The sequence below is a fragment of the Melopsittacus undulatus genome, chromosome 4 (genome assembly GCF_012275295.1).
Source record: "Melopsittacus undulatus isolate bMelUnd1 chromosome 4, bMelUnd1.mat.Z, whole genome shotgun sequence".
In the NCBI taxonomy this organism is placed as follows: domain Eukaryota; kingdom Metazoa; phylum Chordata; class Aves; order Psittaciformes; family Psittaculidae; genus Melopsittacus; species Melopsittacus undulatus.
The window spans coordinates 108,312,668-108,456,846 of NC_047530.1; the positions used below are offsets into that span (position 1 = coordinate 108,312,668).

The 144,179-nt window shown below is 39.7% G+C and overlaps 2 protein-coding genes across 3 annotated transcripts in view; one reads left to right on the forward strand and one right to left on the reverse strand.

Annotated features, from left to right (window-relative positions):
• Positions 1-10,376, forward strand: part of GPR26 (G protein-coupled receptor 26) — a 12,451-nt gene extending 2,075 nt beyond the window's left edge. Inside the window, exons 2-3 of the mRNA XM_005154491.2 lie at positions 3,322-3,435; positions 10,145-10,376. Of these exons, the coding sequence (XP_005154548.2) occupies positions 3,322-3,435; positions 10,145-10,376 (346 nt within the window). The remainder of the gene's footprint in view (positions 1-3,321; positions 3,436-10,144) is intronic.
• A 28,802-nt stretch (positions 10,377-39,178) lies between these two features.
• On the reverse strand, positions 39,179-117,209 carry CPXM2 (carboxypeptidase X, M14 family member 2). Of its 2 annotated transcripts, XR_004549564.1 has the most exons (14): positions 116,425-117,209; positions 89,711-89,820; positions 83,008-83,147; positions 69,032-69,116; positions 68,368-68,518; positions 60,513-60,601; positions 54,932-55,055; positions 53,389-53,585; positions 52,399-52,578; positions 51,110-51,407; positions 46,539-46,678; positions 45,956-46,055; positions 40,207-40,761; positions 39,179-40,167 (listed from the first exon to the last, which is right to left on the reverse strand). XR_004549564.1 is itself a non-coding variant. In XM_005154490.3 (13 exons), exons 1-13 carry the CDS (start codon positions 116,966-116,968, stop codon positions 40,508-40,510), a joined length of 2,412 nt encoding a protein of 803 aa, XP_005154547.2. In that variant the 5' UTR covers positions 116,969-117,209; the 3' UTR covers positions 39,179-40,507. The 2 variants fall into 2 exon arrangements, 1 of the variants encoding a protein (XP_005154547.2); XM_005154490.3 differs by having other exon boundaries at positions 39,179-40,761.
• Positions 117,210-144,179: the final 26,970 nt, after the last annotated feature.

The following is a 144,179-nucleotide window of genomic DNA, read 5'->3' on the forward strand; positions in this document are numbered from 1 at the left end:
GTTGTGCCTAATGCTTAAAGTATGCTAGGACTGCACAGCAAAGTTTAGGAAAAGGACAAAGATCCCAATGCTGTTTCCCCTCCTCTGCATTTTTTCTGGTCTAGGTTAACTTGAGGATGCTCATAGTCATTACACAGAGGGGTGGATTCAATGGGGCTGTGGGATTAATATCCTTCTTCAGAAGAGGCAAGTAACCTGTAGTACTAACTCGTATTTATCTCTCATATCAGGTTATTCTAATGCTTCTCTCTAAGAAAGGAGAGCTTTAGCTTCCTTTTTAGACTGCATGACTGGTGGCTGATATGGTCTATGATGATGTTGCCTTAACTGGGACAGCTACCGCCACTGAAAGGGCTAGACCTCAGATAGCCTTCCCTGCTGTGAGAGCTACACAAGAGCTGAAGTTCTCCTGGAGAAGTCAGTGACATTCATAGAGCTCTGACATAGCAACAACATCATTTGAATTACAGAAATGATATATCTATATACAGGCAGTTTCAGTGTTTACTGTAGTACCCAGCAGCATAGACATGGATGCTGGGAGAATGTGCATAAGAGAACTAAGTTTGCAACCCCACCTTAGACTACCCTGACTTCTCTGGCTTTTCACACAGTCTAGTTTCAAGGCTGAGAAATGTGTACAGACAATTTTCTGCTTCCTATGACTCAGAATCCACCCGCAAGGGGGTCCAGCGACAGGCATTATGACAGATGGCTTTATTACCTGTGACTTGGAAAGACATGAGTGATCTTCTGAAGATCATTCAAGATGAGCACAAAGTAAACCTCTAAATACCACACAGATTCATGTGGATGTTGAGGGCACGTGCCCTTTCAAGTTAGCTTAGGCATTTTTATTGGATACTACTTTCTTCTTGACTATGTTGTTAAGACCAAGATATCTTAGGTATTGTGAGAAGTTTGGGCACGATCCCACTTAAGTGCTTAACCCATGTGTTTCTTCACTCAAATTATGTATACTGTCTTTTTGGTGTATTCAGCTCTATGCATCTCTAAGGTCTCATAAATGTTGTTTAAAATACCAAACCTTCAAAGGGATATTTCCAAGATTTTCCAAGATATTAAAATCTTTAAACAAAAGCTTAGTCAATAATCCACTTCTATAACTAGTGTCACTGCTGGAACTCACATGCATGTTCTTATCTTAGTGCATGAAAGTGTGTGCAAAAGCAGAGTACTCATCTGCGTACATTGTCTATGTGAAGAAGTGAGATAAAATACCTTCCTCTGTGATGTGGTATTTATTAGCTACACCTGGAAAGGCTGAACAAAAGAAACTGGTTGAAGTGTATCAGGAATTCCCAAGTCATGTGTGAGCTCCAGGATTGAAAGACAGCTTTCTATGTGCCAGGAAGGAAAAGATGTAACTGGGACAACTGTTAGAGACAAAACCCATGCCACCTTTATACCCTAACACCTCCCAATTTAATCTACTTCAGAGATTGCTTTTCCTGCATCACTGTGTGCCTGAGATACTATGAATTTAATAACACACGACTTAGGTTAAGCTGTCAAAGATCATCTGTCTGCACCTAAAAATACTCCAAGTTCTCTAGCTCCTGCAGAACTGAAAGTACATAAGTTCTCTTGAAAAGGTGGATTTTTTTCCTTCTGAGCTGTCATTTCTAGCTGCAAATAACTCAGACGCAGAACATGTAACACATTTAGATGTGTTTTCATTCTACTTACGCATATTCTTTGACAGGAAGACAATTTACTATTTCTAGGAGAACAAACTTTTCCTCCAGAATTTATTTTATTTTGTATATCATGATAACATCTCCGGGTACTGACAATGTATACCATTATATACCATATATAAAACAGAGCAAAGGAAACACATTTTCCCTACCAGAACCAAAAAGTAATATACAACTCCTTGCTGAAGCACACTGAGATCCTCTGGACACAACGTGTTTAGATGAGGATCAAACATATGTAGATACAGCAAATAACGTAAGAGTATGGCCATAAACCTCTTAGTTATTAATATATGTAAGTGTGGAATCTGACAGTGACTCATCAGTTATAAATTTATAATAAAAACAGAGAGATTGATGCTAAGCAGTTAAAAAATACAGCACATGGACCAGACCATTCAGTTTGCCCAAGGTGTGACTGGGTTACCACTAGATCTATGTAATGAGTCATCATGTAGCAGTGCTGTTATGTGCATAGAGAGGGGTTTCAGGACTCAGTCTGGCTTTGGTTTTGCCCTTTCCCAAAGGGATTTGTTCAGGTACAGATGGCCCTGGTGCTCTGGGAGATACAACCAGTGCTGCCCATCCAATCTAACCATCTGGCAAAGAGAATAACTCATCCATTTCCCTCAAAACGCATAAAGAACACAGGAGTTACACAAGCAGGTAGAGAAGGAGGATAGGTTTTGATGTTATTACTCTTTTAGTAAGCTAATATGCTGATTCCAAAGGAGATTGCCTGCAGTGGCAGTGTGATCTCAGTCCCTGCTCCAATCACCTGGCTGGCACAACAAAGGCCTTAGCAGACTTTTGATGCTCTGGTGAGATCACTGGGAAAATCAAAAGAGAAACTCTTGTCCTAAAATGCCACAGGTAGCAAAAATTCCCAGGGGGTGACTGATTTGTACCTGTTTAGTTGGGAATCAAGCCTGGTGTGAGGTGAGCAGTCAGAATATCACAGTGCTGGGGATTTATTATATGATTCCCAGCTTTGCAGAGCATTCAGCACAGGCAGAGCACAAAAGATTTATTGCCACACAGTTCACAGCTATGGGATACAGTGATTGCTCCAACATTGGGCTGAATGGTGAGAGCATGATTTTTCCCTGTTATTATTTCATTGTGTTTTATTGCTTATCTTGCTAGGAAGTTTCTCCTATCTAAGGTAGTGATGTTAGAATTGCTGTTTCTAGGGAAGTAGCATGCTGCCTACCCCACTCTGGATATTTTCCAAGTCTCTGAATAACATGAGGCAAGCTCTGGGTTCAAAATACTGCTTACAGTAATTCAAAAAGGAGCTGTAACTGAATTCAAGGCTGAATTCCACCACTTTTACTATATATAAACCTATATGACGGGGGTGTGTGCATATGAATGTATAATCATATACTTCTCAGTGATTGTTTTTGGAGAGTACGATGATCATACAATGAATTAATACTTGGTATTGCCCCACATAACTGCAGTGCACCTGGTATTGACTTCTGTGATTACAACAGTTCCTGGAAAGATTGATTTCCATCATTCCATAAGTAAAGCCATTAAAATCTGCTACCTGATATTATGATTCATGTTCTTGTTTGTGTTGAATGTCACGCAGCGTAAGAGAGCGTTGTCTAGAAGAACAAAAGAGGAGGAGGCAGCGAGCAACAAAGAAAATAAGTACCTTTATCGGTACTTTCATACTTTGTTTTGCACCTTATGTAATTACAAGGTAAGTGTGAACCTACATACTGGAAAAGAGTACTGAGATGCACTCTTAGCTCGGAGAAGTAGGGCACTCCAAGCCAGAATACGATTCAAGTCTCCTGTAAAAACGTTGTGCACTGTTTCAACTCTTATGACAGAGACTGCATTTACTGGGCTAAAAAAGCCCTATATAAAACACCATAGTGCTTATGTGATACAATCATGATGCAGTCCGTGGACCAAACACCCAGTCAATGTGTTGGTTGCATGGGAGAAATCTAATTTAGGAAGTCAGCCCATGGGATTTTGAGAGCTTTCTTCAGAATCCCACCCTGGTTCAGGGAGAGATACTTGCCTGAATAGGTCAGACTGTAAAAATCTGGTCAACAAGATCCAACAGAGGTGAGAACACGGTCCACAGACTTAAATGATAGTTTTGTCTGGCTGGATAGAGTTTATTAGTCATAAACATCAAATATCAAAGCTGTTCTGTTATATGGCTAAAGAAAAATCCTGTGATTTATGGTCAGATGTCTATCCATCTGCTAGTTTATCTTTGGGAATGGCTCCTGTGGGAAACACAAAATTACTCCTATGAAACATAAAGTATTGGAAAGTGAGTATATCCAGAAAAGTGTTATCTAGTTGTTGAAGAAAATTTACAACTTGCATTCCTTATTAAAAGACTCTGGAAAAACTGAAATGCTCTATACAGAATAGAGAAAGAAAAGAATATTTTTAAAGTATCTCCTATTCCAGTGTTATCAAATAGAAATTATTGGGGCTGACTTCAACCAGACTCAGATCCATCATAAATAATCATTAAAAAAGCTGAATTAAGACTTCATCTAAGTGGGCATGTGCCAACCCCAAGTTTTCCCAATTCAGTATGATATCTTGAATTTCTGTTTCTAACAAAACTGTTCACAAGAAGGTCTTGCAATCTCCTGGTAAAAATAGAAACCTGCATGTCACACTGATTCTACATTCATGATAATAATAGGTAATTGATTCATGCTGTTTATATATAACAATGTTGCAAATACATTTGTAACAGTGTTACTAGATTTACCTTCACTTTCACTTAGTAGTCACAAAAAGATGCTCTGTATCACACACTCTAAAAGAGTATGAGAGGATTAATAATTATGGACATTTAACCTTAGTTCTCAGGGTATAAGATATTGAAGTATTTGTCCCATTGCAAATGGTTAATTTTCATTTTATGCTGGGTCTCTGAACTTAATGAAAATCGTCACAGTCCCACAATAGCTGGCAGCTTCATCCTGAGTGACACTGAGTGCTCTAACCAGAACTGTCAGAAGTATTTTTGTGCTCCTCTATAGGCATCTCAGCCCAGCAAACAGGCACCACCTCCTTCACCTTCTCTTAACTCTGTGCCATCCTAATTTGTTTCCCAGTAAATTTCAGATACAGAAAAAGGGTTAGAAAAATCCTTAGCCTCATCTCTTTAGTCCATACAAAGGCCATTTAGATGTTGCCCTTCAGCCTGTTGAGGACTGATAGCTTTGCCAGAGAGAGCAATGATGAGAAGAGTCAACATATAGCTTTCTGAATACATGAAGATGCTTGCCTGCACAGGGGTAGACTTGGACACGTGTCAGGCAGCGTAGAGGCTATCATTTTCCTGGACTTTTCAGTTCTGAAACATTGAAGGGGATTCTGCTCAACAAGCTACAGGGAATTATAGAATCATATCATTGTAGAATGCTTTTGGTTGAAATGGACCTTGAAGTTTGTCCAGTTCCAACCCCCTGCCACAGGCAGCGACACCTTCCACTAGAACAGGTTGCTCCAAATCCCTGTGTCCAACCTGGCTTAGAACGTTACCAGAGATGGGAATTCCCTCTTGAGCTACTTGAGAGACTTTGCTGGACACTATACTGTTCTAGGACTTCCCTATGCCTCATACGTATGGTTGAAGGTGCTGAAGTCAAGGTTACTAGGAAGATTTGGCTTAGTTATGTAAGCAAGTATTTTCTGGACCATGTCCAGTGCTTTGTAGTTAGAGGCAGAGATGAAGGCAGTCAATCAGTTCAAGGCAGTGAACAGAAGACAGCTGATGAAGTTTGTTGCTCAGCTTCTCATTTGGATAGCCAACTTTAATCAGCAATATGCTTAAATTAAATGTGCTTTTAAGTACTTCATGTACTGAGGTGTGAAAGCAGCAAATCAAAGCTTTTATTACAAAACACCTTTCTGCCTCCACACTAAAAACTAATAGTTGTCTCTAGCAATTCCATGTTGTGCTAATACCCCTAACCAGATAAATTCTTCTCTAGATAAACCAGAGTTTTTGAGGTTACATTAAGGTAAAAATCAGTTTAAGCATCACTTTTATCAAGAAAATGACCTTCTAATTAGTTTAGTAGCTGACTTTAAGTAGAATCTGTTTCTTTTTGCTTCAGTGTTTCCACTGTACCTATATGACAGTTGTATTACCCCATAGTAAATATTTCTAGGCATAGCTTGTTTCTTGGTTTGTAAATATTCTATTAGTACACATCTTTTGCTATATTTATCATTATACAATTCAATAACATCGTTCAAAACACTTTCTGCAAGGAGATTTTGCATAAGAAAACTTAAAGTTGCACCAATTTCTAATATTAATTTCCAACTCCAGGAATTTCATATTGAAATACAGAACTTTGCATATGTAAGTTAAGTGCTGTCAATGTGTGAGGAAATGGGCCTTAAATTAAATATCCTGAAGTAATATGAGAAAGAAATTCATAACCCCAGTCCTCAGGTTCCAGAGGAGGATGGTGGAACAGGCAGAAGATTAATGTTCTCTTTATCATCTCTGGGGGACAAGGATAAGCAAACTGCAACTATGCTTTTAAATTGGCTGCCTGCCTTCTACATGCAGATCCTGCTCAGATAGGCTCAGTTCAAGAATCCTTCTGCAAGTTATATTCCTGCTGTCTGTGCTATAAATGCATGACTTTCCTATGCAATCTTAGGTTGACACATCTGAAGAAAGGGGCCTTTTGGTCAAAAGCTTCAGTTAATGTTAGGTAATTTTCCTCCTGGGTGGAAAAACCTCTTGGTACAAGCTGGCCAGTCCTGTTTGCCACCCTCATACCTCCGTGCTGGGAGATGGTTCTTGCAACTGTGGGGAACAGGAACAACAAAAAGCAATGGTTTGCAGGGTATGCAGGATTTGCAGGTCTAGCTACAGGAGTCCAAAATTGGTACTGCTTCCTCTCAGAAGCTGTCTGGGTGTAATACACACATCACTTCAGATGCAAAACTGGCTAAGAGTAAATGAGGTAATGATAACTGTGATGCTGTTTTTTGTATTAGGAAACAATTACTAAAATAGGGCTTTTTCACTAGCAAGACAGCATACAAAGAATTCAGCCTACCAAGAAATAAAGTGAAAATAAAGTAAAATAAACATCAGCATAAAACTCATGCTCAGCTTATTCATGTCAATAGCACAATAGAAACAAATAAAAGTATAATTCTGATACTATGGGACTTGTGTGGATACAAAAAGAACCTGAAATATGACAGAAATATTAGGAATGCAGGAGCTGATACAAATCCTTCAGGAAAAGACTGAGTTTCTTCTTGTGAGAACTACATCATCTACCAGCTCCAAATGCACTGCCAGCTTTGTTTCTCTCCTGAACAGCAAGACATTTTAGCCTGTTTGAGACTGGTTTATCCATAGTTTTCTCCATAGCTCAGTTAAATTCTCAGGTTTATGTACTACATAACAGATATCTTGCTGTTGTAGGAGCCTTCCAGCTGGACGTGTACATGTTCATGAAAACATTTTATTGTAGTGACTATCTTCATGTGTATATAAAGGGTTTTCAGTGTGTATTATCTGCATAAGAGATCAAAGTATCAAGTGTCAAGTATCACAGCAAAACATCTAGCTTTGAAATAAAAAGATATTGAAGAGCAGACAGTAGAAGAGTGGCTTATGGAAGCAAGATAGGAAATTATGTAGCTGATACTCTAGAATTTAATTTACAGGTAGCACTGAAATATTAATGCTCCTTCACTGAAAATGTCTTCTTTCTGGCTGAAACAGTTCAAGCATATTGAAGTTATGCATGTAAATTACTTCAGAAATGAGAAACAAAACCCTCTTTCAGAGGGAATAAAGTGTAGGCTGGGCCTTAAAAGACTGAAATTTAATTGTTTGTACACAAAATGGAATTGCAGTTTCTGTGGTTGCTGTTTGATATCTGCAAATGTAATTTACCATCAAAAATAATAGACAAGAATGTGAAATGTGTAAATATCGAGGATGCTTTAGGAATGTAATCAAGGAAAATATTCCAAAGCCTGTTGGTAAAAGTGTAGGCTTAGCTGATCAGTCAATGAAGGTAAAATTAGCAAGTCTAGGCTTGCAACTCTGAAGTGTCTATTTGATATGCTTTAAATGGAGTTTGTTAACATCTTGTAGAGCTGACTGACAGAGACTCAGGCACAAATCTGTCATATTTTGGTCATTTGAGGCATCCACTGGATTCAACTGAATTCGATCAAATTCACATCTATGAAACGTTCAGTAAAAAGTAAATCAATCTGATGAAATTTAAGACAATGAAGCTCAAAATACAAAGAAGGCATTGAATATATGAAGTATCACAAAGATGGCTCATGGTAGTTTACAAAGTAAATATGACTCAGTAGATGATTAATTTCTAAATAGTAAATTCTCATTTTAAAGCATAACAATTTAGGTGTCAGAAGGTACATTTTATTAAACAAGAAAGAACACACCAAATGAGACCACCTGGCAGTGTGAGTAAATGACAATTACGTCTGGGTTTCGATCCTACTTTGTAAGGAAGATATCAGCCAGGAGATGCAAGTAAAGGTTGAAAGAAAGACATTTGTTTGGTGTAGATGAAAAGAGAGAGAAATGGACAGATGGCCATTTTTTGGTATCTCAAAGCTACTTATGGTGAAAAGCTGAGACAAGTGGTACTAGTGGAGGGGCAAGAGCAATTCCCATTTTCATGTAACATAGCCTTGTCACCTCAAATTGCTAGCACAAAACTATGCTCAGTATTAGAATTATCAGTACTGCGACAGTGGCTAAAAACCCATCATTAGGTGCAGACCCTGGTGCTAAGGCCAGCACACATATCTAGGGAGATAGAGAGCTTTTGCCATGGAGTTTGCAGTCTTGGCAAACTAGAATGGGGAGAGAAGACAGAATCTTGGAGTCAGTGGTGTAACAAATTAAGGCTCCTTAGTCCCACACTCATGCTCAAATGATGGTCAAATGGTCTCATGCTCAAATGCCATCTGCTCAGATGGCAGACCATGCCATCTGCCAGTGCTATTTTAAACAACATGATGTAGCGAAAGCTTATGGAATGGGAACAAAATGACTAAGGAAAAAATCCTCATCCCTAAACTGTTTGAAGTACCAACACAATTACCACTACTGCTGCAGGAGCCGTGATGCAGAATGCACCTTGGATATGGTGCTTTGTCTGAAGAAACATTAGAAATTGAAGCATTTTCCAGGCTTGAGAGTACCTGCTGCTGGGGACAGTTTCAGCAAAGGTCTTATTTGCCCTTGCATAGTGGGGCTCCATAGCAGCACATGCAGCTGTTTGTCCTCTAGAAGAATCAATAGTTTCTCAGCAGCTGTAGAGGCATATTGAACAGAACTGCCCTTCAGTGTTGCTCAAAGACATGGAGAGAGAAAACCTTGTAGAGATATCAATATTTCACTGTTAAATATACTCTGTCCCAGTACAAAGTGATCTATCAGTGTTAGAGCAGGTATGAGGAATACATAAAGCTCTTGCCTCTCTCCCTCCATCTCCTAATGAGTTAAAAGTTTTGCCTTGCTATATTTGTTGCAAATGTAAATGTTTGGCCTTTAAAAGTGGTTTTTAAATTCAAGATATATTATGCCATCTCCCAAAGATGCATTTTCCTTTCTTGTGTGCTTTTCCTGTGACCCAGACAAACAGTTTAAAGGGTCAAACTCTTCTCTAGGAGCTGGACTGGCTAAGAAAGCTAAATAGCACTGGTGAGGGTGTTTCTTGGGTGCTGAAGAGGGGACCTAGAAGTACAAATTCAGACTAGGTGCTTGATTTTTAGATAGCTGATGGCAGGGGAATATGACTCCCATAAGACCAAGCAATGGCACTTTGTGTCCTGATCTCAAACTGTGATGCTCAAAGTGTGGTTTTGCATCAATATTTCAAAAATCATGCTAGGTTATACAGAAATAACTTTATACAATACTTGTGGTTAAATTTGGTGTACATGATGGATTCAGTGGTGACACTAAGTGTGAAAGTCATCAGGAAACATATCTGGGGAGATGATATTCCTGTCATTCCCTTTAGAGCTATATTAAATCTGTGATGAACTTCAGCTGCCAGAAATGTGATCTTATGACACACACTAGAAAAATACACAAAAACACCAAATGAAGAAAATATGTAATGAAGTGAAATGTTACTGTCTAAGAAGAGATCTTTTTAGGACTGAAAACCATGGAGTCACTACAGAAAGTAACACACATTGTCTATACGGATAAATTTTGCACAGAGCCTAAAAATGTAATGGTTGAGGATATGTTATGTAGGAAAGGAATTTGAGTAGATGCTGTGTGACCTTTTCCATCATTTTGAGGGGGGGTCTTTGCCTTACAATTGTGCTGTTGTTCCACATTTTAAATGCGAATATTCACTCTTTTAACCTTCCTCTTTCCACAGACTTGTTGAATTATCCTCTGTGGTCCACATCAACTCCCACTGGGGAATCATTTCCAAGTGCTTAGCTTACAGCAAAGCTGTTTCAGACCCTTTTGTGTACTCTTTGCTACGACATCAGTACAAGAAGACATGGAAAGACATCATAAACAAGATCCTCAAAAGAAGCTCCATCAATTCCTCTGCCCTCACGAGCGAATCGCACAATAGGAATATATTGCAGCTGAACGAATGAGGAGCCTGGTATGGGACCTACAAGACACATAAAATGATACACAGGAAACTAAAGTAACTGGCCTATCCCTAGTATCCTCAGCTGTCAAGTTTTCAGGAGGCAGTCCTGGACAGGTTGAAGACCAGCCCATGCTCCTCCAGAAGCCCATGTAGCACCTAAGGGATGCAGGCTGCTTTGTACCTCCTGCCTCCTATTAAAAGAGTGTTATTGATCTGTGGTCCTGCAGGCTTCACTAATACAAATCTCCCATTGATCTCCATCAGCAGTTACACATACATATAGGGGAAAATCTAGTCTTCAGCAGAAGGACTCATGACAGTAATGGGAGCAAATTGGTGCCATCACAAGTTTATTATAAAAAGCCACAGAGGGATATTTGTGCTGCGTTTTTCACTGGCTGTAGGTAACACTCCCTCCCAATGGGGATGCCAACCTGGCTTTGCCAAAACCACCCCAACCAGCTCCTTGAGTAGGTTGTATATAGAAAACTGCTTAACAGGAAAAGCTTAATAGAAATATCTTTACCTAGATACTCATTGTGCCCAAAGCAGCTTTCAAACTCTTCTAACACACGGGTTTTGAACAATCCTGTAGAATTGAAGGAAGAAAAAATCACTTTGAAGTACTCTATGGCTGGATTCAGTCCTGTCTTTACGTTTTTCAAGTAATTTCCACAGATACTTTTAGTTTTCTCCCCATTAAATTACAGCAAAATAGAAGTGGTAGACAGGATGGAAAGGTCACGATGCCTCCTGCATACCTTCCGGTATATCTGAGCTATAAAGAGATGGATTTTGCTCAAAGCTGCAGAAATGGACCCTAGGTCCAGGGAAAAAAAAACAACCCAAAGCACCAACCCCCTCAGAACCACCCACCAAACAACAAAACCTACCAAAATAACCCCAAAATTGCTTTTTCTAATATCATTAATCATGGTTATTTTACCTACAGATATGTTACTTAAAGGAAAAATGAGCCTAGATCTGAGTTTGAAAGTATAATTTCCAAACCAAATAGAGTAAAAATAATAGACCCCCCCCCATGAGTGTAGCCAATCTGAATCCACACCTGAACATGCAAATCTCAGAAGTTTTCAGTATAGATCTTTACTGTGCATAGCTGTAGTCTAGAGCTGTAATGTTATTAATGTTTACTATGTCTTCAGTTCAGCCTACAGCTAATATAGGCTTAAATACCAGTAAAACTTTGAAAACCAATCCTACATGTCACCCTTCCTCAGCCGCCACCACCACTGTATCTTACTTTTGTAAACACTGTTTGTTTCATTGGAAATACAACTATAGCTAGTAGATGGCTTCACAACTGTCATGTAGACATGTGATGCTGAAGCCATCCTCTGGTGTCTGATGGAGAATTGCTTTCCTGGGTAATTTTCAGTGACTTCTCCCTCAATTCAGTGAGCACACTATGAAATGAGACAGCTTTGAAGTGTTTTCTTATTAATTAAGTTGTAAAATTAATAATGAATTAATAATGAATCAGGTTTTATCTCTGTTGTTCTCATTTTTAGGAATACTCAGTTTCTAAAACAATTTGAAGCAAAGTTTTTTATCCTCATAATCTAATTTTTTTTCAGATCCAGAACTACTCATTTCAAATGCTTTATATTTTGATTGACAAAAGAGTACCAAATCTGACCTTAATCCTGCTCATAGTTTTCCTACAGAAAGTGATGTAAATTCCATAAGACAACAGCAAGTTAACATCAGAAATCAAATGAATTTTTGCTGAATAGGTCAAGAAAGCTGCTGTCCAGTAGCCATAAAAAAAGGTTTCCTTTGTAAGGGTAAATAGCAAATACATGCCCAGGTTTTGAATAGTTTTGGTCAATAAGGCTTCATGCATGCAACGACAGCTTAAGTAATAGCTGATATAGCTGAATGTATTACCTCCTATCCTTGCTTATATTTGTCATGTTAAGAAAAGATGGTCAGCCTCATATTGAGAAAATAAGGCCCTCAGCACCAAAAACATGGGATTACATTTTAGTTATTACCTCCTGTGTCCCCCAGGCAAAGGGCACTGTTTGAAGCCTATGGCTCCACACAACCCCTGACAGCAAAGGTTAATGAGATGAAATAGTACATTCGCCATCGCTCATTTCAAATTATCAATATCAGTCAGTTTGCAAACATTAGCATGCTCCATTTGGCAAACTCTACCATGAAGAGAAGTCTTTGATAGAACAGATATTACGTATTCTTTCATACCTTGTAAAAAGTATCCTCTGTTGAGGTTACTGTCTGGTGATTCAAAGCCCAGACAGGTAAATCAGTGAGGGGCTTTACCCCATCATCAGCAAACGTGGCGTCATACCTCAGCTGTTAGTCTGGAGAGCCTTTCTTCAGCCCTTAGCATAGTCCTAAAGCTGCAAGGAACCGTGATAATATATTAACTTGTCACCTGATTTATAAATGGAAGAATTAATATAATGGAGATCATCAACTACCATGTAAATAAAAAAGAAGGAGCTTAACTATTAGTTTTAGTTATGAAAAAAATAATTACAATAATATATAACCACAAATATAGAGACATACTTCAAGTAAGTTTTTACAACACTTCATTCAAAATTAGCCCTTCTCCAGATTCAATAGTCTACCTCATCTTAATCATTTTACTTCTTAGGCATAACCCAATTTTCTCAGGTGCAATAGGTTCAACACTTGTTTCTTAAGAAATTCAAGGCATTTTGATGACTCATTTGTATCAGAATGTAGGATATTAGAGAATTATTAGTGAGTTTAGAAAGATAAAAACTCTATATAGGATTGTTATATGTTTTATTAAGACCACTTTTACCTGAGTAAATTGCAACAGGATGATTTCTAAAGTCCACAGCTTTTGTCGTCTTAAATATAGGGCTGCTGCCAAAGTCAATGGGACATTTGTATGTCAATAAAGATAGTCCCAGAAGAACTTTGAATTTCAGATCAATTATACAAATAGAGTAAGGTAAATTCCCTGGAAACAAAATAAAACCCACTGTACATTTAGGATGGCTAGTTAAATATGGAGAAGGATACAGCATTGGACTTGTCTCATTATGCTTGTGTATCGCAGTCAGTCATTGGTCAATTTATGTGTCACCATGAGCAATAAATCTCTCCCTTTTTATGTGTTTAAAAATACATCTTTCTTTCATGGTGCCTTTCTTCTAGAATATATCTTCTAACAGAGAATAAATATAATTTCCCCTTACTTACATCAGCTCTCTGACACATTGTCATATTTCTACCATCTGAAGCAAGCAAGAGCTGTGAATGCTGGTGCTTGACAAACTGACTCGGTATACAAAATAAAAGTAATATCTAACATTTCCTGAGACATTTTGTAAGATACTAGAAATATGATTCTGTGACTCATTTGGTGCCAGATATTCAGCTGAATTCTTATAGGCAACTGGCACAAATCTTCTAAAACGTATGTCCAAGTGATGAATGTAGATATGAGTAACTATCCGTCTGCTGAGTATATATGTACTATACAACACTGACTCGAGTGAGTTAGAATAAGATAAATGTAATGCACAGTACTTTATTATCTCCAATCATGAAGCAGAACTGTTCTCTTGTCTAACAAAACCACATGTGCGTGTGTGTGGGGAGGGGGGGATTTTCCATTTGTTATTTAAATATTCCTGAAGAAGTTTGTGAAGTATGGCTACAATGTGTGCCCAAAATATGGAACTGCATGTGCAAAACCTGGGCAGCTGCTTCAGCAATACGCAGTGCTCTGTTTGTTGGTAGCTGCGATCCATATGCAATATCTATTCCTCACATGCATGTCCAATTTACATTTTCGTCATACCTTGTAAATTTGGCAGGCAGAACATTGGCAGATGAGGAAGATAGTTTAGTCCACTATGTTATTTTACAGATTCTGAGCTTTTTCCTCTGTTCATTTTACAGTTATTTATATAATTTCAAAGCCCTGACTGTGAACTAATGTCCAGCTATATGTCATTCTTTTTAAGCAGCTTAAATGTGAAGATCTGGGTAATTGCATTACCAAAAACTATGAGAGACTGGTAAGACTTTATCGAATAGACTACCAAGGACAAGGTTCTCTCCTAACATAAATTGACATAATAGCTGGTTGTTTCACCTGAGGATCAGCTCCCATTAGATAACTATTTCTGGGTTTTATAGATCTGTCTTTTAAATGTGTAGAGCTCTGTTTTCATAGCTTTGCAAACGGAAAGATGTTAACAGGATTTAGTGAGTTCCTCATGTGCGTTCGTGCCCACTTGTAATGTCAGGCAATTCCTATTCTTACTCTGAGTGAAAGACTTCAACAACCTCTTTTCAGTGACCCTTAATCAGACTACTTTCTAACATCCTTTATGTCTGAAAAGGATCAAATCTAGACATTGAAAAAGTTCCAGGCAAACCCTTATGAAGCCTGCAGCAGTAGCCACGTGTATCACAGCACCATGGACCACCAGAGGTCATCTTGTCCATCCCCCAAAACACATTTCCCCGTCTCTTGCTGTACTTTACCTTCTAGATTTCTCCAATGCATCTGTTCACTCTGCAGTAATGCTGTGAATTGGTCTTAGTTTGCTTCTGGTCAACAATGGAATCATCCTTGACAGAATTGATCAAAAAAATATAAGTTTGGGAAAACAAATTTAACTTCAAGAAACAGCTGCAAAAGAACAACTTCAGAGATTACAAAACTGAGACTGAAATAGGTCTAAATGGGATGCTGAGGAAGCTATAAACTGGAGCTCAACCTCCATGTGTTAGGAAAACTCTAATGCTTTTCAGGTGGGTTATATGGAAATTACTCACATTGTTTGAATGACCAGAAATCACCTACACCTGGATGAGCCTTACCTCAGGAAGCAGTACAAGTCTTAAAGCCCAAGAGGTTTAGGTAGCTTGCAGAAAGTAATGTTTTTTTGGACCTACATGCCTAAGGTTTTATAGTTCCCTTACCCCTCTTAATCCTAAATGAAGAAGGATTGAGGGCTCTGAATATCTTGTTCTATATATTTTTACACATGCAGTGAATACCTTGGAAATGTCCTTTGGGAAACTGCTTGGTTTTCACTACTGTTGGAGATGTATTCTCTCCACGTTAAACATTCTTGTGACTAAACGAGGCTTAAAAGCAAATCCAGAGGCTTCACACCTATGTCAACTCATTGTTACTTGACCCTAAAAATCACAAAATACTTCAGCACATCGCATTCAGCATAGAAAGCTCAATTAGATTTTGATCCTATAGTCATTATGTGTCTGTTTCAGCTGGTAGCCCTAGATAGTTAGGGCTAAGCTTAGATTTATATGTTTGCAGAATCAGGGATTAAATCTTTGTAACTTACCCAAGCCCAAATAAATGAGAACAATAACATTTTAGCCTTAAGCCTAAGTTTGGTTTTAATTTGCTTTTTATGTTTTCAGCATTCAGTATATGAAAAAGCTTTGATGGGTGAAGTTTCTTTATGAAAACCATCCTGCTCAAAAGGCAGCTGTCCCTATTTTGGGGGGGGGGATATAAAAGTTTACATGGAGAAAAGAGCTGCTGCAGTCTTTGTAAATTGTCTACTTACCTGTAGTCCTGGTGTGTATCATGTAAATATGTATTTAAGATTGTTAGTTTTTAAGCAAATAATGCTGATCTAATGAAACAGAGATGTTGCTATAGTTTATCATATATGTCTATATTTATAAGAAAGATGCTTAGCCCTATAGACTGTAAGTGCACTTCAGAAATGTGTGTATTGAGAAGCAAACGCATCAGGTGTATGACAGCATGCATGTGCAGTAACTGTGTAGTAAAATATGATTCTTTTTGTTAAAGAAATACTATTGCACATGGTTTCAATGTACCCAAAGGCGTGAGTCTACAAAGATACGTTAGGATAAAGATCTCCATTTGGAGATACTGCTGAATACTAGGATTCTAGTCACCATAGTTGTACAGAGCTTTAAAACAAAACCTGTTTAAGAATCATACAAACAGTTAAAAGCCTCAGTCCTCCTGGGATTTGGATCCAGCAAGAGTACCTAGTGAAAAAGAAAAGCAGTGCTTTATCGAGGGAATGCCAGTGCATCCCAGAGAGACAATAGTAGGAATGCAACATGGCCCAGGGTGTAAAGTTAGCTGTAGCTTTCCTCTGCTGTCCATCACAGGCAGTCCTATTTTAGTCATATTGTACTTATGGTACCTTGAGTTCTTGAATAGAAATTAAAAATCTCCAGTTGGATATCAGGGTTTTACATTATCTTCTGACCACAAAATCCTTATGCAAAGATAGGTAGTTTCTACTCCTTTTGCTTTGCTAATGTGATCAATGAGCTACAGAGGAAAAAAACCCCAAAATCTCATTGATTGAAGGATTTTTGTTAGGAATATAAAGTCAGTGATAAGGCTGGGGCAAGTTCTCTGTGCTCTGCCATCCAGCCCAGCCTCATTTGAGTAAAACAAAGCTACCTGCATCAGCCAGAGTAAAGAATGGGTTTTTTTATAACAGAAACCATAGGGCTTCCCAGAGAAGATGTTTAAAAAACCATTATCACAGATTGCCTTGGAAAATAGAAATAGATAACTAAAAGGTGCCTTGATTTACCTTTATTTATACACAGGGCATTTTTCTAAACCTTCGATTTTTTTTTTCAGTGTTTTATTTTCTTAAGATCATTGTAGGATAAAAAATCCCATATATTTAGTAGTCACTTTAATTCATAGAATCATAGGATCACATGCTGGTTTGTGTTGGAAAGGACCTTAAGATCATCCAGCTCCAATCCCCTGCCACAGGCAGGGACACCTCCCACTAGAGCAAGTTGATCCAAGCTGCATCTAGCATGACCTTGAACACTGCCAGGGATGGGACATTTAATTATTCCTTTCTGAATTCTTGCAGGAATGTAACATATTGTCAGTCTCCAGGTGCAGTTAGAAATAAACATTATTCCCTAGATTAGATTATTAGATGATTATTTGCTTCTAAAAATGTTAGAGGATGGTTTTATAAATCCTTACTGTAAAGACAATAAGGTTGCTTGGATAAGTAAGGACCATTTATATAATGAGAGGAATAAAAGGTCTAGCCCTATGTATGTAAAATTCCATTTTGCTTTGCAAATAATGAAAATAGATGGTTTCTATTTCTAAAAGCACTTATCCAGTCTGAAGATAGTTCTGAAATAACATTATAACAGCTGCTGTACATAGGGCATGTTTTGATTATATTATTATGACATTATAATTTATTGCATTTTTTTGTATAAAAATGAGACCTAATTGCAGGGGCTATTTATTTAGGGGATAAAATGGCAATATAAAGAAAACCTTTCCAAATTGCATGGATAGAGAGATGCACAGATTGATTTGTAATGACAACATGCTCAAGAGTGGCATGGATTAACGTGGATTCCAGGGTCCCATGTAAGCTAAATTGCATTACTCTCCCAAAAGAGTCACTCATGTAAAGGCAGAAACATAAAGTTCTGCTGTGCTATTACCTACAATGTAAAGAAATAGTATACATGAAAAGTTAATCGTGACTTCAGATTTCTGAACAAAGGGGCCTGTGGTGTCTATGCTGTTTACAATGGCTTGTGCTTTGTGAATACATATCAGATGTTGTAATATATTTTTATTGACTCCAGTTATTGGTTAATACAAAGTGACATATATAAATAAATACAGACTATATATGTATGTTGTGATTTTGTTAAAGTTACTGTTAATGAAACGTGGTTATGACCAATGACTTGGTGTGAACTATTTTTTCATATAAAAGTTAATGTTTCCAACAGTCTGTTTCCCTTCATTGTTGCAAATGTCAAGTAATGTCATTGCAATGATGTGACCTGGTCAGTCTTGCTCACTTTTGGAAAACAAGTACTTACTCAATTGCAATAGAATATTACTTCACTGTAATATAAGCAACACAAGTGAAATAACTGGAGAACCTTAATACATAAGTTATTAGGCATTAATACATAATTAATGTATTATGCGTATACACACAATGGGACTTAAATTTACCTGTTCCTTGACATCTTGAGCACATTTCGCACTTGCTGTGAAACCAAGGTTGGGGGAAGGGAATTATTTGTAGTGTGGAGCTCCCTATTCCTGCTCCCTGAGCATTGCAGCACAGCCAGAGCTCCCACAGAAAGGTCTCTGGGTGTTTCAGGTTCATTCTGAGCAACACCCAAGAGTCACACACTGCAAAGGGAATAGCCAGTAGTTCTCATAAAGCAAAGGTCTTTTATTGGCAACAGGAAGTCAAAACACTTGGTCATAAATGTTCTTTTGCTCACCTGTTTTTCTGACCAGGTTGCTCCAAGCCCCTGTGTCCAACCTGGCCTTGAGCACTGCCAGGGATGGGGCAGCCACAGCTTCTCTGGGCACCCTGTGCCAGCGCCTCAGCACCCTCACAGGGAACAGCTTCTGCCTAAGAGCTCAGCTCAGTCTCCCCTGTTCAGGCAGGTTCAAGCCATTCCCCTTGGCCTGTCCCTACAGGCCCTTGTCCCAAGCCCCTCTCCAGCTTTCCTGCAGCCCCTTTAGGCACTGGAGCTGCTCTCAGGTCTCCCCTTCAGGAGCCTTCTCTTGTCCAGGCTGCCCCAGCCCAGCTCTCTCAGCCTGGCTTCAGAGCAGAGCTGCTCCAGCCCTCGCAGCAGCTCCATGGCCTCCTCTGGCCTCGCTCCAACAGCTCCACATCCTTCTTGTGCTGCTGCCCCAGAGCTGGATCAGGGCTGCAGGGGGGGTGCATCCCCTTTCTTGATCAGTACTGCTCACGCTCTGGGGGTGCAGCCCAGCACATGAGGGGGTTCTGGGCTCAAATGCACCCTGAAGTGGGGTCATGGGCAGCTTCTTGTCAGCCAACACCCCCACGTCTTTCCCCTCATGGCTGCTCCATCCCTTTTACGCCAGCCTGTAACTGTGCTTGGGATTGCCCTGATCTGGAGGCAGGACCTTGCACTCGGCCCTGTTCAACTACACGAGGTTCACACAGTCCCAGCTCTCCAGCCTGTCAAGGTCCCTCTGTGTGGCATCCCTTCTCTCGAGCACATCAACCTCACCACGCAACTTGGTGTCAATGGGAAACATCATAGCTTTAATAGAGGTGAGTATTTGATTGGTGAAAACAGCAAGAACATCTCCAGTCTTTTTCCTGTGATCTCTAGTCAGAGATTTGAATTGAAGCTTAAATTCCACTCCAGTGCACAGATTGGGGCTCTTAAGGGCTCTTTTGCTTCACTTACAGGTGTTAAATCTGCAGAAAAGACCCCAAAAGAGCTCACAATTCTCAGACATAGAATAATTTCTGATTTAACCAACATGATTATTTTGTGATACATCTTTATCTTTCCACCTTTTATTTCTACCTTTTATTTTAAACAGTTCACCAAATAAATACCTGTTTTCCATCCTTCTCTGTGCATGCTCTCCCTTCTTGTCACACACACACATAGATGGTTTCTGCAGATTAACACCATGCTCTCAGAAAGGCTGGCAGGGCTGCATGAAGTAAATGATTTATTCATGTTCAGCTCATAGCCACTTTCACTTTGTACTGAGAGCAATGAACAGATCAGGCTCTAAATGCATTGCTTTTGCTGTCGGTTTTGGAAGGAGAAGCTGGAGGCATTCCGGCTCTGCAATCCTTCAATGCCACAATATCCTCACACAAGAGGAAGACGTTTGCCAGCATCATGGATCTGTCCTGGGCTCCAGGTTCAGAGGAATACTCAAAGGAAACCTGCTAACACAATGTGAGAGATTCTGGGAGTCTGTTCCCTCTGAATCTGTGGGAGGTTTTATTTTGCTCTGGTCTCCATTACAACTGCTTCTTTTCATCCCTGTGGAAGGACCTAAATATTGCCTTTCACATTACAAAGGCTGATGCAAAGGAATAGTAATTCCTGGAAAGTTTTGCCTGGATATTTAGCAGAGAGAATAATTACCCTGGAAAATGCAAGGAAATATAATTTCAAAGGACTTGCCATCCACATCACTATAAAACTTGGTTCTTCTGCCAGCATCGTGCTAGAACCCAGTTAGAAACCTCATGTCAACTTTTCCTACCCAGAATTTGAAGGAAACAAGCTGTAAAGCCAACACCACAGTGGACGTGTATCCAGCTTGGCTGGAATAAAGCTATTTATTTCTTTATTTGCATTTAATTGCATGTACAATGTAGAAAAGGAGCCCAGACAAGCCACTGGAGTCCATCTTTTTGGTCAGTCTGCCCCACACGCAGGAGCAGTACATGAGAAGGTAAACCTCAACACATCACCAGAAGACCAAGAGGCCTCTGAAGGGGAAAGGTTGTGAGACATTTCATGGTCTATGGGCCACTAGATAACAACAGGCTGACCCAAACTGGTATTATATCTCCATGTGTGGCTGTATAGACCATTTCCAATGGGCTTGGGCAGATATGCCATGCAAACAATGCAGAAATACCCATATCTGTGCCATTTCCTCAAACGGTTTGTGTTAGTGTCTCTGCCAATGTACTCCCAATGTATTCATTGACACAAAGACTCTAATGAAAGATAACATTGAAGAAAGCAAGCCAACACAATTATTGAGCAGTAAATAAGTGGTTATTCATGTTTAGTGCTGTGTCAACAGAAACAAAAAGTGTTCCAGAGGAAAAGAAGATTAAACAACTACTCTTCAATGTAGAAAAAGTACTTTTGGAAGGAAACAGAGCTCTGGAGATACTTTTGCAGTTAAGCAAGGGAAAAGAGCTCCAGCCATTCCTGCCTTCCCTGTATTCTGCCTAGCATGTGTGTAGCTCTGGAGGCTTCACTTTGATTAAACTGCAAATTCAGATCATTGCAGCACAGTATTTTCCAATTAATTATTAACCTTCAAGTCCCATATTTGAGTTTGCATGTACTGAACTATTATATATATATCATCAGGATCAATTAAGTTTGATGGCACTTTTGAACATGCAAGAAGCTGCAAGAAGCACTAAGAGGAAACATTGCATATCATTCCGCATTTAAGCAATCTAAATGACTCAGCTTTCCAGTTGGGGCTGGACATAGCTAATGCTGTTTGACTTTGGGTTTTGGTATCAACACTTTAAAATTGCAAATGTTTCTTTTCAAATTTCTTTTTTCTTTCCAGCATTTCCTTTAAAATTGCTTTTCCTTTAAAAGTGCTTTAAAAAGCCTATTTCCAAGATGAAAAGTGATATTCTGACATCTTTCCTAATGGTTTCATCATTACATCCGATGTAATGATTTAAAAATTAATACTTCACCTTTGTTGTCCAGGTATCACATTTTAGCAGCTGAAGCTACATATAGTTTTGCTATATCTCCCTACATGTGATGCTATTTTTGCTTTCAACAGTAAGTAAGCTTCTTAAACTGTAAAATAAATTATTATGTACCTTTTCTACAGTCCATAATTCCTTCTGATGTATGTTAAATATCTCGATTTTCATAACATATGGGAAGAAATAATGTTGACTTGATTTATTCTGAACCTAATACTCCCCAAATATTAAATTCACCATTTGTTCAAATTTACCATCACAGATTTCACTAACTTCTTGCGATAAACCTCTCATTGTACTAGTGTTTGATGAACAGGCCCACTGGGGAAGGATCCAGCCAAAAATAGTTTTATTATCTCATAGTTCCTACCTCTTTGTATTGTAAAGCTTCTGCTCCCAACAGGCAAACTGTCAAAACCTGATTGTTTCATTGAAAAGCAGGTTTCTCTGAAATCCATACAGCTTCATATGAAAAATTGATGTGATATGAGCAGCCATGCCTGCAAATAGCATCCAAACTCACTCTCGTCAGTTATCACCTTTTAGACAAACTATACTTAAGGTCTTGCATTTCAGAAAGTGAACCTGCATTATCTCCCTCAAGGGCTGTCAGTCATCCCCTATGCTCCCACACTTGCTCCAGGACTGATTGCATTGTGGCCCAGGGTCTGTATAGGGCACAGCATCTAAGCAAGGACCCAGCATTCTTGATGTCCATGTGTATCTGGGCTCCAGGTTAGGCTTCCCTTGGCATGTCTGTTTTGCAAAGAACGTATTTCCACATTATCATCTAGATCATCAAGTCCTGAAGCCACCACTCCAAAGTCATCATTGTTTAAATGGACATGAGAGAGGAATAAGTATACTAATATTAAATGCATTTTCATCTTCTTATTCAGTGTAAAAGCTGACAACATGAGCATATCAGACACATTTAGGAAGTCCAATGACTTGATAACATAGGAGGTCAAATTTCCTTGTACTTTTAGGAAATTTAGTATTTCTCAATAAATCAAGGTAATCTGTTCTATTAAGCATGTGTGTGCATGGAGCCTTCACTGCTATTTAGAAGAGTCTACTTAGAAGAGTCTATGTTCTAGACTAGTTTTTGGCAGCAAGCTTTGCTTCTGTGGCCTTGCCTCTGTGCCAGGGAGACTTTCATGCCAGCTGATATGGTGATGTCTTGCCTTGTGAATAGGACCACTATTCCAATCAACTGAGACAGGTATTTTAAGAAGGTAATCCAAAAACTCCTTTATGAACACAGGAAAACACCTCAGTAAGGTGAGAGGGCCAGAAGTTGAAATGTGTAGTCTTTCTTCCAATAAATTTGCTGAAAACTTCTAATCTGAAATTTGTTTATAATCTCTAAATTCCTACTATATGAGCCCTGCACACTTTTAACAAATCATTTCTATTATAACTATTACGAATGCCAAACAGCTAAAATTCTTATAGACCCTTAAGGAATTATTTATAATATAGGGAATATAAGGAAATAATAAAATGTTGCCAGAAATTATAGCAGAAGTTTCTTAAAAGATAGCCTGAAGTGACCTGATAGGATACTGTAAAGACTAGAAGGCCTTGGAGTACAGTCCTAAATCTGAAAGACTATCGAATTCTCTATTTGCAAACAAGAATACATAAACACTAGATTTACAATCACGACTCATCTCTCATGTGTACACTAACAGAATCCCTTCCAGCTGCAATGCTTTGGACTGAAGCATAATCAAATAATTGTTAAGGAAATTATAGTGAATCAGACATCTGGGGCACCCTGCCCCCAGGTAGGCTTAGTTATAACTAATTCAGCTCCAGCAATAAGATAGCTTTATCTCTTTTATAAAACACCCAGTGATGGTTATCCCATAAGTCCCCTATCCTCTCTAGATTATTTTAGAGTTTTACTATTCCTGTAGTTAGCTTATTCTCTATAACATTTGAACTTACTGTTGCAAACCTTGATGCAGAATGTATAGGTCTTAATTGATCTTATTCAGCTGCAGTTACAGGAGGAATCTTTTTAGGAAGTGAGGATCTGAGGAGTTCAATATTTATGCACAAGAAACTAAGAGTATAAAGGAAAATATCAGAAAAAAAGCCCCATAAAATTCCTCAGCTTTTTTCTCCCACAAGATCCCTTTGAAGTGGATAAACACTTGCACAGTCAGACTCTCCAGGCAGATGGATGGGATGCTGGCACAGTTCGGTTGCATTATTCCCAGGCTGCTAATGAGTCAACAGTAACACTGTCACATGAGATTTTTGAAAAGGCTTCAGGACAAGAAGAAATCGGAAGAAAATAAAAAACCAACAGCCCAAACCCCAGATTTTCAGAATTTTGATTACTAAAACTAGTTAAAATCTTAACTTTTTGCCAGTCAATGCCCTGAAGGTAAAAGGTTTATATACAAAATGCACATAACCTACAACATACATGGTAGGGGGTTGAAACTAGATGATCCTAAGGTCCTTTTCAACCCAAGATATTCAGTGATTCTGTGTTATATGTAAACCCTGATGAGACACAAACAGGGGCAACACTGGCAGGTTTCTCCTTGCCTCCCTCCCCTCTGGAATGTCTCCAGCCCATTCCATCACACAAAGTACCTGCTGCCAAAGTGAGGCAGGCAGGGAACAGAGGATCTAAATATCTCATCTGATATGATGTGAGTGCTCCTCTGTAATTCCCAGCATTAGGTCCAAGCTTCAGATTCCTTAAACAGTGCCAGCTACCAGGGCCAGTAGGCTGGTCCTGAAACACTGCATATCACTCAATGTATCATCAATATCCTTTTCAATTTTATAATCAATACCCTTTTCCTTTCTCTGAATGCCATTATGAACACTCCCATGATGCTCTTAGGTGAATACTCCTGTCTAAATGGAATGAACATAGCCTAAAGGGATCTCTTCCCCTTTCCTCCATATGTTTTTAAAACATCTCCGTCCCCTTTGTTTTAAAAGACATGTGAGTAACACAAGCCTTCAAATAGAAACCATTTCCTATACACCCAACCCAAAGTCCTACAAAAGGCACGTGCCTGCCGGGCTCTACCTCACATCCCTTTAGGGATAATAGGAACAAGGCTCCTGCTCCCCCAGGCCAGCCCTGCATGTCACAGTCACCAGGACAGAGTCATTGCAGAATCACCCTCTAAGCAGCTATTTCTCTATGTTCAATCCAAATTCACTCAATCCCTGCTCTTAGCAAAGCACAGTCCTCATGCTGGCTTTGCTTGTCAGATCGGCCACTCGGCAGTTAGAGATGCTAAAAATTCCAGGCTATTCTGGAGGTCAAAAATAGTTATTATGAGAAGCAGGTGCTTTTTAAAAGTTCTAAATCAAATGGTTTTTGAAATCATTATCATAAGGTGTTCTTGCTGGGAAAAGATCCACCTGCACACTGTGGATTCCGAGAGAGTGGATGCTGCAAAAGTCAACAGTCAACCTTATACAAATGCCAACAGCAGAATAAATCAGAAGCCAACAGCAAACCTCCAGTACTCTGAGGTCTGATCCAAGCTGTGTCTTTTCTGACCTTGGACACAAAAGCAAGAGTCAAGATGGCACTTTGCTGCACTGGTTATTTCTAAAGATCTACATTTCCTCAGGATTGTAAATCCTCATTTTACCGCTATGAGAATAGGAGAAAATAATGTGAAGTTTTTGATGCATACAAAGTCATGTTATGTTAATTTTTACAAGGCTGCTGTTTCCTTCATTTTTCTGATAAAAACATTGCTTCCAGTGCTTTATTATCTGTCCTCATTTAATCCATTTCAGAAATGTCTGTGCAGCATGAAACACTGCTGTTGATCTCATTAAGGGTGTTCTAATAATTGCATATTTGAAGAAAGCTGAAGACAAAACCTGACTGAAATTAAGCTTGTAATGCAAAAGAACAAGAAAAAAAATGAGTAGGAGTATGGTAATTACATGCTTACGACTGTGACAGTAGGCAAAAGAAAACAGAGCAGCAGATGGTATCTAAATCTAAAGGAAAATGTAAATGATGCTGAACTCAGACCGTTCTCTTCTTTAGAGGCGTATTAGTTAGGTCTCTTATTTAGATGGTGTATTCAGCTGCAGGTAGATATTCCACTAAAACTGCCCAACAATTCAAGGGCAGACATCCAATATAGAAGGGTTGTAGAAGCCACATTTATTTGGATGAGAAATCACTTTATCAATTTCTAAGTACTACAGGGTATTTACCTCGCTTTCCTGGCCATGGCTACCACTCTGCTTATCAACAAATTTACATTACACAAAACATCACCTTCTTTTGTGACCTTGGCAGCCTTAACATGGTTATTTGCAGTGTAGTCTGAGTCAGTAGTAACTGGCCTCTAATTTGGTGGGAAAAATTCAACATAACACTAAAAGTCAACAAAAAGTATCATCAGCATTTTAGGATGTGCTCCCAGGGAGGCTGCTCGGCTGCCTAATGCCAGTGTCATGTGAATGAATGCAATGGAAAAATCAAGCTTCCCTAGTTTTCTGTTTCCAATAGAACATGAAAGGCCAATTCAGTTCATGGAGCAGGTCTGGGCAGCCAAGTGCTGACTTAGAAAAGAGGTTTTTAAAGGATGTTAGAAAGCAAGGCATGTGTGCAGTCCAAATGTCTCATCAGTGAGAAGTTATGTGTCAGCTTTAGAGAATAATTGGGTGAGTATAAACACAGCTAATAGGTTTCTCTGGCCTTGTTTTGCTCATGTTATTATAAATCTGGAGCGAGCAATGTATGACCACACTGTAGAGCCAGGCAGCATTTGTCTAAAGATATTTGTACTCATACTTTGTTCCTCCTTTGCAATGCAAAAGAGAGAAGAGGAAGGGAATATATATCTACGCTTCTTTCATATTTACATACTTCTATATTTATATTGCATATAAATATGTATGGTTTGCAATATATTCACCCAAAAGAATAGTACAAAACCAATAAAATCTATTATTTGATAAAAATATCAATTTTAAAATTAAAAATATCACTATTATGAAATTATTATTTTTAATGTCAAGAGGAGACAAAGAATATTGTTGCCTGCCAGCAAAAAATAAACACACATAGGCAGTGAGCTCATCATCTCAGAAGAATTTATGGTTACTTTAGATTGCTTCCTCTATTTTTTGGAGGACTTACTCAGGCTTCTTCTAGGGATGGAGGCATATTCTTGCTTGTAGTAAAACCAAGCAGATTGCTTTGGGTTTATTAAGTGCCTTTCTAAGTTTACTTTTTCTTCCTCCATAACCCAAATTCCATGTGTGTTCCAAAATACCCGTTAATTTTAAAGAGTGTCCCAAGGAGAGGAAGTACCCAGTGTGTCCCCATGACTTCCCAATCTTGTGCACCTTGCTTGGCTCATCTGCACCACGCATGAGCTTCCATACCATGGCCTGAATCAGCAACACCCTTTTATGTTTTGCATTATGCTCACAACCATCATTACCTCCTCCTCCTCCCAGGCTGTCTAACAATATCTTTTCTCTTTCTATCTCAGCTCTTACCATCTCATGGCATGACCTGCAGATGGGCTGACAAGTTATTGCTTGTTATTCTGTCTATTTTGCTTCTTTTAATAGATGCAGATGCACACACTGCTGAAATGCTTTCCCCAGGAGCCTGCAGTTCTTAATCATCCTATTGAAGTGACTTTGCATTTGCCATAATTTTCACATTAAAATAATCTGCACACATAAAGTTGGTCAAATTTTGTGTTGTGAGCAGCTGATTGAGTTGAGCTCTGTTTGTTTACCCATTGTCCACTGCCTGTTCACAGTTATAGGGAGCTGCTGCGTCACTCCTTATGAGAATAGAAGAGAGCCATTTAAAGTTTTTAATACGTATAAAGCGTATAAATACGTATACGTACGTATAAATATGTTAACTTTTACAAGGCTTCTGTTTTCTTCCATTTCAATTTGAAGCTGTTCAAGACATTTCAGATACTTTGGGCTGGGAGGACATGAGCACTATTGTTTATACTGAGCTGATCTGAGCTTACTGCTTTTAAAATGCCATGGGGCACCTTGCAGGCTAACACATAACCTGGTGACGTGCCTGGTCTTCAGTAAGCTATCACAGTTTTTCTCATCATTAATGCATGTTGCACAGAGCCTTCCTACAGTGGCAGCATAACAGAAATAGCCTCATTGCTAAATTGGCAGCAGCAGCCTCTATGGATAGAACAGCGAAGCATTAAGCCTTCAAAATAGATATATGTCCTGTTTATGTAGAGCCTATACATTTTTGTCTTTCCATACTACATTCTTCAGTCTTCTGATCCGACTGGCTGACACACATAAAACAAGGGATCTTCCAGGCAGCCGTTTAGTGTCACTTGATGTGGTGTAACTGCTTGCTTTAAATATCTTTCTTGCCTGGACAGAATAGATATATGTGCACATTGCTCCTGCCTTAGAGCAAAGGGATAAAGATGGGAAACTGAGATACCTACTGGTACTTCTTAAGAATCAGCAATAAGAAAAAAATTACCACGCTGACTGTGAAGACCTCTCTTTTTTAAATTAGCATGTTTTATATCAGGGTTTCAATAAATTTGGGGGGTTTTGCCTTGCAGAAAGAAATGTGCTGAGCCAGCAGCATGCCCAGGTGGCCAAGAATATACCTGGCTTGTATCAGCAAGAGTGTGGCCAGCAGACTGTCCCCCCCTATCTGGCACTGGTGAAGCTGCTCCTTGAATCCTGTGTTCAGTTTTGGGTCTATCACTACAAGAAAGACATTGAGGTGCTGGAGAGGGTCCAGAGAAGGGCAGCAGAGCTGGCAAAGGGTCAGAAGCACAAGCCTTATGAGGAATGGCTGAGGGAGCTGGGAGTGTTTAGCCTGGACAAAGGAGGCTGAGGGAAGAGTTTATCACTCTCTACAACTACCTGAAAGGAGGTTGTAGTGAGGTGGGGAATGGTCTCTGTGACAGGACAAGAAGAAATGGCTTCAAGTTGCACCAGGACAGGTTTAGATTGGATATTAGGAAACATTTCTTCACTTAAAGTGTTGTCAAGCACTGGAACAGGCTGCCCAGGGAAGTGGTATGGTCACCATCCCTGGGGGTATTTAGAAGACCTGTAAATGTGGCACTTATGGACATGGTTTAGTAGTGGACTTGACAATGCTGGATGAACAGTTGGACTTCACAATCTTAAAGGTCTTTTCCAACCTAAATAATGATTATTCTATGCTTTGAAAGGCTCTGTATAGTTAAGAAGATGTCTCCTATTTAGGAATGCTTCCTATGAACTCCTACTCAAGAAATGCAGTCCTGCTCTTAAATTAGTCTCTTTGCTTCTCCAACAAGAATTTGCTCATAACATATGGATATGTGCATTGTTAAAGCCAATTGAACTTTCAGAGGTTTGAAAACTGTGCCTTTGCTTTTAGAACAACATATCAGTGAATTGAGAAGTACCAAACACTGCTGTGACTACTGCTGCCATCATCCCCTCCCCTCCCTCTTTCTGTCATTATAGAGACAAGCACTGGTGATGCTACTTGGTTTATTTGTACATGAAGAACTGTTTGCTTGAACACAGGAGGAACATAAAACAAGGAAAGCATTTCCTTGCTCCCAAGGCTCTTCTCTCTCACCTCCTTCTCCCTCTGGGATGTTCTGCATGAACATACTGTGAGCGTGTTTCATGCTTTCTCTTGTTATTTGCTTGCCCTTCACACAGTTTCTCTTACAGTCACCTACACAATCACAAACAGCTTCTCAGAAATAACTAGCTGAGGAAGAGAGGCAGCTATAGCTGAATTTCAAGGAGATTTCTGTACAAACCCTAATGTACAATGCTGGATGTGTCTGCTATCCACATCAGTCCCCACATCTCCTTGCTGTAATGCCTGTCTCTACTGGGATGGTTGCTGTTCTTTATTTCTTCCTTTTGCCAGCAGAACAGCATTGCAAAGCTTATTTTCACCAAAGCAGGGTGATAATAGCAGCAGTGACTTGGGCTATGGGCCTGTCCATTGAGTCTAATTCTTTTTGATTAAAATACTATAGAATAGAATCATAGAACCATAGAACAGTTATGGTTGGAAAGGACCTTAAGATCATCCAGTTCCAACCCCCTGCCATGCCCAGGGACACCTCACACTAAACCATGGCACCCAAGGCTCTGTCCAACCTGGCCTTGAACACTGCCAGGGATGGAGCATTCACAACCTCCCTGGGCAACCCATTCCAGTGCCTCACCACCCTAACAGTAAAGAATTTCTTCCTTAGATCCAATCTAAACTTCCCCTGTTTAAGTTTCAACCCGTTACCCCTTGTCCTATCACTACAGTCCCTAATGAATAGTCCCTCCCCAGCATCCCTGTAGCCCCCTTCAGATACTGGAAGCTGCTCTGAGGTCTCCACACAGCCTTCTCTTCTCCAGGCTGAACAGCCCCAACTTTCTCAGCCTGTCTCCATACGGGAGGTGCTCCAACCCCTGATCATCCTCGTGGCCTCCTCTGGACTTGTCCCAACAGTTCCATGTCCTTTTTATGTTGAGGACACCAGAACTGCACACAATGCTCCAGGTGAGTATGCATACAACCTAGTCACAGAAGAAGGTGCAAAGGCAATAGGGTACCATGCATACCATGATTAAAGTGATCTTGTAAGTACAGAAAATGTTGTTTTAAGCTCAGTGCTGACGTGTATCACAAAATTCCTGATAACTGCAGTCTACAGAAGCAACAAATGAAAATCAGAATATCCTCATCATAGTACCCGTTCAATGTCTCAACTATTTTTACTCTGGCTCATGCAGAGTAATGAATTTAGCTTAAAAATAATTAAATTAATAGAGAATACAATTGAGGGCATTGATATTTTGGGTGATATGGTTTAGTGTGAGGTGTCCCTGCCCATGGCAGAGGGGGTTGGAACTGGATGATCTTGAGGTCCTTTCCAACCCTGACTATTCTATGATTCTATGATTCTATTTAACTGTGTATTCTCCAGATGCTTACAGACTTCTGGTCTTTGGCTTTCCTTAAAAACTCTGAAGGCTTTAAAATAAAAGCAACCCAAAGCTGAATTTCTTCCAGGGTCATCTGTATAAATTCCAGTGTTGGCAGCATTTTGCCAGAGCTCAAATGACATCTTTTTGTTAGTACTGTGTTTACAGCAGCACTCGGAATGTGCTGGACCTTTCATAAACAGTCAAGTGTGGATGAGACATAAAGTTGGATATAGAAAATCATCATACTTTCACAATAGGAATCAAATAAAAATTAACTCTTGTCAAGCCATAACCTGCCTTTGAATTACTGATAAGGAATTCCATCAAATGCAGTGTCAAAGTGGCTGGGCAATTTTATCTTCATGGCAGTAGGTTTTGTATGGCTTCAACAGATGAGAGTTTGTTCTTGTTTCCTTTCTAAAGCCTCTTTACAACCTGCCCTATGAAAATATAGCCAAGTTCCTAAATATTTCAAAGTAGCATTTTCGGATTTCAGTTCTAAGGCTGCAGCTTCATTACTGAAAGTAATTAAATGAGATATAATCAGGAAAGCTGGTAAATGCTACAGACTCCTACATTCTGCTCTGATTTTTACTGTAATAAGGCCACATTCGGACTGTTTGGTTTTCTAATGTCAAACAATTGGCAGCTCTGCAGTGCTGATGCCCCCTGAGGGCTGCCTGTCCTCCTAATTGCTTCTGTCTGCTAAAAGTAAACATATAAAGTGTATACAACATGCCCCCACACAAGGCACATAGACACACACTGGTATTGTAGTGGGGCACAGGGATTAATTTCTACTCTAATATTTTTAATATCCTTATTTGCCCCTTCCTCCCTGAGCAGAGTTTATTTTCTACCTTCTAATAACTGACATTTATATTAAATTGGGAATGGACAATTTCAACATCCTCAGCAGTTCAGGGCACTTTCATAATACCTTTTTAGGTATTCAACACCTCTTTCCAGACTGTGTGTTTTGGGACAGTGATGATTTAGAGCTGTGCTTGTGCCTCCTATGGGACAAATGCTCTGGATAAGAGGTCGTAAACAGAGCCCTGGCTTGGCTTATTTCACACATGCTCCATCCTCCTACGGTGAAAAGGATATAACACCATTTTCTCCTTCACAACAAACATGAAATTTGTGTCGCATCACAAAATCATTGAATGAATGTTTCTTTGACCATTCCATTTCCTACCCCCAGCTTTTACCAGCTTTCTTCCGCTTCTATTGGTGTGAAAATTACCCAGTCTTCTTCCTGCCAGATCCCAAATTTCAGAGTAATTTTCTGTTATTTGTAAAACTATAGTTATCAACACTTGAGGAAGAAAAATTATACCAGCATCTACTTCTGAAGTCTCTGGGTGGAAATCTTGAAGTGCTAACCCTTAGGCTGTTCTTTGTTAGTCAACACAGTGACTGCTGCTCTTTGTTAGTCATCTCACTGACTGCTTCAAAACTAAGGACTATTGGAAAATTCAGGAAAAGGCAAACTCAGGGAAGGTTATTCAGGACAAAAAGAGGAGCAGAAGGTTTCAACTTGAATCCTCTTTTCCATCCCTCAGTGGTTCTCCCTCTCCCACCCCAATCTCATGTTTTTCTGATCTCATTTCCCAAACACTAGACCTAAGAAGTTAACGGTTTCCCTGTAGATTACAAGAATTAGCTATAGGGAAGCTCTATATTTTGTGCAGATCTGGTCCATAATGTTTCTTCCTAATCTGTATTAATGGTGCATTTTCAAGAGCATGAAAAGTGCTTGTCCTCAGAGTTAGTAACAGCAAGTCACCAAGCAAATGGCAGGGTGAAACCCCATCATTCTCAAGTACTTACTACATTTGATTCTCAGCCTGCTAACAACAAATCATCCAGCAGACAAGGAATGAATAATAAATCTAAGAAATGTGATAATCTGAAAAGTACTCTCAGGAGACTCATACTGCTTTAGGAATGATATAGTGCTTCCAAAGCCAAGATGGAAATGAATCAATTCATTTGTATGAACACCTTCATTAGTGAGAAACTGAGTCTATAATGTTGCATTTTCTCCAAATCATGTATGTTCTGCACATCACTTAATGCTTAATGCATGGTTATTGATAACATAGTACCATAGTACTCAGATTTACAGTGACTCAATCATTAAACTGATCCCTGGCCATCTTAGGGCAAAAGTATACAAGGAAACACTGCTGTAAAATGTCAGTAAAACCAGATATCACATCTCTGAAGTGTAACTCTCAAAGTTCTAACAGTCAAGGAACTTCAGTGTTTAGAAATTACAACATAACAACAATAACAAAACCATTTAGAACTAAACTGAATGAATAGGTAGATTTAACAGTTTACACTTTGCGGAGGAACCGTTGAGCTGATGGTCTTGGTTCTTCAGGGCAACCATTGGGGCTGAAATGTTGCCAGAAACCATTATGTTCAATTGCAGTAACTCCACTGGTCATTCATTATGCAAATACAGAAAATTTAACTCTTAGGCAGATACAGGGTACATCATAGAAGCAGAATCTGGGTTCCCATTCACATAGAATCATAGAACAGTCAGGGTTGGAAAGGACCTTAAGATCCTCCAGTTCCAATCCCCCTGTTATGGGCAGGGACACCTCACACTAGACCATGTTACCCAAGGATCTGTCCAATCTGGCCTTGAACACCGCTAGGGTTGGAGCATTTATCACTTCTTTGAGCAACCTCTGCCAGGGCCTCACCACCCTTAGAGTAAAGAACTTCTTCCTTCTATCCAGTCTGAACTTCCCCTTAATTTGAACACACCACCCCTTGTCCTACTGTTAGTCTTCCACTCCTTTCCACCAGATTATATTGTAAAGCTTCTGGTTCTGCTTGTGCAAACTTGATCTCACTTCAGAGTCACCAGAATCTGATTTGTAAACTGGGTCAGAGCTGAGGCATGCCACTAAGACATGACTAAATTAATGATTCCACTCACCTGTGAGTTCAAGGACTCAGAAAACTATAGTAAATAAGAATGTGATTTTAACACCTTTTACACTGAAGCTATATAATCAGATCCAGATCATTGTGGTGGGAAGTAGATCTCAAATTTAAGTCCCCCTGGTCTATTCAAGTGAGATTATGCTGCCAATGATCCTATTAACCCAGGTATTGAATTTCCGTCACATCAAACCACAAAGAGTAATTCAATTTTTCATATTTTTACTTGCTGACAATAGGGCTGTCTGAATTTTCTTAAATCTTTAAATAATGGTTTATTCTGAATGCTCTTTTTGTTGCTCTTGGGATTGTAAGGAGTTAATAAGAATCATTTGTGCTGTTGACATAAGTGGTGTATTGAATTCTGGCAAGCAGCTGCTGCAAATTAAGTGAGAGCTAATAGCTAGAATGATTAAAATACGAGGTGGTTGATATAACTTCATATAATAATAGTAGGAATCATTAGTAACTGCGTTCTCTAAACAACATCAGTATTTCAGAATATACAGTACAGATTTGGAATGGAAAAGGGTTCAAAAGAGAAAGCTTTCTGTTGTTAATTGTGATTTGATATTGCTATTCATAAGTATTGTTTCAAACATGCAAAAGAGGGTTTTTGTCTTGCTTAATTTGCTTGCAATAAGCAAAATGTTGTTTTGGGTTGTGGTTTTTTTGTGCTTGTTTGCTTGCTTACATTTTTGAGGGTGGAGGGGTGAATGTGGGGAGGGTTTATCTCATTCTGTATATATATTTTCAACTACAAGCCTGGTTGGGCTCTTTCCATAGAGGTACTTATCAAGCTGCCATATTTGAAGCTACACACTGGGTCTTTATATATTTCTTTGGTCTGTGTATTTCCTCTTCCATATACCCTTTCCTGGCCTGGAAACCCACTGTACAGATTGATGCTTTACCCTCTGAAACAGTATCTTTCAGGTGCTTTAAGCCCCAGTCTACACTGAATATTGAAATTCCTTAGTGTGTAGTAAAGGGTAGAATGACTTATTTAAACCACAGGGGAAAAGCATTCATTTTAATATGGTATTTATTGGTGTTGCAAGACAACTTTAAACACACCTATAATGTCATAAATTCTTGCAGAAATGGTAAAATTTAAATGCAAAGGATTCCTTATGGAGCTGTAATTTAATCTTACTTTCTTAAACATCCTCTATTCATCAGTCCATCAACTTTTTCTTTACTTATATCCTGATCAAGACAACAAAGCTTTCTAAATTGCCCACACCTTTTCTTAGATAAGCATTAAGCTAAAGAAGTAGGCATTTGCAGAGCAGTGCAATGCTCCTTTGTAGTATTTTGCTGAAAAACCCCTACTTTCAGAAGTGCCGATGTACCCTCAAGAGCCCCAGTATTGCCTCCAGATGTGATGCTGGCACTCCAGCTATGCTCTGATGACCTTCCCAGATGAAGATTTTCTCTTCATCTGGGAGCCCTGTTTGAAAGGTCTCTGAAGATCAGTTTAGTGAAGAGAGACAAGCAAAGCAGCCTGAGCAGAAAACTGTGGGAAATGGTTTAATCCAGCCTGTGCAAACCACCAGACGCAGGGGAGGGGAAGATGGATTTCACCTCTGAGCCTGGCACTCCAGCAGATGAATAAAGGCACTCATAGAACTGAAAAGGCAGATTAAGTATGTAAACACGAAGGTATAAAGTACCTTTATGTTCACTGCCTAAAAGTTTTTCACAGGCTTTCCAAAATCCTATTCTTGGCATTTTTTACTAGTAAATGTATTCATTTGATGCAGTTATGAGCAGAAATGTTATACCAAAAAATGTCCATTCAATACAGCCCCTCTGATATTTATGAAAGGCTTTAAAATGTCATTTTTCTGCCTAATGAGCAAGAAGCAGATAATGAGTATGAGAGCACTTAAAAGTTTTCATGTGAAGCCTAATTCAAATCTCCATGAAAATAAATATGTGTAACTTGTCAGGTGAAGGGGACAGAGAATCCACCACAACAACTGAGTGACACATTGTCCTGCAAATCTGAATGGGGACTTGATGGGTTTCTAAGTCTCAGCTAGGTATAAACTGGCTATGCAGGCTGTAAAACGGTGGTTATACCAGTGGAAGACAGCAGAGAATGGTTATTTGGCGACTTACTGTTCCAGGCACAATACTGCATTCACCATGATAGCTTCATTGAACATAAATTTTGCTGTTAAAGAATCATATTAGAGTGTTACTGTGAAATACAAAAGTAATCTTAAACTAAATGACCTTCAAAAAGAAATTAAAACAAGTAGCACATTAGACTAAGGGTATAAATGTGAATTAAATTTGGAAAATTAAAGAAATAGCAGAATAAAGACCTAAAACTACTATATTAAACACCTGAAGCCACAAAGCATTAATAGCTGCTCATTAAGGACTGGAAAGGACTGAAAAAATTGCTTGTCACTATGATAGCACAAAGAAGCACAGACAAAAGTGATACTAATAATACCCATAAAATCAACTGTAAAAATCACTGCCCCTCTCTCCATGTATGCAACTGCTCAAGTAAGAAAGGAAAAAGACGTTTGAAAAGTTGTATACTCTTAATGAATATGAAATAGAGCTTCCTTGGGCTCCTGCTGGATAGTTGGCAGGTGAGCACAGAGCTTTTTCTCCTGCAGTGTTTCTGTAATGCTACAGCAGTGTATTCCAGCAGGAGGTAATGCTACCACAATTTGTACAAATTGAATGTGCTTTTACACTTCATCCCTCAAGCTTGTGGCTACAACCTGACTAAATTTATACAGAGACTTATTGAGTAAATAACTGGCAAAGAGTCACTTTGCCTCCAAACTCATGCATTTTCAGACCAATAGAAAATACATCATATGCCAATTTTCAAAGGTTAATCATAGAATCATAGAATGGTTTGCGTTGGAAGGGACCCTAAAGCCCATCCAGTTCCATCTTCTGCCATGGACAGGGACACCTTCCACTAGACCAAGTTGCAAAAGTCCCATCAAATCTGGCCTTGACCACTTCCAGGAATGCCACTTTTACTCTATTTCAAGTTAACACATTTCTGTTCTGGTGCTTTTTGCAAAGGTCAGGCACCTACCACACCATGATAAAAGAGTGAATCCGACTATAAAACTTTGTCACTGACTGTCGAAGTCCACACTTTGGGAAGGTGTCCCAGATTCACTGAAAATAATGAGCTGAAGTCAAAGGAAAAAACCACAACTGTACATGGGTAAAAGAAAGTAGTTGGTGATGGAAAATGAAAATATGTGAGACGCTTAAAATATCTATTTAATTTCTTCACCGGCATAGTCAACAACTTCATTTACATTCAATTTTATCAGTGTGTTTTACCCACAGAGTTCAGCCTCCTGGTAAAAGCAATATGCAGATACTCCTAATAGTCTTCTGGTGCCAGTAGATTAAATTTGGGTTAGAGATTACTAAGATTCTCTACACTTACACCAAGGTGTGTAAGTGGAAATAGTTTTAGTAGATACAGTTTTATTGGCTTCAACATTCCCAAGCTGCTTTGCAGATACCGAGATCTGTCTTTGAGAGGTTATCTTCTTGTAACTACTAAAACGGATGAGAAAATTTGGGATACAGAGTGATGAACATTATGATAATTAAACAGATAAAAAATTAATAACTGGATAGCATGGCGTGGGTAGTCAAGGAGATGCCAGCAACTGCCACTGTATTTTATGATTGTCAGGGCTCTGTGTGGGAGAAGATGACTGATGGTTGGTATTATCAAGAAGAGTAGAATATGTCCTGTTTTAACCTTTTATTTGTTTAACCTTTAAGGCGTAGGTGAAATTGTGCAGCTGAATTTCTTATTACTTGGAAAAGGTTGTATTTTTTATTCTTTTCTATCAGGAATGATCAAAATTCAGCAAATTCTTCATGTAAGTAGTTATTAAGATGGGTCTGTAATTATAAAAGGATCATATCCATCCTCAAGTTTTATCTTCTGTTGTTTCTGCAGGGTTGCTCATTTTCCTACAACACTAAAAGAAGAAGAGTTTAAAAGCACAAAGTTAATCTTAAAAAACTATTCAAAAGCCATGGAAAAGGTAAATAAATAGAAAACACTGATACCAGATTTAGTATTTTGTGGTTGGGATCTATTTAAAGGTTAAATAGCTGTACTAGGTATTACAAAGAAATTAAACATTTTAACTCCCAAGTGCATAACTAGAGCACTAAATAAGGCACACATTAGTTCAGTATTATACTCAGGGCAGGCATAAGCATCTTATCTCAATATAAGACATTGACACACCTGAAGTTCCCAGTAAAATTCCTTTGAACTTGACTGATTTCCAGTGTAAAGGTGCTGGACTGTCAAAAAATAATTGGACAGACAAGTACACTTGACAACTATTAGGCCATTTATTTAGCAATGCCTGGGCTAAGATGGAGTAAGGTCACCTTTATTAGTCATAGTTCTGCTGTGCCAAAGTATGTGTAAGCACCAGCCATGCCCAGTAAAGAGCACTGAGCCTTCAGCATATGATGTTACGGAGGTCTTCAACCAGAGTTAGTCTAATTTAGCCAATAGACATCAAAGAATTTCCCATCAAATCCACTTGTTGCTATCAAATAAAATGACTTCTCATGGAGACAACCTCATACCTGAGAACAAAGCATAGGGACATATAGGTTTGTAAATTAAACCCAAACCAGTCTGGAATAGGGTAGAAAGAACTCACCTGTCAGGAATAAGATAGTGGTTTTTACCTTCAATCTAATTATCAGAGTGATTTAAATTTGTCTAGTTAGTTCCTTGTTTGCCTGTGCATGCCAATCACCCCTTTGATTCAGTAGCCATGGGAGGGAAGAAGAAGCCACCTCAGAACCTCAGCCCATAACACAAAAAATCATGTATGACCCTGATCTATTGTGGTGATAATAAAATCCACATATGCCAATGAACACGCCAAGTGCTAACAAATTGTCTACTGTCCTTACTCCTTATTCCAAAATCATTTCCCATCACTATCTGCACAAAGACATCATTAATCCTTCCCAGCTGCCAAAAAAGCCCCTTCTCTACAAGTTGTTGTTATATTTCCTATACAAAGATATATGGTATATAGAATGTTGTAAGGGTGGTAAATAGAATGAAATAAGTAAAATAAAATTCCAGATGTTAATGTAATGACTGGATTATTTGTTTACCTCTATTAATTTAAATGATGCTGACTGGGAGCTGGAGTCCCATAATTTCGGTTATAGAAAATTACATCTGCACTCTTGCTTTTCTCTGAGCCCTTGCTGCCAAATACATTGCTCTTATTTAACAGTATCTGCAGAACAAACATGAGCTGGAATTGTCTAAGAAATTTAAGAACACAACTATCTATTATGCAAAGGTTCATGATTATATTATTCATTCTGCAGTCTTTTTCCTTTTACGTGTTTACAAGATCCATTGCCGAGAAAAAAGATGTAATAGAGGTGGCACATGGTATTTTTACAGTAAGCTTTTTACTTGCATTTTATTTTTCCTCCATTTTTAATGACACTTTGAATGCCTTTTCCAAGAATCAGATCAAACAGGCAACTATAATAGCAATTAAAATATTTTAAACAATTTTATTGGGAAATGTATGTCACAGTCTTTCTACCAAGCATATGAAGAGATGTTTATTTAGCCCCAGAATTTTGACTGGCTAAAATCATGCAACTGGCCTTTCATTTGGTATAATAAAGGTCATAACTTTGAAGTTAACAGAGCAAAATTGATTTTCACCAGCTGATACTTTGTGTTTATTTAGTTCATTCTTTCCCAGATCTGAACTGTGTATTTCCTGAACCTCAGTTCCATCCTGCTGTATAGTTTTGTTACTCATAAAGCCCAAATCCTGTTCTCATAGAGTTGTAAGGCCAGAAAAGCAGCAGCAGCTGGAGTGGCAAGATGAGCAGAGCACGCAGAGCAATAGAAAACCCTCTCCATGTCAAAGAAGTCAGTGGCACAAAGTGTGCATGAGCACAGAAGCACTGAGGCAGGCCAAAAATCAAGACAAAATATATCAGTGGATTTTTGAACTCTGCACATATCCATGACCAAGCCTGTCCTCTCGCACATGATACGACCAGCTGTATCGACAAGAAAGGCTTTGTTTCAAGTCCTTTTCCCAGGTTAGAGAAGGGGTGCCAGGCCACATTGCTGAAGTGGTCCTCATCCCATGCCCTTCTTTTTGCTTTTAATTAATAGAGTAAAAACTCAGCCTTAAAATCCACAGAAGAAAAAGTATTTGTGGCATTAAATTCTGGAACCACAAAACATCCTTAAATATAAACGACCCAAGCAGGAAAGCTAAGCTGGGTTATTTGCATCAGGTTTTTTCTCCCAGGTATTATGGTGCTTGCCAAAAGGTGGAACTTCAGGGAAAAGGGAACTGAAATTTTGACACATATTTTAATGGTATTCAACAGAAGTCGTCTCCTTTTCTCTCATATGAGAACAAAATGTAAAGAGTGTAAAATCCTTTCTGAAAGGCAAAAATATACCAATTTTATACTTTAGAAACAACATTTTACAATTTTTCATTCAAAACAACACTTCTTTATAAGTTTCTCTTTTCTATTTTTAAAGAAAACAGATTTACAAAGGATTAAATAACCCAATAAGCAAAAGAATTCATTCCAGGTTAACTCAAAACATCTTTCTACATTCTTCCTGCCTCTCTCCCCAACCCGGGGCTTATTTTGGTTCAACTTGAATCTTGTTCCTTATTTTTTTCCAACTGAAATCCCCCATTATTCATCCAGCTCCACTAACAGAAAGGCCTCGTGCAGAGAAATATGTATGAAAAGAGGAGCTATGTAACTCTCACTATGACTAGAGCCAGGCTGATAGAAGCAGAGCTCATAGATGCTGTGGTTCTGCCTGGGCTGAGGTCTATCGCTGCTGCCGCCACTGCCGAGCCCTCTGCCTGAGCCGCCGGATGGACAGGCTGACCGGCTGCTTCCCAAACTTCTTCATGATCTCCTTGATTCTTGCCAGGTTGGTTTTGGAAATGGTGAAGTCACACTGGGTAGCTCCCATGTCGTAGCCGACTTCGCAGGTCTTGGTGGCAGTGGTGTAGCCCTCTGCCTTCACAGCTACCATGTATTCCCCTGGGTTGAGAAGGCGCCAGTAGTCCCCATCAGCTCCTAGTAGGAAAAGAGACAGCATTGAGGAAGGTGCTGTTTATGACAATACAGAAATGCCTGTGTATTGATGACACCACAAGCAACAACCCTGCACCCTCACACCAGAAGTGATACTGTTCCCCATCATACATAGCACTCTTCAACCTGCCAATTCCACACGAAAACACACCTCAAAAGTTTTCCAAATGATGAAAAATGACAATAGGCTTTGATTTTGCTTAAGACTTTTGTCAGATGAAGTCAAAAACATCTTGAGGCAAAGGGTCACATTGCTGGTGATTCCTAAGGGGGTATAAAAGATCTTCCCCACACTAATTCTGCTGAAGGAATCAAAAGAATCAGTGAGGTACTCATATCACTCTCATGATCCTGGCCAGACTGCCTTGAAACACATGTTTTGATACTACTTAGTATGTAAAATATATGAATGCATAATATCAACTCAGAGATCTGAGCATCCCCCTCTATAGAATCTTATACTGAGTTTTGCTACACTAATTTTCCTATGGAGTATTATTCATCAAGGTACTTAATCACTTGCTTACCTGTAAACACATGAACAGAGATAACCCTAATCAACTAAATCAGTCATGGACAAAGCAAGATATATCTTAATACATCATTGAATCAGGATTTTGTTTTCTTCTTTCTTCCCCATAAATAATCTCAGATTACCCATACATACATAAGAATGACTTTAGACTTCTTTTTAAGTATTATTTTATCTAGCAAATATACTTAGCTGTGGACTAAAAAAGGTGAAACCCTAATATCTAACGTTAGTTTTGCATTCTGTCCTGGGATAACCAACGGTGAAAGAAAGTGTATATTCAAATGTGCAATTCTATATATAGATAAAAATGCACTATCTCTTGTATGAGGAGATTTTTTTAGCACTGATGAGAACTGACAGCTTTGGGTTTCTTGCAATGCAGTGTGTTGTAAAAACCTAAAAATGATTTACATAAAGATACTATATTTAGGAAAAGAGCAGACTAACCTCTGTGTAAAGAGAATAGATTTTAACTGAGGGGTTGGTAAAGTAAAAAACATGTTCTCAAACTGCAAGTGTTAATAAAAGAGCATTATCAACTCTACCCTGATATTGCAGTCTCTGAACACAAGCATAGGAGCTTGCTTAGGTTTTTCTTTCAGCTCATTTGACCCCACTTGGGGTGATGATGAAGATCCAGGTTTTCTATTTCTCAGGGCTCAGGCATTTTTAAGAAGAGCTCTCTGAAAAGCCTTCTATTCAGCTCTATCTCAACTATTGGGTCCACTGGCACCTTAACCAAAGGACAAAACATAAAGCTGTCCAGGTTTATTGAATTTATCCCAAAGGACTCATCTGTAGCTGTAAATGCTCTGGCGATACTACAGGGCTGGCAAAATGCTACGGATCACCCAATGTGTGGCTATGAATGCATCCCTGCTCAGAGGCTGGCTTTAGCCCCTGGTGTTCAAAACTGACCCACATTTTCTGACACATTTAACATGCACTTCATCACAGAAAGGCCAGAAAAAAAGCAGCACATTCGCATACCACTGATAAATTACTGCAAAGCTGAATATTAAGCTGTTAGAAGGATGCCTTTTACTTCCTTTCCAGTTACAAGTAAGCAGCCATTAGCATTTCTGACAGCTGTCATTGCCCGGAATTTAATACCAGGCTTAAAGGTCTTTTTTTTTAAATCAGATTAAATGCAGTAAATAAAAAAATTCAGAGCAGATGGCAAGAGAAACACAATTAAAAATACAGATAAATGTAGTAAATAATAGGTTTGCTAAAAGAATAGGCTTCAGTGGGAGCAGGTTGGAGGTAGACTTCATCTATCTCCATCTATTGGGTCAGGAAAAGAATTGCCATGTCTGCTTAGATAAAATAAAAATGAATAAAAATAGGATTATAATATTATTATAATTCAAATGTGTCAGATGACTCCGTAAACCCATCCATTAAGAGGAATACTCTGGGTCTGGAAGGACAGACCTTTGTTACAATTGTCATATTTACGCTTAGATGTAACCAATTTGACTAATGTAAATACCTTATAAAAATCTATCCTAATGCTCTGTTACCCACAAAAGACTCTCCAAGAAAGCTAGCCATAGTACTGCACACCCAATGCATGTAACAGCTAAACCTTAACTTTTCTCTACTAAACAGGCAGCCATGAACAAGGATGGAGTTATAATATGAGAATTATGCTCACCTTAGGCTAATGTTATTAAATATTACTAAATACTTCTTAAAAATCTTTGGGTTTTGTTAGATAATATATCTTGAAATAATATAAAACATCAAAATATTGATAGAAAATATCTGCACACTATGTGAAATTATATTAAATATGCTTTATTATTATAAATTGTGGAAAAATATCTTTTAAGAATATATATAATAAAATTATATATATTATGTACTTATAAAAAAGAAATCACACAGAAATCTGCATCTGTATTTGAACTCTGCTCACTAGAAAGAAACTATACATTTCTTCATCAAGACTTGCTGTGAGATTTCCAAAATGCAATTACAGGAAGCAGCACACAAAACTGCCTTTGCACCATGAGGAAAGAGTGTTCAGGTGCATTTGTTCATCTGACTGATGAATCCTTTTCCAAAGGTTATCTTATAGAGCATGGTTCACATCTAATTGTAACAACATGTAATCACCCAAACTCAATCAATACATCTACATCAACAGAAAATGGAATGCTTTTCCACAAAGCTCTTACTTTCAGAATCAATGACTTCACTTAGGCTATTAATACTGCTAGCTTAGTGTCAGCAACCCTCTCTTCCCATAATATATATCATACATCCAGGAGAAAGTAAAAATAAAGAGTGCTTTCCATGCAGTTCTTGTCCATGGGAAGAAGCAGAGAAATTTTCTCAAACAAGTAAATGTTATTAGAGGACCTTTACAGATAACTCTTGTCTGGCTCTACAGGGTAGTCGACCACATTAATGTATCAAAGAAAGAGTAGATAGCAGCTTAGCTGCTTTAAAAAAAACTTATATGAATAGAAATAGTGGCCATAATTCTTCTCCTGCTTGGCCTATTTTTACATCAAGGCAACACAGAGGTTTAAATGGATACATTTTTCAATTTAAAAGGTACAAATGAAAGTAGACTGCTGACAATTTGCCTTCTTTCACTGGAGTTATACATGTCATTTTAGCTTTTTTTGGCTCCAACATAAATCCTGTAGTTTCAAAGACTAATGAGACATAGAAGTTTCAAAGACTAACGAGACATATATTGTTATCTGTGTAATATAAAACAAAATAGACCTTTTATGTTCCCATCTACAAAGTGATTTGCAAACAGTGTCAGCTTAAATGTCTCATTAAAAAGAAAAATTAAAAAGAATAAGTACTTCTATTTTTACTAACAAGCACAGATGGCTTTGAGCCATAGGAGCTCAGCTCTAAGTCTAGATGTAAATAGCTGCAAGATTTGCCAGCGTTACAAGGTGGGTTTGGGGATCTTGCACGTTTATTACACATGTCATTGGGTCTCCTTTCCGTGTGCATGTCTTGAAACTGTTGATTTCATTTTCATGTGGCAATCCAATGTACTGAAAGCTGGAGGTTAATCACCTCTTGCATTTACTCAGCTTCAACCAGAAGCATATATTAATTTCCTTAACAGGGTAATACAAACTGCAATTTATGGCAGTCTTTCAAGACTGCCAAGACTTCCACAATGAGGAAAACCAGCTGATTACTTTAATTCCTGCTATTATTTCCCAGTGGTCCCATTTTTAAATACTTAAGGCAGAATCATAATTGCCTAATTAACTATCTGTCATTCAATGTTTTCTTTTACAAGAGTAGCACTGAAATAAAGTTAATCATAAACTACGTTAGATATTTCAAGCTTTATGACTGGCTCAGATAATCTACTGTAGCAAACAGTAAAGATTTGGAAGTCTCTTATCTAAAGCTCTATGATATTCCATAGCCTGAAATCAGTTTGCCTGTCAAAGCTGATGTACTGTACCACAGTAGCAAAGCACATGGAAGTGGCAGTAAATTAAAGGCCCAGAATGCCGGTCAGATATATAAATGATATAAAATTAGTGTTCCTCTTTCTAATATTGAACCAAATCTGGACTATCCAACAAGATTTCTCCGATTAGTTACCATGATCTTATTTTCCCATAAAAGTCCACAGAAAGCTTGCTAACCTTTTGCAACCAGCACTTTGAGTGTAATCACTAAAGACTCATGCTGACATCTTTCACTATTTTTCTTCATTCTTCTTTGCTGTATCCCCTGTTTCACGCTTTAAGATGACTACATGTGTTAATTCATAGTACACAGACAAAATGAGTACTGGGCTCTGTCCCAACCGCTGCCTCCTAACAACAGTTTTCAGGTATTACTGTTAATCTCATAATTGGCTAGTGTCTATTTAAAGCAGTTCTTTATTTAGTGCCGTATCTACTTTCCAAGCTATTAAATAGGCTTAGAGTTTACTCTGAGTATACATACCTGTTTCTGGGTCTAGACCAAAATTGTGCTAACATGACAAACAGCATTTTTTCAAGCTATACATACTTTGGGCTGAAATTCACGTTTGCAAAGCAGTGTTTCTGCTGAGCCCCATTAAATGACCTTTTATACAGCTGTGATGTTTTACAGGGTACTTTAGGTTGTGAAACTCCTCTTTCCCTGCAATAGCTCTTTCTCCACTGGACACAGCTCTAAATCACATCTCCAACACATTCACAGTGCTATAACTGCTAACAGCTAGAGGAATGCTTTTCACTCAACAAGGTCTTATCTACACTCTTGGTTTTCAGGGCTATAATTACTCTGATTTGCACTACATTTACATGAGAAAAGGAGCAAAAAGAGTGCTATGGACTCATCCTTTCTCAGGCTATTGATTTTTGGCAGATAAAATGCTATTTTATCAATACTTTAAGAGGTGGAAAGAGGAAGAGGACTGAAGAAGAAAGCCATACTTTGGTTCTTGTCTATGCTGCTGCTTCATGGGAAGGAGTGACTCTGCCCTTATGCAAACTGTCCTATTGCCTTTCCTTCTGCAACGTTCTCCTTGGACAGAACATTATCTGCTGGCTTTTCTCAGGAAAGAGTTCAAAGTTCAATGAGGTTCTGCATTTTGTTTTAAAACCATAAATCTGTTCATTTGTATTGATGTTTTGAGGTTTTCCTTACCTGTGCGAATGTCATGGTTAACACCTTCTACTGAAATAACAGCATTTGGGATTCCCTTTCCATGCGCATCTTTTACTATGCCTTTGATGCCCCGATGAACCTATTGAAAGAACAAGCAAATATTGCACAACAATCACTACTATTGTTAAAAAGAGTTAGGACATATAATTCCATATGTCAATTACATATATTTGAAGTATCATTACTAACCCAGTATATAACCCTTTCGGGCATTAGCTACTTGTGAATCAGCTTACAAATTCTGGTAGGATTCCTGACATCTCAAATTCAAGAGGTAGATAAAACAAGCAGATAAAGCAACAGACATAAGAGTTTTTCTGGCAGTCCTTTGTAGCAAGCTTTTCACTCACATCAAGTTTTAACAGGCTTCATTGTCTTACTCTTCCAGGTCAAAACAGCCTGGCTGAAGTGATACACTAATACTGCCTGTAGGTAAGGTTTCCATCAGAATTACCAATAATCACGCAATTAGTTATGTAAGAAAAACATCTGAAACATCAAACTCTCTTTCAGTCTGAAAGGAGTCATCAGATTACTCAGAAGTTGCTCTTATGTCAAATACCTGTTCCATAAACACAATCAGCGACTCGCGGTTGTTTTCCCATTCTTCAGGCAGCTCGCTCTCATGGGGGTACTTGTCACAGCCAACGTAGATGGACAGCTCAAAGCAGTTTGTGTGCAGATAACTGAAGTCATTTATGCCTGTCAATGGGGGGTAAAACACAAATTATTTGATATCTTCTTTTAATCTATTGATCAGACCTGATTTCTTTATGCAAAGTAATCTAACTTATTTAAACACAAACAGGCTATTTACATAGCTGGCTTAGTCTGCATACATGATGGCAGGGCAAAAGTTTTTTAGAAAGCTACATCTCCTGTATCAAAGCATCAGAATAACATCAGAGCTATACATGTGAAAAAGAAGACTTTCTAAATGACAGTATCACATTCAAAACAGAGACTATATTACACCATGACAGCATAGGGCACTGTGTCAGCCCAGCACCACATCCCCAGTTCCTTTGCCACAAAGAATGGTGTCCTTTTGACACCACAAAACTTAAAGGAAATAGAGATTTAGCAGAAAAAAAAACGAACAAACTAAAGTCATTCCAGATAAAGTTTCTATGATATTCTTCACTATGAGGGTGATGAGACATTGGAATAGATTGCCCAGAGAAGCTGTGGCTGCCCCATCCATGGAAGAGTTCAAGGCCAGGTTGTACGGGGCTTCGAGCAACCTATTCTAGTTGAAGGTGCCCCTGCCTGTGGCAGGGGGTTAAAACCGGATGAGCTTTAGGGTCCCTTCCAATACAAACTATTCAGTGATTCTATTGATGAACCTGTGAGCACAAATGCCATCACTCTGAACATCCCTCTCCCTTCCTCTTTCTTCCCCCAGCTTTATATGCTGAGCTATGCATATCCTATATGGTGTGAGATATCCCTTAGGTCAGTTGGGGTCAGCTGTCCTGACTGTGTCCCCCAACCCCTTGAGCACACCCAGCATCCTCACTGGTGGGGTGAAGAGCAGAAAAGTCCTTGACTCTCTGCAAGCACTGCTCAGCAATAACTCCTTGTGATCAACACTTTTTACAGCACAATTCCAATAGCCCCATACCAGCTACTGTGAAGAAACTTAACACTACCCCAGCCAAAACCAGCACACCCTATTATGGCTTTGTAGAGGACTGGAATTGCACTATTGTGCTGCAACAGGGATTTCCGTTAGAAATATGTCCTAATCAAAACCCAGGAATTGCAATGCCTCTGATCTCTGAGGAGCTGCAGTTTAAGTCTACGTTACAGAAAGCACTGTGACCTTTGCAAAGGTACTGGGCACTAAGGTAGTCTGTCTTTAGACACAGATCTCAAACGTTTCCATTCTCCAGATTTCTCTCCCATTTTTCACAGTTATTTTTCCCTTGGGAAATTCCATTCATTAGTTCTCCACAATCACACAGATAATGTAAGTAATGAACATCAGAGGAATAAATGATGTGAGATTCATTTCCTATTCCACTTGCATTTCTAATAAAAATATATTTAAAACATGTTTACTTATGATAATGAATTGTATTTTAAATGGCAAAGATTAGCAGAAAATGCATTCACCAAATGTTTCTGATTGAAGAGTTAACCCCCCTCAGTCCTATCCAGTTACCATAGTGCAGTAGTCAGGTATTTAACGAGCCCTCAGTGCCTTCTGGATAAGGAGCAAGAGGATTGTATAATGCAGATGTTAAGTTGTTCAGTTTTGTGGTTGAGGAAAGCCTAAATATCAGACAGTGGCATATGCTACTCTGCATAAACATGCTTCCCCTCTGTTTGAGAAACAGATATAATTATTTTCCCTCACATAGTGTATCACATCCTGATTAATCTGTTGTGAAATATTTTGCAGTACACAGTAATTGCTCAGTTTAAATACATGTATTTAAGAAATGGCTTTACATTGCCAAGAGTAACTCTGTGAAGTGTCTGAACATGCAAATACAGCCTTGAAAACACTGGAAATAAAATGAATTTCATCTATTCTTTGCCTTTGTGCAGTTCACCCAGTGCAGAAGCCTTAATGTAAAATTGCTAAAGAGCTTGCATTGATTGCAGTCCAAAATACATGCAGGAAATAGCATGGCTGGGTTTCAAAGCAACACAGAGGTGTTCATGCAAGATATCTGTGGTGCAAATACTTCTCTAGGGACTCTCTGGTGCTGAAAAGGAATTAGAAAAATCCCTTATAAGTTTTCCCATGTCATCAGCAGTGAAAAGCGTATGTGCATGATCACTGCAAGGCCAGGTAGCAGGTGGATGAGGATGGGTGGCTTCAAGTTGTGGTACAGCAAGGAAGTGCCACCCACACCAAAGGGCATTCTACAAACGGCATATTGGTCTGACACCTTCAGGACAGACATTAAGCAAGCAGAGGCTTAGGAGAAGAAAGTGCTACATGTTGAACTGAAAGGTAAAGACATAGCAAAAGTGGAGCAATAAAACTACATCTGTATAGTCATGGAATTGCGGAGTGAAAAGAAAATAGGTTAAATTTGTCTTCAAATCTGGAATCCTACTTGGACAATCCTTTACAGTCCAAGTGCCACTGACTATCAGTTGACACAGAATCATAGAAAGTAAGGGTTGGAAAGGACCCTGAGATCACCCAGTTCCAACCCCCTGCCATGGGCAGGGACACCTCACACTAAACCATGGCACCCAAGGCTCTGTCCAACCTGTTGTTGAACACCGACAGGGATGGAGCATTCACAACCTCCCTGGGCAACCCATTCCAGTGCCTCAGCACCCTTACAGTAAAGAATTTCTTCCTTATATCCAACCTAAACTTCCCCTGTTTAAGTCTGAACCTGTTACCCCTTGTTCTATCACTACAGTACATATATATACAGACATACATATATATGCATGCATATATATATATCTACAATACAAATCACTCTCTTGAATTTGTCTAAGTAGACAAGAAGTCTAACACTATCCTGCAGGTTGGAGGCTGAGCTCAGATGCAAATCACATCTTTTGAGCTTTAAGTCTGGAACCCAAGTGTAAAAAACTGAAGGTAAAAGCAACATTGCAGCATTTTTCTCACAGATAATCTTGGAAGTCTTACTGTAATGTAGGAGAGCAGGATGTAAACTATATTGAGAAATATCATAAATCAATAAAACAAATCAGATGAACAAAATCCAATATACAATTGTTAGCAAGAAATCAAGACACTACTGAGCATCAATCAATACTTAGTGTAACATTATAGCAGCTGCTAGTGACACGGCCAATGTCATCTTTTCTGGATCAATTCATAATCAGGTTTCTTATAACAGCTAAGGAAATAAAACCCATAAATGAGATAATTGAGCAGTCAAGCTAGCATTCAGGCAGGGTATTTTGGGAATTAGCAGAAAGCTGCAGAAATGCATTGTCAGGCATTGGAGTTGTTATCTAAGAGTTCAGTCTTTCCCTGTGAATTCACCCAGCACATTTTAACCTCCTGAAGAAATATTTGGGAAGTTAATTCCTGGCTCTAGTCTTTAAAGCCTGGCCAGGATTAACTTTACAGGGGCCAACATAAGAGCCACAAAAACCATATCCAAGATTTAGAGATGTTTACACAGTGAAATTACCTGCAAGTTACAAACATGAGCCAGCTCCAATAAAACCTGGTCTGCACGGACGCTCACTGTTTGCCATTACTGCTGCAGTCATTCCTATTGTCTTTCAAGTGATGGGAGATGGGCATAATTTCTTAATTTCACAGAATATGTTGTCTAACTGATGGGCTTATAGAAATGAAAGATTTTGAGCAGGACTGTGATGAATCAGCAAAGTGCCTGATTTTGAGTCTGCTCGAAGTGTTCACCCATAGAGATAACTACTAAAAATGTGCTTCTAATTGGGCTTTCCTAAAAACTGATGCTTTGTCTGCAGTGCAGGAGACAGCTTCCCTTTCATGCTCCTTAACAGGGTGACAGGCTTGGGCATACAGTGAATGATGCAGCCTGTAGTTTATTCTGGCAGGAGAAATGCCAGAAGCAATGGAGCCCATGCAAAGTTTAAGTGTAAGGATGTCCAGGTCATTTAAATACTGGACAGCAGCTTTCTGTGGCATGTTTTTACAATTTGGATTGAATCTGCGACTGAGTTCAGCAGGCAGGAGGCTGAAATCATCATTTTCTCATCTGAGGACCACTGGAATACCTCAGTGGATTCAGTGCTATTGCTCTGACACTGGTCACACGGTTGGTGTTCAGCACCAGTTTTCTGTTGGCATCTTGTAAGATGGCAAAGGCTGACAGGTTTCCCCCACTGGTGGGTTTGGGCTCAGTTGGTTTTTTCCTAGCAAACCATCCTGAATGTACAGAATCTGTAAAACTAATGTATTGCATGTGCTCGTTTGGAAACCTCATCTGTAAATGAAATTGGTTGCCAGGTATCAGTGACATGGTTTCCTTCAATATTGATACTTGATGAAATAAAGTAAACAGACTTTCAGATAGGGAAATAGTCCTCTTAGGACATATTTTTGCATCATTGTCTCTGCAACATATACCAGGCAGTGATGACATTATCCTTTTTAGCAAGTTAATGCTAATTGCTGTTTCTATAGGCACTTACTTCCAGCCACGGTATGCCAGGATGCTCCATTAACAGTGCCATCTTCCTTTTGGAAATCCTCTGTGTGACATGCTCTCCTCCTTGCATCTGTCATCAGTCGATGTGTGGAGGCATAGGAATATGCAAGCCAACGAAAGACATGGTCATCTGGGGTAGGTGTGTAATCCTGGGTTTTCCACATGGATCTCACCATGTCATAGGGGTATGCCACCACAAGCTCCCCTCCCTGCAAATTGCCACCCAGCACAAAAGGGATTTTTTCCATCCATGCTATTATTGCCCTCGTCTCCACTGCCACCTGGGAGGAAAAGAAACAGCAGCTTTGATTCAAGCTGTGATATTGGATAATCTTCTATCAAAGGTAGACCAGATGCAGGAGACCTGCTGTGAGTTCCTTAGGTTAGAGTGAGCAGTCAGTACAAGAGATGTGGCCAAGGAGAAAAGTGTCCTCAAATGATGGTGCATACCAGCCATGCCTCGGAAATCTCTGATATAAAAGCTATCAAAACCTTAGTATTGGTAACTTATGCAGCAAGAACACCTATGTAGAGTGAGGTCAAGAGCAGCAAGCAACAGTGATCAGATCCTGGCACTTCTCCCCCCTGCTATCAGTTGAAATGAGTTTTCAAAGTAAGGGATTTTAAATCAGAAGTATTTCTAAAGCCATGGAACTGCAATAGTTCCCCTCAAGCTTGGGGAATTTCAGCCACTATAAATAGCTGCCATTATGTTTGAAAGGCCATGCAAAACCAAGTTAAATTTTTAGCATTACAATCCAATAAATGACTTTAGCGTAAGCCACTGCATTGGTTGTGTGTATGCCTCAGCAGCTACTGTGTTATTTCAGACAAGAATACATTTCAAATAAGAACAAATAAGAAAACCCCAGGAGATTTCCTCATGGCTACTGAGTCTGCAAAGAGCTCATCTATGCTGCAAAACTAGGGAGAAGCCTGATTCACAGGACTGAGTCTGGCAGTAGTTTCTCTTTATCTATATGCTGGTGCCTAAAAGTAGGGTATCGAGTCGTCCAGGTTCTCACAACACCAGGGGGGAAAGAAAATCCTCCAGGAAGCAGTTTCCTTTCCATTCTAACTGCCTGTAAAATATGGAGGTGAATAGTACTTTCCTGGAGCCCTTTTATTTTCATTGACTAATGAGGAAGCCTAGGTAAGTAGTTTAGATCATGTATGCAACTTCACCTGCAAGTTATTGATTTACTGAGAAACATGAGCTCAGTCTTTCAACATGCCCCAGCCTTTTTGTTCCCTCCTTCTGGCCTTACTCACAGTGGCATTTTCAGACAGGTACCAGTCAGGAATTGGGATGTGATGGTTTGGAACTTTTCTTTTACTCTTCTTCTGATCCTCTGACTCCCAGAGCAAAGAGTTCAAATCAGGGAAATTATTGTTGATATCAATGCCATCCTGTGTCCATCGTCCTAAAGACCAGCCCCCTAATTCTGACCCCTTAGACAAAAGAAAGAAAAAAAGGGAAAAACAATGTAAAAATTCATTCAAAAATACAAAAACATGTGTGAGCCATCAGCAAAGTGTTTGGGGATGTTTCAGAGAAAATCCTATACAGAGAAATGGAAGGATTAATTAGTTAACTGAAATGAGTAATTGACTTGTTTTGATTTGTATGAAACCTTGTATAAAGTGAAACAACCTCCATGACAAATTACTTGGGGTTAGCCTAAATGTTGTGGTTTTTATTTCAGACTGATTTTCCACTGAATGGCAATGGAGACAGCATATATTCCCTTCCATGGTTTTGAGTGTGACTTCTCTATTCCAGTCTTCTACAGACTGCCTTGGAAGATTTTCCAGTGCATTTGACCAGCTCCTGCAACTTTTCCTCCTGGTGTCTGTCTTCTTTCAGACTGAATTATTATGATGCCCAACACATTGTGCTTTCCTTAAAGACACACTATTAAATTTCAGCTGTGGAGGAATGCAAATTTTCATGCACTTAGCTTGGTTTCTCATGAGAGACTGCATGGGTTTTCCATTTTCCATAACGGTGTTCCCATTGATCTATACAACTCAGTATGGTTTCTTCTGGCATTCATCGTTGCCACCCTTTCCATATACACCTTCTTGTTACCCAGTGTCACATAGACCCATGTTTCTTTCACCTTTTTTTCCCCCTGTTTCAGTGGTTTATGTTTGATGTATTTAATCACTTTTTAATTTTGATTGCTTCTAAAATATGATCCTTGAAAAAGAAAACACTGGCAACAGAAACACATTTCATTTATCAAATAAACATATTACCGCTTTATATGCCTTGTCATATCCATCTGGATTGACTGAGGGCAAGAGGTGGATTCTGGTATCCTCAATTAGATGCACAATGCGTGGGTTCCCAGCCAGGTATTCCTGGCACATAAACTGCATTAACAAGAGGATTAGCTCACGTCCAAGCACTTCATTCCCGTGAGCTCCTGCAATGTACCGGAATTCTGGTTCACCTGTTGAAAAGACATGGAGAAGAAAGTGTAGACAGAGTAGGAAATCAAACATCTAACCAGATTTCATCAATGTCAATCAGCAACATTTCATTTATAGAGAGCTGGAGAAATATATTAACTGAAGAAATGATAGATGACCATATAACTTTGCAGAAACAAGTAATTATTTGTTGCTGGTTTAGAAGAAAACTTATGTATCAGTGATGCCTAAGGACAATATGTAAACCCTTCAAAGCCCACTTTCCATTCTTAATTACATTCAAAATTTCTCCATTTTACAGGTAGATTTTAAATGTTCTGATAGTCTAAAAACAGCATGAAAATTACATTGCCAGTAGTTCTTTGGGACAGAGGTCAAGACTCTTACAAGATAACAGCCAGTAACTACATAATTGATCTCTGACTTCACACATCCCTTTTCCTTCACTAATAATGCTACAATACATGCAGCCAACTACAAAATACTTCAGATGCGATTAGGAATAGTACCAGTTATTAAGAAAAAAACCCATATTTTAGCTGTCCTTTGTATGAATAACACACCCAAGCATCAACAGGAGACCCTGACTGCCCAAGCTATGGCTTGTGGCTGGATTCACCCTCGCAGTTTGTCTGGACCCATGATACACTCCTTGAATGTTTTCTGCAGGACTCTCAAAAATAAGCTAAGTACACAAGGAAAACTAGATGACTCATTCTGGTGTTAACATCTGAGGTTCAAAGGCTGCAGTCTAACACCAGTCCCAAGTCTATTGACTTTCTTGTGCAGGACAAACACATATCTGGGTATTTATGAACATAGCAAAGCACAAGACATCTTTATTCCAACATCTGCCTCAGGCTCAATTGTAGTGAGATCTTTATTTTTCTCAATGGCAGAACAAAAGACCAAATGAGTTTCTATTCTGAAGATTTATATCTCTGTAGGAAATTGTATCCTAACACTAACCAATGAAAGATGATTTGGAAGATTTGACTTGCCCTTCCTTGCGGGGCATTCACCCCATATGAAAAAGGTAAATTTCTATCCAAAGATACATAAACCCCCACAATTAAAATCCATTCTCCAGTACTAAAGCTCACTTTTATTTTGTTATTGTAAAGAATAAAACTTATTATCATTAGAGAATTTGATCCCACGTTCAAAATGCCTTCTATTTGTGCTCACCCTCCTCTTCCCAATTTAGAAATACAGCACTGAAGTTCCTCCCACACACATCTGAAATCTTTGCTCCCATGAATATAATCCCATCAGTGATAATTACTGCAGATACAGAGAATGAGGAGAGAAAAAAAAAGCCAAATCCTAACACCCTTCAACAGATTTAGTTAGACTAAATCCTAACCAACTTCGTGTTCTCCTGGGTTGTCAGAAATCTCGACAGCATAGAGCTTCAGTCCTTGGTTGCTTTTTCCAATGTTGTAAATCCTTGTGATATTTGGGCACATTTTATTCACAGTTTTCATCAGCTGCCAACAAAAAAAAGAAAACATATAGTTAGACAATGCTGCATCAAAACAGATCCACTATTAATTGTTTCACTCCATATTGGTTGTGGAAAAGACTTCTTCATTTTCTTTTCTAATTTTTTTCTTAGTTGTAAAAGCCTTATATTTATTTAATGAGTTTATGGCTCTGTTATGACACACCATAATGCTTTTTCAGACAGACAAGCATCCTGTCTGCTGAAACACCACAGCACAGGTGAGGTTTAAGGTATTTCTTATCAGATGTATTTGCAATATTCTTATCAGATGTATTTGCAATATTCTCACAAAATTAAGGATGTGAGACAGAAGTCCAGTAGGAATAAAACCAGTAAAAAACATACTACTTTACCATCAAGAAGTAGTAAATCACACTTCAAATACATTATGCAATGGAGGATAATTATCTGTTTTAACATTCCTTTCTTCGCTCTCTGTGGGCATACTATAGCTAAGGGATTTGAGATGCTCCTGGTGTTTAGTGGCATGGTGTTGCATGAGCATTGCAGGTTGCCACAGACACTGCCAAGTGAAGGAGGTTTCTCTCTCCTTTTCCCATAGCAGCAGCAATTTAATGCAAAACAAATGAAGAGAAGGATATCATCCATTTAAACTTGTTTTTCCCAGTAAATTCTTATTACACCCACCTCCACTGAGGTAGAAACCAAGCCCACCCTTCTCCTATTACAAGGTGAAATCTCATGTGGAAAAATTGTTAACTAAGGCAGCACTGATGTGGGTAGAATAGTGAAATAGATAAAATCTGGATGACTCCATAAACAGAAGGATGTACTTCTTCACTAAATAACAGATTCCTCAGAATTTGCTTATGATGCTTCAGCAAAAACAAATAGAATTAATAATGGAAATGCCATTCATCCCATCAAAATCTATTCTGTTCACTTTTTCTGCAGATACTGCATGACATAGTCAAAATATAATCAAATTGCCTTAGTGCTGACTGAACCCAGGACATTACTGAAGTGCGCTTGGGAGCTCATGGTTAAGGATACAGTTCTGTCGAAACCAATGGGGTAATATGGATGTCATCCAGGTAAGGATACCCAGAGTCTAAATTGTCACACAACTTTACTGTGGCTTTTCAAGTAAATGATAAAATTTACAAACAAGACTAGAAATGTCTGTGTTAATAAGAAGAAGTTGTTGTGAATAGCTTTAAATGATGAGAATTTATCTGTCTCCATTTTTATTCATTGGAAGGCATTAATGAAATAAGGACTTTACTGTAAATTGGAACCCTGGGGACTATTAATTAGACAATCTTTTCATAAGCAAGGGAACATACATTAATGAAGAAATACTGTAGCACAACAAAACTCTTTGCTCAGACAGTGCTCATTTAGAAACAATATTGGATGATCACAAGGCTGATGACTTTAAAGAAATGCAATTATTGGATGTGTCTGATTCCCATGCCAACATTTAGCAAATCTAAGCAGAAGCACAATTCACATTGGGAAGATCATTAAAATTCCTCTAATAAAAGGCTTCACTTCTATTTATAATCATGTTGCAAAGAGACCGAAAAGATGCTATTCTTGTATGTTTGTTCATCTCACATGTTGGTTTTATACATGTGAAAAACAATTTCTTTTGCAAATGTAAACTCAGCACTCGTTTGAAAAATACAGTAGTTTCTACTCCTTTATTAGGAGCAGTCTATTTATTTAGACTAGTGTATTGTCTAGTTTCATATCTGTTTTTTTTTCACCACTGTCGTCACCATCAGTGTGCTGGTATTATGGAATACCCAGCTGTTTCTATGGAACTCTTCTTAACATTCTGGGCATGCAGAAGTGGGTATTTCATCCTTTGTTCCAGCTGAAACACAAAGCTGAAGCCAAAGTCCACTCACATTTTCTAGTGTTTGATATAAATGAGTTATTTACTAACTTTCTGAGACACACTGCCTTAAATCTTTGTGGTCAACCTACTCTTAATGAACCAAAAATACTATCACAGAATCACAGAATCCCAAGGGTTGGAAGGGACCTCGAAAGATCATCTAGTCCAATGGATGTGGAGCTATGGACCTCTTTCTAAAGCATCACAGACCAAAACTTAGCCAAGGTCTGCTCCATGGAGATTATTAGCTTATGTCCTTCTGGCAACTAGATGAAAAGGATTATTATTGGATCAAATACTGTGTTTTTCTCCAACTGAGATAAATATTATTTTTTCACTCTGCCAGTGAGTACAGATATTGCATTAAAAGGTCTGTTGTAGGAGGCTAAAAATAGCTTTCTGTAAGGTATAATTAATATTATTGTTTCAGCCATTTGTTTATTAATTCTTCTCCATACAACCTCTTCAAACTGCAGGAAACTCATCCTTGCTGATGTATTGCTGCACCCATGCAACTCCCCAGGATATAAAATAAGAAAGATGAGCTTACGCCTGTCACAACAGAGATGTCTCTGAAATAAAGCTGCAGAACAAAAGCTTTCCTAACGTGCCTGTCACTTTGGCATGCAGAAAACACCAAGAACGTCAATTTAGGAAAGCAGTTAAAAGTATGTTAAAAGTTCATTGTAAGCAAGAAAAATGCCTAGAACCAAGTTCAAATTATACTAGTTATTGGAAATATTTCTATTGGCCTCAATAAACTTCCCATCACTTCTTTAATTGCAACCATGTGATTACTTCTGAGTCAAACAAAGTATCTTCCCTGAATCAGGTCTTCTGTAGTAGACTTCACTGTGTCACTTTTGATAACAGTATGGATATAGTAATGTAGTTAAATGATTATATGTAAATACAGTACCAAAAATGAACATATTTAATCTCCAGTTTTCCTACAACGAGCACAATAGGTCACCTGAAATGTCAGGATTTTCTTTGAGCTTGGTACAAACTGTCAAAGACAACTGATGATAACAGTCACTCAGGGCTTTATTAATGACCAGCAGAACTAAAAAACACTTTCACAACTGCGATCACTAACAGTTCTTATGTGTTTGTCACTACCAATTGTTTACCTTATTAGCACCCTAGGAAAAGACTGCATGAAGCCTTTGAAGAAGCCTGTAACACTGGTTCATGAAGGTCCAATTCCTTTATTTTGCAAAAGAGGTGTATTAGATGTAGGTCTAAGTGCCACTTAGAGAAGGCAAAAGGACCCTCAGTCAATGCCTTTCAGGTTAGGGTTATTCTTTATGCCCTCTGGAGATCATAGTGCCATTTAGGTTGGAAAGGATCATTCAGATCACATCTAGCTCTTAACTTGCCACTACCAAGATCTCTGCCTTTCTCATTCTGCTGTCAGCCAAAACAAAAAGTACCTCCTTCTTGAGCTTGGAGACTATCAGAGACGACTGTCAACCTAGCATTGCATGCAGCCTAGGATGTTTGCTGGGTATAGTCTTCTACATTTGTTTCTTTCACACTTAAACCTGTTCAATTGGTAACACACACAGTGCTCTTTGATGTTCTATATTACGATTACACTGAGTCCATAATCACAGGTGACCATGAAAATCAAGACAAGACTTCAGGGGTGCTTAGAGTGGCTTGTCTAAAGGTAAGAGTCCACCTGGTTGTATGGATTTAAAAGTTAACACTCCCATTTCCTAAGAAGCATATGATCTGGGTTTGTTCAAAGACAGGGTTGTACTCAAATATACATTGCATGCTATTTCTGGGGTTATTTATCAACCAGTTTAACAACTTCCTGTATAGCTCATCCAGCTCCAACAGGGCAGGGACCCCTTCCACTGGAGCAGCTGCTCCAAGCCCCTGTGTCCAACCTGCCCTTGAGCACTGCCAGGGATGGGGCAGCCACAGCTTCTCTGGGCACCCTGTGCCAGCGCCTCAGCACCCTCACAGGGAACAGCTTCTGCCTAAGAGCTCAGCTCAGTCTCCCCTCAAGGGAGACAAGGTTAAACCATTTCCCCTTGTCCTATCACTACTCACTCTATATGTACTAGATGTACTCTTATTAGTACTATAAATTCCATCTTTCTAAACAGTGAGTTCTATTAAAATAATCTGGCACTGATGAAATGTTTCCCTCTCATAAATACATGACATATTGCAATGTAATACACGCTTCCAAAACATGGCCCAGGGAACATCCTCTCATTTTCCCTTACTGCTCATGACAAATAACTTCAAAGAACAGGGCTTTCTTATGTTGGTTGGTAGTGAAGTAGCTAATCAAACTGACAATAATGCACACACACACATATATGTATGTATATATATGTATGTAATCAAGTTGACTCTAGATATCAACAGTTATTTTTCCATTTTCCTGTCAGGGCAGAAACTATGAAGTTCCAAGAACACTTTTTGGAGTATAAGTCTTGTTGCAACCCAACCCACAGTATCCTGCCTACCAGCAGCAGAACTGAAGTAGAATCCAATAAGCTCTAAACAAATCCATTATTTTGACAAAAGAGAGAACCAGCAACTGGGAAAGCACAATCAAAGCCAGTTCACAACTTACAAGCTCTCAGCCACAGTGGCAAACTTTCTACTTATATGAAAAGTGCAAAAACATTCCATTTTAAAGCTGTAGCTTTTTCCTGGAGGTATTTCTAACCTGACCAACCTGTCTTTCTGCAAGGGGAATGCAAAATACACTTTATTTTATTGTTCTTGACAGTAATTATGCCAATTGAGTTTCTATTTGTTTAATCTTTGTGCTAAGAAATATAAGCCACGAAATCTCTACCGAAATAAATGTGTGACTCAGTACACAATTGCTCAATAAAAATGAATGGTGATTCATGCAGTATAAATACACTGAAAATTCAGCACACAGCAAGTGATTCACACACTTCAAGTCCAAACATATTAACTTTACATTTGAAGACAAAGTGGGCAGAAATATTTCTTTAGGACAACCCACACTTATGCCTGTGGTGATATGAAGCGAGATTAAAAACAATAACAGAAACAACAAGATGATTGCCTATTTGGAGCTATAGAAACAAGAATAAGAAGGTTGGTACATTTAAAATATACTAAGAAGACTTGTTTCCTTGTGTTTTTGTGTGTGTGTGTTTGCATCAATTTCCACAACTGTGAAAACAGAATTGGACTCTGTATGGTTTATACTTATTTTCTAAACCCACTGAAATGCAGAATTCTGATGACTAAGTCAGGGTCAAATCTGAAAGGAGTAACCACTAACATTCACCACTCCAATACAGATGGAAGAAAAATGATGGCACATTATGTGTAACTACTTCCCCTGCCATGTTTTAGGTTAAATTATGTGCAAATTAAGACTTTGGGATTTTAATAGATTACTCCTTTTAACAGATTAAATTAAGGGAAAAGATTTTTTAATGTGATTTCAGACACTGTTTAGTAATATTTTTAACAGCATAGAACTCAGATTCCATAACAAGTAAAAAACCCGCACCCATCCACGCTCCATCTAAGAGGTCACACTCCAGCCTCTTTGCCTACCTGCCTCATTTCCTTGTAGTTGTGATGCTTAAAGTCCAGGTTATCTGTGGTTGTCATTTCATTTCTTCTGTGGTAATAATTATTTGGGTCTGAGAAAAGAAATAAATAGATTTTCATTGCTTATGAATGTCAGATTTAAAGATGCTCAGCCATCATAGTGCATTCAAAGAATGTGGAAATCTGAATTCCAAATGCCTATATGCATTTAAAACATCTTTCAAAGGCAAAACTCAAAACCCCAACAAATCTGAAATAGTTCTAATTACTGCACAAGTCATCTCATATAGATTCAAACAGAAGGAAGGAGACAGCAGGAATCAGCTTGCTAGAGAGCTAATGTGCACAAAGACCTTAATGTCAACAGAAAAGCAGAAGGGCATCCTTCAGCTATAGAGGAGAGCAAAAGACACTGGAAAATGAGTTAGACACAAGATAAGGGGTGGCAGGGTGTGTGTGTGGGGGGTGGAAATCACAACCCAAGAAAAAGCCCCAGTAAGTGTTTTTTGTCTACTTGATTAATTTGCTATTATAAGGAATTATATTTCAGCTTTCTGGATGAGTATTTTCAGAGTCTATGCTCTGCTTGCTGAATACAGAAAGGCTCTACTGTGACTATTAAACATTCCTGCTTATTTTCCTAAACATTTCTTTGCAGAAGTTGGATCTGTTACTTTAAAATTAGCATATTCATTAATTTGTGGATATGTTATAATTTGTGTACTTGAAGTATCAAAGAGAACATGTGGATAGAATAAAAACATTTGTTTCCTTGCCTTTCCAAGTTTTTCACCTGGAAAACAAAACAAAACAAGCTAAGACTGCGCAGGGCTCAGTTCTATATATGTGCTCCTAGTCTAATCTATTAGAATCATAGAATAGTTAGGGTTGGAAAGGACCTCAAGATCATCTAGTTCCAACCCCCCTGCAATGGGCAGGGACACCTCACACTAAACCACAAGGCTTCATCCAACCTGATGATGATTTGGTTTTAGGAAAAACAGGCCTATTTGGAAAACATCGGACACATTCCTCAATTTGCTGTATCTGGGATGTCTGGAATTCTGAGTTTGTCAAACCAGTGGTTGTCAGGCTGTTAGGAAAATTTTTTTCTCTTTGCAGAAAATCATCTTTATTTAAGATTGTTGTAAAAAAAGCCAAACATGAAAACCTACATATCATCCTGCCTTGTTGCGACACAACCAAAAGACATTGTCCCTAGAGAAGAAATATGGTTTTGGTTGGTTATTTTTTAAACAGTATCACCCATCTGCTGTGATTGTTTTGGGGGAAACTAAGCATAATGATTAGTAAGAAGAATACACAGATATTACCCTGTAACAACACAATGAATTTATGGAAAACCTATAACAAAAATACCTTATAACAACATTTTTAAGCTTCATATTTCTGACATTAAACATCTAAATTCTCAAATTTCTTCTTTCTATGGAATTATAAAAGTGTTTGGGTTTTGTTTTTTGGGGTTTTTTCTTTTTTTCTTATGTGGAAAGAAAGCAAAACTTGAACTATTTAAGTTATTTATGGAATGAAACATGCAAGTTCCATTAAGCTTCACTGTAACATCACTCATGTTCTCTACCACTTATTTACTCTTCATTCACATGCTTGCCTTCAGTTCATCCTCTAAACTACAGCAAAAATGATGGAAGGTTGAACGTTACCCCAAAATAAGACTGAAAAATGTCAAAACCCCATCTTGCCTCAACAAAATCTACTTGTTCAATGCAGGCTCTCCTTCCCAGTGAGAACTTGCCCTGTAACAAGACCACCAGGAAATGGATTTAAATTAGAGCCTAATCAGGTGAGGAAATAGATTTCTTTGCTTATTAAAAGAAAAACAAAGTTTCAAAGAATCCAGAGGGTTAAGTTTCACATAATTCAACTGCATTTTCAGGTGTTCTTTCCAGCCTAATTGCCCGCTAAACTGATGCAAACCCACTAACAGCCACTATGTTGCACTGATGTTGCAGATGACTCTGGTATGCCAAATGCTTAAAGGTCAACCCATACTAATTCATAGAGTTTATTCATTAATATGTTGGTGATTGAGAAATGTAAATCACAAACCCCCTCTGCTTCTAGAGGCAATGTGTTTAATGCCACACAGAATATCTCCACCACTGTAAAAATCTCTCTTGTAACAATATAAAAATAAACATCACAAAACTGCCAGGATGTTGAAGGCTTTTCCTTATCACCATGAGCCAAAATATACAGCAGCCGATATTTTTTCCTAATACTTTAATCCCATTCCTTTCAAAGTCTGGCACTTTTTCCATACATCAAACGTTAATATCATGGGAATGACTGTGAATGCTGTAGAGTTGGTGGAAAATAAGTATAAAAATTATACAGTGAGAATGATTGTAACTTTGGTCCTTCCTCAAAAACAGTGCACAATTTGACAGCTCCTTAGAGAATTAACTCTCCTATTTTGCCAGGCTCTACTGTCAGTCTGCTTGGATCACTGTATTCCTGCTGCAGCAGAAAAGTTAAAAGCTAAAATGTAAAGTCTTGTGCACAGATGGTCAGGTCCACTTTGGCAAAAAGTATTTTCTTAAATAAAACAGAGAATAAGAGATTAAGAAACTTGAACCACAAAAGGATTAGAAGTGAAATGCATCCAGCTCAGTCTCTCTTACCAGGAGAAGGGATCCTGCAAATCTGTGGCCCTCCCATTTATACAGGGGAATATTGTTTTTTTCAATCAATAATGTGTCTTTACTAGACACTAGAGATAATTAAGTTTGCAGGTAAAGATACCTTCATATTTCTACTCTTTGTAAGTATGGAGAAGTGCCTAGGAAGCTCTAAAATGCCCAACCACTCTCTAGCATAAGAGCTCTGGGAACTGCCCATAAAAGTACCAGAGGACTGACTGCTCATCAGTCTGACATATAGAATGGATGTTCTGTTATATTACATCTCTACACAGCACCTCAAGAGGTGGAGCCCTGATGCTTTCAGTGGGTTTCCAGTTACTCAAAAAACAACAATGGGTGGAGGGTGATTTTTACCTCCTTTAGTTTCCATTATGCTCTAAACTGGCACAGGAAAGTTATGACATGAGCTTTGCAATGACTTGAAGATGAAATTAACACACACAAAAAATATTGTCAAAATGCTCTCATTTACTAAGTAAAACCTGCATCCATTCACCACATAGTTTGTTCATGTGCTTCTTTCTTACAGAAGTCCTACACTAGGTTGTATGGTGTCACACCAACGAAGCTTTGCAAGCTCACAAGTGGCACTCACATGGTTCTCCAAGTGGACAAGATAATGAAGTCAACCCAAGTGATGCAGATAAGTTAATATTCTAGTCTAAATCCTTCAGACTGCCCCAAAAATCTCACCATGCCATTTTGCAAATGACTGATGTTTTCATTTCCATTTAATACAAGTAAATTTGACTTGTCTTCACAAAACTGAACATGCCACAGACAGCACACAGGAAAAAATCTGCTGTCAGACAACTCAGATGATTTCCAGTTTTTTTCCACATGATCTATTTCATGGCAGTCATGAGCATTAGCATCACACATTAAATCAGCAGTGAAATGATATTCTTCAACCATACATGGAATATTTTCTATATATGTTCATGTATAGTCAAATAGCAAGCAAATGATTCCAGTTAAGCATGAGGAACGATGATAATGGGTAAGAGGAAACCCAAACTCTTTAACTGCTGTATGCTTAAATTTTTCTGACAACATTTGATTTTTCTAATGATTTCCCACAGTTTGATTCTTACAATAACTAGAATTCATTTTGGAACTAGGTGGTACAGTCCCTTCCAGCCCAAACCATTCTGGCTCCTCAAAACAGTATGCATTTCATTTTACAAATAAAATATGAAAGAAAACCTTTTAATGAGAACCACTGTATTGATGGGGGATGCTACACATCTGTCTTGATAAGTATGGACAACCATAACACATTCGCCTTTCCCAGGAGAATTCTTGAATATGGTCTTATTTTTACCCAGCAAACTCCCCCCAAAATATTACATTGCCCAATATTAGGTTTTAGCTTTGCAATGACAAAGCAGAACATAGAATCATATAATAGTTTGGGTTGGAAAGGACCTTAAGATCATCCAGTTCCAACCCCCTGCCACTGGCAGGGCCACCTCACACTAAACCATGGCACCCAAGGCTTCATCCAACCTGGCCTTGAACACTGCCAGGGATGGAGCATTCACAACCTCCCTGGGCAACTCATTCCAGTGCCTCAGCACCCTCACAGTAAAGAATTTCTTCCTTATATCCAATCTAAACCTCATGCAGACTGTCATTCTAAGCACAAATTTACTCTCACAAGCAGTTAGCTGAATTTATGCAATATCACTTATAATGAAAGATACTGGCAGAAAGTCACTGTTTTATACAAGGTGAGCACTAGACAACCAGATAGCCTGGCAATAACAGACAAGCAAGGAAAATACAACCAAATGGTGTATCTGCTGCAAAACACCTCACTCCATTACAGAGTAAGAGTACATTTCTTATCATGGGTTGGAAGTGATGGCATAATCATGATACCAATGATAGCTTTCTATATAAGAATTATTAAAAATTAAATCTTATAAAAAATTTATTCCATTAAAATAATTGCCCATTGCCTTGAATACTCTACAGTATAAATAAATGCATGAAGAGCTCAGCTAATTTTCTCTCTCCTATCTCTGGGTACGTTTGATCATATGCAGTTTCTTTTTGATTTTCCTTAGGTTCAAGAAAGAAGAGGCACAGAAAGTACATCCATCCCTCTGAGGCAACTGTGAATGATTGTGCGCATCAGTCTACATCTATGTAAATAGCAACATTTTGGGAAACCAGAGGGAATTAAATGCTGGTACTTTTGTCTTCTTTTTCCCCAGTGAGGAATGGCACCTCTGATCCTCTGCTATAGGAAGGATTTTATGGCATCTTTCCTTTTTTTCTTTCCTGGCATCAGCTAAACGTTTTTCCCTTGGTGAAACAGCAAATCACTTCTTTCATCTTAAAGACGGTGCTGACACAGTTGGATAACACAGCTTTTTTTTGTAGAGCTCCTGTCATAGGCTAGGAAAAGGTTGTTTGTCAAGACTAGCCTAGAACAGATCGAAAATGTATAAGTAATATACATTTCACTGACTAAAACTACAATCATTTGATATAATACAGATTATCTAATCAGTAACTTCTGTGCTCCAGTTATCCAAAGAGTATTTTCTCATGATTTTTCCAACTCTTGGTACTCCTTGCATAGGCAGCAGGTATATTCACAAACCACAGGAACGGGTCCTAACCATTTCCATCACATTCTGTCAATGCAAATAAGCTTTCCTAGAATATTAATACCTTATTGAGATTTATCCTTTATCTGGTATTTCTTTCTTACCCTCCCTTGTGAGCCTACATGATGGAAAGCTGATCTAGAGCACAGCCTGAATGCAAATTGCTGGATTTATTCAGGGATTAATAAAGATAGAAACCCTACTAAGTTTTAAACACAAGAAATTCACAGTTGTGAAAATTACTTTCTTCCCTTCCACCCTCTTTTTTCTTGGGGTATTTCCCCATGCCCCATATCTGCCTGTCACTGTCATTGCCTCAGGACACTGTGCGTGGGAGCTCTAAACCACATCTACACTGCTGCCCTTGACAACTTCATTTCTTGTATGCTCATACTCAGAGTGCAAATACAGTCAAACCCACAGCAGGTATTCAAGGAAACTGAGCATCACATAACTTCTTTCAGAGGTCTTTGGGCTTTGGAAAAGACAGAGGTGTTTGAATTGACAGAGCTCTACCTCCTGATTTTGATGAACTTAGGAGACTTGCTCGGTTTTATAGTGGAAACCTCTGTCAGAAAAGAAGCCTTTGTTTCTAGCCACACTGGCAATAGAGTGTATCAGAGCAGCACTATCACACCAGTCAGTTATCTAACTCAGAACAAGTAAGATACTATTAAAGGGTGAGGAATCCAGTTACAGGGAACTACAAAATATGTGTCCTACAGGAAGAAAATGTGTGGAAGAAAACAGGCCTCTGCAACCCAAGGAACAGGTTTGCTCTAGGAGTCTTGCGTGCAATGGATAAAATGAGCTAGAAGAAAGAAACATCAATTCTGTCTGAGCTAAAAGGATGGGTAAGCAGCTTATCAAAACCTATTAGTTCTTTCAGTCCAATTACATTTTGAATAAACACACCCCATTCCCAATGTATTTCTCAATGAATGATTCTGGTATTTTCTTTCGGGGATAAGCAGAATCAGCGACTGCAGGGAATTAACCCAGTAAATGAATACCAGGAAGAAGCACTGATTACGTTTCTATGCTAATCCAAGACCTGCAACAATCTGGAATAGCACTCATTGCAGTGGTGCTGGAAGTGCAGCTATCTTCTTACCTTGATAGCAGTTTCATCAATTGACACAGCCCTGTGAAGCTGAAGGGTGACAAATGCTAACACTGCAAAGCAGAATTTGGCCTTGTATGGGTGTATGTCCAAATAAGAACCAAATGTAAATAACTGCTGCACTTAATAAAAATCAACTTTTCAAATATCATCATTTTTTTCTCTTTCCTTTTTAAGTGCCTACACTCTTCCTTGAGCTTCATGCCCTGTGTCATAATGTGGATCCTCTGCAAATAAACACAGGAATTTGGGATAGATCACTACTCTCTGACAGCCCACTGGTCCTTTCAAGAGAGATAGGGAAATACTGGATCTGGAATTGCCCCTTCAGGGTAAAAGCTACAATGGAGGACAAGAAACCCACAAAGTTGAAGCTTTCTAAATCCATGGTTGGAAGAAATCAGAATCCTATTGAAAACACGAATATTCACATACACAGTAAACCCTGGTCACTGCCATTCAACTCCAGGATGTATCCCTTCTGTGCCCCAGACTGGTTTTGTTTCCTGAGTATCTAAACAGCTAAAAGACAAAAGGCTACCTCTGCTTGGCATGTGAAGACCCTACATAAAGAGTGGAATTAGAGGCAGCAAATCTCTGATCAGCAGCAGGAACAGATAAAGCAGTAATGATAGGCTCTGGAAAGGCAGTTCTTTCTAGCTCTAGTATTTCTGAAAATACTGTTCATAGTCCCCTGCAAAAAAGAACCCAAACAAAGAACTGTTCCCAAGGTGCAGGAATTTAAGATCAAAGAGCAAATTAAAGCAAAGAAAATGAGAGATGAGGAATGAATAGTGGACAATTGAGAAAAGATTTGAAAGCTTTTTCCAGTCTTTACCAAGAACCGGATCATTTACCTTCACCTGAGACTTACCAGGGATCATGCTGGATTTGAAAGCACTTGCAATTTGCTAGAAATTCTTTACATCCCCAATTCCCCTCCTTCCCCTCTAACAAGATAAGCACTAATTCAGTTCCATTATCTGCCCTCAAATTAATTTAGGTAAGCCCTATGGCCTGTATGAAATAATAAATAATCATCATACTGCATAATATAATGTTTTTTCTTGCCTAAGAAACTCAAGACATCTGCAAGTGACTGTCCTGATACATAATCCTATTGCCTCCCCAGTACATGCACACTCAGTAAGATTAATTGTGCTGCACTTCAGCCCAAACAACACAGAAAATCTTGTTAGATCATCCATGCAATATTGTTTTATTAATAAAACAACTTGTAGATGCTATGCAATTACATTTGAAGATTCATCTTGATACTGTTCATGTATCTGGACAGATATTTTTGTTTCTTTCTGCATAACTGTACTGACAGGTATTGTATCAAAAGCAAAGATACCCAAAGAATGTAAAATTTCTGAGTCTTGCTATAGGCAGCCACATCAATATCAGTTGAGAAAGACTCTTACCTGGCAAAGGACACCCTAAGATTTCCAGTCTCATACAGATGCTACCTTCTTGGAACCAGGAGCGTGGGTTTATACGGATATAACGAGCAACAAGTGGCTCCGGCAACATATTGAGAACTGGGATCTCTTTTTCACTGTTTCCTTCAAATATCTATGCAGGCCAAACATACAAAAGTGGAAGATCAGTTCTTCAATAAGTCTTTTAGCACTTGGGGTAATAGAAACAAAGTCACCTGGTACAGACCCATGATGATAGTGGATTAGGCCAGAGCTGCTCTCCAAAGAACACAATTCCCCCCCATGCCCCTCAGAGAGGGGATTCTACATTCTCTCTGGCAATAGCCACCTCATGGGCATGAGATGTCCTCAGGGTTCATCAGACTGATGCTAATCCTTACATGGGCCATGCAACAAGAAACATATCACATCATAGGTCAGACTACTGCCAGGGTGGCATTCACATCCATAGGTGGACATATGCAGGTTCGTTATATAGGGTATTCCGGATCCCTCTCCCTATTATGTGATTTGCTCTTAAAATTAGGGGGACAACAGAGAAATTGCTTTGTAGTCTTTAACTGACCAATCTGGCAAATCAAAACTCCACGTGGACAGCCCCACTTTCCCACCTCTGCTCTTCATAAAACTGTTTTGTGATACTCACCACATCTCCAGATTCGTTTCGCACAGCAGTCCATGCATGACTGTCATTGCTCACCAATACTCTGTAAGAGGTCACCCAGTTACTCCTTGAAAAAGACAAAGAGTAACTGAGTTATTTTTTCATAACTTAGAATGACTGCAAGTTGTGTTTAGTGTAATAAAGCTTGTAAGACCGCTGGCAATGGAAATCCCGTGTGGCAAAGTCATGTCAACACTTGGCTGAAAAAGTGACATGCAAATCTAGATTCAACAGCTCATTAAAGCAGCCTAGCACATAGAAGCAAATAAACAGCAAGATGATATTCTGGGGTTCCAGGAGGTGAAGGATTATTGCTCTCCTTTTGTTTTATAAGCAGAATTTGGGCTAAATGGCTTATCGAGAACAGATGCACCCAGTGTTCAGAAATCTTACCTTTTCTGCTACAGAACATTTATTATTTCTGCTGCTGTTATCAGAGAGAATGGAAAAACACAATAAATCCTCTAAGAAAAAAAGCCTGTGAATTTCAACCAGAAAAATTTCCATTTCTTCCAATACAAGAATAACTAGAGCCTGGAGTCATTCCTGTATTTATTAGCAATAGGTAGGAACAGAGAGACAATTCTGTCTTTACACAGCAGAGTCCAATGGATCACAGCACTAGTGCACTGCTACAATACTTACATCCATCTTCAGCAGGCTGATCGTTTTAGTGTCCTGTTAAACAATTTACAGCTAAATACCCTTCAACTTAAAAAAGCAAAATCTTCATTTGTACCTAAATTGTGCCTCGCCTTTCTTTTCACCTAAAGAAGAGTAGGAGAATGCTGCTTCTTATATTCCAACTAGATTTAAAGCTGTGTAGCTTTTATACTGTCTGGATATTCCCTGCCATAAGGTATATACAGCTATGGAGAAGGTAATGCCCTGATTCTCCTATTTGTTGGCCTGAAAAGGCAACAGTAATACATTCTTTTTTCCCTAACACCTTCCTGGTTTCAACAGGCAGTGACTTGGAGAAGAACTGTGGCTTGGGGGTGTGTTTGTACTACAAAGTCAGTCCAGGATGATTAAATTCTATATTCTTATATATAAACTGATTGTGCGTAACCAGCAGTCCTCTAGAGCAGTCACTCTTGAACACAGGCTCTCAGCTAAGCTACAAAGTGAGACTGTTGAGAGTGAAATCAAGATAAGGAAAGCTCTTAGGACTAGAAAGAATAGGGGCAATTTGGGCAGCTACGGGGGAAGCATCAGAGCATATGAATCAGAGATCAAGGAGTACCTGGAAGGACAGACACACTTAAGAACGACTTTCCCTTGTAGCACCCCCATACAAACACAACTTTGTTTGCTTTTTGATCTTTTAAAAATCAACAAATACCTGTAAACTACCTATAAACATACAACATTGACTCCACTGTGCTTATATTTAAAGGAACAAATTAGCCTTTATGTGTTCACTAAGAGATTCAGGCTTCTGGTGAAGACCAAGAAGAGCATAGGGGCAGAACAAGAGCAAAATCATCAGCCACAAGACCAGCACAAGTTCACTCACCTTCATCTTGTACAAAATAGTGACCTTAAGATGATGCCAAAGTAAATGCATGGCAGCAAAATAGCTATAATTTTACTCAGAAAATGAAAGAGCAGAATGAAATCTAAAGTGGTGCCACTTACATAAAAGATGCAAACTGATGTCCAGACTTACAATGGCACCTAAATCCAAAGTTTAGCTAAGTGTTTAGTAGGATTTAGACAAGCACTTCTGTATGTAGGTATACTAATACTCCCCAAAGTCAAAGAGCAGATATCATGGGATCTTCAAAAAATGACTGAACAAACCCAGCTCTGTTTCACACACTAAACCAGCCCTTTGCAAATCTTCCACCAGCTTTCTTTAAGGAACGGATTTTGCCATTCATGTTGGTTTGAATGGAAAAATCTTGACTATTGCCAAGCAGACTGAACTTATTATCATATGAACAGATGAACATGCCTATGACTTGTGATGGACACACTGCTTCTATGCTCATTAAACAACTGTAACAAGTTAGCAGCACTCTGAAAATACGAATTGTCTGCCTGTCAGTGGAAGATCTCCTGGGGTAAGGGATTTATAGGGGATCTGTTACATGCTGGCATCTTAAGTCTATTTCAAAATCAGGCTAAATGGCAATGTCACAAATCAAACAACATCATTGCTTCTGAAATATTCCAGAACCTTTATCACTTCAGTTGCACAAATAAGATCAGAAGAGCAAGCAATATGTTCATTACATCTAGAAAATGAATCTAAAGAGAATACCACAGTCACAAAACCAAGACAACTGTGGACGTTCTTCATAATTGAGCATTTTGTAAGAAAAACATGGCTTTTGATTACAGAAAAATGGGAATTAAAGTTTTTAACAGAACCAGCTCATTTTAGTGGCATAAGAAATTGTTGCTGTTGCACTGTTTTCAAGATAAGGCTTTTATTTCCAGCATTTTAATTTTCTCATTCCCCACAGTTACAAAGATGCAAACTTCTCCCATAAGAGAATGCATACTTGTCAGTTGCACACATTTACCGTCTTAAGTGGTAATGTGCTTCTCAGAGGATGTCTGCCAATTAAGATACAAAAGGGATTACATCTATTCTTTTACATTTGGGGTATAGGAGGACTAGAGAGGGCCATGGAACAAGATAAATCAGTGTAATGTATTAGATCACACACCATATCCTGATAACTGTGCTTGCCTATAAGGATTGAACATCCACTTCGTATTTAGTGAGATGCAGAATAAAACCCTCATGGGTGACCAGATCCTTTTCCCACTGGCACCAAATGCCAAACTGCCTCTAGGGACCTAAATTCTTCCCCCTTTTTCCAACATCATAAGAAAAATGTTTTTTGCCAATATTAAGTAGGCTACTGTAAATTCAGGTTTACCTCAGAAAGGACATCTTCTGCTTTAAAGTCATGTTCCCCATGGTGGGGAAGGGGAATTCTGCATGCTCTCATGTGTTCAGAGTATCTGGAAAACTGGCAGAAGCTCCTGACCAGGCAGCTGAGTATTTTTAAGTCCCAGATATTTCTACAGGGACAGACCAGAAGAATAGCATTCAATGGACTAAAACTTCTCAAGAGCTGCAGATTTTCTACACATACACAGCATAGGAGGTCTTCTAGGCAGCAGATGGATATGTTGCACATGCTCAAATCAACAGTCTCTTTACATTAAATACAGCTCTTCCTGGAATTGAAGAGCTTAATATCTACAAGGTGTTCTGTTTATTCATGTAGAAATCTAAAGGTTTTTGGAGAAATCCATCACAGAAACATGATAGCTAAGGCATAGTCTTTTGCTAGCAGTAGTATTGGGGAATGCCATCTGACAACAGGGAGATCCATCTTGCTGGGTTTGGGATTTGCAGACATTAATTTCTGCAGCACATCACATGGAATCCTTCTGAGACTCATCAGCACTGAACAATGAAGCTATGTAAGGAAAGCTGAAAGGAAGCTATAATGCTTTCCAATACTTTGGATGTCCCTACAATTGCTATTGAGAAGCTCCTCTAAATTCACTCTATGAAATCTTCTTGGACCTACCATTATATGCCTCAGACAAAATACGTATATTTGTTGGTTTCATAAAGTCAAGGAGACACCATTAGGGGAACATTCCCCTACATGCCAACATTATGGGAAGTCCTATGCCAACATTCAGAGAAGGGTGTGTTAGTTGTTAAGCTCTTTCTTGGCAGGAAGCTAGACAATACAGAAGTTATTGCATGACAGTACCTTCAGAAGTGTTTCAGGTTACCTCTAGATCATCATGCTCCAGCAAAGTGCTACTTACATGACTGCCTCATTTATTTCACCAATGGTAGAAAAGGATCATGAGATACAGATTTGGCAGGAATCATTTGGGTTCAGGTGCTTCCCATTGATAATCCTTCTTAAAATTTATGCCAGCCTTATCTCCTCAGGAGAAACCCAGCAGGAAAATGTCATATTTGTTGCCAACATTAATCGTAATTTCACAGAAAGTAGATGCAAAAAATCAAAATCAGATTCAAAATCACTGTGGTGAAATTTTTAACCATTATTAATTAGTTGGGGTTTATCTGCAATGCGTTAGCTTTAGACAAGGCTTATTTGAACAGCCTTGATTTGAAGTTCAGTTTCCTGAGATGCATGGAAATATCCAGCCTGTCCACTCCCATTTTAAGGAAAAGACAAACTGAGGGATTGAGTGACTTGTCCAGGGACACAGAGGAAACATGAATCAAAGTGAAGAATTCCAAACAGATCTCCCACAGCCTTAGCAGCTTCCTGCCTAGAGAATCAGCTTTTCCTTATCCAACCACGGCAGCATCAGGCTACAATGAGTAGGGAAAGACATCATGACAGCACCAGAACAACAAAGCATCCTTCTGCCTTGCTTTTCCCATTATGACTTGCTTACTTTTCTTTATGTGTATTAGACACCTAGTACAATCTCAGTCCAGCACAGCACTCAGTGAGTGCTAAATGAGAATCATTGGAGGGGCACCAGGCTTTTGGCTGCCCAGCTTCCAGCAGATAAGTACATCAGCTGAGACTTCTGACTATTTGTGTTTGGTTTTATATTGTTTGAACTGTGCTTGCTGCATGTAATACCTTAAGGCCAAGCTCCTCAATTATGGAAAGCTGAATAAGCAACAAGTGAAGTAAATCTGATACTCTTATCCTAGTCTCTAAGGATGCTTTTCTGCATCACTAAAACCCCACATGATTTGAGATAAGTAAGGAAGGTTGTCAGGTGCTGGTCAGTAGAAGCCAAAGGCAACAGTGGAAGGGATGCTGGGGATGCAACTAGCAAACATTGGCAGAGTTCATATTAGCATCTTCTGTAATGGACCTGGCTCCAGCTAACCATCTTATTCTGCTGTTATGAGAGTCTCATCTTTCTGCATTACAAAACCCTAAAATTAATAAAAACAGAACCAGACAAAGACTTAGATGTACATGCACCAATAATATATAAATCAGCAAGCCAAAACACTTGAAATAGCAGAATATCCATACAAAACCCAGCATGCTAGGCAAACCTTAGATTAAACTGTACTCATGCAACAGAATCACCATGCTGGCAATTAAATGACTTTCTACTTGAGAAGTAATTTGTAGTCTCATGCAATTAAATGCAAAGCCATTAACATTAATAACCTATAATAATATTTATGCTAATAAAATTTTAAATCATCTACTACAAAACAGTTTCAAAAGGAAGCCAAATCAAAAGATGCTCAGGCTCACCACAGGTAGCCCAGCAAGCTTCACAAACCAATTCAATTGGTATGATTTGAGAGCTGGAGCTTGGTAATTCTTCTAAATAGTTGAAATTTTGAAAGTTTAGATTTTAGAATTACTTCTATCTGGTTTAAATGAATACATTGAAGTCCTGTGAAGAGAAGCTCAGGACCAGAATTTCGCTTGCTCAGAATGAATTCAGCAATGATTTTTATAGCGCTCTTCTCAGCGAGCAGGAGTTGGGGTTGCAAATGCGTTTCCCACCTGATGGTTGTCACTTACAGCCAGGTTTTGACAAGACACTGGTCTCTGACTTTCTGATCTTTCTAGAAAATCCAGTGCTAGCCGGGGGTATTTCCTTTCGCTCTTGTACAGTCAGATGGTAACATCTAATGGTGTCTTTGTGGGGTCAAAGACATCCTCTGCCCCAAAGATTTTATGGTCTTAGGACCTGTCATTTAAAATCACTCTTTGCAAAGAGACCCGTGTGTGTTTGAAATTATTCCTACACTAGATCCTCCCCTTTCATGTCTCCTGTATCTGCTAAACACAACCAAGCTGTGATTCCTTTTCTTATAAACTTCCTTGTATGAAGTTTTTAATTTACCATTCCTTTTTATGCCTATTACACCTTTGTAAATCAGTCATGTGTATGAGGAGAAAAATCTCAGCTGTATAGGCACTGCCTCACCATGTTCTTTCGTCTCCTTCCTGTGAATATTAAAGTAATGGAAAATGAAAAGCACTGACAGTAAACAGCAAATACTGCCATTTGTGTGCACAGTCGTGAGCATATTTAAAGTAATGCAGAAAGAGCTCAGATCTACCAAGATCACACAAAGATGTGGCCAAGATTCACTTGGTGCATGCAGCAGTGATGAAGGTGGATGATGAAGCATGGAAGGAGTGGAAAGGAGCAGCTGCCTGATGTCCCCCAGGTAACCCCATACACAATCATTCTCATTGTAACAAGTCATAGCGCACATGCAAAATATACAGATCAAAGCTGTGATTAATAAGTGCAGGTAGATACCTATATTTGTTTTATGTATCCTTTTCCTAAAGGCTTTAGAGCATTTGATTTCTAACTACCCGTTGTAGGCCCTTCCAAGGAGGTTAAGAAGCTTTTCTTCCTCTTCTGAGCTCCCCTGTGAGCCTCACTTAGCAAAGCAGGTTCTCTCCACACGACACCACCCTATGAAAGGTTGGACCAGATGATTCTTGAGATCCATTTCAATCTCAGAGTATGAGATTCTATGATTGCAGTGATAGGACAAGAGGTAATGTGTTCAAACTGAAACAGGGGAAGATCAGGTTAGATGTAAGGAAGAAGTTCTTTACTATGAGGATGGTGAAGAACTGGAACATGGGTACCCAAGAGTGCTGTGAATGTTCCATCCCTGGCAGTGTTCAAGGCCAGGTTGGACAGAGCCTTGGGAGACATGGTTTAGTGTGAGATGTCCTGCCCACAGCAGCAGGGTTGGAACTGGATGATCTTAAGGTCTTTTTCCAACACTAAGTATTTAGTGATTTTAGGATTCAAACCTGCTCCCTTCCAGTGCTTCACCATGAGTCACCAAGTCTTTGGTATAAGAGTCACAACTGGAGCAAGAGCACCGTGACAAAACATACCCACAACAGAATATGGATTTTGACATTTTTGCCAATCCTGTGACAATATAAGCACATTTCTGAGTGTGCTGTCAGAATCCCACCTACACGGGATCATCTGAGCTGGTCACAAGCCCAGCTCCTCATTGATGACTATTCATCAGCAGTGAGAAATGCTCTGCAAAGTCCTGCATAGAGTACTAGAACCAAGGTGGAAGATGAACATGGCACACGGATTGAAATTAAGCAACTAAATGGAGAGCACTGAAGGCTGAAGCTGCCAAAGGCTTCTCAAGAGCTTCAGCAACTGAAAGCCCATGAGGTGGCTCCACCATTTTAATGGAAAAATATAACTTAAAAAAGCCAATTATAAACACTAGTATAATACGTAACTAGTGACTTTAATATATCAGGGGAGCTTTTTCTATACCGAACTCAGGTTGTTTTATAACTCACATCAATATACTTGATATGATTTCAGTGGATTTGGAACAATTCACTCTACGAGAGCCTGACTTCAGGGAAGCTGTAATAACCTCTGCAGTCCTGTCATCCAGTCAGGGCAAATAACAGTTTGCACTGATTTAATGCACTATAACAATTCAAGTCTGTACACAGCAGCTGCTTATTTTATTATGTAATTTGGATAAAACATAGAGACATTTTCACTGGATTTGCTGAAGTTTCATAAGGGTGGGTTTTGATAGGTACTGCTTTGAAAGTCAACACCAAGTACCACTGCTGTCCTTGTGAGCTGGACAGGATTTATTCTACAGTTTATTCGATTATGCTTCCAAAGCAGTATTGCACTGCTGTTGTTTTTTGCCCCTTCATATCTGCAATGAAAAATCCTTTTTCTTAGGTATACATAGAAACAACACAAACACCTATGAGTAATCGCTACACTGTCCCAAATGCCAATGCAGGTACACTGAAAGGATTATCACTGCTCTTTATGCTTGTTATTGGAATACTGAGGATGCTGATTATCACCTCATGAAGCCAATCTTACTGCTGAGATTATGATCTTAATACCATGAATGAGTGATAAACTGGGAAGGAAGCAAGGGTTTTCATCCTCTTGCAAGCAAGGAAGTTTACCACCTTGCAATCCTCACACACAGACCATAAAAACAAATCTCAGCTCCTGAGGAACAGCCAATGAGTACAGCAATAAATTAAAATCTGGGGCAACACATTCATTTTGTGACCAAAGAACTGCATTTCTTTCTGTACTGCACCACCAAAATTAGAAGTAAACTGCACTGACCTAAATCTATCCTCAACTGTATCTCTGGAAGGTACCCAACTCACTCCAGAGCTACAGTTCCCTAAGGACAGGTTGTCAAAAGGGATTCTGGGAGATCATGACGTGCTACACTGCACACAGTGAAGGATGAGGGTGTACTGTAAGAAAAAAGCTTGCAAACTCATTCCCCTATTCATTTACAGATAAACTGCCATTAACAGAAGCAGAACCAGACAAAAAAACCCAAATGTGCTGGATATTCATTATGTTCTATCCCTACAGAGTAGCACAAGGACATCAAACAAGTGACACACTAGGGAATGTGTAATGGTGACCACACCGCTTCTAGATAAAATTCAGCTTCAATAGCAATGAACAAAAGCCACAAGTTTTAAAATGTGTCAGTTTAGAAGCAATATGTGCAAGCCATTGTAATTATTCCTTCCAGCCAGCAACACCATTGATGTGTTGTCTCCTCCAAACAACTAACCTTTAAAGTGCTGTTGGATGTGGACACATCTCTACATAAATCAGACTTGAAAATGGCCACATCCCCCCTTTGGTTTTTTTGCTCCTTCATAAAGACAATGCCCCATCCCTGGCAATGATCAAGGCCAGGCTGGATGAGGCTTGGAGCAACCTGCTCTAGTGGAAGGTGTCCCTGTCCATGGCAGAGGGATCTTAAGTTCCCTTCTGACCCTACCCATTCTAGGAGTCTGATTCTATGATCTTGGGTGATATGGTTTAGTGTGAGGTGTCCCTGCCCAAAGGCAGGGGGGTTGGAACTAGATGATCTTAAGGTCCTTTCCAACCCAAACCATTCTTTGATTCTATGATCTTACATAAAAGTAAGAAAATCTTTAGTATTTCCATGAGGCTGAAAAGTCTTAAAGATATACATGGACATAAGTTTATTGACTTTTCTAAAGATTTCAGATTTTCCCCCTGCAATTTGAGCATTCTGCACAATTTCATCCATGCTTTTGCTTCTTGTTGTCATTTTATTTCATGTCATGCAGCAATAGTGCATTATTTAACATGGTTGAAAGGTTAATTTTAAGAAAATGCATCAAGTCAAACACATTTTACTCACTGACATACTGCATCCTCTTCTAAAAATCAAAACATCTTCTGCATTGAAACCGTCTACAGCTTCATGTTACGGTCAGTACTGTAATTAGACATGGGTTGTCTCTTGATACAAAAGGTGGTGTTAAATTATCAAAAGATAGTTTGGGTTGTGGGAAACATGTTTCCTGTGTGTCTTAGATTCTTGCCAAACTGCTAAGAGTGATTAATATCTTTTCCCTCTGTCAAGGGAGTGCATATTTTAAACTATCACATCATTGCTTTAAATATATGGCACGATTCCATGGTGATGTTTTCAGTGTCCCACTCAACACCCTTGAACAGTTGTTTAAAGATACTTGGTTCATAAAACTGAAAGATGTACTGGCAGCAACACAAAGAATTGAATGCTGCATTTCTCCCCAATATATCCAGCCATAAACCCTCCTGTAATCCAGCTATGGCACCATCCACCTCTCAGAGGTGGATGTCACATGCCTTTCTAACAGGTCCATATCATTCACACAGCTTTCTCTAGCTTGAGAAGGCAAACAAAACAGCTCTGCAAAAAGATGCCACTGGTGTCTATCAACCACACAGTGTAGTGTAGTGACTGTCCAGAGATGACAACCTCCAGATGTTCTCAGTTCATACAAAGGAACTGATGTTCTGCCCACTCTCGAGGTGTTAGCTTTTATTCATATCAGCCAACACCTGTGGTACTCCCAAGATCTGGATATCTTCAGTGTAAAAATCAAAGAGTCCTGGTTTTAGCAGCTGGGCCCCACTTTATACATGAGATTTAAAGCCTGCAGATCTTCTCAATAATATAAGCACAGTTTGCCATTTACAATGGTAAATGAGTGCTTTGCCATGATTTCAGGTGTCCCAAGAATGATGGAGGTAGCTGAACAACAACAGCCCTTGAGCTTATGTGCTTGCTTTGACTGGTAAAACGAACTCCTCAATTTCTGCACGTTTTGTTCAAACCTGGCTTTACTTGTTACAGGAGGAAAAAAGAAAAGCAGAAAGACTTGATTCCACATGACTATTATGGAATTCACAGCCAGGCAGCTTGAGCACACAGTTTGACTCAGTGTTTTTCCTTTAAAAGGAAATGATTAAATAATTCAAGTATTCATTACTAACCAAGGATGTCTTCATTCTTTCTCTAGTCAGGTCATCTGTGCTTCCAAATAGCTGTTTCTGTACCTAAGCCTCTTCCTCCTCAAGGCTCTCATGCCTCAAGCCCAACAGCCCTGGACTGTCAAGCAAAGCCACAACACACAGCAGAAGACAGACAAGGAACAGCAACTTCTCCTTTGTGATTAGGAGAGAAATATCTGTGGTGCAGCAATTCCTGCCAGCACCAAGTGACAACCCCATGCATTTGTGTGTTGCTTGCATTGTGTCAAGTGTAATCTTCAGCTCATCATTGCCTATAAAGCTCAAAAAATCCCCAACAAGCAAGGCTGGATGTGAATAGATTGTCTCTCAGTAGAGTAGGGCATCAGCAAAACCAGACTACTGTTGCCAGTGTTGCTGTAAAGGAGCAAAGGCTTGCTTCCACCACCAGTATACTAGCTCCGGCTATAGCTTCAGACATACAAGCAGAATCAAAAGCCAGGCTGTTAATAACTCAAATATTGCAACCCTGTAGTGAGGGGCAAAGCTATTTGATGCAAGATTCAGCAGGGTCTCCTTGTCTGCCCTCCCTATGCTCATTTTACATGTCCTCATTAATTCAAAAGGAGGAAATTAAAGGGACAAAGACAGGCTAAAAACTGATCAAGGCAGAAGTTCAGAAAGGACTTTTGGTTAAGTATATTGTTCCACTTTGTTGAAGATACTCGTTCAATAAAAAGAGGAGGGGAAAAAAGGTCTCTTTTCTGGTTCTTTATCCCTCTCACACAATAGCTTTGGTGAACTTTGCATACATCCTACTGTCTTGATTTTTATTTTTAATATAATAGTGGGAAAGTCTCCAAGGCTCAAATAAAAATCCTACCTTGGCAGGCTTTTGCTTCTAATACAACACAGATCAGAGGGGTGGGTTTTTGGCACTCCTGCCTGAAACAGCTTATTCTCCAAAATATGATTATATTAGTTATGAAAGCACTATATTATTGTCACAATTTCATCAAGTTGGGAAAGTGCCTCAGGTAACAGAACAGCATCTTCTTGTGCAAACTTTCATAACCTATACAGGTCTTTTTATTACTATCACTGTCAGTAGTTAAGTGTAAGGGAAGGATAATGTAGCTGCTTTGCTTCTAATGCCTATTACAGCAAAACAGTCTCAAAAGAACCTGCCACACAAATAAAAGTTCTACCAATGTGTTTATGCTGGGCTGGCTTCTAAAGCCAATTCACTGCATGCAACCCCTTTGACCACAGTCAGGTCATTGCCTCCTAAGTTTCCCACAAGCACCAAAACAGATTCTGTTCCAAGCCCAGTGTTTCTGCTGTTGTTTGGATTCAGTTTTGTTTTGCATAGCTCTTCTCCACGCCAGGATTTCATGGTTCTTTCCTTTCTTGACTGAGGAATTGGGGTAGAAAGTCATACTGAGATCATCTTTCAGATGCAATGACATGAAGAATTCAGAAAGCAGCATCAGACATCTTCCTGGGTAGGATGTTCCCAGGTTCCAGACTCTGGAAACCCTAGGTCTGCATCCATCAACCTAAACTCTTTCTAAAGCATTTTGAGGTGTACCAACCTGTATTTAGAAACATACAAGTAGTTACACATGCAGAAGCAGAACACAAGCATCAAACACATTGGTTTTGTCTGTTCAATCTGATGAGGGGAGAGAGAAAATGAGGTGGACTCCAGGAAAGCCAGTTCCACAGTCAAGTCTGTATCAAGAGACAGCAAGTAGGATGAAGGCCATAACATGCTGACAAGAAAAGCCACCTCCTCAACAGTTCATTGTGTGCAAGCTGGAGGCAGGGAAAGAGGACATACCCTCCTGTGACTATTTTCCCCCACACCTCTGGCCCTTCCATAGGGCAGATATTAGTCTTACAAGACGTATTTACCAGGAGACATTAGCTTGGTCCACAGCGAAGCTGATCCAGTTGAAACCATCTTTGCTCCTATGAGGCAGCAATGTGCCTGTTTCTCCACACATCTGAGTGAGGATCCAGGAGGAGCCTGGACCTCCTCTCCCAGCACCAGCCCTGCTTTCTGCAGACCTTTAGGGCTCTGCCCACCAACTCTTTGTGGGGGAAGAGGGCAGAAGCAAGACTTAGTAATTTAAAAACCAAACAAACTGAAGATGACTGTGAATGCCAACTATAAATAGAGCATCAAGTCCTGCTGTAGACTTGCAGTAGAGCTGAACTGAAAATAGCAATATGACAAGATGAAGCCATGCAGCACTGGTGTTGAGGAACAGCAATGTCAAGAGTATGAATATAGAAAAGAATAAGACTTTTCTACAGTAATTATCTACCTAACACAGAACAATGTGGAATAAATATAGAGATTTTATTGCCAAAAAGGCTCCTACTCCCACAGCGGTGCTAAAAGAAATGAAAAGCTCCAGAAAATTAAACTATAGAAGAAAAATAAAGACTACTTTTTTTTTTCTTAATTATACTGGTATTTTTCTGGTTTGTCTTTTGCTCTATGGCACATTCATTCCTTAAGGGAGATTTCTGACCAGAATGTATCTAAGGCTGTGCATCTCCCAAATACTTGGTCAAAAGGTCTAGTAGCCAAGTGGGAGTATTTGCTTACATAATGCAGTGAGACTCCACAAGAAATTAAGGGACTGAATAAACACTGCAAAGATCAGGAACAAAACAAACCATTGCCTTAGGTTCCTGTTTATGCTAGCTGATTGCTCTTTTCCTCATAGACAATTCTCACCTCATTCACACTGGCTGTGTTATAGAGTGATCTGTTCACCTACACTCAGAAGCTGGTCCCAAAAGAGTGAATGCAACCAAGCCTGTGCACAACAGTTATTTCCCATTGCCATGTACTCATTCTGTAACACAAACAGTAACCAGAAAAGTCACAAATACTTTCAGTGTTGGAAGTAGGCAACACTATTGGAACAAAGCTGAGTTCCTGAGCTAAGTGTGCTTTCACTTCCTCCTCAGATCAACACAGTAAGGCAGATTTCATAGCAAGCATTCCTTCCTAAAAGCCTTTTGGGAAGTTGGCTTGAAACGCATGGAGTCTTGCTTGCATCCAGAAATACAGCACAACATGCCTGCTACCAAACAGTGCAGTCCTGATCCACACACACTGCAGGGTTTTGGTTATACTAGAAGTTCTTCTTAGAACAAAAGCAATTTAGCTATGAAATCTGGTAACAGCTCATTTAGAAACCACATTGTTTTGGTGTTTTACCAATTATTTGATGGTTGCCTATGCATTAGGCAATCTCAAAGATGAGTGGTTATTCTAAACCAATATTTCACTAACCCAGTATCTAAACTAACCAATTTAAATACTGGGAAAGAATTAGGACCTTTAAGTCAAGTAAATTTGAGAAGGTGAATACAAAGGCACAATCTGAGGGAATCATGTTGATTCCTTTGCCAGGCGTAAATAATACCTATAGAAGTTTTCTTCCTATAAACATGTATTTTATGCCATATATAATCATATAATCACTTTGCCTTTACTGTTTCTCTGTGCAGGTATTTATGCCACACAGTATTTCCATTCTTTCTTTTTTTCCCTTGAAGAAACAACACACAACACAGCATGAATTCCTTTATCCAAAAGCTCGGAATCTCCTGGAGAAAAGTAAGCCTGTACTTACGACCAGAGAGAGTTTCTCCCTTGTGTGATGACTCCAGTGAATTTTGTTAGCCTTCGAGCATCTACTTCAATCCACTGATATGGGTCATTTCTTCCTGCACACCAAGCACCATCATAAAAATCATTTTCGTTAACACCTGCCTGAAAAGAAGGGGAAAACTGTCTTTATAAATCAGAACCAAGAAACCAAAGGTCTTTCACTGGAAAAAAGGAAAGAGCACATAAGTCATCACTCATTCCACTTACTCCTCTGGCACCACTTTAAGACCCCTGAGACAGTCATTCCCACCAAAATACTTCCTTACTCAAAGCAAAGAGGGAAATTCTGCAAAGTCCTTTTAAAAACTAAGAACCATTACACATAAATTCAAGTTAGAGTTAGAAAGCATAAATAGGGCTTCAGTTCACTCTGTCTGTGGCCTGATGGAGCCTGTATCCCAAAAAAATGATCCACATGGTCTTCACAGTTATAAAAGTCCTAAAAAGTCAGCTCCAACCCATGTAAGTAATGGTCAGTGCTGGAGCAATGTCATTTCCCTTGGCAAAGGGGAGAGTAGGACATATGGAAATAGTATTACTATTTCCCACCAATTTTTAGTCCCAGATTCATTAATTATCATCATAAGGGTGTCAAAGGGTAAAAATTCAGGAATGCCGTGCTATACTTCAACTTGTACACCAGTCTTTATCCCAATTTATTCTAGCAAAACCAGCACAAAAAGCCCTCTCAATATTTTCAGAGAAATAGCTACAAGGTATTAGGAGTAAACTGTATTCCAAATACAGCTGAAATATTCAAGGAAACACAGCATCTGAAGTCTTTAGATATTTATCTTATTACTAAAGCCCAGGAAATGCTTGGCACCAAGCAGCTACTGCCATAGAGAGCACAGAAGCTTTTCCATATGGTTCTCTCAGGCTACATGTAGTTTTATGATAATCCATTTGTGTTGAATGTGGATTTATTGTTGCCATCCATGCAATTCTAAGAAAACATATCCTTAAATATGTCCCAGATATAAATGAAGGGTCTGGAAAACATCGTTATATTAGAGATGTATCTTAAAGCTCTGGTATAAAGCTACTGTCTATTCAATGGTAAACTTTCAGCTGGTGTGTGTGTGTGTATGTAAAACATAAATGAAATACCCAAGAGCACAGCTGTCAATTAAGTTTACTGAATTATCCCTCAGCTTCTCTCTGAGTGGCATTAGCAGATGTTACAGTCATAGCTGGGTTACAATGGTGGAGATCTGACATTTTTAATGACCATTTCCATCAAAATGGACATTGTGTGGATCTAACTCAATGTGAAGATGCAGTGGGAAGAGAGATTAACAACTAACAAACCTGGTGGCATCCAAAGGAAGTGCTGCAAAACAGATACAGATTCAATTCCCAAAACTTCTTATTTTCTCCGGTACTCAAATCTGAGTGAGAGCAGCTTAAAACCAACTTGTTTTCCCAAATTCCAAAATCAGGTTAAGCCACCTACTTCTATGTATTAACTTGATGTTTTAAAATGAAGTTTGCTTAGGGGTTGAAGATAAAGGGAAAAACCTCTATTAACAATGGAAGTTAACTTTTTCAAGGAGAACTGAACAATAGGAAAGCAGGAGAATACAAATGTGATCACTGACCTGAGTAATAACCTTTCTCAAGAAAAACTTTCCATGCATTTTAAAATAAGATGAAATTTGAAGTAGCCTTCGGGTTTAAAACCAGTGCTTGCCAGGAAGCATTAAGATCTGCAGAGCACCTTGAACCAGCATTACGCTAATCCTGTTCCCAGTGATGAAACTCCACCGATTTCTCTGTATCAAGTACATGTAACTCTCATTGCATCTGCTGAGATCTTTGGCCCTCAGTCATACTGAGGATGTTTCCCATTGGTGTGATGCTCATCAGGGTGTAAACCCCTCCTCTACATTACTGTGAGAGGTGGGAAACAGGAGAGAAAGAAAAGCTTATATGCAAAAAAACCCCAATCCTAACTTATTTACTAAAATCTCCATGGTTTCAATTGGACTTAAGCATATGCTTAAATTGCATATCAAATATGGGGAGTCTAAAGAACATGCTTACAGTTATGCACATCTTAAAATAATATGGCCTTAAAAAGTGGCAAAGAGAGCATTAAAGAGATGATACTGCTGCTTGTTCCTGCTTTCTTATTTCTTGCTATTAGCTTCTCTGAAGCAAAAAGTATATTCACTAAGTAAAAGGAAGCAGGTGTTTGTGTATAACTAGCACAGAGCACTGCGTGAAAAAGAGGAGTTTAATCAATGAGATGTTCTTGTTAGAAACATTTCTGAGGGAAAAGAATAGAAATAAATACAGGTTAAAATGTCTCTTTTCAAGCTTCAAGTCTGTATTTTTTCTGAAGGTGAAGTTTTGAATTTGCCCTACAGCCATTTCAAAATACTGTTTCTAAAGAAAAACCCTTATAAATGCAATCAAATATTTAGTGGATATTTAAATTTATTTGGAAAAATCTTAATTCCTGAAAAAATGAGAATCACCATCATGAAATATTCAATCAAAGGATACAGATCCAGATACCTTGGCTCAGTAAGATGGTGACTTGAATTTAAAAGTTGTATATTGAATTAAAGGAGATATGAATGAAATTATAATTTATATAATTCATATATAATGAATTAAAGGAGATAAATTTATGGCACAATTATAATTTTATGAATTAAAAGTTATGACACACCCAATTTATAAATTTTAAACACCTAAATTGTCTTTATAAGGAGTGAAGTAGCTAATTAAAAATGAAAGTGAGGACTAAGTCTTAAGCAAACCCTCATTTCCATCACTCAGTTTTCAATAATAGCTCAAAATTAACCCAGATTATATTTCACAAATGCTAAAACGTTCCTGAATATGCAGCATCTGATGAAAAAATACCTTTTTGATATAGAATAAGGGACTTCTTTTATGTCAGTCCTAAATAAGTTCGCTATAAACGTGACTGTTGAAAATCACAATTCAAATAAAACAAACCAACTGCTTATTATGTATCCAGAAGCTAAGATAAAGGGAAATCAAAAGGTTACAATTCCCTTACAAATGATGACTTGTGATTTTAATTCATGTTCCTCTTCAGAGCCAGATATGTGCAAAGCAGAACAAACACTTGCTCACATTATCACTGTTCCAAAAGCCTTATTCCATAACAGAAAGATGTTACTGCCTAAATGTATTCAAATGAAGAAAGAAATTTCAGTCTGCTGCCATAAGTCAGCTAGAGCAGCAGCAGAAACACACATAATATCAAACCACTTCTGCTTAAATTCTTCTCCCTTTTCCCAGCAGGGTGATCACAAAAATTGTTTTACCATAGGAAGTTTAGAAGGAAAATAAGAAATAGACAAGCATTACTCATCACAGGTATTTATAGCAAGCACAGCCAGTAGAGGAGAGGGAAAGCACGGAGGCTGGAAGTATAACTTCAGTAATTGTGCCTTTTGCTTATGTTTTGAGAATGGAGCTTTTCAAAAGGAACTAATGAAACAAAGAAAGGACAAAAAGCAAGACATTCTGCTTATCTGCATACACACGACTGTATTACTTGCTCAATCTTCAGTGCTGTTGGATTTCTCCAACCAGGAAAATGAGGAAGGGGAAGAAATATCATTCGACTAATTATTTCAGATTTAACCACTGCTAATTATTGGACAAGAGACAAATACTAATGACTTTTATCCCTGAAGGCAGAGGGCCTCAAGGAATATTATTCTATGCTATGATTTTTCCCTCATGATGTTAAATTACTACTCATGGCACTACTGCAGTTGCAGGCTGGATCTCATTGTTCCTGCCAGCCACAGGTCCCAGCTTAATCACCACACTCGTACAGGACCAGAAGCAAAATCAGGTCCCACACAGTGTGAGGTCACAAGAGACACAGATCCCAGAAGGTCTTATCCAGCCCTGATAAGCTTGTTCTTCTTTGGAATAAAGCCTAAACTGACTGATTAATGTTATATACTTCAAATAATCTAATAAAAAAAAACTAACCCTCAAAAGCCTTTGAAAAACTTCATTATTCTACAAGTTCCCTGTGAATTGAGGTAGTGCCAGTTACCTGGGGTGAACCCTAAGCTCCTCAGCTGACTTTGCATCAGATGATGAAGTTGGGCAGACAGCAGATTTTGCCTTATTTCAAGAAGAAGCACGAGAGTTTCTTCCAGCCATATGAATATGGTTGGAACTAGATGATCTTAAGGTCCTTTCCAACCCTAACTATTCTATGATTATTGTGATGACACTGTGGTTTTACCCAGACGAGGCTACCAGGGCAGCAGCCCATACAATTGCTGATCACCACACGTATAGCATAGTGCTCTGGTGAAACTTCAGAGGCACATCAGCCTGAGTCTGAATTGGGCAGAGTGTTTACTTCATGTGTAGTATTAAAGAGCATGAAAACACAGCTGTCTAACTACCAATGCCTTTTGTCTTTGCCCAGCACACTGCAACCACCCTTCTAAACAGCAAACAGAAACCAACAGGGACCTGGTTGCACATTTTACACATCAATCCTCCATAGCACCTATTCTCAGTTATAAGCATCTATCCTCTTAAACACCAGAATTCTAAATATTTAAATTTTAAATGTAAAAATATTAAGATTGAAATTCAGAGCTCTTCACACAAAATAAAGCCCTAAACTCCAAGTGACAGGGAAGAAATCTGCGAATTCAAAGTGGCTTTGAACAGTTTTAGAGTGCTACTAATTTTAACCTGATCCCAAAGGACATAGTATCTAAAGAGAAATAAATGCAAGTCCATACTTTGAGCACTGCCAGTCATTATAACACTAAGTGGTCAAGGGGCTTGGTGGAATTACTGTATGGATAGCATACAAAAAAGCTTTCAGTAAAAGGTTTTGATTCAAGTATTATTAAGTATCTTTATTAGAGGTAAAGACATAGCAAATAAGAAGGGATATACTTAGACAAGAAAAGTAAGCCAGAGAGGTCACTTTACTATAAACCAGGTGGTTGGGTTAGCTGTAGATGAGGCTCCCACAGTCCTGGGATCAGGACTATATCAGAGAAGTCCCTATACCAGGAAAGAGTAAAAGCAGCTTTTGGATAATAAGGAGAATCAATTCATGCAGAATTCATACAGCTCAGGAAAATGACAACACAAAAATCCATATGAAGCATCAAGTGTGACATTGTGAAACCTCTGTTCACAAGAAAAAACACCATGAATTCTGAATGGAGAGGAGCAAAACCTCAGTTTGCAAAAGGCTGTACCCCTGGCTTCACTGCAGGCACTAGACTATATTTAGGGGAAACACCATCCATGGTGAAGACTCTTACCCATCTTTATCTTAATGCAGCATTACTGGTGATGACATAACACAAGACTAGACAGACACAAAACTGAACTAAACTAGTACAGTCATTCTTGTCTTTAAGTAAACTGAACTTTAATACCATGAACAATAAGGAACCACAACCAGACACTTCAATCACTGCCCTTGGTCTTATGCCACTACATAACAAAAATGATAATAAAATAATTAAACATTCCTATAGAACCAGCCTGAATATCATTTGCATACCATGATTTGGGTTCATGAGGGTTTAACTCCTAGTAAACAATATGAATACACAAACTGCCTTGCATAGACCTCAAAAGAAGTTCCATATGAAGTCCTCCAGCTGGCTCTGTTAGCCATGCAACTGCATAGCCAAACAGCTTTCTGACTAACATTAAAACAAGCAATAAAGAAAATAAGAGGTTTCCCTTTCCCCATAGACAAACTCACATAGCAGAAGCACTAGAAGATGCTGAAGCAAAGGGAAACAGTTGCATAAGGGGATTTTAAACAACAGTGGTCCCACCTTCCAGCAGCTGCCCCCCATTACATGGCAGTAAGCACCATGTGAAATTGTTCTGCTGATTAGAGCTCATCCTTCCTAGTCCCAGCCTAACTCCCCTGGTTCATTAACTAGCAAACCCTTTCAGCTGGAGAACAAAAACTCTAATGAAGGGTCTAATAACAGGTTGTTCATTTGGTGTTAGTATCCCATTTATGACTTTGAGTCTTAAATGTTGTGTTTTCCTAAGCAAAGTAGCTTTTTCACATTGGAAAATACTGTAATTCAGAAAACAGCAATAATTGAGTGGAAAACAGAAACAAGAAATGGGGGAAATAGAATTTGGTCCTGCAAAGCAGCTAAGTACATGGTTCATATTAAGTAAAAGGAGCTAAACTAGATTGCTTACTAGTGACTTCTGAACTGAAGCAATTTTTGGTGGTATAATCACTGCCTCTGAAAAACTGCCTTGGGGCAAGTGCTTCACTTGAAACCACACTTCTAATTAACCACTGTCATTAACAAACAATGAAATAAGCAATTTGCTGTGTAAGCTTCGTTCCAGGTTGATTGCTAAGGGAGCAGCTCTGGGCTGCCTTCACCTTTGCTTTCTCATAGAGATCTGTTTGGATTTGCACCCTCAGCACACTAAGGCTGAAGGTTTTCTAACTAAGCCCCTTGAATCTGCAGGTTATCCATCAGCCTTATTCACCTCTATAATTCCAGTGTTTCCCCTTCATTTGAATTACATGAGCTGACAAAGTAGTCAGAACCAATAACCATCCATTGGTTCTCTTTATACAACAGTACAACCTTAAGCCATTCTCCCACTTAGGAGAGAAAAAAAATGGATGTTACCTGAATATTAAGCCTTCCTCTGTGGGCCCCAAGGCCGTATCGCTTTGCTGTAGAGGCATGGAGCTGGAAGTCAGTAATTTTTAGTGTCTCTAGTCCAAGTGGAGGGCAATCTGCAAAACAAAAGATTGATTAAAACTTAGTTAAAAAAGAAACACAACAAGTATTCAAAGTTTCTGGATTTCAAACTGGCTGGGGTCCTTGGCTGGTACAAATGAGCACAGCATCACTGAAGTCAATGAGCAATGACAGCTCTTATAAAATCAATAAAGGAATACCCATGTCTTGGGTGCCATGGTTTAGGCTGACGTGTTCCTGCCCATTGCAGGGAGGTTGGAACTGGATGATCTTAAGGTCCTTTCCAATTCTAACTGTTCTATGATTCTACTGATTTACACCAGCTGAGGATCTGGCTTTTTGAGGGTCTTGGTTATTACTGCTTGCTACATGCTTCAAGTTTTCATGGATATGCACAGTATTTCCTGCCTAGTGCTTTTCAGTACAAAATGCCAGTAAAATGGCCTTTTATTCGTCTTCCCTTTTGGCATTTACTTTTTCATCTCTTGTTTTGATTATTCTCCCCTGTACTCATTCCAAGCTACTGTATGAAGTTATGTTTCCAATTAAAATCTGTTCTGGAAACTTCAAGTACATGTTGCACAACAGCATCTGGTCCAGAGGTCTGGGACTGGGGACAGTCAGGCTCTTGATTGACTTAAGGACAAAGAGGGCAACTATGAAACAGGGGCCACCAGAGCTCCAAATTGTGCAAAGCTTTGAAGAAAGAAAAGCAGATGTTATTCCAGCAGCTGGAGCCAGCCTGGAGCTCTGGTTTTGGAAGACAAGAAGTTGGAAAGAGTCTGCTTCATGATTACCAGAAAAATATCCTGCTCTACAATGACCCCAGTACCACAGTATTTAAGTCCCTCATAGTGCTTAGTATATGTATCCTCAAAACAGCATGGTGAGGTGGGGAAGACCCATCTCGGGGTTTCACAGGAGGTGAACAAAACCACAGAGAGACACTTTGGGAGCACCCCAGTAGGACAACAGGGCATGATTTAGAGGCTGTGAAATCAGCATGAGCTGGAATAGGAAAGTCTGTGTGGGCAGAGGTGGAAAACAGTGATACTGTTTAGATCAGGTACTTGTTAGGTTAGATGATGTTTTGCACTGCTCTGGCTATACCACTTCTGGGCTTGGATAGAGGACAGATTTCCTCTGCAGTTAAATGTGGGAGGATTATTGTAACTTGCACAACAGGCAGTGACAGAGACAGAAGCTGAAACCAGCAATGGATCTCAGGCCACATTTCCAATCCTCAGGCCACCCCTCCCCATCCATCCCTTCTCACTGCCTACCTGACAGCTGGGACTGAAAGCTCTTTTGGGCCACAGTTGCTGGAGAATTCATAGGATAACACCATACAATCCCAGACTGGTTTGTGTTGGAAGGGATCTTAAAGTTTATCCAGTCCCAACCCCTGCCACAGGCAGGGACCCCTTCCACTGGAGCAGCTGCTCCAAGCCCCTGTGTCCAACCTGGCCTTGAGCACTGCCAGGGATGGGGCAGCCACAGCTTCTCTGGGCACCTTCTCAGGGAACAACTTCTGACTAAGATCCCACCTAAATCTGCCCTCTGTCAGTTTGAAGCCATTCCCCCTTATGCTACCCCTATTTGCTCTTATAATAAATCCCTCTCTAGTTTACTTGTAGGCCTCTTTAGGTATTGGAAGACTGCTTGTAAAGAGCCCAATCCTGTGCTCTATGCCTGTGTGCCACTTACATACATATCTTTAATCACTCACCAAAATATCATGAGGATATGTACCTGAGAATCTCACCCTGGCTGTGTCTGTCAGGTGCAGTTTTGCATTGCTATGTACATACTGGCAAAAATGTACGGTATTTCATATGTTCTTCCTTAGCACATAAGAACCTAAAATCCCTCAGGAAAAATGTTACGTGTTGTCAGTTCACCCTGGTATTTCTTTGTTCATCCTTAGGAGAATTCTCACATAAATCCAGGGCCAACTGTCTCCATCAGAGCCATTAAAGACAAATGTTAAATATTTAAGTATCTTCTAAAGCACCAACAATGATCTTAGCCTTACACAGGAGACAAAATGTAGACAGTTCCTCATTTTGAAGAGCTTTCAATCTAATTATCCAAAACAGAGAAGAGACAGGATGTATAAGGGAAGCCAGAGGAAGGAATAATTTGCTGGGTTTTTGTTTCATTGGCTGATTGTTTTAATTGCATTTCCTTATAGAGTGTTTCATCTTTCATCATACTCCAAGTGGAAGAAGTTTCGGGCTCTGACTGATCTCTACTGGGAATACATTACATAGCTGGGAACACATTACATAGCTGGGAACCGCCTGCCTTTCTTTAACAAGAACCTCAAGACAGGTTTGGAAATCAATCTCATGGTGTAATCCTGCAAACACTTTTGCACTTTGGTGTATTTTGCTCTGTGAACAGTGTCATCATTCCCAGGCACTCAAAAGCTATTCAGAAGTACTTGCACCAAGCCAGAGCTGAAAACAAGCTGCTTTTATATACTCAGCTCATTAAATATCCTTTAATGCCATATTGAAACTTAAACAGCAGAGGTTTAGACTGGATCTAAGGAAGAAATTCTTTACTGTGAGGGTGGTGAGGCACTGGAATGGGTTGCCCAGGGAAGTTGTGAATGCTCCATCCCTGGCAGTGTTCAAGGCCAGGTTGGATGAAGCCTTGGGTGCCATGGTTTAGTGTGAGGTGTCCCTGCCCATGGCAGGGGGGTTGGAACTGGATGATCTTAAGGTCCTTTTCAACCCTAACTATTCTATGATTCTATATACCGCACCTAACAGGGGTGAGGAGCAATCTATAGGCACTGCTAGGAGGTAATAAGAGTAGAAACAAAGAGAACAGGCAGATGCATCTGCAATGGACCCACTGAAGTCTGTCTCTTCCACACTGTTTTTCACACCCCATTCTCTGCTATTGAACAGAAGCAATGGCTGTGGAGCTGCCCTGGGGACAGGCTAAAATGCTACTAACTTACTATAAATCTGGCATATTCTTGGGCTGCCTGTGGATTTCAGGGAGGGTTTCTTAGACTGCAAGATGAGTATTTACAGGCTGCAAAGATCTGCCTGCATGTATTTGTGTGTATTATCTCTGTTTCTAGAGAAACTGAAGCCTAATAATAGATTAAAAAATGGTCTATGGATCTCAGATAAACACACTTGACTGCTCTTTATTTTTCAAGGATGAATTATGTGTATTGTCTGTGAACGCATCAGATTAACAGGCCAATATTATGAAATGCTCAATTTAAACAGAGGTTTCAATGAAAGCAAGATTGAGCTTTAAGATTAAACAAGAGCCCTATGATATGCAGTATAGACACCTTTGATGAAAACTGTGCAATAAGTTGTTAACAATGTGCTGTCTTTTCTCAGTGTGGTCAAGCCTTGCAATATGTTAGCTGAAATCATTAGGATCTTTGCCATCAGTTCAATAGTATCCAGGATTTTATTTTGTATTGTTATTTATATAAACTAATAGGAGAACACCTAGCTTGCTTTCTGTTGATGTGAACCAGTCTGGAAGCTGGGACTGCACTAACTTACCAAATCACATAAAGACCTTATTTCTTTTCACTTGGTAAGAAAAAATCAAGTATTTTGCTCCAGTACTTGACTGAAAATTAATGGAAAGCATTCCTTAGCCCCTCTTTTTTCCAGTGACCATCCCAAACCAGGAACAGAGCTGCAGGATTCTCCATAAAAGACCATTGACCTTTAGATGTTTCCATCTGCGCAGCTTTGCACAGGAATGATATTCTTGGAGTCATCAAGCCTATTGTTTTCAGCAGCTTTGATGTATGGAACTTGTGCTGTTTTCCACACGAGAAGACCTTTGATTTTGCTTTTAAATGAAATTATGTCTTCTATTCATAGCCATAGTATTTGACTATTAATACATTAAGCATATTAATTTTTTCCGCATGCGTATGAATTCCAGCATCCATAAAGGGATGAAAAGAGCAACATATTAGACTAAAACATCAATCTGGAATGCACAAAACTAATTTGGATAAGTTTTTCAGTACAGCCTCATCTGATTGACTCCAAGTTACTCAACACAACGCAGCTAGAGTTGTCATTTCACTACAGAAAAGAAAACATCCTGAGTTACACTGTGAATTTAACTTCAGCTAAATTATTTTGTTGGGGTGTGTGTCTCCTGTTTCTTAAAGCTACCAGGGGGTTAAAACTTAAACAGGGGAAGTTTAGATTGGATATAAGGAGGAAGTTCTTTACTGTGAGGGTGCTGAGGCACTGGAATGGGTTGCCCAGGGAGGCTGTGAATGCTCCATCCCTGGCAGTGTTCAAGGCCAGGTTGGACAGAGCCTTGGGTGCCATGGTTTAGTGTGAGGTGTCCCTGCCCATGGCAGGGGGGTTGCAACTGGATGATCTTAAGGTCCTTTCCAACTCAAACTATTCCATGATTCTATGATAACCAGGACAACCTGCTTTTGAAAAGCATACAGGAAATGAAACTGATTCCTGGCATTCATCAAGAATATAATTTATAAAGTATTGCTTTAATCTATTATATTTAAGTTTAAGAAATCTTTACTATAACAATGAAAATTGCCACACAATCAGTAAGACTTCCTGAATGATTCTGTATTCTCCCTGCTAGCTTGAAAAACCCTTGCAGAAGCTAGAGAAATTTGGTAGCATAAATAATCAGGGCAGTTCATACCTCATAGATACAACTGGAAATGACCGAGTTATTTGGTCATTTGTTTAATTGGTTGAAAACACAATCATTATAAAATATAGGAAATTCAAGTATGGTTTTCAAAGACATTTCAAACCATATTCTATGTACATAAAAACTTACTAACATAATGCAGCTAATGCATTTATGTTTTAGAGCAACTGAGAAGCAAGCATTAAGCTTGCAGATGCAGGGAAGAGCCTGAAGTATGGACATTTCTCTCATCCTGGCCCATATCCAACCATGATTTCATATGTGATTTGCAACCATGAATAGGTATCCACATGCCATTAATAAGATGTCTGGTTCAAATTAGTTAATTCATTCCAAGACCTAAAAAGACAGAGCTTGGATTTAGACTTCATGGCATTTGTATCTTGAAGAGCGTTATTGTGAGGTTTCCATTTCAAAATTGCTTTCCTATTAGCTATGTTAAATAGCTGTATCTCAGTGCCCATTATTTTCAGTTATGCATCTATTAGCCAGACTGGTGATTGCATCGGAGCTAAGGACAGCAAAGCATTTCTGGTACTCCAGCACTGTTAGCAATCACCTCTCCCTTGAAGTCAGGAAGAGGAAACACTTGAGATTACTTCAGTCACAATCTTTCCTCTGAAATCTGAATTTGCCAGTTATAATTTAGGCTTTGCCTGTACTAAGAGCACTATCTAAAGCTATCCTTTCTCAAGCCAGCATCAACTCAAATTGCAGTCTCAACATGGCTCTGTACAAGGATATTAGCCCAGGTTTGGGAGAAGTTCAGCCTCAGGATGGCTGTGTCCTACTGATGCAGCATCTTCCACTGACGATGGTGGTCAAAAAGCCCACCTTCTGCAGAGCCAGCTTGGTTGTCCTTACACCTGTGGTGTAATTACAGCTGCTCTGTAGCTGTTCTTTATGATAAAACTGTATCAGCAGGCATTCTTAGAAACATCCTAATTCCGTAAGTAGAAGATAAATATATGAGCAGGGCAAGGAAAACACTTCTGTTCATCTTTATTGCCTAAATTATTCATTTATTTTATTTTCATCTGGTCTAAGTAAAGATTGCCAGATAAGTACAGATTGTCTTTAGAGTTCTTGTATCTAATAAGTATGCATTAGGAAATCAGTCTGGACTGTGCTTTCGGAGGCACAGCAGACAAATGATTTTAAATAATAAAGAATATTTCCCATTAATTTAGGAATATGGTTAGTTTCTCAAATGGAAAGAAGAAAAGAAGCATCAGGTTTCCTCTTCAGTTATATTTTTAAGAGCCATACTCATAATCCTTCTCAGTCCCTGCAAGTCTGTGCTTGTCTCATGCACAGTGATACTCAAATCTAGAAATGGAGAAATAGCAGACTTGTGTAGTCTGACAGTCTCCTTGATATTTGTAGGCAGAATGTACTCTATATATTCTTGATGACTGCAAATGTGCTTTAGCTCCAAGAGTTTGGTTATTTTTAAATAAAGAAGAATTCCCTTCCACTACAAAATATTTCTTTGGGGACAAAGGATGTTACACTGCAGAGATACAGAAGTTCAGAGAAGACAAGAGGAGGTCAAGGCAGAGCTGACAGTGAGGTAACACAGAATCTTCTCTATGCAAAGAATGGGTTTAGTTCCAGGATTTTTTGTTGTTGCTGTTGGTATCTGTAGCTTTGCATTTGGGGTTGAGCTTGCACCGCCAAAGTTAATAGAAGAACATTGCTGTATAAATATGAAGACCTTATCACTCTTCCAGTGTAACCAATTTAACAAATGCATTTTCCATCAAAATATATACTACCAGTATGATTTTCAGTAACACAGCACATCCCAAGTTATCACTGCATTCAGCAGCAACAGACAATGAAGTATCATTAAGAACTGTCATAGAATCATAGAATGGTTTGGGTTGGAAAGGACCCTAAGATCATCCAGTTCCAACTCCCCTGCCATGGGCAGGGATGTCTCACTGATCGGTTTAGGGAGTCAAAACTATGTTGCACAACTTGGCCTTAGTGTGACTGGAGCTTGGCCAAGTCAGTGGATGACAGTAGCTAAAAGGCATCTACAGCAACAAAGGAGATCTGTCACTTGGGAAAGGAAGCAGGTGCCAGAATGATGTCCTCTAGGATGCCTATCACTGTAATTAATACCAGTTTCTTCTTCCTTTAAACCCATTTGCTCATCAGGCTTGGCTATAAATTTGTCCCTTCATTGGAGACCTTGTTCTCTGGGGACTCAACACATATCCTGCCAGCACAAAATATGGTCAAGTATCTCTCCTGGCAAAATCCCATGTAATAAGACAGATTTAGTTTTAGGTTTTGATTCCCTGTTTCTTTTTCTGGGCTATCCCAGGGTAGATGCAGAATTTAGCTCTTGTTTAAGCAACACAAATATATAGCTAATGATGAAGATTCAAATCTGTGAAGCTACTGATATAGTTGAGCACATGATTAAGCATATAGGCTGGGGGATGAAGATTTTAACGCTTTTTATACTATTCATACTGTTCTTTGATATTTATAGTCTTGGACAAAAATTCTTAATGAGGTCAATATAATAAATCCTCCCCTAAAATCTATTTTTAGAGCTTTTCCTATGAAAAGTGTGGCTGATAATTTACCTTTCAACAGCAAAAAAATTGTAAAGGAAACTCCATCAGTCCAATTGCTTTGTCTCAAGTAATACTTAGGCCACAGGTATGCAAAGTATTCTAATACTGCAATGCACCTGAGAGGTGAAATAACAGTAAAAACACATTTCTGCTGACCTGCTACTTGCTGCAAACACCTTTGGATTGCTGTTCTGTGACAGTCTGTGGCGGCTGAATTAAACAGAACAAGGTTCTTCATTATCTAAATAATCCGTTATATTTACAGTATTAGGACATTTGTGGGGGGAACATAGTCTAGCTAAGTCTTGCTGTTTTGACAATGCAATTGTGGAAGTGTGAAATTTCCACAGATGCTCATGAGTCACACTCTATACATGGTATGGCCCAGCTTTCCCCTGGAAACTGGTCCATGGATTGCAGTCTGAGCAGTATTCTGACTTTGTTCATGTCCGATGTGTTGCTAGCAGTACATACTAGTTTCATTTCTGGCCTGAATTCAGGCCACCAGTCCCCATACACCCCAGATTAATTGAAGCAGCACAGGCAGATAAAGGTTCTTCAAGGACACACAGTTTGCTTTTATTTGCTTTCTCTTATAAACTCATTCCCAGGGCACTAAGAGAACAGAGCAAGCAATGTGCACTTACAACAAATCCCCTATATAGAAGTCAAAATAATGAATTATATTCTCAGATCAAAGATGAAATAAAAGCTTAAACAGATGCCTAAATTTTGTCTCCTAAGTCAACATTAATTGTTCTCTAATGCTGCATCAAAGCTGTGTATTTTTCTAGGACAAGTAGCAAATACTGCAAGGGGTTTAAGACGTTGGGGACTTCTCTCAAGAAGGAAAGGGCAGTATTTATCATAGCACTGCAACATACACTTTCTCTATTATTAGTAATATTCTATTAATATTATTATTATTATATTAGTATTATTAATATTCTATTTTATTAATATTATATTGCAATATACGCTTATCCTGTGGTTGCTGTTGCAGCTTTGAAGAAAAAACCCCAACAAAACCCACAAACACTTTCAGTTAGAAGCCACAAACCCCATCTCTGTCAGAGGTCTGACTCAAAGTCCCTTTAAGTCAGCAGGAACATTTTCATCGGCTCTAGGTGAGGAAAAAGCCTAAGTGAGAGTCCCATGAATGTTACCCATTTGATATCTCTGAGCTGCTTTGGATGATCAGATATGCCTCTTATCTGCAACCATCTTCTCCAGTGGCTGTTCCTGGTCCAAGGGGCTGTGCTTTGACATTTAATCCTATCTTGCTCACCAGGCACTGCTTTGTTTTCCAGGGATTCACACTCCTTTCCTTGCTAGGACTCTCACCAGAAGATTTGTTGCCATAGTCTTTCATGTGTTGGGTACTATCCATGTTTCAAAAACTGAACCAGCTCTTTAGGAATGAAGTTACAGAGAGGTTGCAAACAGCTCCTGCCTGATGGCAAAAGGCCAGTCCTGGACAGGGAAGGTGCTCTCCCATGGTGCAGACACCAAACACCTCCATGCTCTGTATATGCCACCTAAACACTGTGCACCAGATAGAAGGACTGGGCACAACCATCACTTGAAAATCTGCAGGGTACAGACTCCATGCAAGAGTAAAAGTGTCTCTTCTCCTTCCAAAGTTGAGGAAAAATACAATGCTTAAAGACAAATCAGGAATAAATTAAGAATTATCTGACATGAAACTGAGCATTTCTGAGATTCAGAAAATACACTTTTTATTGCATTATTATCCACATTTTTGCTCCCTTATAAATCCGGGTTGTGGCTGGTTCTAGATGCAGCAAAACAGCACACTTAGCAGGAAGAGCTTCTATTATTCCTGGCACAGCTGGAAGCAGGAAGTTCCAGAAAGCCTGTTCTCTGAGTTTGCTGGCCAAGCTTTCAGACTCGTGAGGCTCATCCAGACTCCAGATACCATACACATTCCCTGAGCTGCCCACTGCTGCCATTGTACTGCCTGTTTAGGAGACAATCTGATTTATGAACTGGACAATGCAGGAGCCTGATCCCACATGCACAAAGTCAGCATGCTTGGGCACAAGAAGCATCTCCTGTTTTAACTCCTGACTCTGTTTCCTGCTGCCTGTGGTCCTGCTCAGGAGGAAGAAGCAACCACAACCATACATGCCTCAGGCATCAGTCTCCTCCACGTAAAGAGCTGTTACAGCTGAACCCAGGTCAATAGGTATGGAAACACTGTCCATAGCTCTTGCATGCCTTAAACTGCCTTTATGAGAAGAGAAAGGCAGAGGAAAGGGAGGCGCATGTAAGCAACCCAGTATTCCTGTCTTGCTGCCCATGGGAACATCACCTTGCTGACCTGATATGGGAAAGGATGAGGATGGGAATCATATTGCAAACCTGGCCATGGTTCCCAGGCCATTAACAGAAGAAAGAATGTGAGGACAAGCTGCATTCAGTGCAGTCTGAATTCACTGTAGGCATAGCCCCAGGAAAGGTTTCCAGATGCTCGTGATACAAGGTACCCTCTGATCTGTATCCAAACCTGACAAGTCCTTCGCTTTCTCTTCAAACGAATATGTGTAGTCATTCTGAAAGAGACATATTATTACCTTTAATGGCCAAAAAAACCCTCAGCCTGAAAAATATCATATCTATACTTAACTTTTTTTGTGAGTTTTGACTAAGGCTGAATTCTGTGCCATTAATTTTAACATGTCTCCTCTGATGTTTTTCTGAAGCACAGGATGAAGACTTCTGTAATTCCAGCTAAAGCCACAAAACTGAGTACAGCCATCAAAAATGAGAACCATCCTTTTTATTCCCAGAGCCAAACAAATGGATTCAGCCAAACAATGGAGAAAAACCCTGAGACAGACCACTTGCACAATGGCTGGGTATAGGGCTAAAACTACCATTAGCAACGCATATCTGTCCAATGTCTTCATGCCAGAAACATCAATATAAAATATCAAATCACTACAATATTCTGCAAGACCAAAGATTCTACAATAAGAAAATGAAATGTGGCCATTAAAAATGAACATTGAAACTCAGAATACCATTAACAAGTACAAAATCAAGACAGAAAATAGCCACTGTCTTAAGGTACGCGCCTGTCTCAGTAAAGGAGGTATCTTAAAAATGCTAAAGTTAACCACTTTAATAATTCCATTTGAGTGTATTTTACTAAAAATAGTAAAACTGCATAAAAACTGTTGCATGAGTATAAAATTGGCTCAAGATGCAATTATTTTCCTCCCCCTCTATGAAAGCTATAGTAGTAACTTTATACAGAAGTAAATGTATCCATAGAGAGATATAGCACGTTCACTATGCGGTTGTACAGAGTGACAGCATAGTCATGAAATTCCTTATACATAAATAACCTGGAAAAGGTCCATAACTCTGGACCTTCGAAATACACATCTACCGAGAATTTTGCCAGCTTTAAGCATTTTGGAGTAGAGCCATACTTTTGGAGCAAAATAGGGATCCCAGGTGGCACAAGGAAGTATCCAAGTGGGAAGACATAGGAAAGGGGCTGTATACGCTCCATCATGAAGATCAGAATTGCACACCTGAGGTTATAGCAGACTCAGAAGTGAAATACACATGAGTAGCTTCAGCAGCTCTCTAAAAACACCTTATTTCACTGAGATAGATGCCATTATTATGAAATGACCCAGTTTTCACTCTCCTAAGCACACACACGAAGCCCACACACATAGAGCAAGAAAAGCTTGAGAGATTGTAAAGGAGTTCTCATTAGCAGTGACAAGCCATTAAATTTTATTGCCATTACTATAGTTACCTCTACTCCCAAGTACTAAATTTACACTTGAGAAATTTAGTCACTTCCCGGTCAGTACCACTTAATATTACTTAACTTTTAATCAAGTTAAGCATAGGCCAAACTATGTTTCTTTTACTTTGTTATAAGGCAGAAAATGTGCTGCAAATGATACTGAAACAGATGCATTAGCTTCCTTTGATGAAGCAGCCCAAAGTCTAACACAAATAAATCAGGGATGAAGATAGAACCACTTTTCTATTCAGTTCTGTATTTCACAGTAGGCTGTTTTCTACCCGTTTAGCTTTCTGACTGAGCTCTTGATGTGCGCCAGCAAACTTGAGAGCCAGTGTGGTGAAGTAGTATGAGCAGCAGACAGTCATTCGTCATCTTAGCTGTGAGTTGGAATGTCATCTTTCATTTTTTCATGATTAAAACTAAAAATAGCCATTTACCAACAGAACGTAGAAGTATTCTATTCTGTATATTCTATTCACTGCATATTCTGCTGTGAGATGTGGGTTAATAGGATCATCTTTCTGAGAGTCATTCCTCCCCTGGTGCTCTGTGGAAAAATAATCTTAGTCAATTTTCAGTCTTCCCAAAGAATATGCTGCTGATCAGAAGTGACATTAAACTTTGCCTCTTCTGCATGTAGAAACCCACATAGCTGCAAACACACCTCCATGCACAAGCAAGAAGACCCTCAAAGATGGCCTGACCACTTCAGCAGAGGTTTCCATCATACCCCAGCACCTAATTGTGTTTCTACCCCTTGCAACTAATATCTTTCCTCCTCTAGAAGCAGTAATTCTTCTGCAAGGAAGCATTGCTGGGGGTGGAAATGATTGTTCAAGCCTCAGAGTTTATCTGTGAGCTGTCACACTGCACAGGCTGGTTTTAGTGGCTGCCTAGTCCTCGTCCAGGTGGCACATCTGGGCTAAATACTCGACCTATATAGAGAGCTTGTGACAGGAAATACCTAAAATCAATCCAACTTGGTTTGAAAACCTTTTATAAAGTGCAAGTCTCTGTTTTATGCAGACCTGGGGTGTCTGCTCCAGCTGCAAGTTCAGACATCTATACCTTTTTTCTAATATCACAAATATGTCCTTATTTCATATGAAATAATAAGAGGAATGAATAAACCCAAACACTTCTCATAAAGCACAGAAGTCACCGTAGTGCCTGGAGCTATCACTCAATGATTTCAGATGTAAGTAAAGCAGTTACAATTAACCTGAAGACAAACTTCCCACCCCTGAAAAGGGAATCAGGTTGTATTTCCTAGAGCACATTAAAAAGAAGTTTAGTTGGCTTGTTTGCTTCTCACTAAATTATTCATTTTCCTGGACTTTTTTATTCTTAAATGCATGGTTGATCCAAGTCTAGCTCTAAGACAGTACTAAAAAGTCAGAAGTGGCTAATACATTTAAAGCCCAAAAGAGTGGAAAACTCTTTCAGTGAAGGGATCAAAAATAGGCCAAATACACAGAAAATAACCAGACGTTCTTCTCTATCAGAGATCATAGAATCATAGAACAGTTAGGATTGGAAAGAAACTTAAGATCATCCAGTTCCAACCCCCCTGCCATGGGCAGGGACACCCCACACTAAACTATATCACCCAAGGCTTCATCCAACCTGGCCTTGAACACTGCCAGGGATGGAGCAAAAGCAAAAGATTTGGGAATTCACATAACAGAGCTTTCTTCTTTCCTTTAAAGCACCCTATGTCCAAGCAGTTGTACCCTTGAGAAGCACCCTGAAAGCAGAGTATTTAACAGTTTGAAGCATCAGGAAGTAAAACTTCAAGGAACAATCCCTAAGATGTGAGAGAATCAAATCCAGGCCTGGATTGAAAACCAACAACCATAAAGACAGCATAAAGAACAGAGAGGAATTGCCGGGATGGAAGGAGGGATGCAGAAGGTATGCTTTGCCTGGGAACAGGGCTGTAACTACCACTTGGGCTCACAGTGGAGACACAAACCCCAGGGCAGCACAGGAATCCCATTGGAAAATGCACCACTGATGAAGAAATCTAAGGACAGAGTCCAGTTTGCAAAAGCAGTTCATTATCCATGTTTTTGAAGGAGCTCATAAAGCACACGCACTCTGCTGTCAGGCTCTCGCTTTCCCATATTTCACCAGCTGTGCTTCCCATGAGCTTTTGCTCATCTTCCTCAAGGATTTCGGCTGCTAAATGACTGTTTAGCTTTTGCTTGTCCATTGTGAAGATGGCACTTTGCACACACCATAGTCCCTCTATTTCACTTCCCCCTCTCTACCTGCCCTCAAACTACCCAGGGAAGAGCCTATTTAGGGAACTAAAGAATAAGATTAAATGAGAAATGCCTCAAGCCTAAGCGAGCACCAGGATTCTGTGGTTTTAGAAGCTTTATTCTTAATATCTTTTTAACTTTGAGCACTCACCATTGTCACAAGCCTCAAGCTTCCTGCCTGCAGGAAAAGTGCTAAAAATACCATGAGAAAGATACGGCTCTTCCTATTTCTGAGCTGATCAGAAGGAAGAGCTGGAGGTTCAGCAGGGACGCTGTTACGAAGCTCTGGCTCCATGCTACAGAGCTGAAATAGTTCAAGCAAGGTTCAGACAAATATCTCGCAGGGTGGGCACCTCTCCAACTCAAATGAGTGAGTGTTCAGAGGTCCTTCTGCCCTATTCCAGCTTCCTATGATCTTGCAGCTTTATGCAGCCCGCAAAAGATTCCCAAAATCCATTCTGTTTAAACATCCTTTCTGGTTTGTTTAACAGTTCAGCCCTGGTCCAGCAAAGGCTCATAATCAGAGGCTGAACATTTAACACATAGGAGGCTTCACTGATTCAATGCTAAGTGTGTCAGGAGCTTCAAATGATATGAAATGTGAGTTATCAGTGAGTTTGAAACCGCATGTCTGCTTGCTCAAGGCTGAAAGCCCAGAGATCCAAAGCAAAGGCAATGCATTTACCAGCCTGTGGACCGCTCAGGAGCATGCTCAAATAATCCTTAGTTTATACTATTTGCCCAGTGAGGTTTGCCATCCTTTTCCTGGAGAAAGGTGCCATGCTAGCAACAATAAACACTGTCACCATGCCTCCACTGCAAACACATGAATGTGCTAATGTGAAAAGTGCAAGTCATAATTGGGGATTTATCATTAACTCAACTGCTGCATTGGAGAGTCCTTCCCACCTGTAGGAGCTGGAAGTATTTACTAAGCAGAGGTATACTGCACTTGAAAAGCTGTGGACTAAAGAAAGCTTGGAGATAAGCTTCCCTGAGCATTGGAAAAGTGTATCTTTAACTTGCTAACTGGGAGGAACAAGTCTGATTCAGGATTAATGAACAGAATTACGGAGCAGTTTTGCAGAACAATAGTGCTATTTTCTCTCCTCTTTTTCAGAGCTCGGTGGTATTTTAGCTGCATAGCTCCATACCAGCACTTTTTGATCATAATCTGAAAATTTTCCCATTCTATTCCTTTTCTGTATAAGGGCTCTACATGTACAGTTGCCATTTGACTGTCATTCAAACATCAAAACCCCCCAAAGTACATATTTGCTATTGCCATATTAGTAATATCAAACAATTCAGATGTGTCTGCAGTATCTTGTGTTCCACATGCTACTAGTCCTCACCCTGATTCACATTATTTATAAAGCAGACTTTACCTGCTACCAAAGCTTGACCTCCCCACCCCTTTTTGCTTAATAGTTTAAAATAACACTGAATACTTTCAGCTGCAGGTTTAGTGCTTTGCTCCTTGTTCACTGTGGACTTGAGCTATTGCTTGCAAACAGGCATCTTTATTGTAGAAGTGTTTTCAGGCCCTGAGCAACAGGCAATAGTCTTGCAGAAGAAATGGGTCAAGAACATGTTATCTTTCATATTTTCTTCTCTTTTAAGCTAAAGAATTCAGTTGTTCAGGCAGAGAACAGATGCTCTATACCTTGTGATTTCAGTGGCCAGATACCTCAACCCTCATTCCTCCCAGGCTGCAAGTTCAGCAGCTAAGGAATTTATCCATTTTCTTCTCTGAGCTCATGCATCCCACCCATCTCTTGGCCTCTGCAGTACCTGGGCTCATTTTGTCAGTGTTTCCAAAGGTCTTTGGAAGAACACTCATAGCTTCTTGTTTCTATTTATGACCCAGCAATCATCTGTTCCACTACAAGATGGAAACAAGACTTTTTTGGGGCCCCTTTTTGTCACTTACGTTTACTTAATGAAATACCTGATGCAGAGGAACAGGACCAGATGTGAGGCATTCATCTGAGGAGCCTGCAAGAGTTTTGGACTGAAGTCCTCTGCTGGGATCCTAAAGCATCCAGAAGAGCCTGAGGAAGAATATATCTGCCAAAAGAGCTGTAAGACATTCTTCTCTTTGTCTTAGCTTTGGTGTGTGCTGGACTTTGGCTACAACTAGCCTTGGCTACTACTCACTCCTCTATGCACTAGCAACATAAGAGTTATCACCTCACCTCAGTGGACATGCACTGAAGACTGGCGCATGTTCCCATGCTCTTGGGTCACCTGTATCTTAGAGCAAATCTGAGTCCAGATTTACCATGGGAAATTCCAGCCTTCCCTCCAGCCATGTATACAAACCATCTATAACCCAGACATACTTTTGGCAGAGTTCTCAATGGAATTTTTGCTCAGAATTTGGAGTAAAGAAAGTGCAGTTTAAATACTCACTGGGATAAAAGTGGGTCTATCCTTTGGGACAGGGAACTTGCCATCCAGCTGGTGATGGCAAATGTTATTCTAACTGTTTCTGGGATATCTTCTGTAACTTCTCAGTATATAAGCAATTAAGGGGGGGAATAGAGAAAAATTGTGTTGTTATAAGCTGAAGTTTTAAGTTCTGCTTTTAGGCAATCACATATGAAAGGCTGTTTGGCTGAAACTGAAGTTTCTGTTCTAAGTTGGTGAAAGATCTCTATGAGGGTTGAAATCTTGTGCCATGCTCTGACATCCTCTGCCATGTGTATGGGGCAAACTCATTACACTATAGAAACTTATGGGAAAAAAGAGTGTATTGAAGGCAAATCTGACATAAGGTGGTTATAATGGTGAGTGCTTACATCCAGATTTGAGATCAGCTCTTCTAAAATACTTTGAAGTTTTCCTGGCATTTGACAGATGTTTTAGGAGGACCCTGAAAGTAGAGAGGAGCCATAAACCTGTCACCATAAACCAATGTATTTCTGAAGAAGAGAACATAAAAATACTCTAATTTCTGGGAAAGAATGAGAAAGATGGTTTTCGGTTGCTCCCATTGCAAACAACACTGACTCCCAGCACACCGTGATGATTAATGCACTCAGACAGTTTACAGTAAATCTTGGTTGTGTTAGAGGAAGGAGATAGTTGGCCTTGCTCTGTGCTCTCATGTCAGACATAACTCCCCTTGAAATGGGAGACTGTTTTGCTTTCTAAAGTTCAGATGAGGAAACAGGTAAAAGGCAAATCTAGGGACAACAGAGACTGCAGAACTCCTGACCCCCTCCATAGGCCAAAGAAAACCAGAAGTTAAGCAGGAACATTTGGGGTTCCCACTCAGGTTTCCTTTTAGGTCCCAGACAGGAGGATCAACCTTGTAGAGCCAAAAAGAAGGGAAATTACAAGAAAACTTGTGATGCATGAGAACATGAGGAAGGTATCATCTACAAATAGCACTGAAGCTCAATGATTTAAGCAAGCAAATTAGATTTAGGAAGCTCTGTTAGCGGTTGTCTGGATGAGCTACTGAGGTCCAAAAGAAAGAACAACTTAAATACAGGTCTCTGGTGCTTTAGCCAGTTGAGTCGCATTATAGAACAGGTGAATACTGTACCAAGTAGTGTCTCCTGGGTGGTGAAGATATGTCTGCCATGTACTAGGATTCAAAACTGAGCCTTTGTCTGTCTTGCAGTACACTGCAAACTTAACCAACATAATAAGCTGTGGGAGAAACATGGCCACCAGACAAGGCAATGGAACAGGATGGTTCCCTTTTCTGACTTCAAACAGTTCCCCAGATGGCTAAAGCACCCACATGGCTGTCATGAACACACATCTCATAGGGAAAGCTGCTCAACATCAGCCTACTGACATACATGGGTACTGTCAGCCCATGCTGCAGGAGATACTTCTTTTCTCATAAACATCAGAAGGAGCTGAATGGAGGCTGGAGAACAAAGATGAGTGTGATTCTCCAACCTAAGGGCTAGGGGATGAGAAATCTTGCCCTGATGCTTATTTTGGTATTTGTATTACCTCTCAATGAATGAAATAAATAAATATCAATTGGTTTCCATCACCACCACCAAAACGATCACTACCTGTGGCTGTATATCTAAGGGTAGGAGCTTAGATTGCAGTCTGCTCTTAAGCACAAAAATCATACCTCTTTCAAAACTCTTATCTTTTTAGATGTTTATAACTATAAAAATACACTTAATCCTTTAATATTAACTTCATGAATATCTACTTTGTGCTGTTAGTTGAGCTCAGTCCTTGGGAGTCATTTGGATTACAGAACAACCCTATTGCCAGGCACATACCTCACATAATTCACAACCAGCCCAAGACTGACGTACAGTCATACAAGAAGTCTGTCAGGCAATTCATTAAAAACAACAAAGGAAAACATAAACCACAAAATAAATCTGTGATTAACCAAAAACCAAAAGCCACAAAGGTGCTCAATTAATCAGGTTCACTATTCACATTGAGAGTTATGTGTTTTATGTAGCTAGAAGCTACAGAGTAAGCGCACTATGTAGCAGACAGAAGTAAGAAGACATGTAAGCTCCCAGTACATGAGTTACGTTTAACTTATGTATACAAAAACTTCTATTACATTCCTTGCTTGGACTGTTGGATGCAGCAGCACTTTTGCAACTACAGTATCCTGCTAATGCTTGTGTGAAAGCAGGAGCAGAACTGGTTTTACGGTTATTTGCAGACCTGTACATTTACAGGATTCCCACACTGTAAATAACCACAAGCAAATAAGAGATTAATCCTCATTTTGGGAACTTCCACTATTAAATAAGATACTCAATCCATCCATGAGTTACTGGAAGTCACGAAGGTCTGTTGAAGTTTGCCAGGGTTTTTGTGATTTTCTGCACTACCTAATCCCAACAGACACAGAGTGATGCAGCCCCACACAGACCATGCAGTGCAGGTTTGGGCTCACTTGTGCTGGAACAGGAAATCATTCACTTTTCCTAATCCAAGTTTAAATATGTTTCCTCAGCTCTGCCATACAGTAGTATATCAAGTAATATTTTGTAAGAATTCTTGTAAAATACACTTTAAGGTGTATTTGGCCTGATTCCCCTTTACAAGAAAGCTCCTTTAAGCACCCCCCCAAAATCAGAAAGTCTCTTTAAAGCCACTTTTTGCTTAGAAGAATGATGCAGATCACTGTGGAAACAAGGAAGCAAAACCTTATCTTTTGTTTTGTCCAATTAGCCTACAATGGTATAAATCCTTGCTTGCCAATGCCAATATGTCACCTACCAGAAGTATTTTATGTCCAAAAGGGCACTTAGGCATCTATCAACAGATTCACTAGACTATCCTTCATAATTCAATTCAAACAGGGCGAGAGAGATTCACAGCTAAACCCAAGTACCCTAAAGAAGCTTTAAATGAACCCCACATACTTCCGCTGATGGCTTCATAGGCGCTCTGACTCTGAGTCACCATCTGGCATCTCTTAATTCCCCCTCTTGTTTTTCTCACCTCTTTTTTGGTTGCCATTTTTAGCTATGGGTAGAAAAGAGAAGCAGTTTTCCTTTTACACCTGTCAAGTTGATTTAACACCGCCTGTGAATGCATGAACAATAAACCCCCTTGCTCCTCTCTGGTGGTGTTCCATCCCTTCCAGCACACAGCAGACACCCAGAGCATCCTGTTCTTTCCCACACTGGGATGATAAAACTGCAAGGGAATGGAATCACAAATGTTCACAAATGTTATCTGTGATACAAGGAAATTGGAAATGTGCTTGCATCAGAAATAATGAATTAACACTGCAGTGTATTTTGCTAACAGTTTAATGTGGTGTTTTTCATTGCTTGATCGGATATATAAAAACCCCACCAAACACCTTTTGAAGGCAACCAAAATAGCCAGAGAAAGGCTTCTGGAGGAGCAAGGCTAGCCCCTGAAAGAGGCAGATGTGCTCAGTGATCAGCATCATGTGTGGCTCAGGAAAAGAAGTCCCCAACAGGAAAACAATTAGACAGCAGCAGTGTTAGAGACCCTTCTGGGGCTAGCCACTAATGCCCTTATTCCACTGTCCATGCGTTTTATTCTTGTCTGTGCATGGACAGTGTGTTTAGGCAGGTTACTGAGAAGTAACTTCTACATTGGAGATGTAACTGCACAGATATGATAGCCATGACCATCCTTGAATGAAATCCCATGCAAAAATGAAGGAAACTCAAATGATCTCTTTGATTAATGGCCTACTGAATTAAATAGGACCAAACTACCCAGTAAGGTATCTCCTTGGGACGGAAAGATTAAAAGTGACTATGTTTCTAATATGAGTGACTATTCCTGCAACCTCTATTTTCTCTGGTGAATGTTTGAACTGAGTTAGAGCTACTGAATGTTTTTCATGTGTAATCATTGATGGTAAAAGGCAAATAATTTGGACTACATCAGACGTTTGCTTGTTCCCATTTTCCTTGAGTATCCAAAACTAGTGTTAAAGGCACATATTTACATGTTCATTTAAAAAAGCCTTGCTTTATAAAACAAGCAGTACTAGAAGATATATACTCATCATAGGCCTGGCAAAAAGACCAAGTCTAATGTAGCCTTTTTATCATAACAATATGAGAACAAGCAACAATTATGTGTAAATATGAGAACCAAACCTCAGCTCTGTACCCAGATAACAAATCTGTTGGTAGGCTGCTTTTAACACAATGAATTGGGCAAGGCTCAAAAATCCCAGGAAAAAAAAGGCTCAGACACTGCAAAAGCAATAAATTACTTCTTCTGCACCATACCTTCCACTTCCACTACTTCATCTTTTTGACAGGTTCTATGATCACACAGCTGACAGAAGTGTTCATTCCAAAACCAAAGGAAATAAGTGAAATTTGATTGCGAACTGTCTGATTGACCTGTCTAACCAGCTCACTGAACAGAGAATAACATTAAAAACCAAGAATGAATTCAAATCATGAGTGGCTCGCAATATGCTGGCATTTCAGGAACAAGTCTAGACTCGGGTTCATGCTATTAAAATCTATTCAGTGAAACCATCCCTTTTTTAAAGAGGTGTTTTTCTCACCTTAAGTTTGAATTCAGAGAAGGCTGCTGGGAGAGCTATCACAGGAAGGTTTTCTTTAGCATAATCAAATGTGTTTATCCTGGTTTATTTTTCTCATGTTACATTATTCATTGAAATAATGAGTAAGGAAAGATGCTAATCAAAAAGGTTTGGCCAATTTTGTGGGCATTGCTCATTGCTCATTCTTGTTCATCCTTTGTCTTCTTTCATTGTGGCATTCTTTAGAGTAAGGGCTCCTAAATGGAATGGCTATGTTACACTTTATTATTCTACATATTTGTAGAAGTGCTGAGGGAAAAATAGAAGCTGGTAGATGAAAGCACACTCATTAAAAGCCACATGTTTTCATCTTCGCTTGTCACATCTGGCAATTAGGATGTGATACAGGTCACATTAAAATTCATGGGATATGCACCTAGGGCCAATGAGTTCATTTTGAGAAGTTGCTGGCATAAGAATTATAAGCAAAAGCTTTATAATTAAGATCTACATTCTAGGTCACAGGAGCGCTCCACTTTCTCTTGGCTTCTCAGGAATGGAGCCAGCGACAGGGTTTAAGAGAAGTGATACAAATGGGCTAGAAAACAGCAGTGCTGGTAATTACCCAGCATATGGGTAATTCTGTGCTTATTTCTTCTTAGTCCCTATACAAGTCATTTATCACTAAGTAGCTTTCATTAAATAACAGCCTATGTAAACAGTCATCCTCCAACCTTCATTTAGCCTCTGATTCAGCTCCCTAACCCAAAACCCTGTTTCCTGTTCCCCCTGAATCTCATTTGTACTTCCAGCTCCTGCCCCATTTCCCTTCATATCTTCCCTCCAAGCTCCCTGACACGTTGCTGACAGCCTTTGCTGGCTCTGCTCCCTGACAGACCCACACCAGTCACCCCATCTGGCTTGTGGCCCTCGTGTTTCACTTGAAGGCACCCTGCCAGTGTGTCTAATAGCTTCTTCCTAGCCAGAGCTCTGAGGCATTACCCTATCTTCAATGTGCCAGCAAAGTTCAACACGCTGCACTTCAAATGTCTTTGCAAAATTGACTTTGATAACTCTCTTTGCTCCTAGACTTCCTCCTGACTCTCTAGATAAGCCTTCAGCCTGTTTTCACTCTCCCATTTTTGTGTCTTTGCTCCCTTTTCCATCTTTGCTCTAGTTAAGCCCATCCAAAATCACAGTTCTAGCAAGCAGTGTTGCTGATTCACAGGCTACCTTTTCCTTCTGTGTTTCCTTCTGTTCCAGCTGGAAAGCTGGTGTATCTTGGTGACCTTTCCTAAGTACTTTCAGCTATCTGTTCAATGTCTTATATATCACTCATATCTTCATTCTTGTGAGCAAATTCGTCATTCAAAAGCCAGCAACACCATAAACATCTATGTTTTTAACTTCATACCCTCTTCACGTCTTCATCACCATTTTACAGTAAAATCTTTCCAGTTTTTCCTGAATAACATCTTTCTGATTCAGCTTTTCCTCTTCAGTCACTCATTGATGTCTCTCTCACAGCCTTCATTATCTCATCTCTTGATAAATGTCTCGATTAATGCACCACCAGTTCTATTTTTATCCATGCAAATCCTTTCTGCAAGATCATTTTCATGGTTGCTTTAATTGGTCGTTTTATCCTCTTTTGGCCTTCCTTTACTGTCTCCTCCTCAGATACATATCTAGTGACATCCTGACCCAGACAAGGAATTCCTATACACTATATAAATTTAAAAGAACAACTAACCAAACCCCTTCAGAATTACAGTGTTGTGCAGGTGGCAACATCACACAAAAAACCACATACTTAGCAAGCAAACAGTGATGCATCTAAAGAGTTTCATCAAGCCTGGGGAAAGCAACAGATGAGACAAGACAAAGTCCTTTGTCCAAGTGAACCTGCTTCAGCAAGCCCAGAGAGGCCACGGAGCTGCTGTGAGGGCTGGAGCAGCTCTGCTCTGGAGCCAGGCTGAGAGAGCTGGGCTGGGGCAGCCTGGACAAGAGAAGGCTCCTGAAGGGGAGACCTGAGAGCAGCTCCAGTGCCTAAAGGGGCTGCAGGAAAGCTGGAGAGGGGCTTGGGACAAGGGCCTGTAGGGACAGGCCAAGGGGAATGGCTTGAACCTGACAGAACAGGGGAGACTGAGATGAGCTCTTAGGCAGAAGCTGTTCCCTGTGAGGGTGCTGAGGCGCTGGCACAGGGTGCCCAGAGAAGCTGTGGCTGCCCCATCCCTGGCAGTGCTCAAGGCCAGGTTGGACACAGGGGCTTGGAGCAGCTGCTCCAGTGGAAGGGATCCCTGCCCGTGGCAGGGGGTTGGAACTGGAGGAGCTTTAAGGTCCCTTCCAACACAAACCAGTCTGGGATTCTCTGATTCTGTGAAATGAAGATAACTCCATACAAACATATATTATGCAGAGATTACACAGAAATAAAATGCTGTGAGATTTGTGAAATACAAAATAAATGTGCAGTAAACCCCATCCTGCCATATAAATAAACATTACTCCTTTACTTTTTGAGGGCCTTAAGAATGGAGGTATGGCCAGAACAAGAACTACTCGAAAAAGTATTAGTTTTGTAAATCAAATACAAATAATTATAGATTTAACTGTGGCAGATGTGGGTGCAATAGGATCAAAAGGGGGAACCTTTCAGTCACAACCCACAGCAATGGTGCAGCACTTAGCAGTGTTCATAGCAATCTCAACCATATAAACCTTCTAGTGATGGATTTTTGCCTGCATGCAGGCAGACCTCCCAAAACTTTTATACGTATCTGGCCCACAGCTCATAGCTGAGAAGCATATATTAAATGTATTAAAGGCTTCATAAAAGAAAAATATTGATGTTAACAAGACTCCTTCCAGTGATCTGAATAGGCTTTGGCTAGAAGCCTAAATAAACAAGGATGGAATTAGAAAATGGAAATACATATACACAGAAACCTGTCAATCCAACTGCTTACCTCCTAAGGATGACCTGATACCACTTCATTTATGAGCAGTTTAAAGGGCAAAGAGACTGATTGATATTTTGAACTCTTACCTGCATCAAGTATTTGCAAATATGGATTCTAATAATTCTTTGACCCCCCAACATTGCAACCCCACCATAAATAGGATTTATCTCTACATTAATCTTTCACAGATAAAACACATATATTCTCTCTACCTTCAGTAATAAGCTTAAATAAATGGAGTCGGTGTCATCTGTTCTGTGCTGTGTCCTTCAGACTGCTGTGCTCAATTCCAACTTTGATTCAAAGCTAGGGCTGATCAGTACCAGCTGCCCAGCCAAAGGGCAGATCACACATTTCTTGTTTCTCCTCTTTCTTCATCCCAGCTCCCAGCCAGACTATTGTTTGTTGTAAGTAATTAATCCCTCATGCCCTGGCTGCCAGGGAAACCCCAGATTTTTGGTATTTATTGCATGTCTGACACATTAATTCCAGTTCTGGATATATTTATTAACACATTAAAGTATACACATACACATAACACCCATATGTACCCAGCCAGATTTAGAGTTACTAGTCATGGATATCTGTTTGATAGCTGCTATTATTACTTCTAGCCATGCTCTTAACAGGTCAGATGTGAGAAGTTATAGTCATGTATCATTATTTAGACACCTGGGATTATCAGATCTTCATTTCAAACCAATTCCTGGTGACACAGTGACACGGCATTAAGCACTGGGGTCACTGCACTGGCAGGACCTGGCCCTCACCTGCACTTGGGAGAGTTAAAAAGAGACATTTCAAGTGTTATAGTTAGAACTTTTAACACTGCAATTAAAAATGCCAGGCACTTCCTGATAAAAACCTCCTGTTTTCACTTACATCTTTAACAAATGGTAACCATCCTCTTGCTGGGTGTTTGCCTGGGGGCTTATTATAGTTATTTCAGTTAAAATAGTTCAGCTGCTCCCAAGGAAATACAGCATTTTCCCATGTTAAAGTAAGTCTAACAGGTAGACTGCTGAGCTGGTGTCAAGACTTTATGTGCTGGAGCAAGGAATGAGTTTGGTAGAGGGAGTCAGATGTTTGTTACACCTCTGGCTATTGTTTTTCATAGAATCCCAGACTGGTTTGGGTTGGAAAGGACCTTAAGATCATCCAGTTCCAACCCCTTGCCATGGACAGGGACACCTCACAATAGACCATGTAACCTACCACTCTGTCCAACCTGGCCTTGAACACTGCCAGGGATGGAGCATTTATCCCTTATTTGGGCAACCTGTTCCAGTGCCTCATAAGGTCACAGGCTTTAAAACCTCTTATTACACATGGCTGGTGAAAGCTTGGTAGCTCAGTTGGTTCAAAAGAGCATCAGCCAGGAGGGACTGAGCTCTTTCCAGGTGCTTTTGGTCGTGTATCACAAGTCCTTGCCAGGATCCCCTTGACTTTCTGCTTGGCCATGCTGTGGAACAGGAGGAGGCTGAGGATGGAATGCAGAAATGATTCCCTGGACTCAGAGAGCCAGGATAGGGTGAAAGGTAAAACCCAGTAAATTAGAAGAGTTCTGCACACCTCAATTGACTGGCACAAAATGAAATGTTTTCTAGAGAAGGCTTAAGGAGGTCTATTTTTCCTTTTCTAATTCCATATTTTCCTATAAGCAAAAATGGCTGTGATTCCATGACCAAATTCAGACTACATGCAAGACTTCAGTATGCTCCCCTAGTAGGTCAGCAGTGTTATATAGTTTGAAGTTTGTACTGCTGTACCTGCAGTGCATAAACTAAACCAGGTTTGGAAGGGATGAGTGTTCCACAGTGATGGAGGTTGGTTGTTGGTATTGCTGTTGCCTTCTTTGCACTTGTGAAGTGCTCATTGTCATGGGTGAAGAACAAGTAAGATGCCTATCAGTAAAGAGAAATGAACATTGCCCTCGCAGATTGGATGCTGTCCTTATTGCTGCCATATTTAGTGAAGGATGTGTGAAGCCATGGGGTTGAGGAAATCAGGGAAATGCCAACAGGGAAGGTGAAAGTAGAGCTGAACTGCAGAACATCCCATTGCAAGCTGGAAATCTGTATTGTCTGCACCACACTGAAGAAGAAAAAGCCTAATTAGGTAGCTTTAAAATCCATGTGTTGCACATAGTTAGGTAATAAAGCCAATAAACTAGTCCTTATCATGGTCCAGGTGGTATTTTCAGTGGCAATTCAAACTGCCTGCCTTACGGTTTTCCATACTTCAGAAATGGTATTTTTAAATCAGTATTTATTATTATAAGAGCTCATCTATTTGCTAATCAAAAGGTAATTAATTTGTTAGTGTTAGTATTAAATGGAAAGTATTTTGTTTACTATCTCCCAGATATATCTGGGAAACACTAAAGCCACTCTACAACCCTGGATCCTCTGTTTTCCTGTACTCTGTGTATTAATGGCTCTGAATTGCAAACTTTGCTCCTTATGCTCCAGCTGTTAACATTAAAAGCTTCCTTCTGAAGTAAAGCAGAGTATAACTATAGGGATTTACAAATCTAAAGCTCACGGGCCAAACTCACTCCCAAACCTACTGGTATCCCAAACCGTTAAAGCACCAACCATATGTGTGGGAAGCACAGAAAGAAATTACTCTTCTTCCAGGAACAACTGAGTGGTAAAAGCTGATCAAGATTTTGTGGACTTTAATAGTTGCATATTTTCATCCCATCAAACACAGCAAATAGAGAATGGGATTCAGGGTGGACTTATTTAGTGTAAGCCATTTTTATTGCTGTTTAATTTCTTCATTTTACAGGTCAGTAATTAAATTGAACTTGTTATGACTTAGTGTTTTACAGGAAGATCTTTGTTTACAGATCTTCCTCTGGAGGCCTTTAAAGTGAAATCTCAAAGCAATTCACAGGTTTACAAGTAAAGTCATTCAGGAACCTCTCATAGATTAAAAAAAGCCAAAGAACAAAGGTAAGGTGGCACCATATTCAATCAGCTTTTATAAAATCCATCTCTCCTCTTTTGCTTATAGAACAACAGTTTTAACAGCAAGGCAGTTGTCAAGTGTAAGAAGGCAAAATCCATATACCAGCTAGAGCTAAGCATAAGTAATAATCACCACTCTAAAGTGTCTTTACTTGACGAAGAAAGGGTTAAAAAGCCTATAAAAGTTCTGTTCTGTGGGATAATGTGTTGTCATCATCATCGCCACGACCACGGTTATTGTTATTACTACCAAGACTGCTATTAACTGCATATTCATTAATGCTAAAAGTCACAGCATGAGATTAGCAGACTCCAAACTCTGGAGGAGGAGGTGGAAAGTTACCTGGTGGAGTTTCAAGAATGGATTTTCCTTTTTTGTTGCTTTTCTTCGCTTTTAACTCTTTCCTGCTGGGTTTGAACTGGGGGTGCTCCTCTGTCTCTGCAGCAGGGACAGGTCCTTCCTCCGCAGGCTGCTCCGTGAAAGGGAAAAACTCTTCGCCAGGATATGGAAAGGAATAATAGTGATCCCTGTTGCTAATCTCCTGCAGGTAATAATCCTGATCGTCCATGGGTACCGCCTGGGACACGTCCCTCAGCAATGCCACCCCAAAGGCACAGAGAGCGAGGCAGAGTTGAGAAGAACATGAGCCTTTCTTGCTAAGGGCAATCATTATCCTTCCCTTGCGCAGCAATCTCTGCAAGCCCCAGAGCTTTATATGGAAAGGGGGAAACCAGAGAGCCTTGGCAGTGAATCCCCCCCCCGAAGGAGACGCAGAAGGATACAGGATCCTGCCTGTGAAAGGCGCCTCCGCTTTGGGATAGTTCAGGAGTTGCGAGGAGCGCAGCGGGACGGGGCTGCGGAGGGAGGGGGCAGGACGGGGATGCATGTGATCGTCGGGCTCCCCAGCCAGACAGACGGACCAGCGCTGCGCTGCGCCGGCGTTTGGCAGGTGGGATCAGCAGCACGGTTAGCTTCCTGCTTGCCCTCTCCTGCCTTCCATGCCTTTTGTGTTGCTGTGGCTGCTTTCTGACAAAGGAAGAGTTACGGGAGAGTTTCAGCTGAATCCCCCAATAGTTTCTGCAGCCTCCCGCACGGAGCTGATCCGAGGGAGCACTTACTCAGAGAACAGTAAACTTGGCAGCCTTTGCCTCCCAGCCCGTCTTCAAAGTGTTTTCCCCCCATCCCAGGAGGTGCTGTGCAGATGGGGTGGGCTCACAAAGCCTGGGGTGAGCCCTGCCTGTGGCTGGCAGGGTTTATCTGCCTGTGCTTTGACCCTGGGTGCGCATGAAGTTGTGTGTGATGTGGGTCTGTGGCAGATGAGCTTCATTCAGTATATGTTGTGCTGTATTCCCTCTCATGGTGTTATATTTTTTAGTTTTTAGCTTTTAGAAACATAGGATCCCTTTCTAGCACTCAGCCTCACTTGTTTATGTTTATATATATGTTATATATATAAATGACTTACATATTTTCTATAAAAATATGTCTATATATATTCATTTTGTATATATAAAAATATTATATATGACTATATATTTAGATATTTATTTTATATCAATATAAATGAAAGTATAAGTAGTATACAAGTTTATCTATATAGATATTAGTAAGAAATTCTTCCCTGTGTGGATGCTGAGGTGCTGGCACAGGGTGCCCAGAGAAGCTGTGGCTGCCCCATCCCTGGCAGTGTTCAAGGCCAGGTTGGACACAGGGGCTTGGAGCAGCTGCTCCAGTGGAAGGGGTCCCTGCCCGTGGCAGGGGTTGGAGCTGGATGAGCTTTGAGGTCCCTTTCAACACAAACCAGTCTGGGATTCTGTGATTCTATAACTAATAAAACTCAACATGTGCCTGATTATGAATCTTCTCCTAGGGTATATGGAGCTCTCTGGACTCAGCCCACCTGAAAAACAAGGACATGCTTCATCAGTGGCCACTTTTCTCTCTTTTTGAATGATCTTGATGTTTATTCACTCTGGAACATCTTCTAAACAGATTAGGATGTATTGTGCTAGCAGCTGCACACATGCAACCCAGTGTCTTCAATAGAATCAATTTGTTTGAAGATAAAAATCTTATCTTTCATCTTTTTCATACTTCTGAAAACAACCTCTGTGCTGAAAGAAATGTGCAGCCCTTGGCTCGCATGAAATATGAATCCTTACTCCTGTGTTGAAAACACCAGCTTATATTTTCATCATGTATATCTTGCCATTGTCCAGTCAGCTGTGAGACAGCATTACATCTGTTACCCCACTCTTTGTTCTGCCTTTGCAATCACATTTCATGTGTGTTTCTCATAACTGTTATACCGTAATAATCACAATTTCATATCTTGCTTCCTATATCTTTTGGTGTATTTGGTGTCAGACTGTGGTGATCTAGTCCCATATATTTAATGATTGTCCTTCCTTTCTAGTCATTAGTTCCAAAAGCAATTTTGTGATTATATGATGACTGTTTTCTAAATAAACAAATGAAAATATGTTTTCACCAGCAAATCTATTGTCATCCTTCACTTTTACATGTTTTAACATCTGGAAACTATGACTTTTTCTATTTTAAATATAGAAATTTTCATTTTCTAAAACTACAATAAACACACTTTGCTTTTTCACTGCTTTACTGAATTATGTATTTTATTTTGATTTCTTTAATGAAAAACTGCTTCCCATCAACCTTTTCAGGTAGCCTCATCTGGAATAGACGGCATTGTCCCCTTTGGTGCAGAGCGTGTGGTGACTGGGTGCAGTGTGGGAGCTAAGACCCACTGGGTATGGTATGTGTAACATACTGCTTGTTCCCTCTATCCGGTGACATGCTGAATATCCTGTATATCCCATCTTAGTGATCTCACAGATGTTCTTACTCTGTTTTCCCTTTCCAAATTATCAGTCCTCTGCTCCCTTTATCCTAAATTCTAGGGACAGAGCACAAGCTACACAAAATAGGCATAATTCTGTTACCATTTGCAGCACGGTCACTCTTTTGCAAATATTGTGGACATTCACATACCTAGAGAAGTAATAGAAAAATAGACTTTTCCACAGCATCATTAGTGATCTATTTTTCCAGTAACTACAGGAGCTTTTGCTACAAATTGTTATTTAACTCATTGCAGTAGTTGAAGGATGTGTAGAAACAGGAGAGGATTTACATTTCCAAAAGTAACAAGAAGGGTTTTCATAAAATATTGAGTCAAAAGTACATTAATAAAAAAGAATGAGGACTCTGATTAGGGGGAATTTTGCATTATTTGCTTTTGGCATCTTTAAATGTACAGATTTCAATGATTTATGTATGTAATTATGTTTCTTCTCTCCCACGATACCTTTTCTATCTATAAAGAGCCAATTGCATAGGCTTTATTTTTTTAACTTATTCTATATATTTTAATTGATTGTATATATGTATATACAATGTATTATATTGGATTTGGACCTCTTTAGAAGGTGCATATGCATAGTAGCTATATGTACATAGATACAGCTGCATAAAGCATAGCAGCAAAACATTCTGCCAATAACAGACATGCACTTATTTCATATATGTGAAAATATATATTTAAGTGACACAAAGATCTATCTAAATGTTACCCAGCTCACCCATCATAATGTCTTATCATTCCTGTATCCAGTAACCCATTACTCTATGTTCATGTCCTTTAGGTGAGGTGTTAGTAGTTAAATTAGAGGGCAAGCCATGTACAGGCAGCATTTTGCCTCATTCTGTCATCTCACCCCTAATGACTTTGTAATTTTCTGGCATTTTACAAAATACTGAAGACCCCAGTGACGTTTCCATGCATTGCAGTTAGCTGGGTGTCCCTGCAAGAGTCTCCTCACCAAGTGAAAGGCCAGCACATCAGCATGCTGGCAATAGGAGAAACCATCTCTAAGTGTGACTCCTGGTACCCCCGAGCCAGAAGAGAAGCTGTTTGTGGTCAGCCATGAGAATGTACCCAGCAGGACACAGCAAGGGACTCAAGAAGTGGCAGGCTTGCTGGTGCACCTCCACTTCTGCAGAGCTTCAGGAGGTGCCATACCCACTCCTTCACTTCTTTCAGTTGCCACAAATAACTTTCTTTTCACTCCAAGCATTCTTTCCTTAAAATCTATGGAATCATTTAAGACCAAACCAAGTGCAAGGTCCTACACATGGGTCGGAGCAATCCCAGGCACAGCTACAGGTTGGACAAAAAGGAAATTCATGGTAGTCCTGTGGAGAAGGACTTGGGGGTGTTGGTCAATAAGAAAATGAACATGAGCGGCTTCAGTGTGTGCTTACAGCCCAGAAAGCAACCGTATCCTGGACTGCATCCAAAGGAGCGTGACCAGCAGGTCAAAGGAGGTGATCCTGCCCCTCTGCTCTGCTCTTGTGAGACCTCACCTGGAGCATTGTGTGCAGTTCTGGTGTCCTCAACATAAAAAGGACATGGAACTGTTGGAACAAGTCCAGAGGAGGCCACGAGGATGATCAGGGGCTGGAGCACCTCCTGTATGGAGACAGGCTGAGAAAGTTGAGGCTGTTCAGCCTGGAGAAGAGAAGGCTGCGTGGAGACCTCAGAGCAGCTTCCAGTATCTGAAGGGGGCTACAGGGATGCTGGGGAGGGACTATTCATTAGGGACTGTAGTGGTAGGACAAGGGGTAATGGGTTGAAACTTAAACAGCAGAGGTTTAGATTGGATCTAAGGAAGAAATTCTTTACTGTGAGGGTGCTGAGGCACTGGAATGGGTTGCCCAGGGAGGTTGTGAATGCTCCATCCCTGGTAGTGTTCAAGGCCAGGTTGGACAGAGCCTTGGGTGATATGGTTTAGTGTGAGGTGTCCCTGCCCATGGCAGCAGGACAGGAATTGGATGATCTTAAGATGCTTTTCAACCCTAACTATGATTCTATTATTCACCCAAACTTACCTATCAATATCTATTCCTGGGTCTTGACCCGTGTCAATAATCACCCCCTCTGTATTTCTTTCTCCTGAATTCTAACACTTTATGTGGATATGGATGCACTACTGCTCCTTACAGACCCACCTCTCCTTACGGGATGTGCGTGCATCCAGCCAGCTGGAAAACCACACAAAAGTCTGTCCTTAGGCAGAATTTTGTTGTTCCTCACTGAAAGGTGTTCTTTTTCTGTCTGTCAGCATCTGAGTAACTGACAACTTACAGGAACCAAGGTGTTTTTTCTTCTTAGAGTATTAAGTTCACTGAAGGCTCAGATGTTTTGGGCCTGAGGGCTGTTCCTTATTTGTGCCTGTGAAGTATCACAACAGCTTTCAAAAGACTTGCAGTTGATGTGGAAGGAGATAGAGCAAACTAATATTTTATAGAACAACTGTAACCAGCATTATCCTCCCTTCCTGGACTTACGCCAGTGATAATGTGTAAGTCATTCTACACTTTGCTTTAAATCTTTATCCTGCTGAAGTGAAACACAGCAAGCTGTTATCTGCAAAGGAGCAGGGCTCATTTCTGTTCCCAAGAAGTACTTATTTGTAAGATGCTGGTTTAACCTCCAAGCTGAGTTAACACTTCTCAAGCCGTGTATTTTGAGCCAGTTTCAACAACGCCCCTGGAAAAAGAGGCACTTGCAGCTCCCCCTTGCCCCTAAACACAGGCAAGAAGTTATGTTTAGCCTGGCAAGTTCCTATGTCACCTTGGAGCTGGAGATGCTCAGTGCCAGCAGATGGAGGGCACACTTGTGCCACTCTTCCCTGCCCTTCTTTTGCCTCAAGATGGTGTTTCCCAGCTCTTATTTCACATGTACCATTTTGACACTGTATGGCTTTAGTGGAGCTAGTGGTTTGTGTATGGGAGAACTAGGCTTTTCCCCTAACATCTCTGCAGTTGTGTTTCTCTCTATCTGGTTGTCAACAGCCAAAACTTCATGAAGTTGTCAAAGCAAGTGGTTCCAGTGCTGGCACGATCAGCAGAGGAGTGCTCCTCTGTGGTGTACAACAACCCCATGCAATGCTATGGGCTCAGGGAAGAGCAGCTGGAAAGCTTCTTGACAGGAAAGGACCCAGGGGTGCTGACTGATGGAGCTGAACATGAACAGCTTATGCCCAGGCAGCCAAGAGGCCAACAGCATCCTGGGCTGCATCAGCTATAGTGTAACCATCAGGGTCAGGGCAGTGATGATGCCCCTGCACTGGGCACTGGTGAGGCTGCACCTTGAATCCTGTGTTCAGTTCTGGGTCCCTCACTACAAGAGAGATATTGAGGTGCTGGAATGGGACCAGAGAAGGGCAATGGAGCTGGTGCAGGGTTAGGGTTAGGGTTAGGGTCTGGAGCACAAGAGAGATGGGGAATGGCTGAGAGACCTGGGGGGGTTCAGTCTGGAGAAGAGAATGCTCAAGGGGGACCTGATTGCTCCCTACAAGTGCCTGACAGGAGGATGGAGCCAGGAGGGAACTGGGCTCTGCTCCCAAGGAACAAGCAATAAGACAAGAGGAAATGGCCTCAAGTTGCACCAGAGGAGGTTTAGATTGAATATTAGCAGACATTTCTCCACTGAAAGGGTTGTCAAGCACTGGAACAGGCTGCCCTGGACGTATATAAAAGACATGTAGATGTGGCACTTAGGGACCTGGTTTAGTGGTGGTCTTGGCAGTGCTGGCGTCAAAGCTGGACTTGTTCTTGAAGGTCTTTTCCAACCTAAATGATTCTGTGAAGTGCAGATTCAGGAGCACATTTTTAGTGAAGAGAGGTAGAATTGTGTGTGTAGGCACAGTCCTTGCTCAAGATCTTCATTTCTATTTAGACTATGTAATCAATGACTGCACATTTATGCTTAATTCAACTTCAAAGTGTCCGGTGACTCTTCCAACTTGGTTGGAAAGAAAGGATTAAGAAATAGGTATCCCCCTTTCTTTGCAATTCCACGGTAACTTTGCATGATAGCACATAAGGTTTCTATATGCCTTGGCAACAAAACAACACTAAAAATAACTTTCCTTCCGAACACCAGTAAAGTTTCTGTTCCTTTTGTGCTTCAGATCTGTAGTAAATCATGGAGCACAGAGAGGAGCAAGAAAATAGAATTACACTTTTTAAACACTCATTTTCTTTTCCTCATAATGCATTTACTCCTGCTGTCAACAAGGTCAAACCACCGCAGAGGAAACAGAAACCTAAAACTGACATTGGGAAATACAAAGAAAGTGGTATTTAACATTCATGTGTCACTTGGATGTCTGTTTCTTACATATGTAACAGAGGCAAGTACTAGCTAGCTGTTCTTCTGCTTACTTGTGTGCACTGTGTATCCAGGCATGTAAAAGCCTATTTGCACTTGTTGATAAGGCCTTAAAACAGTGGCTCTTATGTCAAAAATGACTAGGAACAAAGCCAAGCTTTCATATGGAGACATTTCTCATGTTTAAGAGGCTTTTGACTTTAAATGGAATGTCATTATTTTACCAGATGAGGGATGCCAAAAATACACAGGATCTTAACATTTATCACCGAGCATATCAAATAGCGATACAAAATAAAGTGAGGCTAAAGAGGCAGTTATGCTCCCTTCCCTCATGAGCACTCTGCTCCTTCCTTTAGGCTTTAAAATGAACTAAAATAAACAGATTACATTAATGGAAGCAATTATTTGCTTTAGCAATTGCTTGCTTTACCTGGCTGGGAATGCAATGAGCATCCTGACTGGTGAAATTAGCTCAGTGTATTCTCTCTAACTTTCTCTCCTAAGAGCAACATGACCTTCAGATAATCATTCAGCATATTGCCTTTGTGCTTGTGCCTGATGAAGGAGCTCAGACTGCCATGGAAACAAAAGTTCCTTGTTCTCTTGTACTTCCTTGTGCTGTGATATCATTTTCATTATAGGAATCTTTTTCTTAGCAAGAAATGGAATTATGGGATTTTTATGTTTTGAGCATCCCAAAAGCATCATCTTTATGGCAGAAATGCTTTGAATGTGGAGGAGAGATTGCACCCATCATCACCATTATTATTGAGGGATATTTAAATCAGATGCATCTGCATCAGTCTCTTTCTGCTGGAGAAATGAAAGATACCTACTCTTTTCCAGAGTTTGCTTTATTTTTCCCTTCCATGCTGAAGAGATGAGAAGAAAGCATTTTAGGAAATCAATGTTAACCAATGACATAAACAAACCAAAAAGAATTTCTGGCATTTTTTGTAATAAGAATTTCTGGCCTTTTTTGTAATAGTTCTTTTCTCTGTTTAGTTTTTTTATCCTGGGAACTGTATTTCTGCATGCCTCAGAATGCCTGTAGATTTTATATTGACAACACATTGCCCTGGCATTTGGCAGCCACTGCTGGATTGAAGCCAGTAGGATTATCACTAGGAACGAGACTGAAAAGGCTGCCATGTGATTAAGCAATCTGTAATCCTAACAGGACAAAAAGAAGAACTAATAATATATATTCTTGCTTTTGGTTGATCTGTCAGCATTTGACTGTAGGCCTGCATTAGCTGATGGTTTAGAGTTTTTTGCATTGCTCAAAAATGAGCAAATTTGGTTAGTATTTTATTGTAACTGTAAGACTGAGCCAGTGTTAAGGCAACAGAGGTGCCTGGATGACAGTGGCTTTATGGAACAGTTGGAGAAAATGGGATGTGATGCCCCCGCTGTGCACACAGCCAGGCTGCTGGAACGTCCTTTTCAGCTCACTGGTATGAAAACAGCCACTTCCAGCAAATTCCCATGGACATCACCTATCTGCCAACAGTTGAATTTCAAAACGTAATGACTCTCACATTTCAGTCTGGTATTTCCTGGACCAGAATTGGCTGTACATGTGCCATGCAAAGTGTGAGCAATATGTTTAATACATCCCAGGCAGCAGCAGGGAAATGCGATGCGGATTTTGTCTGAAACCCACTCAAAAGCCTTTTTTTCCTGGGATTTCTTCAATTTCCACAGCTTAAGTGTAGCTTGAGAAGTCATGGACAGAAGTCTATTGGGAACTGAATATGACATGTAAATATAATAGCCTTTGTTATGCTAAATACAATAGAGCTGGCAAATGCAACACCAGCAGAGAGCAGTCCTTAAAATGTCTGTATTTAAGAACTGCATTTTAAAGACAGAACAGGAATTATTCCTTTCAGATACAAGTTGTATTCATGGCTGTGATTCATTTTGGGGAATAAATACATAATGTGATGCTTTCCATGATAACTATGTATCTGCATAGCTTATGCTCAAATCCAAACAGATTCAATGTAATTTAGTGATGTTTCATTATTTATAGCCAGTGTATTTGCTTAAAGGTGGGAAGAGCTGATTTTGTTTATCTTCATAATCACAGATTTCTGAGAATATGTTGGAAGTTTCTTCCATAATGCATTCACTTATGAAAACAGTGACAATTCAGGATTTAGGGGAAAGAAATGCTCTCAAATGAGTTTTTGCTTGTCATACAGAAGGCATAAAAGATTCATGTCACACTTACATTACCGGATATGCCAATACGATTTCACAGCTGTGTAATAAACTTGTTTGAACCTGGCTTGTAGCCATTAAAAAGGGGCTTGTGCCTGCATGTTTGAAAGGTGAAGCAATAGGCTCTAAAGATGGAGTGAAACCTTTTAGGCTATGCAGATGTTTACTAATATGTGGTATAACATAAAGTTCCAGAGAATATTTTGCCATCTCATGTCATAAATGCCTGATTATTTGAAATGCACTGATTTTTCCACACTAATTCTGCCAAGGAAGTAAGATGAATGAAATTGCCTTGCTGTTTTAAATCTATCTTAACATATTTAGTTTCCAAAAATCATAGAAGAGTTTAGGTTAAAATGGGCTTTTGGGAGACCAGCATCTCCCTTTTTAATCCCAAATGTATGTTAAGCTTTAAGATCTCTATGACAGTTTATTTCTTGCAATGTGGTTGTATATCCCACTCATTAGTGGGATCAACACTGTTAGAGATATTACTGACTTCAACAGAGTTCTATCGTAAAGAGTATCACTAACATTTGGGTTACTGAACTTGAGTTGTAGAAATACTGAAACTTTGCCAAGTACACCCCAAAGTGGAGTTCAGATTGGTTTTGCTTGCTACATACTGGTTATGGGAAACACAGTCCAAGTAAAATACCTTGGCTTCACTTGAGGCCAGATAAGCCTGTCAGCTAAGTAGGGAGTAATTTCCAGAAGCATCCATCAGGACTTAAGTGGCTTATCTCAGAATTAATGATAATAGCAATAATAATACTGTTTTTAAAAAGAAATCACTTGTGACTAATAGAACTGCTGTCTCCTTTGCAACAGTATCCAGACAAACGAGTTTCTTATTTCTTTTTTACTGCTATAACTGGATTGATATCAAAATTGGTACAAAGTGATTTCAGAACTCTCTTGGTGTTTTTAAGGATGCTGCTATGTGATGTTATTGCTTATGAGCTTCTCTTCCTCTCCTGCCAGTGGTCCCTACATGTTAGCCTTGGGATGGGCCTCTTCTTAGGCTATGATGTTGTATGGCTTTGACCACAGCGTATTAGGGGAGAGGCTGAACCCAGAGGGCTGCTAAAGCAAGGACCAAGTTTCTTCTCCAGAGGGTAAGGCATTACAGAGTCAAGTGGGTTCCCTGATGCTTCAGTGTCACCTCCACAGATTTTAATACACATCTTGCTGCAGAGACTTGCCTTCATGCTGGTGATTTTGTTCTGCTTCATTGCTCCTCTCTGCTGTTCAGTGGTCACATCCTCAGGCCTCCATTCCCAGAAGAGGTGTAGTTTTGGAATGAGATCAACAGACCTCCTGCAAGGCTGAACACCCAGGGAATGGGCACATCTGCAGACCTGAGCTTTGAGGTTGGCCTGATGTTTATGTAGGAATAAAACTGCACCATATTTATCATTCCCACCTAGTTTCGCAGGTGATTTGAAGCTGTATTAAATATGATGCTTTTTTTCTGACTATAAACATGTATTTTCAAACACATTAATCATCTGTATTTTATTCACTTTGGACAAAATCCTGACAGAAACTCACAAGAGGCTTCAGATCACTTGCAGGGAACATTACCAAAGGCTTCTTTGCCAAAAAATGGAAACTTAGCTCCCCTCTCTCCAGAGAACTCCATCATCCACTCACATATTTTGTTTATTTAATGCTGAGTGACAGCTTCAGGTTTTAAGGGTACTTTACATGTATTTTAAATGAGATTACACTCCCATGAGTTCATGATGTTTTATAAGTCATAGTAAACACTTTGCAAACACTCATGTGAAAACTGATTATATCAAAGATGTCACAACCTTCCTATACATCTGGATTATCTCCAACAAACTCAAACTGCCAGGGGGGTTTCAGAGGCATCATTTTTCCATCGTAGCTCCCTCAAGGCCTGTAGGAGATAATGTATTTATTAGGGTCTTTGGAAACGCCTGTCCCATTGTGTTGCACTGTCACCAGGCTGTCTGTTGTCCTGTCTTCCCAGATGAGTGTCCATCTGCAGTGCCCTCATCCTAGTGATGCTGGAACAGCTGATGGATTTCATTTGAACTGAACAGAAAAACCAAGTTGGCAAATAAATCCCTCTCACATAGTACGAAAACTGGCTGAATACTGAAAGCACGGCCAAATTAGTAACTCTAGAGATGGAAATCTGCACTGTGGATTTAACAGTTTTCAGTTCTGTTTAGCTAGCTGATATCTCAACATACTGATAGCTTTAGACCAACGCAAGCACATGAATCCTCTTGCCAAGACAGCAATTTGGGAATGTGGGAGAGAGCCAAGGGTGCTCAGTAAGATCAGGGGAGCAGAAGGTATGAAGAAAAACTGAAACCACCATGATGAGCAGCCATAGGCATCAAGTCATAGAATCCCAGACTGGTTTGCGTTGGAAGGGCCTTTAAAGCTCCTCCAGCTCCAACCCCTGCCACGGGCAGGGACACCTTCCACTGGAGCAGCTGCTCCAAGCCCCTGTGTTCAACCTGGCCTTGAGCACTGCCAGGGATGGGGCAGCCACAGCTTCTCTGGGCAACCTGCCCAGTCATTAGAGAAGAGCCCTGTAGGAGACATAGCATGGAGGTCTAGAAGAAATGATGCTCAGCATCTTTTCTGTCTGCACATGTGCCTCAAGTCCCCCAAAGACACTTACTGCAAGCTTGGTGTTTCTTTTCCTATTTCTATATCTGTCTTCCTTTTCCCAAAGGCTACAATGGTCTTCCAGACTCTCTGCCCCTGGTCAAAATATTGTGTCATAGGTCCCCCATGGTGTGTAGAGGGGAAGTACTGCTGCTATATTCATGCAAGATACAATGACTACCAAAAGCTGCCATTTCTGCACCAACGTTTTGGTGTTTGATTTCCATACCCTTTGCAATACTAACAGGCAGGGGAGGAAGGCAGACTTGCCTAAGGCTCTTCCTGAGTGAGCTTCCAGACATGCAGGCAGCACATCACCAAACGGAAGGGTTTTTATAGGCACACTTTATTTAAATCACATATATTCATCTGAAGTGCAGAGGAAAAAGGAAACTTCACTCACAATGCCTTTCCTACCAATGAAGTTGCCATATGTGGAATTCAGGTTGCAGCTAAGAACTGCTGGGTTTTTTAACAGCTGTGAGTATGTGTCATGGTTGGTTTCATAAATTAATATGAACAGTCTTTGGCAGCAGATCATCTCTGAACTTTTATGACAAGCTGAGCTGTCAGCCACTGCTTGCTTTATTCCCAGAGCTGCAATTACTTTGGTTCTTGCTTTAGCAAGCACTTTGCTTCAAGACCTTGGTGAATGCTATTTGGGAAGGGTGGAAAAGTCCTTCACTCTCCTGAGCCATTGGTAGTCTGTGAACATGGGCAAAGGGCTCTGAGCCATAAGGAAGAGAATCAGGTAGATACGAGGCTCACCAGTGTTCATCCACTTTACATGCCCGTGCACCTCCTTGCATGGATCAGCAGTTCCCTGCAGTGTAGTGTTAGTTATTCAAGGCACTCAAGCATCCACTCAGACAAATGAAGGGTTTTCCAATGTCATATTTTCCTTCGTGAACTGCTCCATGCAATGAGCCTTCCCATATCCGCAAACATCTACTGCCTCCAGGGCTGCATGGTGAACAGTGTCTAAGCAACCTCAGGGCCAGCACAGCAGGGAAAAAGGATGCGATGTGCCTAGAAAGTTTTCTTCTGCTGTAACAGATCTATCTTCACTTTGGTAGTGGGAAAATAGCTTTAAGAGTTCAGGTCAGCTGCAGGATCACTTACAGCTACTTTCTACATGGTTCACTTCTAACTGGGATGCATCACACATACCAGACTAATGGATTACAGTGTAACTTTAACTTCATCTTCCTTTATCTTGGAAAATCTGGGTAATGGCATTAAGTGTATTTTTCCATAAATAATTTGTATGAGGCCAACCTTGTAATTGCAATGGAAAATATCTGTTGTAATTTCAACCAATCATGTGTAAATTCCTCCTGCCTTCTTGTCATGAGAGAAAAAATACTTAAAAGGCAATGTTGAAAATGCCCTGCAAAACACCAGAAGCTTAAACCAAAACAGTAGGGTAGAGAAAGGCAAAGCAAGACCCAGTAAATTCCAGACAGTCAAATTCCCCAGATAATCATTAATCTGGGAGAATAATATCCTTGCAATTTCTAAGGTTATTGGAAGTGGGTGTTGGTTGCTACTGATTTACATTTTCTAGTATTTAAACACTTACTCCTGCATGAACAGCATTGCCTTTGCTCATCAGTGACAGCAGCAGAGGTGACCCACATGCGACGGATCAGATACAAACCACGAGCTCATCCTGCCTGTGACCTGTTGGGAATGCGAATCCCACTGGCTGCAAACCTTGTACAAACATCACTCCCAGCTCTAATTTACAACCGTTTTCTTTTCAAATAGCTTTAATGAGATGGTGTTTACAGAGCCCTGCTTGTGGTGCCTGCAGCCAGTGGTGCAGCTCTGCCTGGTGGGCAACCCTGCGGTGCTGAGGCATGCAGCCAGCTCCAGGCTCCATCAGGCCAAAATAGACTTACTTCAAGACACAGCAATTAAAAGTCCCCTGATTTTCTCTCATGATTTCTTTTCAGGCAACCCCTTTATTTTGTAGCGTGGTCCTTAATGCCCATGCCATCATTTCATGTGGCTCCTCACTCTGCTTATCAGAATGTTGGTCTTCTCAGCATCTCAAATATCTCCAAATATCTTTCTTGCTAAGAAAATAAGGTAAAACCAGAAGGTTTTATTATCAGCCCAATAGAATCATAGAATAGTTTGGGTTGGAAAAGACCTTAAGCTCATCCAGTTCCAACCCCCCTGCCATGGGCAGGAACACCTCACACTAAACCAGTCTATTGAGGTAACACTGCCTTCGCAGACAGACATTTCTGCTTGGTCTGTCAGTCTCTTTCATTTGCTTGTCAGGAAGTAAATGTCTGCTCTATAAAGAAAGGTTTGAAGTGGCACAGCTATGGTTCTGCTCTCTTCAGAGTGGACTGTAACCATGCTGCTATAAATACAATATCAGAAGTTAATTCTGGGGAATCAGAAATGCGTGTTCTTTAAACAGATAAGCAGCAATACCACACTCTCAAAATCAGATTTAGGACTCAAGAGAGAGGAAAACTCTTTGTTTCTCTAAGTTTCTCCCTTTCCCCCAGGCACAGAAATACTCTTTGCATATTTTCCCTTTGTCCAGCGTCTTTTTACTAGCAACAACACGTGGTCCAGCCACGGGCAGAGAAAGCTGAGGAATAGCAGAGCTGAGCATTGACTCTCGCAGTGGCTCATTATGTGAACCCAAACACATTGTTTTTAGTGTCTGTAACTCACTTTCTGTTCATTCTCCTAATAAAAACTGCATTTTTAGAAGCTGATAAGAGCTATTAGCATTATTCACTTGTACTTTCATGTCCGTTTGTCTGTTGAACACAGGTTCAATATTACCAGCTAATTTCAGTATTAGACACTTACATTCGGAACATCAGTTAATAAGTTGGCTACAAATGGTCAACTCCACAGTCCTGACAAGGACAAAGCAAGAAAAATCATGGCATCTGCTCAAATAGTGTCACCTGGTTGCAATCTGTTCTCCAAGCTCTTTCCTGAAGAGCTTACGACTTGTAAACAACCAACCAGATTCACAGACATCCTGTTTATGAAAGGGATTGTAAGAGTCTCCCTCCAGCTAAACAGGACTTTTGAGGTCTCACATCAGTGCAAATTTCCTGGCTAAAATGGTGATAAAGCATAATCATGGTTTTCCTTTGCCAGGAAAGAGAAAGAAAACTGCTAGGTAAGATTGCAGCTATATTAATAGTTATTCATGTAAAAAGTACTTCCCAAAGCAAATGAGGCTAAAATAATTAGAATATTTCATTTATCATGCAAATATTTGGGCTATACTCATAACTTTCTGCATACAGCAAGTGAGTTATGTGCATATGTTTTTATAGAAGGGTATAGGATCAGCCTTGTTCAGCCTGGAGGAGAGAAGGCTCTGGAGAGACCTTATAACAGCCTCCCAATGCCTAAAGGGCCTGACAAGAAATCTGGAGAGGTGCTTTTTACAAGGACAAGTAGAGATAGGAAAAGGGGGAATGGGGCTTTAAACTGACAGAGAAGGTATTCAGATTAGACATTAGGCAGAAGCTGTTCCCTGTGAGGGTGCTGAGGTGCTGGCACAGGGTGCCCAGAGAAGCTGTGGCTGCCCCATCCCTGGCAGTGCTCAAGGCCAGGTTGGACACAGGGGCTTGGAGCAGCTGCTCCAGTGGAAGGTGTCCCTGCCCGTGGCAGGGGTTGGAACTGGAGGAGCTTTAAGGTCCCTTCCAACACAGACGTTTCTATGGTTCTCTATGATTCTATGATTGCTGAGCCTTTGCCCAGCACTGGCAGAGGTGTGGCAGCAGGAGCCACTGGCTACCTGAGCCTAATGGAAGCTCTGCCCTGGCCAGCACAGCCCTGGTCTGCTGTGACAAGCTCTGCCGATGGGATGAAGAGTGGGTTGACCTCCTTTATGAGTGCTGCTAATGAGGGTTTAAGAATGAGGTCAGGGATTTGGTTTTATCCAGAAGAGCATGCAGCTGATAATGATGTGTAACTTCTCCTCTCTCCACACTTATCATTAATTCAAGCTAATTCTGAAGAGGAGGCTCATGATCTGGATGGTAAAAATTGTTATAATTGGATGTTTAACTCCTGTTACAGAAGCTCAGAGGAGCTGAATCCTCTTGCACAAAAGCAGCAGAAACTCTTAAAAATGTCTGTTGACATTCTGGAAGGCTGATGTCATCATACAGCTCTTTTCTTAACATAAGGATGATATGTGTGGCTGCCTGCGGGATTAACTCTTCTTTCTATGTGGCTCTGGAGAGTTAGTGATTAACACTTCCATCACATGATAGCGGTCAGAATATATTAGCTTAAATTAGTACTATTGCATCTCTAAATAAATGCAGATCCTAATAGCAAATAAACAGCAGCAGCAGCTAAGCCAACCTTTAAGTATAACATGCAAATGAGCTCAATGCAAATAGTGATCGTAGGTCATTAATAAGAATGTGTGAGTTTCCTTCTCTCTATGGGTAGATGCTGTTTCAGGGGGGGTCTTGCTTCTTGATTGTATTGATACACATTCTAAAAGAACCCCTCCTGTCCAAACCTATTTGCATCCCCAGATTCCCTCAGCATCTATCCTGTGACAAGCCCAGGGCTGATGGATTAATTTAAGCTGTAAATGGAATTTTTACAGGATGCTTTGAAAACACTGCCTTATCCCCCAGACAGACAGTGAATCAGCCCAGAGAACAGCCTAGAAGCTGTCTTCATGCAGGAATAGCTGAGAGGGTGTGAAACCCTGTCTGCTTTTGATGGCCTCCCCAAACATGCTGTATGTCCATCACGATGCCAAGCTTCCACCAGGACCTCAGTGAAAGCTTTGGGGTAAATGTGCTGTGGAGAGTCACTGGTGGTTATTTCACACCACTTCACTACTCCTGAGTGTTCCAAGAGCAACTAATGGTGGCAGCTCAGGGTCTGTGCTGCTGAACACCAGGTTTCCATCCTTATTAACCCTTATGTTGTTGGAATACTGAGTTGTGATCTACTTTTTCTTCTTTTTTTCCTTCCCTCTTCTATTAGTATGTTGTTGTGTACAACTCTCTGTACTCTGGGGACATCACATGGACATCAGTGCTTTGGAGCTCCCAAGGTGTGTTAGCCATGGGCAATCCTGAGCTGAGCTGTGTATAGACAGACACCACTAAGATCAGGCCAAATATCTGTCACAAAACCAGAACAGAAACTCAGGCCCAGTTGGATGAGCAACCTGGTCTAGTGGAAGGTGTTGCTGTATGTGCTGGGGGGTTGGAACTGGATGAGCTTTAAGGTCTTTTCCAGCCCAAACCAGTCTGGGATTCTGTGATTCTGTGACAGTCCACATCACATAATAACCCATTGCAATGAAAATTATTGTTAATAATGTTTTATGGTGACTGAGATACTTATGATGCATCTCTCCACATAAATTGTCTGTTGTATGTTAACAAGTCAGTTCAAGCTATGGGCTGGTCCCTACCCAGAGCATCAGTGCTCTGTATTTCATAAAATAAAGTGTGGGAAAGGAAATCAGTAGTAACTTTGAAACTCTGCAGCCTCCATATTCTCTGTCAAACCCCAGTGAGCCAGGACAACTGGAACAAAGGTTAGAGAAAGCATTCTCACAGTATGGATGGAAAAGCCTAATTCATTAACAAAACAGGGTAATTAGAGAAGCAAACTGGGATTTGGTAACCACATCCAGAGCCCTAATAAAATTAATCACATGTGCACAATTAACATGCTGTGAAGATTTGGACCAATAGATCAGAACTTTGGAATCCTTTGAACATCAGGAAAAGGGAAGGAAGATCCTGTGACTGGATCATCATTCACATTAACTGTTGGGCATCAATGCAGGAGGCACTATAAAGTAAGATCCGTGGTTATTTCTGCAATGCCATCCGTGGCAGCACTGAACCAGGATCAGCTTATATAGCTCAAGGGTGCCTGTTTACTTCCAGCTTCTTGAGCATTTCCTTGGAATTATCTCAAATGTGATGGATCCATTTAAATGAGATTGTAAATAAATGCCCCTTATAATTACTAATGAAAGCAGCTGCAGGGACATGTTCATTTACCCAGCCTCCAGCATGGCTCATGCTGAGCCCCATCAGTGCTGCCAGAGCTGCCTACACCAGGCAAGCTGGTTGTATACAAGACTGCAGCACATGTAGGTATAAACTGCTGTAAATCTGATGCAAAGAAAACCAGTGTTTCATGCTGGCTGCCTAGGTTTTCTGGAACAGATGACACAGTCCTGGCTTCCACTAAGTTTACTTTCCAAGCCATAAGAGGGAAAAAGACTGTCCTTAATGATGTGTCTGCAGTCAGCTTGCCCTGTCCATTCCTACTTTCTCTTCCTTGATGTGTCCCTTAATGCTTGTGGTGGGCAGAGGGATGTAACAGACTGTGACACTCCTGTGCCTGTCAAAGGGTCCTTGTTTCTTCCCTGTGAGTTTCATCATGGATTGCTCTGCAAAATTCAGCCCCTGGAAGCCCTCAGAGCGTGACAGAACACAAGGGAAAGCCCAAGGGGATGCAGGTCCACCATCAGGGTGAGTGTAACAGCAGCCAGAATAGAAATAACTCTCATAGCTCACATTCAAAGAACATAAACCCGAAGTTTCAATCAGCAAAATGCTTTCACTTTGCAGAAGCAGAGCTTTTATTAAAGTTTCATTTCCACACCTTTAATAAGATCCATTTATTTATGAGAACCATGAAAATAAAAAACTTCAGCCTTTGGCCTGTTGCTACCCTTGACAGCATTTGCAGGTACTATCATCTTACATTTTTTTAACTTCATGTCATTCTTTTACTCTGGATCAAGTGGTTATGCTATGACAAGCAGTCCAAAACAACACCAGCCATAGCGCCTTCTCTATAAGAGTGAACAAACCGCGTCACATACACATCTTGTGGCTGACTGTTTCACACTAAAGAGAGCAACTTAACTTGAGACATTCTTCTCAATGTCATTTTGAAGTGTAACTATTTAAAGGTGAAATCTGAGACTTAAAAAGTTTGAGAAAGGGAGATGAGGAGAAAGTACTTTTGAATTGCGCAATAGAAATGCCAGTGTTTGCAATGCCAACCCACACAACTGTTGGCAATCTGAGAAACAGAACAGAGCTACAAGAAGGATGCCAGCATAAGAAATACTGCCTTCCAAACACTAAACCCCCTCTGTTTTTCTGCACTATGCAACTGAGCACTTGGCTGTGGGTAAAAGTCCCCTGGGTGGAAGTAGGTTTCCAACAGCAGAGGGCTCTTTTGGCTCAGCAAATGATGGAATTACCAGCTCTAGTAGCTGAAACCAACTGATAAAACAAATAAAAAGCAGAACAGAAATGAGCTGCAAATTTTCAACAGCAAGGCTAAACTTTATTGGGATGACTTAACTGGTGACAGATGTGATAGAGAAGTGAGAATGTCTTTAAAAGCTATGAATTTTGGGTTAGAAATAACCTAATAAAACTCCCTTTCTAGCCTGCGTCGTGTAATAGATCAAAAGGGATAACTATAAAATTTAATCGCAAATTTACAGCTTCTCATTTCTCTATGCCAAACATCATGCATTGAGGATGGAGGGTTAACATGATTCTAACTTTTAATGTTTGATATGTTTCTATTGTAGAAATTTGTTTTGATACACAAAACTGTCAGAATTAGTTGGGATTTACAGTTACTCAAGTTCACCAGCCTGATGCATTTAAAAAGGGTTTGGAAATGCCAGCTTAGGCTTCAATGTAAGATTTGGAGACAAATCAGGGTAAAGCAGGTGAAACCAGCTAATTTAGGGTTCTTGGTCACTGGAAAATCATACTTTTTCCCATAAGGAAACAAAATGAACATTAGAGATCTCTAATTTAGTAACAACAAAGTTACTTAGTCATGCATCTTTTATTCCTGAGGCCACTTGATAGACTCAGGATCTTAGAAGATAAAAGCAGGAATGAGCAGATGTGCATGCAGATGGAGAACATGAATACTCTTGTCTTAGCTGAGTTTATCATGACCTCAACCAAATCACTGACGTCGATACAACTTCAGTATTTTTAGGCACATTTCCTTTTCTCTCAGCAGGGCAAGCATTAGGAAAGTGCTTTGATAAATGTTCCATCTAAGCAACATAAAGTAGTCCTTTGCTATGGAGGACACTCCATACCACTTCTAGATCAAAACTTGGTATTAATGTTTGATGTTTAATGTCAGGTCAAGAAGCTTCTTACAATAAGGTAAATAGAATGCATTATTTGGTGAATAATCCTTTTCTATGAACTGGGATATTTCTCTCTCAGTTCTGAATTTCTTACTAATATTTATTGTAGAAAACATTGCTGGATTTCTCTGTGAAAACTGTGGTTAATCTGTGCTTGATCTGAGTCTGCCAAATACAGGTTACCTTAGCTCAGCATCATGCATCAATATACCAAAACAGTCCGATATTATACAGCCTGTTTGTGGGATCTCTCCATGGGACACAGGGAATATTTGACTGTAAATTCCATACAGTCAGCTGCTTGAAATTCACAAATAAATACCATATGTCGAACCTTTTCACGTGCCCTTGTGTAAATTGTTGTTTTGTTTGCACTATGTAACCAGATGTTGCTATATAAAATATCTCCCATAATGAGAGCTGTTACTAGAGGCTGCAAAGAGCCCATGCAGTTAGCACCATGAAAAGTGTTCTTGCCTTTTTTCCTGTATACAGCAGCTTATAATATTTTATCTCTTACTTAGAATGGATTCAGTCTTAATTTACACACTTCTGAAAGAAGAAACGCACTATATGTATACAATGCCCACACAAAGAAATGCAATCAGAAAACCTGAATATTTTCCATTCTGGGGTATTTCATGACACACTTTGCACCTTCTCTATGTATTGCAGATCTGCTGCCTCTGTGCCGTATTCATGTCCGGAACCCCTGAGCCAGGAGGCAGAGGAAGATCTACCCTGGACTTTAACCTTTCCAGCATGAAAGGAACCAAGCTGAAGACTTTGCAATTAACTTGGAAGATTCTTCCCTTTCTGTTTCCAAGATCCTCCTTCATAAACATTTGTGAGTGTTTCTCTCTCAAAACAACTGTGCCCCTTTCGACACCAGCATCTTTTCAGAGCTGACTGCTCCTTTTGGAAGCACTTAAAGGGATCTGAAGCAGGACCTGCATGTATGATCTCCAAATTATTACTGTTGCAAAGCTTGAACCCCACCAAAGATAACCTTAAAGGGGAAGACGGGGTGAACTCACAGACATTGAGTGCTCAGAGGGGTGAGAACCCACCTAAGAAGGACCCGTTCTCTGAGACCAAAAGGCAGATCAAGCCACATTTATGAGTCTTGTGACAAAAAGACTTTCTTCAAATGAATACAGTATCTCACAGCAGTCTTCAGCTTTGATCTAATCAGCTACCCTTATCACTGCTCTCTGCAAAGCCTTTGTGCTGTCATTCACATACGGAGATGTTTGAAGCAATTAGAAGAAACAAGATGAGCTGTTCTGCCACTTCATTTTGGAGTTTGTTGAAATGGCTCGTGTCATATGATGCAGCAGACCACCAACTGCTAGGAAATTCATTCAGAATACAGCATTATAGTGAAAAATTAGCTCACTAAGGGGCAAGTTCAGTTCTGTTCAACTAAACAATGTGTTAAGAATATCTCTGAGCATATGGCTCCCCTATGATCCCCATTTAAAAACAATCTGAGCTGATTGATGAGGGAAATTAGGGGGTACATCTAAGCATTTCCTACAGCTGTTGAAAGAGAAAATTAATTACTTAATCTTACCCATATGAATATAGGACTCATCTTTCTATAAGGCCCCCAGCTATACCAGCATGTTTTCAACATGATCAGCAATAGGGTCATAAGGCCTATGTAATGCTTAACCCATAAAGGCTGCTTTTAGCCACCTACTGGCTTTGCTCATGTCTATCACCATCAGAGTCTGTCAAACTAGCGATGTGTTACTATTTTTATTACTATTACAGATATCTCGAAGCCTGAACAAGAACTGCTGCTCTTAGGTTAGGATGCAGAAGTGGATCAAAGTTGCCCATTCAGTAAGGGGAAGGGCTCATCTTTTTGGATTTGACCACGTTTGATTCAAGGGAATCATCACACAAAATTCTTCCTGCTGATGTCTCCATGTTTATGCAGATATCTGGGATTGGGTGGTTCACAGAGACTTCCAACTCACAGACTCCACAAAGGCCAAGATATTGTGGCTCCACGACCATTACACATCTCCATCATGGTGGCAGAGCTGGCAAAAGCCTCATATTGTGCTATGGAAACTTCTAATAGCAAAGGGACAATGGGCAGAAGAAAATAGGCTTTTAGGTTGCCTCCATATGAATTTTCAGAGACCATCTATAGGTGTTTGTACCTCTTAGTGTCCTGTCTCATCATGTTCTCTCAGAAAAGCAGAAAACATAAGAGGTGTGCCGAGGTAGAGACTCTTTGGATCTGTGTCATTTTACAGGCTAATGAAATGTCTTTGCATGGAGTTATAATTAAGGGAAATGGTTTTGTTCAGCTCCAGATACTGGGATAAAAATTAAGTCTTGAAACAATAATAATAAAATCTCAATGTTTTTTTTGTTTCTTTCTTAAGGGTGAAATAATAGTAAGGAAAAGGATTTCTTGCAAAATCAGCTGATAATATGATGAGTATCAAAAAATCTTTTACTGAAATCTCAAGGATAAGTTATTCATTTGATTCATGACCTGCAGTCCAAGTGGAATTATGTAGCATGTCCCCTATGGTCAGAGATGGATGTGGAAAGAAAAGGCATCACATTAGCTCAGGTCTAAGGATCTGTCATGTCTGGGAAATAAGATAACTGCCATTAAGTTGATCTCAGTTTCAGTTGATATCTAATTCAGTTTGATATATTCAGTTTGATAACCAGTCTACTCAGATTGGAGATACAGACCTGCCTGTCTTGTGTTTCTTAAAACCTATATTCATGATTAGTGCAATAGTAAAGCAAATGTCTGAAGCTTCCAAGAATACCAAGGATTTAAGTTGTCCTTTTGTGGCCTTTTCTTACCTATGAGTCAGGTCTGAGTCAGTATTTGCTTTTCTGATAATGAACAGTAAAATCATCTTTATAAATACGAGGAAGCCAAGTTAGTCTTTTAGGGAAATTTACTGAACTGTTCCAGCAGCTACTTCACATTTCTGATGATGTAAAAAGTTCTTTGCCTTCTAGAAAACACAATTTACAGTGTTTTAATAAGAAATTGAAGTACTAACAGTCAATGGATATAGAAACCCCCTAATAACATATCGTTAAGCAGTAACCATAACTGTATCTGTTACACCATCTAATAAGCTAAACAGTTATAATTCAATGAATCTCAGAGCACGTGGCTGAGGTAGCTGGCTATTATCAAATGTAAGGTGTCAGAAGAAGATGATTAATCAGGAGGAATGTAAAAGTCACTGGTAAAGCTTGTAAGCTCTTAAAACAGGATAGTCAGAAGTATTTTGATGTCCTACTTTTAATGGGTGTTGGGAGCAGACTGCTCCACAGCAAAATGTCATTTCTGCAGAGAAAAGGAAAAGAAGCAGAACTTTTTAAAAGTAATATATAATTCAAATCCTAGAAAAGATGCCTTATAAAGAGAAACTGCACATTTGTTCTGCTGAGCAAGGTGAAGATTGAGAGTCTCTTGCTTGCATTGGAAACATCTTTGCAAGATACAGAGGTAATCAAATTATCTCTAATCTATTCTATGATTGGAAAGGGGATAGATAATCTTATTGGTCTCTTTAGCTGGTAAGTCTATGAAAAGACATACAGCTCTTTTCCTGAGTCTGGTGGATATTAATGACTGAGAGACATGCACAACTACATATAAAATCTCCATAGAGTAGAGGCAGCACAAGCTTTTCATAACACTTCCACTGATCTTTCATTTTATTCCTTTTCTATTGCCATCTAAGCTGCAATTTCCCCATTCAGTGCCTCTGTCCTATGCATCTCATCTCCTTTACCTTTCTCATATATTGATCAGGCTTGGTATCTCATTAATATCAGGAAAAGGATAAATCTTAAGGCATAGCTTGCAGTGTAAACATCATTATTTCTATCAAGGTGTCTTTTTTTCTGGCTCAGTGCTAACAATAAAACTGCTTGCACGTTATAATTGATTGTAAGTAGAGTTGACTTGAACCATTCATGCTGTCTGAGAGATTAAAATTCTCTAGACAGATCCTCAAAATACAAAGGTCATATAATTAGTTTTCCTTTAAGTGAGAAATTCTTTCTTCAGGGTCTATCTGCAAAATAGTGTAGTATATAATATACATATCTCTGCTCAGTTCATTTTGGAGTGTCGTTGTGCTGTAACACTTCTCAGGTTAGGAGAATGGTCTCAGTTTAAAAGACAGGCACTTCATACTTACTACTGCACAGAGTTCTTATATTATCCTGTCATGCTGATGAACATCATATGAGTAACAAAGACCTTTAGTATGAAGTTGTTAAGTAACAAGCTTGACTTTTTAAGCCATGCTTTCAATCTCGATTTCTCTGCCTCTCTAAACCTTCCCTCTAGATCACCATGAAGAACCTTGTGGGTTTTTTGATTTGTAATAACTACAGATGCCCTTGCAACAAGAAAATATGCCTTGAAAAAGATGCCAGATTTTGATTTTCCCCAATTGTAGGGAATGGAAATAAATACTTGTTAAATTATTAAAATAATCTAGAAAAACTTAGAAAAGTCATCGGCCTTTATATTCAAAATGTTTTGCTTTACCAAAAGCTGTCATTTGCATTATATCTCCAGGTGTTGCATCTAAATGTAGAACTAAACTATGAGTTTTTACCTGTATTTTCTGACATGTATATCTAAAGACAGTTGAAATTACAGATAGAAGTACAGGCCCTCAGAATAGAACTTAAGGGGATCTTTTTAAGTAAAGAAGTAACAGATTTCCTCTCAGACCAGAAGACAAGCTTTATTTGATACTTTCTGAGTTGCAGAAGGGTTGACAAACATTCAGTCTACAAAGTTTCAGGCAGAACTCTGTGAGGATATGTGCAGCAGTGCAAATACAGGTAAAGTGACCAGAAATAATAGCTTCACCTTTTGAGGTCTCACAAAAGGCATGGAGTGAAGGATTCTTCATTTATTTATGGGGTTTTTTGGGAGTAGGGGGTGTTTGGTTTTTAATTCTTTGAAAACTTATATCTACTGTTTTTTCATTCTAATTCAATTCTAGATATAGCTTGTCTCCTGTGGCTTGTGATGGATGTCTTTGTTTAGATATTGAGAAACATCAATGGCAGATGTACAGCAGTGCTGATGCTCTAGCTTTGTAATGCTGCAGGCGGTTTTCCCTGTAGATGCCAGGGTTCTCACTGTGGCCAGAGTGGAAATTTATCTCCAGGAAGACTCCATTAGGAAATGAATTCCTTTAAATTATAATTTCTTTCTTTCAAATCTCAAGTTTTATAACATGATTAATTCAATCTCACTTAAATGTAAGAACAATCTCATTCTAAAAGATGACAAGATTCTGTTCCTGAAAACTCTTAGGGTTTTAAAGGACCATATAATTTTTAGCAATACTATTCCATTAATGACTATTTCTACAGCTTCTCTCTTTTCTTTCAGGGTTATATTCATTTTCTTCCATATTTCCATCTCTGGTTTCTCTCTTTCCTTTTTTGTTATCCAAGTGAAGGAGGAAAACTTGTGAGGCTATAATTAAACTCCGCCTAGAGCTCTTCATCCTGGATATGCTCTGATATCAAGGTCACCCTTCTAAATTTTGTCCAGTGTGAGTAATACAAAAAACGGAGTTTCAGACACCTTTTTAGTCACCATATTTAACAAAGTGCACATCTTTGTATATTTTAAGGTGCATGTAATGTATATAATGCTTCTGATGTTTAAAAAGTATCCTGATGATATACATATATATTCATTAAAAGGGAGAGAAAATGGATAAGATTAATGCTTGAGAACTCTGGTATTTTATCATGGATAAGCCTATATACCATCTAATGGAGAGAAATAAGGCACATCTAGAAAGTTGAAGTTTGGGGAAAGCAAAAGCTGAAGATCCTGAAAAGTAGAAAGGAAGGTTCAAATATTAAAGAATACCTAAAATCTCTCTCTTAGGCTGTAAGAATGTATAAGCTTCAATCAGCATTTAAGTTTAAAAAAACTTCTTAAATAATGCATAACATTCATTTAAAAATAGAAATAAAAAGTCTGGGACAGGCAATTAATAGCACAATACTAAGGGTAATGGTGGGGTTTTACAAGCTGAAAGTTTTACCTTAGCCTAATTTCTTATCACATTGTTGTGTGAGACAGTTTACATGCAGCTAAAGTAGATAGTGTGAGCCTGCAGAAGAGAATGGAATGAAAGAGTCCATGATGGAAAGGTATGGAAGAAAGAGTTCCATGCCACAGCTGGTCAATCCACAGGGCAACAGGGACATTTACAATGAATCTTTGATCATCATTTGTCATAAGCTGTCTCTTCAAGAATGCAAGGAAAGGGATAGGATGCTCTTCAGCCTTCAACAATGAGCAAGAAGCTCATTTAGGTGCCATCAGGGATCAGCTATTTTCCCTCCTTCCAGATACAAAACTAAGAGTTGCCCAGGTTGGGCAGAGAAGAGATTCAGAGCAGCCCTGTGGAGAAGACTTGGGGGTGTTGGTCAATGAGAAAATGAACATGAGCCGGCTGCAGTGTGCACTTGCAGCCCAGAAAGCAGCCGTATCCTGGGCTGCATCAAAAGGAGCGTGACCAGCAGGTTGAAGGAGGTGATCCTGCCCCTCTACTCTGCTCTTGTGAGACCTCACCTGGAGCATTGTGTGCAGTTCTGGTGTCCTCAACATAAAAAGGACATGGAACTGTTGGAACAAGTCCAGAGGAGGCCACGAGGATGATCAGGGGCTGGAGCACCTCCTGTATGGAGACAGGCTGAGAAAGTTGGGGCTGTTCAGCCTGGAGAAGAGAAGGCTGCATAGAGACCTCATAGCAGCCTTCCAGTATCTGAAGGGGGCCTACACGGATGCTGGGGATGGACTCTTCATTAGGGACTGCAGTGATAGGACAAGGGGTAACAGGTTGAAACTTAAATAGCAGAGGTTTAGATTGGATCTAAGGAAGAAATTCTTTACTGTGAGGGTGCTGAGGCACTGGAATGGGTTGCCCAAGGAATCTGTGAATGCTCCATCCCTGGCAGTGTTCAAGGCCAGGTTGGACAGAGCCTTGTGTGCCATGGTTTAGTGTGAGGTGTCCCTGTCCATGGCAGGGGGGTTGGAACTGGATGATCTTCAGGTCCTTTCCAACCCTAACCATTCTATGATTCTTTGACTCCAGCTGTCACCACAGCTAATTCCGTAGTACCGCAGGTGAACTCAAAGCAAACCTGTGCCAAAGCAGCTCCTTCAAAGCTGAAGGGTGACTTGTCTTCTCTGTCATTTGGATGGAAGGATTTGTGCTTTTCCCCTAGTACAGCGTGGGAACAGCTTTACATGTTCAATTTTGCACATATACCTCTGTGCTCAACCCTGGGAAGCAAGCTAAATGTTGTTTTCAGCCAGTCATCTGCACTAAATAAACCCTCTGCTGCCTTTGAAATATGCTCATAAATTTAAATCAATACTGAGCCTGGAGTCTCCACTCCTTGATAAGAGCACATTTTTCATGTTGCAAGCATACTGTAGAGACTCTAGAGGCTGAATCCTTGTCTGACAGCCAACATCTGGGCTATCATTTTTTAAGGCAAGCATTCTAGGTCATTATAAACTGTGCTAATCTCCCTTGTTGAAATTTACATTTCTAAACCAAAGAGGGATCGTGATGCATTTGTCCTGTCACATTCTATGTCATTTAACCAGGAGGTTAATTCACTGATTGACTTACTGCCTCTCTTCAGCCTGTTTTGCCACTTATCTTCCATACAAATGGGGTAAATGAATCTAATTTAGATTTACTGGCATAAACAAAGTGTACAGTCACCCTGCCAGGATGTAAAGCATAGGGAATTCGG

Bases quoted from the DNA above. Each gene is read 5' to 3' on its own strand.
- CPXM2 (XM_005154490.3), bottom strand. From the start codon at position 116,968: ATGCATCCCCGTCCTGCCCCCTCCCTCCGCAGCCCCGTCCCGCTGCGC. The intron at 83,148-89,710 runs GTAACATCCATT...CCTTCTTTTCAG, and splicing joins GAGGAAGGCTTAATATTCAG to GCAGGTGTTAACGAAAATGA. The intron at 46,679-51,109 runs GTAAGTGCCTAT...CCCCATTGACAG, and splicing joins CTGGCATACCGTGGCTGGAA to GCATAAATGACTTCAGTTAT.